Source organism: Trematomus bernacchii, unplaced genomic scaffold (genome assembly GCF_902827165.1).
Source record: "Trematomus bernacchii unplaced genomic scaffold, fTreBer1.1, whole genome shotgun sequence".
NCBI classification, from domain to species: Eukaryota; Metazoa; Chordata; class Actinopteri; order Perciformes; family Nototheniidae; genus Trematomus; species Trematomus bernacchii.
This window is the reverse complement of record NW_022988066.1, coordinates 5,042,627-5,186,805: the sequence shown is the minus strand read 5'-3', so window position 1 is coordinate 5,186,805 and position 144,179 is coordinate 5,042,627. Positions and strand designations below refer to the sequence as shown.

General features: G+C 40.9%; 4 protein-coding genes across 12 annotated transcripts; 1 reads left to right on the top strand and 3 right to left on the bottom strand.

Moving 5' to 3' along the window:
• Positions 1 to 57,736: 57,736 nt before the first annotated feature.
• suclg1 (succinate-CoA ligase GDP/ADP-forming subunit alph) lies at positions 57,737 to 76,243 on the bottom strand. The gene is given in 10 exon segments (XM_034120749.1): positions 57,737 to 58,150; positions 62,122 to 62,310; positions 66,381 to 66,532; positions 69,125 to 69,208; positions 69,762 to 69,819; positions 70,290 to 70,460; positions 70,462 to 70,503; positions 70,672 to 70,788; positions 73,913 to 74,013; positions 76,072 to 76,243. Coding segments are annotated over 10 exon segments (975 nt in total). The 5' UTR covers positions 76,106 to 76,243; the 3' UTR covers positions 57,737 to 58,123.
• Positions 76,244 to 80,387: 4,144 nt separating this feature from the next.
• Positions 80,388 to 84,767, top strand: cisd2 (CDGSH iron sulfur domain 2). Its single transcript, XM_034120525.1, has 3 exons — positions 80,388 to 80,624; positions 82,988 to 83,202; positions 83,413 to 84,767. Exons 1-3 carry the CDS (start codon positions 80,522 to 80,524, stop codon positions 83,500 to 83,502), a joined length of 408 nt encoding a protein of 135 aa, XP_033976416.1. The 5' UTR covers positions 80,388 to 80,521; the 3' UTR covers positions 83,503 to 84,767.
• Positions 84,768 to 84,958: 191 nt separating this feature from the next.
• On the bottom strand, positions 84,959 to 100,851 carry si:dkey-162b23.4 (sodium/hydrogen exchanger 9B2). Of its 8 annotated transcripts, none has more exons than XM_034120514.1 (13): positions 100,739 to 100,851; positions 98,170 to 98,483; positions 97,181 to 97,382; positions 96,752 to 96,922; positions 95,739 to 95,881; positions 94,838 to 94,965; positions 92,004 to 92,179; positions 91,530 to 91,636; positions 90,769 to 90,918; positions 90,426 to 90,534; positions 89,279 to 89,415; positions 86,685 to 86,907; positions 84,959 to 86,313 (listed from the first exon to the last, which is right to left on the bottom strand). In XM_034120514.1, exons 2-13 carry the CDS (start codon positions 98,350 to 98,352, stop codon positions 86,261 to 86,263), a joined length of 1,782 nt encoding a protein of 593 aa, XP_033976405.1. In that variant the 5' UTR covers positions 98,353 to 98,483; positions 100,739 to 100,851; the 3' UTR covers positions 84,959 to 86,260. The 8 variants fall into 8 exon arrangements, with proteins under 8 accessions (XP_033976405.1, XP_033976410.1, XP_033976411.1 ...); XM_034120519.1 differs by having other exon boundaries at positions 84,959 to 86,310; XM_034120520.1 differs by having other exon boundaries at positions 86,724 to 86,907.
• Positions 100,852 to 100,920: 69 nt separating this feature from the next.
• On the bottom strand, positions 100,921 to 108,741 carry bdh2 (3-hydroxybutyrate dehydrogenase, type 2). 2 transcript variants are annotated; one of them, XM_034120523.1, is made up of 10 exons: positions 108,659 to 108,741; positions 106,668 to 106,765; positions 105,233 to 105,311; positions 104,037 to 104,133; positions 102,871 to 102,979; positions 102,476 to 102,536; positions 102,214 to 102,327; positions 101,875 to 101,933; positions 101,687 to 101,779; positions 100,921 to 101,337 (listed from the first exon to the last, which is right to left on the bottom strand). In XM_034120523.1, exons 2-10 carry the CDS (start codon positions 106,737 to 106,739, stop codon positions 101,284 to 101,286), a joined length of 738 nt encoding a protein of 245 aa, XP_033976414.1. In that variant the 5' UTR covers positions 106,740 to 106,765; positions 108,659 to 108,741; the 3' UTR covers positions 100,921 to 101,283. The 2 variants fall into 2 exon arrangements, with proteins under 2 accessions (XP_033976414.1, XP_033976415.1); XM_034120524.1 differs by lacking the exon at positions 108,659 to 108,741 and adding an exon at positions 108,015 to 108,612.
• Between the last annotated feature and the right edge of the window lie 35,438 nt (positions 108,742 to 144,179).

The following is a 144,179-nucleotide window of genomic DNA, read 5'->3' as shown; positions in this document are numbered from 1 at the left end:
ATATGAACACATTGAACAATACGTGGAACAGAAAAAGGACAAAAAAGATATATCGTTACAAGTGTTGTTATCTACCAACACAGAACTAAGTGTGTAATACTGCAGTCTTTCGCGATGCGTTTATCACTCAAGTTGACATTGCGGTGAAGATAAAAAAAAAACAATATATTCTGCGGCCCACAATCAGATAACTGGCATGGATAGTGCATGCTTATCTCGTAGTGTTTCTGTACAAATGACATGCTGCATTATGGTTTCAATATGACACCTCCCACACAGTTGAGCTCATTACTGTCATTGCTGATTGTAACGTTATTTTCCTTATTTTGACCAAGCACCCATTAATCTCACATCAATCTCCACTCTGCTCAGAATAGCAAGGTAAGGATTTATTAGCCGTCCAAATACAATGTGCCATAAAATAAGGGGCCTGGAAAAAGGTTTCCAAGAAGCAGTAATTGTTTGTTTCGGTGCCAAAACGTGTGTAGTCATAGTGCAAGGACAGCGTTTTTAGAGACATTTAGATTAAAAAATCATGGATTAATTAAGAAAAAACATCCCACCAACTGTACAGACACACACTGAGCTGTCCCTATGGACTAGGTGAACTCCAGTTTAGACTCGTTTCAGAATAACTAGGCCTAGATAAGGTTATTTTTCATTTTGAAAATAGAGAAATGTGTTTCTGATGAAATATGCGTTTTGCTGATAGCAAACATGCACTAAGTTATTGGTTTATTCGATGCAGCTCTACACCTGATTCAATATCCCTGCTATAAATATTTTGTGAAGCTTCTGATATTCAGTGTTTTTTACAGCCTCAGAGGTGTTGATTCAACACTTTGGTGATTCTGCATTGATTGGATGTGTTGGATTGAATAATAATACTGAAATTCTGTTTCTCCCATGTATGTAAATGAAGGTAGATAACACTCTGCATGAGATTGTACAATTATACTAATAAAGTGAAAGCTTTTGTTTTTCACAGTTCTCAGCTAATGTTTTAAGCATCTTGGCTTTTTGCTTCACACAAAGCCACAGGGTACAACATATCATAATACCTGTATCAGCCCATCAGAGTCTAGACTCAACCTGCTACCACTGTGGGAATAATGTCACTAGTCTATAGGTATAATTATGTATATAAAATCATACAATAGCCTTTCCCCCCCCCCCCCCCCCCCCCAATGCAACACCCTGTGTAAACTAAACTGTTAATGTTGCTCACCTTATCTGCCTGTTTGGTTACATGTACATACGTGACTACTCCTTGGTGAAGCAGCTCAGAATTAGTTACATTTTGTCACAAAAAAACACAATATCAATAGCAAGTGAACGAAAAGAAAAAAATCTTACCTGTCTGGAGTTATTCTTTCTTGTGTTCCTCCTCAAAGGGTCCTTCCTTTTACCATCGGTAAATCCGTTTTTGCATGAGGATCCTGGTAATAAGGAAAATGTGTTGATGTTCATTTCCGGACAGTGGTTAAACTTAATTGGCGAAATTGATATTTGGAAACACTGACTGTAGTTTATTTATTCTTTTGAGCTGTTACGGAGACATTAGTCCGTTAATCCGTTCGTAAGTTAATAAGTAACTTGCCCTAGCTAGTTAGCTAGCGCCTGCTAATGTTAGCTCCCTGTTGCTCTGTCCGAGTTGGAGTTGCACCTCCTGTCTTCTTCGACTGCGTCATCACCATTTTCCTGCAACAACAGGTGGGACAAATCTAGGCAGTTTGGGCAAGACTTTCCAAACGTGCTGATTGTTTATTTGTCTGGCTCTTTTTCAATGTAGTTGTCTGTGTATGCTTGACGGACATGGACAGCGTTGGTGGAAACAGCTTGGGTTATAAGCAGGGTTGCCAACTCTCACGCATCTGGCGTGTGACACACGCTTTCACTCTCAACCTCACGCTCTCACGCTGCCCAAACTATTCTCACGCCAAAAACAAGAATACGAAGACTAGAAACGGTTTTGAAAACTTTTGTCACGTAGTGATCGTCTTCTCAATAGAACATCTTTGATAATGTCTTCTGGCCAATCAGAATCACGATAACGGCGTGGTGTTGTTGCAGGAAGTCCCGACGGAGAATACTTTTGCGGTAGTACATCTCTATACATCGACAGAACATTACGTGTTGATAGAAATCAACACGTAATGAAATAAGACCCCACGGTTTGATGATTGATAGGTGTGTGGGCTGTCTTTCATTTTGACACACAGAACAATGGGGGCTATCCACCCTTATCCACAATGTAAAGTAATTCACACAGCCTCTTCCCTCTTCTCTCTGTGAGGAGCAGCAGGTTCAGCTTTCAGAACAAAGTAACAAAAAACTAATATGGCATTCATTTTTTTAAATGTGTAGTAATAGATTTATTTATTTTTCTTCTCAAGAGAGTACCAAAATGTGTATTTTATGTTAGTATTTAAAAGAATCTCCTGGGGGAGAATCCCCCCAGAGCCCCCTGCAGGGGTTGGGTTTTCAGCATGTCAACTCTTTCACCTGTGGGGAAATTGCAGGATTGGCTCCAGGTCGCCCTTTTTATTTACTACAAGACAAATGTGCCTTTTTATTTCATACAGTTCAATTTGGATTGAGACAGGGAAATAATCTAAACCTCACGCGTGGCGTTTCACTGTCGGGGGGGGAGCGTGTATGTAATTACATTGCAAATACTGACTTGAGCCCCAACACTGTATGGGTTAGCCCTACCATAGATTACCCAACAAAAATACTCTGGAGCGCATGCGCAGATCTAAGATCCAGTAGAAATGATAAAAAAGTAAAAGTCTGCTGCTTATTATTCTACTATAGCCAAAATAGAGTCAAAGAGTATATGAGAGTGAGAGTGTGTTAATATATTTGGCAGTTTGGAGTAAGTCTGTAGATTTGTTTGTGTGTGTGTGTTTCATGTATAGGCCTCTCACGATAATTAATTTTGTTGGATACATTTTCCCGGAAATGATTGCGATAAACGATAATATTGTCGGCACCGTTGTATGACCATTTTAGACCACTGACATAATGATAATATATAATAATAATTCAAGTACATCCTTTCAAACTGCTAGTCACATCCTCATGTAAATGGCAATTTATCGAGGTCAGAAAAGTTATCGAGTTCATTTTTATTTATCGTACGATAAGTCAATTAATTGCTTATCGCGACAGGCACACAATAAAACAATGGAAACAAACATGTTTGACTTTCATTAGTGAATGAAACTGTGTGCCCTTTATAGTCTGTGTCCAATATTGTGTATTTGTATATATTGTATATATATCCTATATATATGCTAAGCTCCCGCTGCTGACACGATAGCAGTCATTTCGTGCGCATATGTGTAATTAAACCGAATTAAAACCATGATATCAAAATCTCACTCCAGCCAGGTACCCAAAGTTGGCAACCCTGTTATAAGGTCTTGTCAGGATGGGAAACCTTACCTATAGCTACCTCAGGAACTTTGGTACTTAAAACATCCCGCCATCCACTGCAGGTGGAAGGTGAGCGGGGTTACCTTTGCGGTCCCAACGGTGTCTCGCCCCCATGGTACCCACTTAAGCTTTTGCTTTACTCCCACCTTCTGGTATAAGTATAACATTGCAGCTTTCAGCTATCTGCTTATTGTTATCGACCAAATCTCAAATAAGTCTAAATTCATGATTTTTACAAATAACTAAAGCCGCATTTTCACAAATCACCATCATACTGACATTTCAATGTAATGTTTTATTCTCATTGGTAATGGTAAATATTGAAAACTGACATCTTGATTTACAGATGTTATGATCTAATGGGAGCAGGGTGAAGAAAAATCTTAGTTTAGTTTGCATGCCCTTCTCAAAACTTAAATCAATAATATAAATAGATTGTCTGCCAATTGCAGCTAGCTTACTTTACAACGGACAGCCTAATGAAAAGAAACAACTTCTGAAAATGTAAAAATGAATGACTGTCACTCAACTTAAAGTAAAACAGTCTGTTAAAGTGTTTTCTTGAATCCACTATATGAATTATTATCACTTCTCTTGTATGTTATACAAACAATGACTTCATATCGTATATATGATATAACAAGTCCTACAAATAAAATGTCATTCATAATTTGGCTTTTTTCATGTAATTGTATTGTTAAGCATTATCTCAATGTGGGACTAGACTCCAAATACAGAGGTGAACTCAGTGTAGCCTCTGCAATGGCAGTAGCACAGTCTAAATGATGAACAGCCATGAAAGCAAGAACTTTTTTATTGTGTTACCTTTTGATACTGAGGATTGAGTCAGTGATTGAACTGATAACAGCACCAGAACAAGATAAGGAACAGTTATCTGAACTTGTGTTATTGTTGGCTTCGGCCCTAATCAATTGTGATGCAGTCAGCTGGATCCGGCCTAATGTTTCTCGTGAAAATGATGCAATGCTATCATAAAAGACTTATGTTTTTGCTGATAGTCTCAGTTTTCTTCTTTATCCACTGCAGAGGCAACACAAAGGAAAGGGTCAGCAGTGAACCTCTTGCCGTTACTGAATGATGGACAAACTGCACCACAGCTGTCATTCATTTTTATGCATTTATTCAGTTCATGTCTGAACCCATGTATCTTTCTGCATTTTCTGATCATTTATGCAACATTAATGCACTTTGACTCAATGGTCAGGACTGTCAACTCACAGCTGTACATACTCAAGTACTGCAACTTAAGCACAATTCTGAATATTAACATTTGATGATACTTTATACTTCTAATGGACAAAACTAATGTTTTACAATGTTTAAGCTGGTAACCCGTCATAACAAATAATTGTCTTGGTGGGGCCCCTTGTATTTTTTCCGATGTGCAGCACGAAAAAAATATTCTCCTTCAAATCTTCTCACATTGGTTCATTTAAAAACTGTACAAATGATCAGAAATCAGAAATTCCTTTGGTCCCCAGGAGGAAATTTGGTTATTTTACAGTGGTTTCATTTTAGGATGAAAATACACTTAAATAAAGCGAAGTTGGAAGAACAATGGAAATAGGAAATACAGTAGGTATGCAACATTCCTCGCATTGCGAAACAATATTAAAAACAACACAAATGTTAAAGTAGAAATACCGAAGAAGAGAAATGGGATTTATAACCTTTCTAAGCTTAATCACTGATGTTCAGGAGTTGGGTACCACTGGTGTAGGCAGTTTACAAAATATATAAGTACTTAAAAGGATGTGAAAATTGTTTACAGGAAGAGAACTCAAGGGTTAATCTGTTGTCTGACTGCGGATTTCATGTCTATATGTTGTCCCCCTTTTCTATGTGCTAAGGGCATTCTTTCATGTGTTTCTTGCAGCAAACCCACTACTCTCGATTTTCTATTGTTACTGTTACAGCTGCTGTTTCTGTCTGCTCGTTAACCTGTCTGAGATTGTTTGCAGCTGTGTGTAATATGTAAATGAGCTGTGTGGTTGCCCCAATGTCGTTGGCTGTCATCTCCTGGTCCTCCTCCGAAGACGCTGATTGGAGCACGCCGGGCCCGACGCTCTCCAATCCCCGTGCAATCCCAGAGCACACCTTCCGGAGATGACTACAAAGCCTGGGGACAATTATCACTAGGGAGGCTCTGCTGCAATCAGACGCCTCATACCTTTTGCTCTTGTGTCGTGGACACTACAGACTGTGTGTGGTGTGATATATGTGCTTAGTGTCGAGTGTTGATATATGTGTTTAAAGTGGTGGGTTTAGTTTCTTTTGTTAGCTGTGTTTTCCTGCAGCTCCTTCCATTAGTGCTGATTGGAAGTGATCTCAGGTGTGATAACTAGGCTCATGTTTTAGAGTCCTTTTTCTGTTATTAGCAGTAGACTTGCGCCCTTTTGGCTTAGGCTACTTTTGCTCCCTTTTTGTTGTACACCTTTGTGTTATTTCATTGAAACCCTATTATAATTACTTACCAAAACCATCTGGTGTGTGTTAACTTACTCATCCCTAGTGGGTTCGTAACAGTTACGAACATGATGGACTAAAGCTGTAAACTACTCTTCACAAGGGTCTCTGGTCACTTTCTCCAGAGATGCTGTAGATAATGTGTTTAACTACCCACTTCAAGAAATCATAAAAGACAATTATAATGAGGCTCCTCTCACCTTGTTTTAAACCATGTGGAATAAATCAGCACCAGATATTAGTCCTCTTGCATTAATTCATATAGAGTAGCAATTTGGGATAAGGATAATGTATTTATTCTGCCAACAAATGCAAACACAGTGTTGATGTCCTTAAAAGCAGAGGAATGCTGTCTTTCAAACCAACTTACATGTTTAATATAAGTGTACTTTATATTTTGCTAAATACATATTGTATTTTGGTTCTCTTGCAGGAAAACAAAAGATTGGTTATGTTCAGCCCTTGTGGGATTTGGCTTAAAGTAGCAAGGTGCACCATGCTATTATAATAATAATATCATAATAATAATAATATTGTGCACATGTTTACTATCACGTCTTATTTTTTAATTAATTCTGAACTGCCACAAAACCAATTTCCTCCGGGATAAATAAAGTATTTGAATACTGATAAAAAGGCAAAAAAAATCCACAATATGATGCCAGATTTCTTTCTGTTTGTTTTATGTGAAAGCAGATCAATGTCAGAAGCCAGATATTAAAAAAATGAATGCTAATGTTGCAGCATTCCCTACTGCTCACATCAATGAATAAATTGTTGACTACAAATGTTGTCTTCAAAATGTCATTATAAAAATAACATTATGCTTTCTCTGATGTTTCTGATTTGATATGTTACTTGGGTCAAAGCTAAAATCATTAAACAAAACAACAAAGTGCTTAACACTTGCAGTGTTTTAAGATGTCATTATGTACGAACTGGAAAACTGCTGTAAGCTAACATTTGGAAGGTTTTGGGGCTTTAACAAGCTGTACATGTAGGAGGTGAATATATGTTTTGATAGCAGATTATTTAAAGTAGCTATAAATGATTTTATTTTACAATTATAATGTATCAAACAAGAATGTGCAACCAACTTGAAAGGGGTTGCTCTTGGTAATAACTCTGAGGAGCTTAATTGTAAGTTTCTGCTCAGTGTTTATCAAGGGCTGCCAACTTTTTAATTTATTTTGGAATAGGATAGTTGCTTAAGATTTGACATGGTCATGGTCAGGAGCATACTCCTTTTGAACTTTTTCATGTTTGCAAATCTTTCCCGCTGCCCCCAAGTGGCCAATAAGATCAGTTTAAGACAAGTACGTATTTACTCTGCAATAGGTTTTAAAACTTTGCCAAGGCAAGTACAGAATATACTCCTACAAAAAACCTCAGCCCCTGATTTTTCATTCTTGCAGTCAGACAATATTGCATAGCTTTTATGATGCAGAAGAGAATTAAGTATGATTCGTATGACAGATACATTGACACAAGACCACCCACTGCAGGACAAACAGCTATGTGGCCAGGAGCTCGGAAGTCATTAGAAATGCTGTGTATTATTCATTCACTCACTCGTTGCATCTGCCGAAATTCAAATTTTGTGGGGAAAAACTGTGGGGCCACTATATGCCTGGCATGGAGCCTGATTTAGGATAGCATTGAAACTTAATTTAACATTCACACTGGGGCTCACAGCATCATCCAGGAACACTTACTGTAGGATTAAATCGTCATTTGGGGCTCTGTATGCACATTTACTCAACAGGATGTACATTGATTACACAGCAGTAGAGAACATAAATGACAAAGAATGTTTCCGTCCAAGTCAATCCAGCCTTAAGTAAACTTGCCCCCAGACTGTGAACACTTCGATCCCATTGTGTCATGTTAGTTCACATACAACTCCTGGCTAAAAACATGCAGACACTGGTGATCTCCTAAACCCATTTTGCATAATAAAAGATGTGCTCTATTGTTGTGAGTGTTGGGGTTTATAACCAAACACAACATGATCTGTTACATCTTATTAAATGTGAGGACCTTAACACACTAAGGCACTCTAAAGTAGTCACATATTAAATGTTCAAATTGTGCTAGAATAAAATTGAAGAGCTAAAATACACTTACTTTGCAAGAATAGCATCAGTAAGACTGAAAGATGCAGCCAAACCCCTGGAAAAGTGAAACAAATCTAAAACTCTGAAGCCTTTCTTTCACATCTGTTGTGTTTTTACAGATGCCAAAACTAGATTATGTTCTGAGGCAACTCATCAAGATGAGTGACAAAGTACTGATGACTCACCAGCTTTAGGGGATATGAGGGTTGAACCAGTTCTTCAAAAAATAAATGCATGTTGCAGCTTTTAATGTATCTTGTTAAAGAAGGCATCTGTTGAGGTGTTGAATTCAGAAGTCAAACTTGAGATTTATACAGTTTCTTTGCTCGAGTATGACCATCATATTTTTTTGGGACGAATGGAAAAGGTTTGTCCATCTACTAAACATAATGCTTTTTTTCGAGTTATCAAAGCAATTTCCAGAGGCAAACAACAGCAGAAATGGCAGATGAAAGCATCAGAACAGGGCCATTATAGACGGAATAGAAAAGAGTCTGAGAAAACTTAGTAATGTTCCTCTCAAGGCTGGTAATGGAAAGGTTATTGTGAGCCCTCGCAGCACCGCTGGGCTGTTATCACTGCAGCCACGTGTTTTCACTGCAGCCTCTCTCTGTGTGTTCGTGCAGGCAGGCTGGAGCTACATTTTCTGAGCAATAGCTGCCACACATTCCTATTTTAAATTAATAGTATGAAACTGCTAGGTAGTTATGCACAAATTGCATTGCAGCTAGTGAGTATATTTTCAAGTTGTATAAGAGCGTTTTTGATATCATCATACACACCAATACTTTTTTAACATTTACAAATGAAGGATTATCTATCGCAGTCGACCCACAGTTGCATACCTCCTTCATCCAGTCAAGTTTATATCCATGTCTTTGCAAAATGTCAAAACTTCAAGCTTTTATTCTATGAGAATATATTTTTTATAATTAGCAAATTCATTCTTAATGGTTTTTTTCTGACGTCACAGTGACCTTTTCGTGTCCAATTGGACTTTTGTGCAAAATGTTAAGAAATGTCACCCTAGAGATTCCTGCTGTATCACGTGCATGAACATTGGAGGTACAGACAGATAAGGCATCATGTTCATAATGTATGCAGTGAGGTTGGACGGGTCTTAAGGCTGGAACATGGAAGTAGCCCCAGAAGAAGAATGCGTTGATGAGAAAAGTGCCTCCTCTCACTTTAGTGCAGAGAGCAGAGAGCTGGCACAAGCAACTGGTAAACCACCAGACATGCACTTAGTGTTGATCGCTGTTTTCTAAACAGTGTATATCGTGTCACACAAGTGACACCACATAGGATATAAACAGATGGAGGGATAGCTAAATTGTCTGGTAGACAGAACAGGAATCAACATACAGATAAGAATGTACCAAAGGAAACCATGATCTTTATCAAGTGGAATTGTTGAGAATAAGTATGAATTTATGAGAGGAAAGTCCAAATATTTAGAATAAAATGGAAATACAAAAGTGACATTTTTGGGAATAAAGTAGAAAGATTTTGAGAAAGGGTTTGACCTTTTAGTTTTGATGCCTGGCATGTCAACAATAAGTAAATGAGGAAGAAGATTATTTTTTGCATTTGAAGAAAACTTTAAAATGCTGAGAATGTTAATGAAACAAAGAGAATAGACATGGGCGCTTTGAGAATAAAACCAACTAGTAGGTTTAGCGCATGTTGCAACTGTTCGACTTTGTTCTCAAGATCCAAAATAAAATAAAAATGACTTTTTATCATGTATTCACTCATGCCTGGCCCTAATACTCTTCCATAGTTTATAAATATGTATAGATGTATTCATTCTTGAATGCGCTTATATTGTGAAACTCAAAATCTATTTTTGAAAATATCCACAAGCTACTCCACACCCACTGATGCTTTAAAGGAGCCACGGGTAATTAGCTGTTGGTAGCCAACTGCGTTTTTTTTAAAGATCAACCAGAAAATAAAGAAACAAGTATTTGATATGTAGTTGCTTATTGCTTATAAATCACAAAAACCTGCAGCGAATAGTGTACTTTGACTGATTGTGATGGGATTTGTTATGCGCATCAAGCTGTGTTTTAAATCCCAGCATGTTAACTTTGCTTATAAAATGATGCCCTCAGGCTACATGTCCCACTTTTAATCCGTTATATTTTCAAGGCTGTTGCAAATACTGTGATGAAAAGGAAAATAATGACAGTATGCAAGTGGAGGACTACAACACACAATCCCTGATTTGCAAGCTGATTTCTGGAGCAATCAGGAAGCGTTTGCTAGTTTTGCAGCCTTGACATGTGGCTCTAATCTCCAAGCAGGAGTGGAGCACAAAGCAAACCCCCAATGTGCTTTGTGCATCCACTAGAATTTGTAAGAGCATACCTGTGTGGTGTCAATCATGTAGACATCGCGCATTAGATTAAATCTTGCCAGACATCAATCACAGGATTGCAACTGGAAGCAGCAACCGTATTCTCTCCAGGATTAAGCTGCTTTTAAATTGGCTGCAGAGAACAAAATGAGCTGTGGAGCAGAAAAGCAAAGTAAGCCAGAGGATGGAGGAGGAGAAACAGTGGATAATGAGCTTTGTAAGGGAAAAACCTATGCCGCTATGTTTAACTTTGAGAATTACGTTCCTGGTTGTGTGAAATGAGAAATTATTCACTGAGTGTTAATTAAATTCAGTTTGAAACTTTAAATCGGCTAAATAAATTGCTTTTCTCAATTAGCTTCCCTTGATTCCTCCTTAGCGCAGCTTTCAGGATCTTATTATTTGTTTGCTTTACCTTAATTCTTGTCAAATAGAATGTTTAAGACCACTTTATGAAGCTGTTTTATCAGCCATTTTATTTTTTTAGCAGAGTAATCTGCCACAAAGTATTAGATAATAAAACATAATTGGATGTCAGAATCTCAATCCATGCTTGCTTGTGTTTAATTCATCCTAATCTATATAGACAACATTGATGTGATTATTAAGATCAAATATGTATTAATTATAATAAACAGCAAAAGAACAAAGAACATTTTCTACACATACTGTAAATTACAAATTAATATTCCATTTGTAAAAAGCAAGTTTTGATTAATCAGGTTCAGTGACCTATGTTTTGTCTGTGGTATGTAAAATAAGTGGAAAATATGTTAATTAAATGTATTTACTTCATCTTTTTTAACATAACTGCTGCAGTATTGGAAGTTTTAATCTCTGTGATTATGTTTGCATGTACAGTATTAATGTGAGGCAAAACATCAATTACTTAAACTGTAAACAACTTTACCTAATTATCTACTTTATTAGAGTGTGGACATTATAATCAGAGTATAAGCATAATCAACATTTCCGCTCAACCTACTAATATGCAGTAACACTCACATTCAGATTTACTAAATGCACACATTTCTCAACGATTTATGGGATAAAACTGCCTTGTTTAACTGTGACCTTCTCTGTTTGGTTTATATTTTTTGTATGTGGTATTTGGAGAAAAAAACATACCAATCAACATTGTGCGGGGCATATAACTAATTAATTATAAAAGGATTAAATGATTAAGATAAGCGCATTATTTATAGTCTTGCCCTGAAGAGCAACTGTTGAGTTATATCTTACACAGGCTCCGCCCTCTACTGGACTCTATGGGTACTACCCTCAACCATGCTATGCGAGCATTCACATACTGAGATACATAAACGTAGCCAGCCAATCGGGGCGGGCGTACCTGAATGCGCGCGCAAGCCCACAGTATATAAGGCGGCCACGCCTCCTGCCTGTCATCCTTTTCTCTTCAGCGAGCGAGCAACAACTGACAGAGAAAGTTAAACGTTTGAAAGAAAAAGAAAGAGTTATCATACCTTCATGGAGTCGCCACTTCTAGAGACCCGGGCCTGTCCTCCGTGCCCTGGCTTGATGGCGGGCGCCGATCCCCACCATCTCTGCTTCGAGTATTTGGGGGACCAGGATATGGCCGAGGCGGTGCCATTCACGTTCGTCATTCCAGCTCGCCATTCCAGCGGGGCGGATGGCTCAGTTTTTGCCGGGGAGGAGGATGACGAGGACTTCTCGTTGTCGGGCGTCCATAGAAGTCCACCGCCCAGGTCTGTACTTCCCCCTAGGTGATGGCCATGGCGGCGGAGCGTGGCAGCCCATCTGCTCCCAGCAGGCAGCAGGCTGGGCAGAGAGCCTCTGCCCCGTGACAGGGCGGCTGCAAATAAACACGGGTGTGTTGGGCGTCTCGCTCATTGCTCTTCCGCAAGATGCCCCCACCTCACCGGATCAGAGCGATTATTTGGCCGCAGCATCGGCCAAATGAATAGCTTGGTCTGCGGTGTGTCCGCCGCTGCTTGCCGTGTGATGTCCCTGGGGGATCACGCCACATGGCACTTTCCAAAAAGACCGTGATGATCTCCTAGGAGCTACCCCCGGGTCTACGGAAGGGCTCTTATTATGGCCGGCGGGATGTTGTCAGAAAACACACCTCGCCTAGTGTAATAGCTCCGATTGATGCATTTCACCGTCTGTGTGAAGACAGCATTATGACGGGGCTCGCGGCCCCCCGAGAGCGTGCCGCGGTGCGTTCAAGGACCTCAGTAGAAAATCGGCCCTTTCTGTGTCAGCCCCCCATGAGCCAATCTTCCTTTTATGGAAGGTTTGGCGGCGGAGGGGGCCACCAGAGAGTGCTACAGCTTCTTAGCTGCGACTCCACAGCTGCTTGCAGGTCCCCTAACACAGTTTTATGGGGAATGGAAGCTCAGCTGTGTACTGACAGAATGGATGGACAGGACACTGAAACTGGGGTACTCACTCCAGTTTTGCAGCGTCCCTCCTCAACTCAGGGGCATAAGAGAGGCAAATCTATCATCCCAGGAGGAGATAGGTTTCCTTTCAACAGAGATTCAGGCCCTGTTGCAAAAACAGGCGGTGTCTGTTGTGCACTCTCAGGAGAGAGAAAACGGGCTTTACTCCATGTACTTCCTGGTTCCCATGAAGAAAGGAGAATTCAGACCCATTCTGGATCTTCGCTGCCTGAATCACATTGCCTGCAAAAAGTTCCATATGTAAATTGGTTCACAACCATCGACCTGAAGGACGCTTACTTTCATGTCGAAAATTGCTCCAGAGCACAGAAAGTATTTGCGTGTTGCCTTCCAGGGGGTAGCCTACGAGTACAACAGACTACCGTTTGGCTACTCCCTATCCCCACGCTCGTTCAGAAAATGTGTGGCCACAGCGCTTCAGCCACTTCGCGACCATGGCATGAGGGTTTTGTAATACGACCTCATAGTCATGGCCAGATCCAGGGAAGAGGCAAACACAGCCCAATTGATCCAAATGGATTGCGGTCAATTGGAAGAAGAGCAGTCCCATACTTCACCAGCAGGTGGGGTATCTGGGGATTTTGCTCGATGCAGGCAGACTACGTGCCACCCTGTCAGATAACAGACAGGCATCCCTGCTTCAGGCAGTTTGCAGACTGTGACAGTGGGCAACGGTGACAGCTTTGACCATCATGCAGACTCTGGGTCTCATGGCGGCTGCTGACCTCGTGGTACCGCTGGGGTTACTGCATATGCGTCGCCTGCAGAGGTGGTTTGCCGGCCTTCGTTTAGATCCCAAGAGGCACAAACAACGTCTGGTGACCATCCCCCCCTCAGTGGAGGGCAACCTCCGATACTGGGGGTCCCCAAAGCATCTGCGGAGGGGAACTCCACTGGGGAGGGTGAACTCCTACATCACGAGTCCTACAACTCGGCACATTAACCTTCTAGAGCTACGGGCAGTAGTACTGCTCCTACAACACTGCAGACCCTTAATACAGGGAAAACATGTGCTGGTGAGGAGCGACAACTGCTCCACAGAGGCTTACATCAACAGGCAGGACGGAGTCAGCTCCGCCGCCTTGTTTAGTGCAGCGGAGAACCTGTGGTTGTGGGCCTCAGAGAATGTTATTATCTCTAAAGGCCCCCTATATTCCGGGACTGGAGAACAGGGGGGCCGGCCTCATGTCAAGAGGCGGGCCCCTGCCAGACGAATGGTGGTTCTCCCTGGCTCGGCAGGACAATCCACCCTTGGGGGTGGACACGTTTGCACACGAGCCATGGCCAAGATAGCTGCTCTACGCCTTTCCACCGCTGCGTCTCATTCTCCCCCTCCTGGAGAGGGTGAGACGAGAACGATTGTCAGTCATCCTGTTACCCCCAGGTCGCCGCTCGGCGCCGTGGTACGCAGAGGTGACACAGATGATGGTGGGCCAGCCCTGGACAGTTCCTCAGGTCTGGGGAGCGTTGTCTCAGGAAACAGGTGCAATAGGGGCGTTACCCACACTGGGCCAACCTCTCCAAGCTTGGCTCCTGAGAGGGACAGGCTGAGACGGGAGGGACTGTCTGACAAAGTTATTCAGACTATCCAGGCAGCAAGAGCAGGATCCACCACAGCCTGTTACAGGACGAAGTGGTTGGGATTCCAGCGGCGGTGTGAAGAAAGGAGTCTAGAGCCTCTATCATGTACATTGGGCTCTATTCTGTCCTATTTACAGATACTGGTGGACACTGGTGTATGAAGCAGCCATTTCGTCCTGCCATGAGAGATTTGACGGCAGGTCAGCCTTCAGTCAGCCGCTTATGACGCGGTTTTTGCAGGGGGTCAGGAGACAGCGCCCAGTGGTTCATGCCTCCTCCTCGCAATGGGACCTGCCGTTGGTGCTCGAGGCTCTGGTCACAGAACCATTTGAGCCTCTGGAGCACTGTAATTGAAAACAGCTTTGCTGCTTGCCCTGACTTCGGCCAGGGGAGTGTCCGAGCTGGCCACTCTGTCGGTGCACCCGAGTTGCCTTTTGATCCGGGGTGACCGTAGCGGGGCGACACTCAGACCGAACCCCTCCTTTGTTCCCAAGAACCTAAGGGGTTTGTTCAGGTCGATGGCTATACAGTTAAACGGCTTTATTCTTCCACCCCATATTGGGGACAGGGAGGCTAAATTGCACCTCCTCTGCCCGGTGCGTGCACTGGCATGTTATGTAGGGCGCACGACTTCCATTAGGCGCACTGAACAGCTGTTTGTGTGCTTTTGGGATGGTGTGGCCGGTAAAGCTCTGTCCAAAAAACGCCTGACAGGATGGCTCTGCGAGTGCATTTCACATGCCTATGGACAGGCGGGGAGAGCTTTCCCCACTGGGGTCTATGCACACTCTACACGTGGTATGGCTGTATCAACAGCCTTGCTCAACGGCGTGAGTGTGGAGGGCATATGCACAGCGGTGTCTTGGTCTACGCCAGGCCCCTTCATAAGGTTTTATCTTTTGGACATGTCTGGCTCCTTTTCATCGTCTGTGCTTGCTGGGGCAACACAGGACTGGTGAGGGGGGGGGGGGGGGCTGTGGGTCAGTAGGTATCTGACCCCCCCTGGACATAATGCACTTATGTTTTCCCATGCTCCTTAGGGACCCGGGAAACATGGTGCGCAGTAAGCCCCATACAGGGTTGGAGGCTGCCTGTGGGCGGGCGGGGAGAGCCTTCCTCACTATTTTCCATGCACACTCTACACGAGGTAAGCGTCTGTGAGTGTGCTCTATCCAAGCTGCGGCCCCTACATCTCCACGGTCACAACCGGCTGAGAGGAAGTTGGGGTGCGGTGGCTGTTAACCAAAAGCCGGTCAGGGGCAGTGTGATGGGTCGATGTTGTTGAACGACAGGGCGTTTATCCATCAGGGCTCCACCCACTGTACCCATAGAGTCCAGTAGAGGGCGGAGCCTGTGTAAGATATAACGGGGGGTTACGTATTGTAACCCTAGTTATATAAGCACAGGCGAAGCCCTCTACCTGGGGGGCCCTGTCGTTCCTATGTCGCTCGCTGAAGAGGGTATAGGATGACAGGCAGGAGGCGTGGCCACCTTATATACTGTGGGCGTGCACGCGCATTTAGGTACGCCCGCCCCGATTGGCCGGCTACGTTTATGTATCTCAGTATGTGACTGCTCGCATAGCATGGTTGAGGGTAGTACCCATAGAGTCCAGTAGAGGGCTTCGCCTGTGCTTATATAACTAGGGTTACAATACGTAACCCCCCGTTTTCTTTCAAACAATCTCTCAGTGTTTCTTCCCAAATTGCTAAACAAATGTGCTGAATGCATTCCTCCCTCAAATCATATTGGAAACATATTTAAAGGGGACCTATCATGCAAAATGCACTTTTGTACGTCTTTTATACATGAATATGTGTCCCCGGTGTTCCAGGAAACTCGCCAAGTGTCAGAAAACACAACCCTCTCTATTTTCCTCCATACCCAAATCTCTAAAAAAGGGGCTGCAACGGATCTGATAAAAACTGATCCAGATTTGAACACTTTACTGACGTCAGGAAAGTGGCGCTACGGCTATTGGGCCAACTCCACCAATCAGGAGGAGACAGCCACGGCCATTGCCGTTCGAAAGTGCTGGAGACGCTGTAGTACATATGCCAGGCCTGTAAGTGGCGCTGTAGTCTGCCACAAAAGCAGCGAAGAAGACTTGGTTACCATGGTTACCCTTCTGTTTATTCTCCTCTGTGGCTTTCTTTCTCCCTCCCCGAGGCAAGCGTTTGCTCCCGCTGCAATGCAATCCCTCCCCGTCGAGGCAAGCACTGTAATTCTCTCCGGTTAGTCCACCAGCAGATGACAAACACCCACCTCTCCGCCTCTACCAAGGAACGAGGGGACCGTGCGGCAGAGTTTCAGTTTCAGTTTCTTTCGCCGGTCAAGATGTCCGTTAAAGTTGAAATCTTCCGGACAAAATTAGAAAAGTGCCGGTCAAAGGTCTTCTTTGTTATTTATTGAGCTTTAAAACAAATGAATAACGACTCTATATAATAAAACACGGGGGACTGAGATCTCTTTTTCTCCCCCTCTTCTGACAGCCCAGCAGCTGATCAGAGCACGTCTCCCCTCTCCTGCAGGGGGGCGTGGTCAGCAGAATCAGACCCGTAGACAGCAAACAACACATAGAGCGAAATGAGGCATGGCTAAAATGCATGATCTGTTTGGTATTTCGAAAACAGAAACGTATAAATATACCTTATATAGGTATGGCCCTACAATATATCATTTAAATATAGCATGATAGGTTTCCTTTAAATCACTGTTGCCTTAAGATAGATAGATAGATAGATCGTACTTTATTGATCCCAAATTGGGAAATTGTTTTTGTTACAGCAGCATAAAAGGCATTTTACAATAAAACAAAATATACAAGAATAGAAATAAAATAAAATAAAATATAAAATAAAATATAAAATATACATGTAAAAATAGAAAATAGAAAATATACATACAGATATTATATATATATATATATATATATACAAATATATATATATTCAAAATATATGGAATTATGGAGTATTAAATATGAAACAGATTATGTGTGAGTAAAATGTACAAGGTGGTTTTATTTCTAGAGAAACTATGGAGCAGAGAGTTCTCTTCCAGCCAGAGGTGATTTGTTGTACAGTGTTATTGCAGTGGGCAGGAATGTTTTCCAGTATCTGTCCTTGTGACAGGGGAGCTGCAGCAGTCTGTTGGAGAAGGAGCTCCGTTGACTGTCCAGCTGCAGGTGGAGAGGATGGGTGGGGTTATCCATGATGGACAACAGCCTGTTCAGTGTCCTCCTCTCCACCACAGCTTCAAAGGGTTCCAGCTTGATGCCGATGACTGACCCAGCTTTCCTGATCAGTTTATTGATCCTGCTGGTGTCACCGGCTCTGATGCTGCCCCCCCAGCAGACTGCAGCAAAGAAGAGTGCACTAGCCACAACAGACTGATAGAAGATCTCCAGCATCTTACTGCATACGTTGAAGGATCTCAGCTTCCTCAGAAAATAGAGTCGGCTCATCCCCTTCTTGTACACAGCGTCAGTGTTGATCCTCCAGTTCAGCCCATTGTCTAAGTGCACTCCCAGGTACTTGTAGACCTCCACAACTGCCACATCCTCTCCCAGAATGCACAGGGGCAGAGGAGGAGATGTCCTCTTCCTCCTGAAATCAATGACCATCTCTCTGGTCTTGGCCACATTCAAAAGCAGATGATTTCTTCCAGTCCACTCAACAAAATCACCCACCAGCGCTCTGTACTCCTCCTCCCGTCCATCCCTTATACACCCTACCACTGCAGAGTCATCCAAAAACTTCTGCAGGTGGCATGACTCTGAGTTGTATAGAAAGTCAGAGGTGTATAAGGTGAACAGGAAAGGAGACAGCACAGTCCCCTGTGGGGCTCCAATACTACCAACCACCACATCAGACAGCACACTGCCCAGCCGGACGTACTGTGGTCTGTCCGTGAGGTAGTTGGTAATCCAGGAGATGGTGGACGAGTTTACCCTCATAGCCTGCAGCTTGTCACTCAGTAGCCGAGGCTGGATCGTGTTGAATGCACTGGAGAAATCAAAAAAGGTGATTCTCACAGTGCAACCCGATCCATTCAGGTATGAGTGAGCACGCTGCAGCAGGTAAATAATGGCATCGTCCACCCCCAGGTGAGGCTGGTAGGCAAATTGCAGAGGGTCAAGGAATGATCTCACCTGCGGTCTGAGATGGGCCAAGACCAGTCTCTCAAGCACCTTCATCACATGAGATGTGAGTGCTACAGGGCGATAGTCATTGAGCCCAGAAGGAGTTGTCTTTTTAGGGACCGGAACAACGCATGATGTCTTCCACAGCACCGGGATGGTCTCCAGGTGCAGGCTCAGGTTGAATATATATTGGAGAACAGGAGCCAGCTGGCGTGCACAGGTCCTCAGGACCCTGGGGCTGATACCATCAGGGCCAGCAGCCTTGCCTTGGAGGAGTTTTTCCATCTGACTCTGGACCTGTCCTGTGCTCACAGTGAAGCGGGGGGGGGGGGGGCTTGATGGCAGGGGGGATAGAGGGGGGGGGGTCTGAGGCAAGATGAGCAGAGGGGGGGGGGGGGGGGGGGGGGGGGTCAGCGGCAATGTGAGCAGAGGGGGGGTGCAGAAGCCAGGCTGGGTGGTGGAGGAGAGGTGTGCAGTGTAGGTGGTGAGCAGAGGGGGGATGTTGACGCCAGGCTGAGAGGAGGAGGTGAGGTGAGAAGAGGAAGTGGAGGAGACAGCAGCGGGCGGAGAGCTAAACCTATTGAAGAAGGTGTTCAGCTCGTTGGCCCTCTCCAGGGTGCCCACAGTCAGTCTGTCTCTCCCTTTGAAGCCAGTGATAGCCTTCATCCCAGCCCAGACATCCCTGCTATTGTTCTGCTGGAGCTTAGGCCCCGCTCACACGGGACCGTTTGCGTTTATGCACAGTATGCGTATTCAAAAAAGTCTTCCGTTCACATGCATTTGTTTCATTTAACGTGTCTGTTTAAACGAGGCCGCTGGAAACGCTGTAGTACATATGCTGGGACCGTAAGTGGCGCTGTAACTTCCGCCAAAATACACCAAAAGCCGCGAAGAAGAGCAGCCTGGAGCAGCCCCGCAGCAATGTTGCCATGGCTACCCTTCTGTTTAAGCCCTGAAACTGAAACTGAAAGAAACTGAAAGAAACCGAATCTGTTGTTGCTGATGGTTGTGGTAGAGGAGCTGTATATTTTTGCACTAATATCTGTAGCATGGTCAGTAGCAGTAGCACTAGCAGTAGCTACTGACAGGAGGAAGTCAGTGTGTGTGGCGATTGCTGGTATTCAGCGGGATATAGTCATTTCCTCAGCATATGGATAAATGCAACGGGGAAGTTAACTGAAAGAAACCAAGAAGCACGTCTCTGTGGATATTGCATCGAGAGGACGGCTCAGAAAGAGAGATATTCTCTACAAACACCGGGTGAGATGCACCTTTGTCAATATAATGGATCAATGCATGAAATCTGACTCTGTTTATTTTGTTTAAGGAGTATATTGGGCGTTAACAATTCTGGTTTGCCTTTTATAATATTATTTCATTCAAGAACCCCTTGTGCGTTTAATTAACACAGCTATTTTTGATGGTTGCTACAGCAGTGAGCAGGAGAGGTGCTATTTTTTTTTTTTTTTCGCTATTTTTTCAGGAAATATTCGTATAGAGGTGATTACACGGACTCGGTTGACCCCCCAGAGCGTTTCGTTTGCAAATCTATCCACCTTGGGACCCGTTATCGTTTGTGGGGTCAGTTTCTATCGGCCTCGTGTAAATAATAGGGCTATACGCACGCGAAACTATGCAGATACAAGCAGTTTTCTCCTCGTGTAAACGGCGCCTTAGTCTCCAGCTTCTTCCTGTAAGAATCTCTGCCCCTCCTCAAATTGTCTCTCAGCTGATGCTGGATACTCTTCAGTGCACTTAAATCTTAAATGTGCACTTGCTGGACATCTTTTCCCTTAACGCCTTTTTAGTGCATTTCTAAAGCTGTTTTCTCACAAGAAGTCTGAACCACACTGGAGAATTAAGCGTGCCCATTGTGTGGAGTTTCCCTGTCCCACATCTTGTTTAAAACACAAGATTGTCAGTTTGTGTCTTACTGGACGTTATTCGTTTAGAAAGGGTGAGGGATGGCACTAGGGTATAACATGCAGGAGGCATGACCAGACACGTCGGCCCTTACTGACAGAAGCTATATGTATCTTGTCTAACATGGACATCTGTGCTGCCATTTTTGAGTAAATTACCCTTTTTGTTCACTCTCAGAGGTTTGTTTTTACTCATCTTTGTACAAGGGGGCTGGCAGGGTAAAGTAAAAATGTCAGGGTTGCAGTGAAGGTATGAAACGGTCTTGTATTTCTTCACACTTTTGCTTGCTTCTGCAATGTAAATGTATACTCTAGAGCAGCGGTTTTCAAAGTGTGAGGCGCGCCTCCCCTGGGAGGCGCCAGAGAGCTTCAGGGGAGGCGCAGCGTGAGAAAAAAATAACGAGAAACAGTGAAATCTAGCCAGTTAACTTCAGCTAACTTTATGCGAGCGGCAACATGGATCGATTTTTAGTGAAGTTACCTAAAGTGAAAGAGGAGACAGCGTCTGGCAGAAAACGTCAGCTTTGTTTTGAAATAAAAGTTGTGGCTCATCGGACATTTATGAGAGAAAATCCCTAATGTCCGAGTGCAAGTGAATGCAGCACAAGACGCGAGCCTTGTAACCCCTCCCTGGCGCGAGCGAGGAAATGTGATTGCCAGCGATTTCATTTGAACGGGACGGCGCATTCGGACCCCAAGTAGACTGAAGGAATGAGGTATTTGCGGTCTACAATGACAGAGAAGAGACTGTCAGTGTAGCTGTACTCAGCATTGAATCAAAACGCACTAAAGCTTTAGATCTTAAAAGGTTTGTGAGGCGTTTTGCTGAACAAGATGGTAATCGCCGCATTCAGCTGTTATAGGCATGCTAACTTGATGCTCTGCTCACGGATGACTCGATGAGCATAAAAAACTGTTAAGATGATGACCTTACGTGTGTAAATATATATTTTTCTTTGTGGGGGTCTGCCCCCAAAAAACAGTTTTAAGTCCTGAGAAAGTCAAATAAGACGGTGTGTAAAACTACACTGCCCAGCCAAAAAAAAGTAACCACTTTGATTTAACTAGGCCAGTAGGTAAGGGCATTCCACTGGATAATAATACCCCTGCATTATAGCAACAACAACAACAACAATAATAATAATAATAATAGCAATAATTGGGAGGGGGGGCGCGGCTGTTCTTATGTTCTCTGAGGGGAGGCTCACCTTCCCACACTTTGAAAACCCCTGCTCTAGAGCATGCCAGTATATTACTACATCATCCTGATGTTAAATTACTCTTCAAGCTCACTGCTCATGGTAACCAGGATCTATTATATGGGAAGAAGGGTACTGACTAAACTGCATCAATGACTATAATGTCATAATGTCATTACAGCAGTTGTTCTATTTCGTCCCTACTGACCGCCAGAGGCGGTGCTTTTAGCACTGGATATGTCCATCGTGCGCATGCGCAGCTCGAGTACCAATAACAACAAAGTCACCTGTGACCCACGTGACACCGGCTATATCAGCCGGTGTCGTCAGAGGATCTGTTCCTTTCATCTTCTCGCTGCGCGAGAGTACCGTGGCTGCATTCTTGCAGCCTACAGCGTTCAGGTTTGAACGTTTGATCTGAGGGATTTCTCTGCATACAGCTGGCCGCGGGGAGCTTCGCGACTGATAGTCGGAGCTACGGGTTGTTAACGCGTCCTCCAGGAGCTGTGGCCGGCGGTGCGCCGTGCAGAGCCTCGACGGACAGGTTCGTGTCAACTTGTGGTGATGGCTGTGTTCCCGCACCCTCTCCCAGCTAAGTTGTCCTGATTGCTGTCTTGTTATTGTCGGGCTACTTTCTGGTGACGACAGTGTTCTCGCCTCCTCTCCCATAAAGTTGCCCTTATGATGCTCTTTCGAAAGTTCTGCTTGTGGCGTTGTGCCCGAGCTATCTTTAGCATTTGAGTTCCCAGCTTTCGCTGCGTCTCTCATTTAATTGTATGGAAAGCCCCCAGTGCCATAATTTGCCTGTTTTTTGTTAGGTGCAGAGAGTAAGGTAAGTTCTGGCCAGAGTTACTACTGTAACTACGGTCCTAGGCCATGCAACTACGGCATGGTTACTGCTGTAACCATGGCCTATGGTTCTTGCGGGCTGTTCTATTCCTTAGAAGCTAATTAGCTTCATTCTCAGCGACTGCAGTAGCGCTATATTGTTGTATTTTCCACTCCTAGTGCTAGTCTCCTAGCACTAGGATGGGTAGATGCGGAGAACAATCTTCACTGTGTGTGCTGTGTGCTCCGCATGTGTGGCCATTCACCGGCCACGGTTACTTTTGCCATAGTTACTACTGTAGCTACGGTTCTAAGCCGTTTAAGTATTGGCCATAGTTACTACTGTAACTACGGGTCTACGCCTTGTAAATACTGGCCGTAGTTACTACTGTAACTACAGTTCTAAGCCGCGTAAGTACTGGCCATAGTTACTACTGTAACTACGGTTCTAAGCCGCGTAAGTACTGGCCATAGTTACTACTGTAACTACGGGTCTACGCCGCGTAAATACTGGCCATAGTTACTACTGTAACTACGGTTCTAAGCCGCATAAGTACTGGCCATAGTTACTACTGTAACTACGGTTCTAAGCCGCGTAAGTACTGGCCATAGTTACTACTGTAACTACGGTTCTAAGCCGCGTAAGTACTGGCCATAGTTACTACTGTAACTACGGTTCTAAGCCGCATAAGTACTGGCCATAGTTACTACTGTAACTACGGTTCTAAGCCGCGTAGGTACTGGCCATGGTTACTACTGTAACTACGGTTCTACGCCGCGTAAATACTGGCCATAGTTACTACTGTAACTACGGGTCTAGCCGTGTAAGTACTGGCCATAGTTACTACTGTAACTACGGTTCTAAGCCGTGCAAGTACTGTCCATAGTTACTACTGTAACTACGGTTCTAGGCCGTGTAGGCTGGCCATGGTTACTACTGTAACTACAGCTCTGTGCTGTTCTCTTCTTTGGAAGCTAGTTATCTGGTCTTAAACATTGTGTTTTTTGACTTGATTTCGCTTGATTGTTAGCAGCAGCCGCTTGACTAACACCTTGCATGGACCGTTTAGCTTCATTATTTAACTCAGCTGGTGAAGGCAGTGCTCTCGCTCCCGCTCCCGGTAACGTTGCCCTGTAACGTATCACTCTGGCTATTAGCAGCGGCCACTTGGCTAACATCTGGCGTGTTCGGCGTGCTGCTTGATTCTTAGCAGCAGCTGCCTGGCTAAGCTGCCCTGTTAAGCTTCTTCGTTTAATCTAGCCAGGTGTAAGGCAAGGCAAGGCAAGGCAAGTTTATTTATATAGCACCTTTCAACACAAGGTAATTCAAAGTGCTTTACAAAAATGGAAGACATTTTAAAAATGGCATTTAAAATCAGTCATTAAAAAGGAAAGATAATAAAATAAACATTAAAAGAAAAAATACATGGATAAAAGTTAAAAGTTACAGTGCAGTTTAAGATGTGAATAGTTCAATTAAAAGCAGCGGCAAAAAGAAAAGTCTTCAGCCTGGATTTAAAAGTAGTAAGAGTTGCAGCGGACCTGCAGGTTTCTGGGAGTTTGTTCCAGATATTCGGAGCATAATAACTGAATGCTGCTTTACCATGTTTAGTTCTGACTCTGGGGACAGAAAGTTGACCAGTCCCTGAAGACCTGAGGGTTCTGGATGGTTCATAATTTAGCAGTAGGTCAGACATGTATTTTGGGCCTAAACCATTCAAAGCTTTATAAACCAGCAACAATATTTTGAAATCTATTCTTTGACACACAGGAAGCCAGTGTAAAGACTTCAGAACAGGAGTGATGTGATCCACTTTCTTAGTGTTAGTGAGGACTCGAGCAGCGGCGTTCTGAATTAGCTGCAGCTTTCTAATAGATTTTTTAGTGAGGCCTGTAAAGACACCATTGCAGTAGTCGAGTCTACTGAAGATAAAAGCATGGACAAGTTTTTCCAAATCCTGCTGTGACATTAGTCCTTTAATCCTAGATATGTTCTTTAGGTGATAGTAGGCTGATTTAGTAACTGTTTTAATGTGACTGTTGAAACTCAGGTCAGAGTCCATGACTACACCTAGATTTCTGGCTTTATCTGTTGTTTTGAACATTGCAGACTGAAGCTCAGCGCTAACTTTTATACGTTCTGCCTTGGCTCCAAAAACCATTACCTCAGTTTTATCTTTGTTTAATTGGAGAAAGTTCTGACACATCCAGTCATTGATTTGTTCAATGCACTTACTCAGTGTTTGAATTGGAGCATAATCTCCTGGTGAAATTGTTACGTAAATTTGTGTGTCATCCGCATAGCTATGGTAACTTATTTTGTTGTTTTTCATTATCTGAGCCAGTGGTAGCATGTAGATGTTAAAGAGAAGAGGCCCCAAGATGGAGCCTTGAGGTACCCCACATGTCATATTTGTCAACTCAGATGTGTATTTACCTATAGAAATAAAGTTTTTTCTGTCCTTTAAGTAGGACTCAAACCAATTTAGAACTGTTGCCGAAAGTCCCACCCAGTTTTCTAGTCGGTCTAGTAATATGTTGTGGTCAACAGTGTCAAATGCAGCACTGAGATCTAATAATACTAACACTGAAGTTCTGCCACTGTCTGTGTTTAAGTGGATGTCATTGAAGACCTTTACAAGAGCAGTCTCAGTGCTGTGGTTTGGACGAAATCCTGACTGGAACACATCCAAACAGTTATTTAAATGCAAGAAGTTACTCAACTGTTGAAATACTACTTTTTCAATGATTTTACCTAGAAATGGCAGGTTTGATATTGGCCTGTAATTGTTCATTACTGAGGCATCTAGATTATTCTTTTTTAAGAGCGGTTTAATGACTGCAGTTTTCAGGGCCTCTGGAAAAATACCTGAGTGAAGAGATGTGTTTACTATATGAAGTAGATCTGAGGCCATGCAAGGAAAAACATCTTTGAAAAATCCTGTTGGAATAATATCAAGGCAGCAGGAGGAGGATTTCAGAAGTTGAATAATGTCCTCTAAGTTTTTACCATTAATCTGATGGAATTGTGTCATGGTGTTTGAATTGATATTAGGTGGACATAGGGACAAAACATTTGCTGTACCTGATGTAGAGGCACTGACTGCTTGTCTAATTTTCTGAATTTTGTCAGTGAAGAAGGAGGCAAAATCATTGCACGCCCTGGTGGATAGAAATTCAGAGGCTACTGACACTGGGGGGTTAGTTAGTCTGTCGACGGTAGCAAACAAGGCACGTGCGTTGTTTTTGTTTTTGGTAATGATGTCAGAGAAGAAAGACTGTCGTGCGTTTTTCAATTCCAAATTATAAAGGCCAAGTCTCTCTTTATAGATTTCAAAGTGAACCTGGAGATTTGTTTTTCGCCACCTACGTTCAGCTTTTCGACACTCTCTTTTTTCTGTTCTCACGGTCATGGCCTTTCTCCATGGAGATATTTTCTTGCTAATCACTTCCTTTACCTTAGTTGGAGCAATGGTATCTATAACATTTTTAATTTTTGAATTAAAATGATCGACTAGCTCATTTACTGAGATGTTAGCAGGGGCAAGTGTGGATGAGAAATTATGAGTAAACATTTCCCTAGTATTTTCAGTTAAATATCGCTTTGTGGTTACCTCTTTCTGAACATTTTTGTGAACAGAAATAGAGCTCTCAAAGAAAACACAGGAATGATCAGAGAGTGCAACATCAGTCACCACAACCTTTGAGATATTCAGACCCTTTGAGATAATTAAGTCCAGAGTGTGCCCCTTATTGTGCGTGGGCTCCGCCACATGCTGAGTCAGTCCATAGTTATCAAGAACACAAAACAGTTCTTTAGCCCCTCTGTCCTGGGGGTTGTCAACATGGATGTTAAAATCACCAACAATGACTAAACGGTCAAAGTCAATACACACTATAGACAGCAGTTCAGTAAAATCATCAAAAAAGCTTGCACAGTATTTGGGTGGTCTATAGATATTTAGGAACAGAGCTCGAGAGGAGCATTTCAGCTGAAGGGCCACATATTCAAAAGAAGCAAAGTCCCCATAAGATGTCTTCCTGCATTGAATGGAATCATTGAACAAAATAGCAACTCCACCCCCTTTCTTATGCATTCTTTCCTGACTCATAAAACTAAAGTTGGGAGGGGTTGATTCGATAAGAACAGCTGCACTGTTATTTTGTTCAATCCAAGTTTCCGTTAAAAACATAAAATCGAGATTGTGCTCAGTGATAAAATCATTGATTAAAAATGTTTTTCCTGCCAAAGACCTGACATTTAATAAAGCTAGTTTAAGTTTGTTAAATACACTATCAGTAAAACATTTTGTGACAAGCTGTGGCTGACATGGAATCACTGCTAAATTTGATAACCTCACACAAACGTTTGAGCACTTCCTGTTTCTAAGCTGATTTACCGCTCTTAATCTATTACCTATCAACACAGATATCGGCAAAGCTACTGGCAGGCAGGGCCCCGGCATGTGCTGGAAAGAGTTGAGAGTGCCATATGCCCTTGAGCCTGGACCCAGCACATATCAGTAAAAGTTTGTTGCGTTTTGTACACACACATCCTTATCAGGCTTCGGAGACTGCAGATGCTTTCTTGAAGGGATGGGAGGTGGTTGACATAGGCACAGTGATGAAGACGGGGGAGATGGTGCGCGTCTCTGCTTCGGTGATTTTGGTGGGCGTCGTTGAGGGGCGGGGGTAAAGGACATGCTGCCAACCCTGCATCTCGCCTTCATACGGTCATCGAACTCCAGGGGGGAGGGCGAGGGTGAAAGGGTGAGCGGAGAGTAGAGAGAGCTGGGAGATGAATGAAGAGTATCCTCCAAGGCGTTGACAGGGGGGGTGACGGGCAGTGGAGACTCCTCCATTTGTGTCATAGGTCTCCCATAATCAGAACATTCCTCAGGCGGGTGCAGTGATACTTCTTCAGGGTTTTCTGCGCAATGTGTTGTGTCTTTCTCCTGTTTTGATTCCTCTTGCCGCTTGTCCTTGGCAGAGGGAACAGATTGCTGACGCAGGCAGTTGAATATGTTAGAGATAAACAATTTCACTCCTGACTTGTTCAGGCAAACTCCATCTGCCTTAAAAAGATGTCTGCGATCCCAGAAAAAGTTAAAATTGTCAATAAAATGGACAGAATGGTCAGTGCAGGCAGCTGAAAGCCACATGTTCAATGCAAACAGTCTGCTGAATCTCTCCACTCCTCTTCTGACTGGCGGTAGAGGGCCACTGATGAACACCTCCGCATTTAGAGAGCTGACAGTTTCCAACAGACATTTAAAGTCTTCTTTCAGCGCTTCTGACTGTTGTTTCACAACATCATTTGTTCCAATATGTAGTACCACATTCTTCACAGTCGGATGTTCAGCCCCAATATGCAGGATCTTCTCAGCCAAGTCGGAGACCATATCCTTGGGAAAACAGAGTACTTTGGTGTTGTTCTTACTACACAGACCTTTTACATCTCTTACAGCAGAATCACCCACAATCAGAGTTTCAGGCCCAGCCGTTAGCTTTCCCTCTAGCCTTTACTTTTGGAGTAGCTATTGGTCCTTACCCTGCTGTGTGAAGAGGACGGGTTATCCAGGTCATCAGAAAGAGATCTCCGGTTCTCGGTCAGCGGAGCGTATCTGTTCTGGATTGGCACACTTGGTGGTTTAGGAGGATTGTTTGTAGTTCTCCCTTTAGCAGCTGTCCACGGCTGTTTCCTAGTATGAATAGGGGTTGAAGAGGCACTCTTCCTGGGTGATAACAATGCAGGCCAGCCGGTCGCATCACAGATTTCAGAGCGCTGGGCTCTGCCTGTTATTCGTCCTCCCAAATCCCATGGAAATGATTTACTCTTAGGCTTTGCACCCAGAGAGTTCCAGGGAGGACTACCACTTGTAGATTTATTACCCAGTACACAGCCCTCCTGTTCCTTGGAAACCTTGTAGCTGCTAACTAGCTGTGAGTTAGCATACCCTTTTCCATTATCTTGCAACACTGGTAAAGTGGTGTTATTCCCACAACATAGTCCATTCACTTCCACGTTAACTTCCAACCGTTGCATTTTCATTTCCAACACAGCCATCTTCTGTTGAAGTTTGTGGAAGTCATCTGTAGAGAACGGAGGCATTTTGCTACCAACTAGCTTAAGCTAAATAGCATGCAGTAGCCTACCAGGCTTTAGCTGTTGCTAGGCCACGCTACTGTAAGACTGAGGTCGTCGTAAAAATGTTGAAATATGGCTGAAACCCTCCGTCTATTTACGATGAATAACTGTCCCAGTGATAAGTTAATGTCCAGGAGCCGCTGCTCGAAGTTTTCAGAGAATAAGAATAGGAAAATCAGCATAAAAAGTAAGCAGAGGCAAGAGCAAGCAGAAAAGCGTCTGCACTGTAAGAAAGATAACAGTATGTGTAGGCAGTGCTCTCGCTCCCGCTCCCTCTGCTAGTAACGTGGGTGTAGGTCATTCACATCCCCCTCTGTGTTCGGCGAGTAGGAGCAGTGCTCTACTCTTTCCGTTCAGCAGGTAGCCGGTGAAGGCTGTGTTACCGCACCCGCTCCCGGTTACGCTGCATCTGGCATTTGTCTCTGACTCAACCAGTGAAGGCAGTGTTCTCGCCCCCGCTCCTGGTAGACGTGTACTTGATTCTAGCAGCAGCCGCCCGGCTAAACTGTCCTGTTGAACTTCTTTATTTAATCCAGCTAGGTGAAGGCAGTGCTCTCGCTCCCGCTCCCTCTGCTGGTAGCTCCGTGCTTCGTTTACTCGGCTAGGTGAAGGCAGTGCTCTCGCTCCCCGCTCCCTCTGCTAGTAGCCTTGCACTTTCATTTACTCAGCTAGGTGAAGGCAGTGCTCTCGCTCCCCGCTCCCTCTGCTAGTAACGTGGGTGTAGGACATTACACCCCTCTCGTGTTCGGCGAGTAGGAGCATTGCTCTACTCTTTCCGTTCAGCAGGTAACTGGTGAAGGCTGTGTTCTCGCACCCCGCTCCCGGTTACGCTGCATCTGGCATTCGTCTCAAACTTAACCAGTGAAGGCAGTGCTCTCGCCCCCGCTCCTGGTAGATGCTAAAACTGCCTTGTTCGTTAATCCAGCTAGGTGAAGGCAGTGCTCTCGCTCCCGCTCCCGCTCCCTCTGCTGGTAACGTGGGTGTAGTTACATCCCTCTTTGTATTCGGCGAGTAGGAGCATATATACTCTTTTGGTTCAGCAGGTAGCTGGTGAAGGCGGTGTTCCCGCACCCGCTCCCGGTTACGCTGCATCTGGCTACCCACAGAATGGCTCATTCATGTGGGCTGTCCCCTAAGGTGGATCGGTTAGCTGCCATCATGGAGCAGACAAAGCCGCTCATGTTGGCCCTTCAGCCAGGGGCCGGTGTGGGGGCTACTAGCTTGCCGCCTGGCCCGCCTTCGGTTGCCACACCTCTGCTTGAGGAGGCCATGTCGCTAGCGGCTCCGGCTGAACCTCTTCTTGAAAAGGGGGGGGCGGGGCCCCGCTCACCCCCGAAGAGGCTCCCCACTCCTCTGCTCAGAGCTCTTTGCAGTGCACGGAGGACGGCTCCATGGCGGCCATTATTCGTGCGGCCCTGGTACGCTTGCAGCTTCAGGTTCCGCAGGCCGACCCAGGCTAGCGCCTTCTTCAGGCATAACCCTGCCCCTTTCATTCCCACTGTTCCTCCTTTAGAGGAGTACCTGAGGGAGCTCCATGCATGCTAGAGACACACCAGGGCCCTCTCCCACTCTGCTGCCATGCAGGATCCGGCGAGGGTGGGGCTGGGTCGCTTGCCATCCATTGAGCCTGCCATCGCCTCCCCGATTCTGGCCCCGGATGCCAGGCGCCCTCGGCCTCAGTGCAGGGTCACAAACGAGCTGCTCTGTAAGGCCTACGACACAGCGGCACGGGAACTCCCTCTCCCATCTGATACTGGCTGAGCCTTCTTTGCTGGGCCTCAGTGATGCATCACTGCAAGCCTTTGCCCTAATGCTAGGGAATTGGGACGAGTCATGTCCTTTTGGTGCAGACTCGTCGCCAGGTTTGGCCTGCTTAGTCACCACTGTCGGAGACATGTCCTCCGTAGTGTGCCAGTCGAGTCAGGGGAGCTGTTTGGGGCAGCTGCCCTGTAGGCATTGGAGCGTGCTGCCCAAGCTAGGCAGACCAGGCAGCAGCTCTCGGGTGCCCACTCCCAGCAGGCCCAGGGGCCCCCTCTAGCAGCCGCACTCAGCCACCAGCTTACAGTGGTGGTCTGCGCAGGTCCCAGCGGCCCACTCATCCGTTGTGCCCCCGGCTGCCGGCCTTCTAGGCGGCCTCGTGCCTCAGAGCCTTACCGGCCTCCCCCCAGCAGCAGCTCAGCTACTGGGCTGTCTGTACTTCCGGCCCTTGGGTGGTTTTCACCTTAACCCAGGGGTACGAACCACAGTTCCGGCCCCTAGCCTTCGGCCGGGCCAAAATGACAGTCGTCAGCGATCCGGCAGATGCCCTAGCTCTAGCCCAAGAGTTGTCCGTCCTTCTGCCCAAGGAGGCAATCGAGCCAGTAGACCCTCTGCTTAGCCCAGGGGGTTCTACTCTGCGTACTTTCTCGTGGCCAAGAAAGTCGGCGGATTTCACCTGCTCTTGGACCTCAGAGGAATCGACAGATTCCTGGAGGTGCTGCCATTCCATATGCTGACCGCAGCACATGCACAGGGGGAGTGGTTCGCAACCGTGGACTTTAGGGATGCCTACTTCCTCGCGGGCCGGGCAAGAGGGTGCCTGATATTCAGTTCCTCCGGCCCTTGGGCAGACCGACGGCTGCCTCAGCCGTTGGGCCCTTAGGCCCGCTGTCGTTGTGCCCCATGCAGATGTGGCTGATCAGCCTTCTCTTGGATGCCAAGTGGCACAGGCACAGGAAAGTCAGAGCGTTGCAGCGTTGTCTCCACTCTCTGTCACGCTGGAGGGGCAGGGTCTATCTCCTGATGGGCGTGCCCATGGGCGCCATCCCATCCCGCCAGGAGACCGTCACCATAGGTGCATGTCTCTTAGGGTGGGGTGCAGTGCGGCAGGGCAGGACCGCTCAGGGTCAGTGGTCTGCCCAGGAGTGTGCACGCCATGTCAACGTACTAGAGCTTCGGGCTGTGCAGCTTGCACTCACGTACTTTCTACCCCAACTGAGGGGCAAGAATGTGCATGTTCCTTGGGACAGCAGGTACACTGTTGCCCAGACGGCAGTCCCTTCTAGATAGTGGACGTTCTCACTCCACTCTGAATTTATGTGGCTGCTATTTCTGCCCGACATGTTCGGGTCGACGGCGCCACGGCGGGGTGCCTCAGGTCGGTGTCCCTCTTCCTGAAGAGGGGCTTTACGGCAGCGTCCCCCTAGCACCCCGAGGGCTCCGGCTTGGGACCTGCCCCTGCTGCCGGATGCCCTATCATCTCCTCCCTTCGAGCCCCTGGCCCAGGTGGGGCTTTGGTGGCTGCCCACGAAGGCAGCATTTCTGCTTGCCATGGCCTCAGGGAGGCAAGTCGGGGAGTTACATGTCATCTCCATAAACGATACATGCCCGAGGTGGGACTCTCAGGTGTTGCCCTTGGCATTCCTGCCCAGGGTGCTTCCACAAACCCACTTCAATCAGCCTGCCCAGCTGGCACGCTTTGACATTCGGGAGAACGGCACGTCGAAGTTGCTGTGCCCTGTGGGTGCCCAAAGGGCGAATATCGAGGCTACTGCCTGTATACGGCAGTCGGAGCAACTCTTGTTTTTGCCATAGCGGCACTAAAGGAGGTGTGCCCTCTACCAGTGGCTGCCCCACTGGGTCGTCGATACCATCTCACATGCCTACGGGGCCAGTGGCCGCCCCCTGCCATCTGGGCTGAGATACCACTGCAAGGAGCATCTCAACATCTTGGGCTGCCCCGAGAGGGGCGCCCCTGGAGACCATCTGCGCCGCGGCGTCCTGGGCGTCTTCTGGCACATTCTCCAGTTATCGGGGTAATGTCGCCACTCCCCATTCTTTGGGCGTGGTCCTTTTGCCGAGCTCCGCTGCTTCCAGTAGTGAGCCAGGGCTTGGATTCTTCATGACATGGTTGGTATAAGTCATCCAGTGCTAAAAGCACCGCCTCTGGCGGTCAGTAGGGACGAAATAGAACGATAGTTACGGCTGTAACTACGGTTCTATGAGTCCCGGATGACCGCCAGAGTTTCCTGTCACTCAGAACTCTTGTGTGCTCGCGAGAAGATTCTGGGAACAGATCCTCTGACGACACCGGCTGATATAGCCGGTGTCACGTGGGTCACAGGTGACTTTGTTGTTATTGGTACTCGAGCTGCGCATGCGCACGATGGACATATCCAGTGCTAAAAGCACCGCCTCTGGCGGTCATCCGGGACTCATAGAACCGTAGTTACAGCCGTAACTATCGTTTTCCAGTCATGTTACTTTTGTTTCACTTGAAATGAATGTGTGAGTCATGATACAAGGGTACTACTTTTTTAAATCAGAGTACTGAACATCAAAGATATAACTGTGATATGTCTCAAAGGGTGCAAACAGTGTTTATTGTAAGCTTTAAATGCATCTGCAGAAGTTTTGTTTGATTGAAATCAACCTCCAGTAAACGGGGGTTTCAGGTTCACCCTGCATCGTCTTTGAGATGTAGCCACATGTTCTTCATGTTTTTCGTTTGTTTCTTTTCATGATTATTTCAAAAGACACCAACAACTTCAAAGGCCCCTGTTGTCGGAAGACATTGTCTCTCCTTACTGTTGTGTCTCCAGTCTCCTGCCCAAACACAAATGGAATCAGATGAATTGCTAAGGAGACAGGCAGCTGGCAGGAAGTGTCTCCAGCAAGAAAAGACTCCCATTAATAAGGAACAGTTTATTTACACAAGAGAGTTCACTAGAGAGAGGTGAACAGGTAGCTCAAACAGCTTTACTCTACAACCCCTATAGCCTACGTTTTCTTCTTTCTCCATACCATTGTAACTGAATACATGGACTTTAAGTCTTCTCTAAACACCAGCTTTTCAGTATTTCACCTGTGAGTCTTGATTGTGAAATGTCCCCTGAGACAAATGTAAAATGTGTGATATTGTGCTGCATAGATCAACTTTAATTGATTGATTGATTGATCGAAACAAGAGCTATGGCTTGAGAACATTTCAAACATTCACATATGAGGGTCTCAAATGTAAGCTTATATTTCTGTTTCTTCTATGATTCTTATTCCTAGATGCAATTATTGCAAGTCCAAGGTCTTAATGAGTCATAGTTGCATGGACTTCTCTTCAATTTGGCAAAATCTAACTTTTTCATACAAGGTGCGGTTGCTTTAATGAATGGCAAAACACAATAAGTGCCAGCAATGTGCATTTAGGGTTCTGTTAGCATCTTAGTTTTTGATTCACTGAAGAAATCATATCAAACGCTCTACCCTGGAAATATAAATCATACAGTGCATCTCTGATTTGTTAGTCATGTTTAATGTGTTCTCTGCTTGCTTGGATGATTTCTCATAAAATATTCTGTTATCTTGCTATTAGGAGGGGCATTAGTTGCATACAGATCATCAGATGTGAAATGTATTTACATAAAATAACACAAATTAACATTACTACTTTTGAATAAAATAATTTATAATCTTTGAAAGGTACAGCAGAGCACACCACTTGTTCAGGCATCACACTCTGCAGATTTGCTTTAATTTATGCAGCATAGTTTCTACTTGATATGAAAACCTTGAATGCCCCGCACACACACTTAATTTCACACACACACACACACACACACACACACACACACATACACACACGCACACACACACGCACATGCACACGCACACGCACACACTATAGAGAACCCTCTTTATATGTGCCTCGCTTCTTGGAATTTAATGAGAAGGTAAAGTCTCTCACATTGCTCAGTGCTGCTCTGTTTGGCAACCAAAACAAAATTATCGTTGAGCATGACAGAATAAATAAATCGCTAAAGAGGAAGCAGAAATAACATCGCAGTGCGGTGGGAGATATTGCCACCTGTGCACTTTCCTATGCTCCAACCCTGATGCTCTACGACTTGTGAGCTATTTCCCGGCAGTGTTATGTAATGTCTGGACACATGTTACAGGACATCATGTCTCACCTGCTATTTGAACACAGAAAAGGTGTTTCAATGACCTCTGCCTCTATTATTCTCCTCCTGTCCAAAAATACTATATTTTTGTACTATTTTCTATTATTATATATGTTTGGTCAAAGTCAGAGGCAAGGGCAAAGTTAAAAAGTATTTTTCAATTATGAAAAGTACCACGCTCATAATCAGTTCTAAACATTATTCATTATCTAAAGCCGTTGTTATTTTGGCACTATCACATTGGCCATGGCAGAGCTATGACTTAGTGATTCATTATTCTTTACCCCTTTGCAAACTGTTAACACATTTCCACCACTCTTTACTCATTTTACTGTCCCAACATGTCACGCTGATAATCCTTATATCAGCTGTCCACCCACTACCGCCACAGATAAATCCTTTCTTTCATTTATAAAATGTTGTTTATCTCTAATTCTGTGGTTTCCACTAATAGGGAAGAACTAAGACAAATGTGCTCGTCAGCTTGGATCTTTGCTCCACACATGCCTGCATTTTTAAGTTTTCAGACGGAAATATTTATTATTAGCATCATATTAGCTTACTAGCAAAATGGCTTGCTGATGCCTAGCGATTTATTTTAACAATTCATTAGCAGTACAGTACCATTGTTAAATGTGTCAACACAAATGATTTATTACAGTCTGGAGTATATCACTTGATAAACTAGGTGGGCGCTCCTGTTGCATTTTAAATGCAACAGGAGCATTTACACTTTAGAGTTTTGAGGTCATTCACTGTCCAGTGCAACACATTTATAATACTTTACAGATAAAAAATGGCCCAAACTAATTCACAACTTACACCTGAGTGATTTTTGCTAAAAGATTTGCCCTGCTCAATTACAATATAAAATGACACATGTATGACCAGTGCATTTAGAGTGTTTTCAATTAGTCCTACTGGATGCTATCGGTAGAAGAATGGAGTTGGTCTGTTTTGAATTGAAATACTGACCAACTCCAGTCTTCTTTTATGGCAAGTGCCAAACAAAGCCCCAGCTGCACAACCACCATTAATTCAATTAAATTAGAGGTGCATTCACATGCACATTGAGTGCTAGCTTTCCAAACCCCTTGGAGAGGACCCCCAACAGATTGTTTACCTGTTTTCGGCCGACCGCGTTCAGCTTCACAGCTGTGTCCCCTGCCACCTGCTGAGGCAAGGAAAACAGTCAATGGAAAACATTATAGTCACCAATGTTGAACCGGTTCCAATTCATAAATAAATCAGCAGTTTAGTTTGCAAAAAGTCAAGTCAAATGTAATCAGGTTTAAGAATATCCCTTATGCCCCTAATCACATCCACAAAGGTTTTCACATTGCCACAATGCTTGGAATTGGTAAATAAGGACAAACCACCAATATTAAATCATGAAAAAGAGCAAGAAAAAAATATTATTTGGAAAACAAATATGGTAGAAACTGCAAAAAAGTGTTAGACACCTTGGACACATCTTCAAAGCAGGCATAGGCAGGAGGTAAATGAACAATAAATGCTCAGAACAACTTGGAATAGAATCTAACACAATGAAAGGGACAACAGTAGAGTGGAGACATTGGATGAATGGAACAAGCTTTGAATATTAAACAAATGAGAGAAAAAAAATCCCCAAAATGTAATGGATAAAAACAATATCAGCCATGTTTTGTTGGTGTGTACACAAACAGATCATGCATTGTAGCATCCCATAAACCCCTCTGTTTCAGCCCTGTTTCAAAAGTGCTGATTCTCTGTCTGTTACTTTAGATGAAAATAAGGTGCCACTCCCCACGCCCCTCTGAGAGATATTTGGTTAAAATGAACACAATAGTGCTCTAGGAGGAGATCGAGGTGATAAGGTGGGGCGGTGTTACCTTGGTTGGTTATTGGATAATGGTTACACAAGCCAGAAAAATCGTTATGACATCATAAAGTGGCCAAAATCTGATCAGCTCATTTTCAGACAGGTTTTTATATAAATGGATCAGGACAAAAAGTGAGCGAATCTTTTTTCCTGAAACTTTCAGAATCTCTTTACACAGAGGGGACACATGTTTATGTATAAAAGACATGAAAAAGTGGATTTTGCATAATAGGGGACCTTTATATGACTGACAAAATGTGTAACCCTTCAATTGCAGTCCAGTATTATCCTGTTAGTTCTTACTGCATATCTGTTAAATGCTGCAATAGGCACCACTATATTCACCAGCTACACTTTTTCTTCAGTTTGGTGCTGTGCAGGTAGCATATAGCAGGTTTATCAGAGCTTTTTCACTGAAAATCACTGCCTGCTGCGGCTGGAAACGAGGTTGATGAGAGTGCGGAGAGTGAAGCAAAAGGTCCGTAGAGATGAGGGGAACTGCAGAGTCAGGTGGTAATTCGCTTCACACTGCTTCCTTTGGCTTTTAACTTAATTATAGCAGCAGCACCTTATAAATCAGTCTTCCTCAGTGCTCCATCGCTAGCACAGAGTTGGAAAATTCCTCAAGGCCCTAAAAGAGAGGAGTGGTCTTTCACTCTTCAACTTCAATCAAAGGTTGCTGAGCCAATAGAGCATGAGAGAAACTTTTGAAGTATTTTCTCTGAGAGTAGCAGCAAAGAATTGACCACAGAAAACCTGTCATAGTGAATTATCAGGAGTGTAGATCACATATTCTGGCCCGTGAAGTTTACCTTTCCCCCAGGATGCTTCAGTCTGCCACGGTTAGTGTATCTCAAGATGACATCCTAAAGCCTAACTGAGGAATTGTTGCTGGTTCTAAATATGAAAGCCCCCCTGGTCTATAATGTCAGAACAATAGTGTAGTGAAAACACTGACTGACTTCCATGATGTCATTAAGTATGGGAAGGTCCAAAAACTTTTTGCAGCTCAATATACTCATTCTATTTATATCTATTTATACTCTGCACAAGCATCAGTACCAAGAGTATTAAATACAACTGTACACTGAGGCACTGCTGCAACATAAACTGCTGATCACATCACTCCTGTGCTTAGACCTTTACAGTGGCTCCTGAATTTACTTTAAGATTGCACTTCTGGTTTACAAAGCACAGAATGACCCGGCTCCAGTGCACATTTCTCACTTGCTCACTGTTTATCAGACGCAGACCTCTCTGATCATCTGGTGGAGGAATTTTTCGTTGTTCCAAGAATGGAATCAAAATCTGGCCAAGCTGTTTTCAGCCACTCTGCCCCGACGCCGGAGAACAGCCTGCGAGATGACCTGAGATGTGCCCCTAATCTTATCAATTTAAAGAGTCTGCTCAAAACATTTCTCTTCTGCCAGGCTTTTTATTAGTTTTTATCCAAAGCCCTTGTGTACGTGTGAGTGTGTGTATCGCACGCATTAGTGTGTGTGTGTGTGTGTGTGTGTGTGTGTGTGTGTGTGTGTGTGTGTGTGTGTGTGTGTGTGTGTGTGTGTGTGTGTGTGTGTGTGTGTGTGTGTGTGTGTGTGTGTGTGTGTGTGTGTGTGTGTGTGTGTGTGTGTGTGTGTGTGTGTGTGTGTGTGTGTGTGTGTGTGTGTGTGTGTGTGTGTGTGTGTGTGTGTGTGTGTGTGTGTGTGTGTGTGTGTGTGTGTTTTGGCTGGAAGGAGGCTGGTTTAATCTTGTGTCATGCATTTTGGACTCAGTATTTTACATTGGCAGTGTTGTAGCTCATTTGAATCTTTATGTATGAATATAGCGGAGAATAGAATGTAAGAAAAGCATAACATACAATTTCAATTACCCCAGGTTGGACTATTGTTGGGCCCTAAATGTGGTGCTACGGCCAATTAGTTTAGCTTTGGGTAAAATAGGAAAAGCAGGACACAGCTAGTCTGGCTTTGTCCAAAGGGTAATAAATCATGTATCCCAGCACCTCGAAAGGTCACAATTTAACACGTAATATTTGATCTGTGTACAAAACCAAAGTGTAAGGTCTGTCTGACTCATTGCTTGCCCTCTAGACTTGTTGTTTTCTTTGCTTGCACTAAACTGAGGCACACACACGAAGACATCTGCAAAGAAATGTGTGGAGGCATTTTGAATTCAACACAAAGAGATTGTGGATATAGGTGACACTGTTTGTTATTTTTGTAACTGCATTACAGTGCCTTAGCTTGTCAATCAAGTGAGGCAGTGGAGGAACAACAAATGAACACAGCGTCAATCTACAGTGAATTTTAGGCTCACATTTGAATGTATTCAAACTAAAAACATGTTAATTTAAGAGTGTGACTTGGGGTATAAAATGCCATATGGCTATGTGTTAATGCAAAAGTATGTATACCTGTTCCTCTGGCCACTTAAAGAAAAAACCCTGCCATCATAGAGAGAGGTGATGAATCATACAAATGGGGACTTTAAGACGGTCTCCGCTTTTGCAGTTGATTGCACACACAAAATGTGACGGATGAAGTTGTTTGAAGATAAAAAGCACTGACTTTAGAAGGACGTACCGAGGGTGTTTCAGATGCCGTTAGATGACCCGAAAAAGCACCTTCTTTGAAGCATACAGATTATTATGTTGTTTTTGTGGACATTGCATTGATTCAGCTCTGTAGGCTGTTACTTTTGCTATTGTTGCTTTGGATTGCATTACTTGGTGAGGTGTTTATGTTACTGTCGCCTGGAATGTGAACAAAGACCACTGCAGGTTTGAAAATGCACAGGAATTATAGAGTTGTTTTTCCTCTACTTTTAGAAACACTGTGAGTGATTTGGGCTTTGTCGTGGAGAGCACACACAAATCCATATGCACGGCTACTCATACCACACAAACACACATTGTTATACTTGTGTTAGCATTCACAACAGGAGCCTCTTCAAAATGTCATCAATGACAAAAGAGCAGCTCTACATTCATTTACTTATAAAGTTTTAGAGAGTTAGAGATTATAATAAAATAAGCAAAGAACAAGCGTTACCTCCACACTTAAGCAGAGTGATTCCTGATTATTCATGTTTTAAGCTGATGTTGGAAACCTGACAGATTATGAGGATGGCTAGGCCAAGATGAAGACTTACATTCTTTTGGATAGATCTTTTGAGTCATGATTGATTCCCCTGGAACCATAATGAGATATCTTCCATCTACTCTGTGATTGATTCAAACAACACTGTCAAACTCTTCCTTCCTGGCCAGTGCTAATTTAAAACAGATGGCATCACCCCTTTTTGGCAGGCGCTTTGGAACAACCCAAGCCATTAAACAAGTGAGAGTATGTATACATTATAACGGTCTGCTGGGATTGTTTTTGTCCTCAAAGGACCCATTGATTACTTGTCAAATGACAGCAGAGGATATACAGTAGATGTCTAGAGGTCATACTATCTGAAAGGGGCTCGCCAGGTGAAGCGCTGATCTTCCCGGAAACTTAAAGTACAAAATGATTACGACACTTGAATTTATGCTTTTCAAGTGGCACCAGACCAAACACTTAAAGGTGATTGCATCGTGTTCATTTTTTGACTAATTGGCAGATAAGAGCCTGGTACATGATTGAAAGACTATACCTGCTAATGACGATAAGATGCCAACAGATTCAAATACAAAACAGTTTCACAGAACTGGAATCAATTTCTTGTTGTTTTCACAGCAAACCTAAAAGAATATAACTAAAGATTAAGGACAAGTCTTAAAACATTCACTTCTGTAGTATAATCATCACTAATTAAGTCATGAGGGAAAAAATATCACTTTGAACGTTATCTCTGACTTAACATAAAAGTCCATGCAAGCACTGTGCCATTAGCGAATGTACCGATAAAGGCACTTGAGCAGTCAGCAAGACGCTCACTGAGTCTGCCTGCATCTCCCTCTGGGTGAGAGCTATCTTGTAACGCTCCAGCCAAAGCAGTGTGATGAAACTGGCCAGCTCAATGAATGCAGATACTGTATATTTACTCAGTGTTGCTTTGGGAAACATCAATCCAATGGGCGTTGTCTCCAAAGTTGAGGGATCATTGATCCACAAAACATGCTGAATGATTTAAGTGTAAACATTTTCCTGGCAGCGCTTATACCAGCCAGAGGGCAAAGCTTTTAAAGGGGAAGAAACTAAGTAAAGGTACAATTGGAAAGAAAAAAAGACGACACAGCAGCAACAGAAAGGGAAATACAAAATTATAATAGATCATCATACTTTAATACAGTGCCATGTAAAGCTCCATGGTAAACTTAGCCTTGAAAAATTAATGTTAGCTCAACAGGAGCATTATCATTTTATGAAAATAATCCTAACTAACTTGAAATGGAAAAAGTGGCATTTGTATAACACTAACAATCAGGGGATGAAAAATCAATATGACGTACATACTGAATGTTTCAGAGAGTTTTTATTTCCGATGCTGTGGAAGGCACTTAATGTCACACTGGGTTATGCAGGACAGGGGTTGGACCAAATGCAGACGTATAAGGAGGCAGCGGGGTGAATCAGTGTTACTTGGGGGTTGTAAGAGAGGTTATTTGCTTTACTTATATACAGACTCATATTTGTACAAGTTGCCACGATCATTTGATGTCAATCATGGTAATTAATTTCCGACCAAAACACACTAAGCTGTTTTTATCAAGGAATATATATTTATTGATTGATCCATTTGATTATGTATCTGTAATATTTTACATTTTTGCTTGATCTTCTTACTTTTACTTGCATTTAAAGGGTCAAAGATTTAACAAATGATGATCAGTTCACTCAGCTTGTAAAAAACAGCGGTTAAAGTCTTTCTAAAGTTTGATGTTAGCAAGGTTGTCTCAGGCTCAGGAGATTACAAATTCATAACACAAAGCTGCAGGAAACTTGAAATATGTGGGCTTTAACCACACTGACTTAAAGCCAGGATATCTCAGCTCCTGCTACTTTAATTCTGACTATTCTTTATTGAAATCTGTCTCTCGGGAGTTCCCCAACATTGTAGTAGTGCATTACTAAATAACTGGAGCATCCCTGAGAGAACATTGAGTTTGTACACTTAATTAAAACAACTTCATAAAATGTTTCCAGTTTCCTTCCTGGCCAAGCGACCATGAATCATAATGGAGCAACTCATTCCCATACACATCCGCAGAGCTAAGTAGACGGCAGTCTCTCAAGTCTCACAGCTTTAGAGGAGAATAGTTTACTTGTATCAGAAAGAAAGCACTTAAAGAGCTCAAATGTGTTAAAGATTTAACACATGCAGTCAGAGTCTGTATTTCATCTAAACTAAAAGAAGTCACCAGCTGCAGTTGCTCTGGAAACACACTGACAGTAGCTTGCAGAGACACACATATACTATGCCCACTGGCCAACATTTTTGACTGTTTTCCCTACTTGACTTCGAACCACCACAATTACTGCAGTTACTTTTTCCCTTGGACCTAAATAAAAAATCAAGAGATCGCAAAATCTGTGCTCTGTAACGGAAATAGCAATGTTAGTTTACCTTTAAAGGTGGGGTAGGTAATTTTGGAGAAACCAGCTCGAGTGCGCTAGAATTTGAAAATACACAACTTGAAAAAATCCGCCACTTCCTTACAGAGCCCCTCCTCCAACACACACAAACGTGCACATGACCAATGAGGGCAAGAGATACGTTTGTGCACAGATGGAAGGCTGACAGGTAGGCCATCCAATCATTTTAGCCGGGCCGGATTGGATGAACATTTTTTTATGTATTTATTGTCAAAGCATTTCATATATTCATTGCTATCGGGATGTTAAGAGCATTCCATGGAATATAACAAAAAGTGTTTCTGAAATAAATTACATACCCCACCTTTAATGATTCATTAGCGGGATGATAAGCTGACACTTCAGCACTTTTTCATTAGTTTTCCTACATCAGTTTTCATTTCCTCTGTCTAGTTTAGCTAATTATCTTCATCAAGATCTGTTGCGATAAAATTAAATTTAGAGTTATATAACATTATGACCACTGACAGGTGAAGTGAAGAACATTGATTATCTTTTTACAACGGCACCTGTCTGTAAAAATCAACCTATAAGATCTACTCAATAAAAGTGAGGTAACAATTTGCACACACTTCTTTTGAGTAGATTTCACACAATAGGCTTGTTTGAGATGAGCGAGTCCTGCGCAATTGCGACCGCCGTCTTGCTAGTACGTTCGTTGCATGATGGTTAGTAATTTAGTTAGTAATGCTCTGAAGGCTCGACTGCATGAGACGTTGAAATCTCGCGGGACAAAGACGCCGGCAGCCTTGAGAGCGAGGCGGAGCAGTTTCTCTCCACGAGCTGCAGAAGCGAAATGCTTGATGGGAAACGACTCGCTGGTATCTCGAGCTGAGCGCTCATTGGTGGTTTTTACCCCGTGCTGGTGATGAAACTCTCCAATTGGCTCTGCAAACGTTTTTTGTTGTTTTGTGTCAGTTTTAAATCGCCACTTCCATTCACATTTTTCATCATTGTGGAACAATGTTTATCATCATGAAATTAATATCTATATATTTTATACTATACTTGCACTACTTAACGTTTTCATACTTTATATATCTTAGCATATTCATACACACTGTTAATACTGTTCATACTGCTCGGGGTATGTTGGGCAGCAAGTGAACACTTTGTCCTGAAAGTTGATGTGTTGGAAGTAGGAAAAATGGGCAAGACTAAGGATGTGAGCGACTTTGACAAAGCCCAAATTGTGATGGCTAAAAGACTGGGTCAGAGCATCTCCAAAACTGCAGCTTTTGTCAGGTGTTCTGGTCTGCAGTGGTCAGTACCTACCAAAAGTGGTCCAAAGAAGTAAACCGGTGAACCGGCGCCAGGGTCAAGGGCAGCCAAGGCTCATTGATGCTCGTGGGGAGCGAAGGCATGGCCCGTGTGGTCTGATCCAACAGAAGAGCTACTGTAGCTCAAAAAAACACACAGTGCATCACAGTTTGTAGCTTAGCCGCAGACGGTCAGGGTGCTCATGCTAACCCCTTCATGACAGTATTCCCTAATGGCAGTGGGCTCTTTGAGCAGGATAATGCGCCCTGCCACACAGCAGAAATGGTTCAGGAATGGTTTGAGGAACACGAAAACGAGTTCAAGATGTTGACTTAGCATCCAAATGTCCCAGATCTACCAAGTATCTGTGGGATGTGCTGGATAAACAAGTTTGATCCATGGAGGCCCATCTTCGTTATTTACAGGAGTTAATGGATCTGCTGCTAGCGTCTTGGTGCCAGATATCACAGCACACCTTCAGAGGTCTGGTGGAGTCCATGCCTCGAGGGGTCAGGGCTGTTTTGACCGCAAAAGGGGGACATACACGATATTAGGCAGGTGGTCATAATGTTATGGCTGATCGGCGTATATATGTATATATATATATATATATATATATATATATATATATATATATATATATATATATATATATATATATATATATATATATATATGCGTATATGAGAATTTAAATGCTGCAGTATGTAGTTCCAACATTCACTAATCTATTAATAATCTTAATGTGCATACTTTAAGCATACTGGGATGTTCTCATCCTATAATGTGAACAAGACGAGACCATGTCTTCAAAAAACCCAAGTGATCCTTTCCAGTTTCAGCGAGCTGGATTTCCCTCTTTGCTAACTTATTATGCAAGTGTTCAGCTCAGACACTTGCTCATTCACAATTCATGGTTGTTGCTCGTCCACCCACACAGCTCTCCAGTACCTCCCTGATTTCGTCCTCTGCTTCCCCAAACTGTAATTCTGAGTCCCACAACACAAAATATGTCTTCATCATTCTTTTTTTTTGTCATTTGTTAGACGCTTTTATCCAAAGCGACTTACACACATTCAGTACTGTGGACAATCCCCACAGGAGCAATTTGGGGTGAAGTGTCTTGCCCAGGGACACAACGACCTACTGACTGCAGTGGGACTCAAACTTAATACCCCCTGATTCGAAGTCCAGCACACTATCCACTGAGCCACAGCCTCCCTCCTTCTTCTTCGCACTCTCCTAATGGTCTGTGCCTCCTGGTATGTGTACGGCTGCATTTCACTACCAGAACAGGCTGTCATTTATTCGGCATAAGACAATTTATACGGCATTTTCAACATTCTTTCTCTCCTCTTGTTATCCTCTCCACTGCGGGTATAAGAGGAAGCCAGCATGCTGCTAGCTGACCCAATACATATTATAGGAGGGTGAGTGGAATAAATGTTGGCACACCAAAGAGTCCAGTGCTGCACGGTCCGGTTTGTGTAATGTTAGTAGTTATCTAATCAGAGTACTGCTCTCTATTCACTGTCTGATTGCCTTCAAATTGCTTTAGTCTCCAGCAGAGTGTTGTGCGGAACACAGTATGTACAATTTGAATGCCATTATTTAGATGCGGGCGTCCGGTGTAGCAGAAGTGATATATTTATTAATGTCCCTACCTGACGTCAGCGTTTTAGTCTCTTCCCACACATTGGCAAGCAACAAACTGAAGTGAAACAGAACCTCCGCACTGTGAGAAACACATTTAAATGCAGCATTGTGGATGACAGCCATGCTAATAGGCCCGTTTTTGTATAACACGCTAGAAAACAGTGCACACATTTTCCTTTGGTGGTGTAAAAGCAACCTTTTAGCGAGGAAGGTTCCAGGAAGTTCAATGAGAGAACTTGTTGTCTTTAAGGAAGGGGTGGAAAAAACACACCAAATGAGGCTCAGAGTTCACAAGATGTACCGCTGGAATTAGGACTCGTCTTTTGATGTTTGCGTTAAGAGGTCCAAAGATAATAATCCTCTCTGGGACTTGGGAGAAGCTTAACATTTTCCAACAACAATATGTTATTATACTGTAAGAGTTGGGTGATGGGCAGGGCAGAAGTTCAAAAAACATGTTGTCTAGGTCCCTCATTTTCTTAACAGTACACAGAAAAGAAGATAATTACAGTGATTATTTCAACATAGGAGTGCAGTTATTGCTATAGTTTGGCAAAAATCACTGTTCACTGTTGCTCCGTCTGTGTTGCGTTCCTACACGGCACATCCATTGACATTGATAATGAGAGTAATTTTGTGGACTTTATTTGTGTATCCCCATATGTCAAGGAAGCATAAGTCTAAGTGATTCCTCTCCCACTTATCTTAGCTTGTCGTTAACCTGTGTCCATGTCAACAGATAACACTGCAGGGATTTCAACATCCATGCATTCTGGTTCACTTAATTAACCTTCATGCAATTAGGTTTGATTTTTTTCCCACTCCAATTATACAACAACAATAGGGCTGGCTTGGAAACAAATTGCAAGCGATATCAACCGGTTGTTTTGGTCCACACCAGGGTACTATTACCGCGTTCACAACTGCCCAAACAAACCCCACCTGAGTTTGATTAAAAAGGAATAAATGTTGTGCCTGACAATAAAATCTCAGCCACTTAAACACACACACGCATGCAGACACACACACACACACACACACACACACACACACACACACACACACACACACACACACACACACACACACACACACACACACACACACACACACACACACACACACACACACACACACACACACACACACGTACGTAGCTAGCACCTGGATGCTTCCCACTGCTCTGTTCCATCCTTACATTTTCATTTAATTTGTCAAGAGATGTCCCAAGGCTGCTATTGACTGTTCCCCAGGCTGTGACCTTTAATGCAGACGTGCAACTCTAATTAATCTGAGCAGAGACATATATTAAAAGGTTAAAAGTACACTTTAAGCTGGCAGCCTTCCTCTCAGACAAATACATTTCACACCGAGAGAAAGCACCTAAAGCCTATGTACATATTCCTACAGCAAACGTATGAATGCAATAGTCCCGAGCTGAGAGCTTTAAGGAGAGCTTGAACTGATAATACAGATTTAAATAAATGGCGAGGAGAACCTGTGCTCTATCTAGGGGATATAATATCTGTGGGAACAGTTGGCAGAGAAATTCATGAGACAAATATTTGCACCAAAAGATAAAAGTAAAGAGCCAGGGATTTGAGTCCCACACCTCGCTAAGCACTGCTGGTTTGGTATTCATTTCCCAGCTGGATGAGAGCAGAATTTAGTGGACACATAGATTATTCATCTGTGACTCCAGAACATACTTACAGCCCTATTTCTCAAAAAACAGACTGGAATATAAAACTGGCTACAATTTGCTTGCTGATTGATGGTGAGCGTGAGATATTCATGAGGAAAATGCACTGTCCTAAAACATGACGGCAGATCTACTTCAAACCAGAACATGTATTTTTCCTCCAACTGCCATTGATAAACATAGACAGCACTGCAAGGAGATGTCAGACGTGATATTTGAGTAAACTAATTTTGACAGCACAACTTGTTTTGTTTTTTTCTCTTTCCTTTTTTGATTTATAAAGCAGGATTGGCAGGCAAAATAGCATTCACCCAATTTTCATTTTTGATGCGATCTGGGGATACTTAAGTGAGTGTGAGTGATGGACTTAAATCATGGATGAATAACTGATGGCTGAATGAAAAGAAAATATCTGAGCCTGTCTCTCTCTCCCCCCCCCCCCCCCCCCCCCCCGCCTGCTCTTGCTTGTTGTCCTCTCTGCTTCGAATGCAGCAAAGCATTTTCAATGAGTTACCATAGAGATGATTATTGCAGTTGCTGTTGTGAGAAAGTTGGCTCAAAACCGCAGAGATAGTACAAGCGAGCAGATATGCAGAGCAAAGGGAGAAAAAAGATAAATAAACAGACATTGCTTGGGAGCAAGTATGAGTAGGTGTCCTAGGGTCAGGAACATCAAGAACAGCCTCTACAAGAATGTTCAATTATATTAATATTTATTCGGCTTTTCCTTTTGTTGGGATGGAGTATGTTCACTTCCTTGCTTATAAAAGCTCACAGGCAAGGGTCATGTCAGGCCTTGGAGGGCTCGTCACCGCTTTCGTCCAAACGCCCTTGAGTAAGACACTTAACTGGGTCGCTCCACTTGAGCCACTCAGCGGTCAACAGTTGAAGACTGCGGCTGCACGGAGCTGCTCCCAGGCGTGAATGTGTGCAACTGTACCATGAATGTTAAGTAGGGCATGGTCGGAAAAGAGCAAGCATGCTCAGCTGACTTTCCCCTAGATAAACAAAAGTAAAGAAGAAAAAATCCAAAGCTGCTGTATTTTTTAAGGTATGTCATTTTTCAGCACACTGAGCTGTGAGTCAAAGGTTAGGGCTTACAAAACCAGACTGAATATAGAGTCAAAGCTGACGTACGCAAGATACAAAGAGAGAAAAACATCCAAAGGAAAAGCTGGTGGATTCAGATATTTTGCAAATATAAAATGTAACCTTTGTCTGGTTTTGAATTGAGGTTATTCAAAGAAGTTGTGCATGGATTGTGATGGATTTGTTTGCTGCTTGTCAACCCAGAGCAAAATGTGTTCTTAGGCCACCATTGACCCCTGTTTCTCTCACTCTGTGTGCATTTTGTATATATTACTTGTGGATTATGACATAACTAAAGGTTTGCTGTCCAATAATTTGATTAAATGCAGATAAATTCTTGATATTTACCAAGTAAGATGTATTAAAAATGAAATAATGAAGATCTAAAATAATGTTTTAATGTTTCTTTCTTTTTATATCAGGTGTCAATACGCTATTAGCCTAGCTTAGCAGGAACACTGGAGTCAGCAGTGAAACAGCTAGCTAATATTTTCACATAGTCATAACAATTTGTGGTTGAGAACATTTGACCAGTACAGAGACTGTTGCTCACAAGTTTCCAGGCTTGCTGATGTTTACCAAGAAAACAGATACATCATGTAAGGATTAAACAAAAAATAAATATGTGTTAGTTAGCTGACTTTAGAGCAGCTAGTAATGTTCTGAGCTCTGGACAGGGCCAGGCTGTTTCCCCTGCTTTACTTGAAATAGCTTTCCCTGGTTGTTAAATCCCACATTGCATTAATATACTTGGCTTGAGTCTTAATGCTAATACGCTAATTGCCATATTCACTTTATATTTAGCATATATATTTGAGAGTGGTATCAATCATCACATCCAACTCTCTGCAAGAAAAAGGCCTGCTCTTTTTCCTTAAAACCAGGTAAAAGAGAGGCCAAGCCTTAAGGGCTAGCTGTTACTGTGCGAGAGGGTAATCCCAAATCCCAAACAAAGTTACAGTTAATTAAATTACCGCAAACCAATTTCCATACAGTGAATGTGAGTGTTTTGCGGGAGACTGGGGGTCTAGGGCCAGCTTTAAAAAATAGAAAAATAGAAAGAATATGTACAGTGAAAGACTAGAATGAGAAAAGAACAACTCCACCTTATTAAATTATCTGAGTTTTTGGGGCAATAAAAAGTCATATACAATATTTCCATATCACCCTGAGACACATACACTCAAACCACATTCCACCAGACTGCAGCTTCAGTTATAACTCAGGTATATTTCACCAGGTAACTCTGGGGTTATAAGAGTCCCTGTAGGGAAAGTGCTCACATTTTCTTCCTTTTGTTGGCTTCAAACCTGTGACCTTTAAATCACAGGAGATTCTCACCCAGCCTTTTTTCCAAAGTGTTGTGATACAGTACAGGAGCCTTTTCTTTCTTTGATTTTAGTCTGGCTATCAACTTGCCCATAGAGACTCTCTAACATACCTACACTGGCACTATATTTAATAAAGGCACAACACAGAGAAAACCTAAAATCGTGTTAAGTCTAACATTGCTGGATCTGCTGTGTTCACTCTGGGAATGATGGATATGCAGCAGTGTGGAGGTACTCCACTGCGGGGACTGAGTGAGCTGAAGGAGGAGATCACTGCTTTTTTGATGAGACTCTGGGCTCTTATGAGGCCATTAAGCTGCAAAATGCAACTCACTTCAATCTGCCTCTTATCGAAAGCACAGGTAAACCTACCTCTGCGCTGCGAGGGGCTCCGTGGGCACCATCAATACATCAATCAAGACACGATACCCGGCTCGAGGGAGCTCTTACCAGTAATCATCCTCTTCACTCATCCTTTTTGGGAGTTACAATATCTTTTTCATCAGTGGGACTGTGTTTATTGAGGCCCAGAGGGGCTCTGAAGAGGGCCGCAGGTGAAAGGGCTAAGTTCGGCTATAAATGTCTGCAAAACGGCAACAAGTGGATCAATAAAACCATGACACAGTTAAACAGCATTCCTTAAGAGGTTCCACAGATCCTTTTGAGGGCCGGGCTATTTTGTTTATCTCGTTAAAGTTGAAAAATGAATGCATTTTATAATGTGCCTCATGTTCTACAGCATCCTAAATCCTAAGGCATCGCCCGGAGCTGCTAATCATGACACGTAAAGAGATAAATCCATCCTGTGGCTGCAGACAAACAAACCAATGCATAACTGAAATTGAAATAAACATTCAAGTTTGAGAGGAACTTATATGCATTACACATTCCTTTATGAACTGAGCTTAATGGTGTGTGTGTGTGTGTGTGTGTGTGTGTGTGCGTGTGTGTGTGTGCGTGTGCGTGTGCGTGTGCGTGTGCGTGTGCGTGTGCGTGTGCGTGTGCGTGTGCGTGTGCGTGTGCCCAGGCTCCTGCTTTGTGATTTTGCACAAAAAAGGAATGAACGCTGGCATGAATAAAGATGATGAGACGATGTAATGTCGGGTGCAGATTGTGCATGAAATCATATCCAAGCACAGATGATACAACATTGTAATGGTTCTGTCAAGGCATAGTTCTGCTTTTTAGATTTCACATTCTTGTCAGCCCTGTTCCTATTTTAGCAAACACCATTTGTGGCTGACAAGGGAACTAAAGGCCACCCATGTTCATATCACAAAATATACCCCTGCACATCAAAACCCATCTCTCCTCGGGATTAACCCACACAGGCTGCCATTCCCACTGGGAGGAATCCTGATGAGGAGCGGCAGCAGCAACTGCTCGGACATGATAACCCAGCGTGTGATCCCACCATTACAGTCATTATATGGACACCAGCGGAGAACCATGTGAACCGATTCCTCCCGCACACCTTTACTCTACCGTGATGTAAAACAAGAATGCAACTTTATAAAAAAAACACTATTTACAAAGGGTAAATAACTTGTATCTAAGGCCTTTAAATATACAAATGCTTTATAGATGAGTTAAAGGCCAATATAAAGCCATTAGTGAATTCATTTGACTAGCACTTTCAACAAGGAAAATCAAATACTTTACATAAGACAATAAAAGGCATTAGGACCAGACATAAAAAGTAATATAAAGAGATGTATAAAACAGTCTTAAAAAATGCTTTCATCTGGTTAAATCCTTAAGTTTCTCACTTTCTAATCGATAAAAGGTTGCAGGTTTCACATCAGCAGAAGTGATGTGCTATTATGTATTTTAAAAAAGTCATTAATTGTTGTTAAATGGTTATAAATGAAGTATGCTGTTAAAGATGCTACTAGAGTGGTAATAAATTGACTTTTTATTTGTATTTATGCCTGGCAGCCTTTGCCTGGACGTTAAAGGCCCTGGAAACATATTTCATCAGCACCTTACTGTGAGCAATAGTGTCCTTTAGGAAAACACAATTTTTGCTGTCAATGTGATAAGAGTTTTGGTTATTTCATAGAAGTAATTTCTGTACTCCTGCTTCTGAGCTCACTTTTTTATTTAACCTTTATTTAACCAGATAAAAGCATTGAGATAACATCTCATTTTCAATGCTGACCTGGCCAAGAAGGCAGCAACGTTACACATAACACATAACACAAACATATAAAATACAGAGAACATAACTAAGAAAACAAAAGACGAAAAAGCAGTCACTACATTGTGCACATTAGGACAATAAAAAGAGTACACTACTTGTTACTGCAAGAGCAGCTGGTGGTGAGGGCTTCAGACAACTTCAATTTAAAGCATGCTATAGAGACAAATGCCCTCAGTTTTAGGCTTGATTGAAGGTCATTCCAAGACCAAGGACCATAATAAAAAAAGACTCCTTTTTCCAGCCTCAGTCCGTACAGTAGGTACCTGGAACCGTATCCAGGCACTGGATCTGAGGTTGTAAGAGTCACAAACTGGGGCAAATCTGGCACATATGTAGAGTGGAAGCTTACCTAAAATGGCTTTATACATTAATAAAAACCAGTGCTGCATCCTACGCATAGTAAGTGAGGACCATCCAGTTAGGCTATACAATGTGCAATGATGAGTCCTATAGGGTGCATTTGATATATAACGCAGTGCAGCATGGTAGAGTGGGTCAAGTTTGGCCAAAACAGTGGGACAGGCAAATCTATAAATGGTATCACCGTAGTCCAGCTGGGACAGGAATAAGCCAGAGACCAACCTTTTACGGGATGAAATTGAAAAACAACATTTAAGTCTGAAAAGGAAGCCAAGAGTGAATTTCAATTTCTTTGTTAAAACTTCAATATGGTGTTTAAAGTTCAGATTACTGTCCAACCAAAAGCCCAGATATTTGTAGGTATCGACAAACTCAACAGAAACGCCATCAAGGGTGTCAATGGAGAGGCAAGAGGATGCTGACTTGGGAGCAAAAAGCATTGCTTTGGTTTTCTTACTGTTCAATAGCAGTTTGGAATCAAGAAGCGCATGCTGCAGCGTGATAAAATCTGATTTTAAATTGGAAACGGCCATATCCAGAGAAGGAGCACACGAGTATACAATAGTGTCATCAGCATACATATGATAGGTATAAAATTGCATCTGATTACAAATATTGTTTACATATAATAAAAAGAGCAAGGGCCCCAAAATAGAGCCCTGTGGAACTCTCTTCTCCAAGGTGACAGGGTCAGAGACAGTACTACCCAACCTGACGCATTGAGTACGGTCGGTTAGATAACTCTGAAACCAGCAAATGGCATTATGACCGAAACGAGACACCAACATAACATTAGACATAATGTGGTGATCTACAGTGTCAAATGCTTTGGCTAGGTCAATAAACAATGCAACACACACTGATTTCTTATCCAAAGCAGCCTTAATATCATCTAAGACTTTCAGACTGGCAGTCACAGTACTGTGCTTTGATCTGAATCCAGATTGCATAGGGTTAAAGGTGGGGTAGGTAAGTTTGAGAAACCGACTCGAGATACAATTTTTGTTATATTCCATGGAATGCTCTTAACATCCCGATAGCAATGAATATCTTAAGTGCTTTGACAAAAAATCCATAAAAACATTTCATCTGGGGAAGCCGTAATACTGTAAAAAGCACGACCAATCATTTCAGCCGGCCCGGCTAAAATAACTGGATGGCCTACCTGCCTGTCAGCCTTCCATCTGTGCACAAACTTATCTCGTGCCCTCATTGGTCATGTGCGCGTTCGTGTGTGTTGGAGGAGGGGCTCTGTAAGGAAGTGGCAGATTTTCTCCGGTTGTGTATTTTCAAATTCTAGCGATCTCGAGCCGGTTTCTCAAACTTACCTACCCCACCTTTAAGGATGTTGTGTGAATTTAAAAAAAGTTTTAGCTGAGTAGAAACTAGGGCTCAAGAATCTTTGATAACACAGAAAGATTTGAGATAGGTTTGAGATTTGCTTGTTCGAAGCATTGCTTATTTAGTCATGAATATTTCATGTTTTGGAGAAGTACTTACAAATTGAAGCCAAGTTTTCAGGGGCTTTATGGGAAAGATACAGTTTTTACCAGCTTAGTTTTTTTATTTTATTTTTTATGATTTATATCATCACACTGTACTCCCAAGCAGCGCAAGAACAAATCCAGCATCTGACAGAAATAATCAGATGATAATGCAGGCTCTAAACAAGCTGACAGCTTTGCCGGATTAGCTACCACTTTATATAGAGTGAAGCTCGAAAGTAGGCACACAGGTACTAACTACAGCTTACAGACTTTCACATACCGTATCTGAAGTATTCACGTTTTTCCGGAACAAAGAGGGATCAGTTTCTACATTACATGAACTATTCATGTTTTTCCGGAACAAAGAGGGATCAGTTTCTACATTCTATGAAATGCAAACATGTCAGCTTGTTTACCCTATGTTTGCACCAGTGTAGCTACAGTATACTTAAGTCACATTGCGTTCTCAGAAGTTCTGTAATACAAAATTATCATGATCATTGCCATGAGGCTATGAAAACAAAACCCAAGTTATAAAGTGTTATCAAATTAATAGTTCACTTTCTAACAATCATGATACTACAATAAGTGAGAATAAGTGAGGGAAACTTTCTTTTGTTAGAAAGTGGTACGAAAAACAACTATAAAAGACTCCATTATTTTTCGTCCTTGAAACGTCTCCGATAAAATGTATGAATTTTTCAAAACATCAATTATGTAAAAGGAGCAGCTCCCTGTCTGTATGAAGCATTGTACTGTGTCTTTTCTATCATCATAAGCCAGACAAATAAAACATTTCCTGTCTGAAGAAGAAACCAATCCGCAGCTGACTTGAAAACTTGAAAGGAGAATGGGGCTCCGTTCCAAGATCCCTATACATCCGCTCCTCTGTCCTCATTCCTGTCCTCAATTCCCAAAGCAATCTCAAGTCAGTGGTTCTATTAAAACAATACTGCCTCATGCAAATTGCTACTGTCAAGCCCCCTGATTTTATTTCTCGTCCTTACTGCTGTTCTCTAGTGCTTTAATGGAGATCGTGCCAACCAGGTTTTGCAGCATAAAATAGGATCAATAGTATCTATAGAGCAATCTGACAATGATCGCTGGCACTTTGAGGCTGAAAAGAGCAGTACGGGACTTTGAATGCATGAACACTTCATTTAGCACCGGTGCCAACAGACCAGGTAATTACAAACAGGGGCCACAAATCTAACCCGCAGCTGTACAGCTTCCAGATCGCACAACTTTTTGGTACAGCAGCATAATTATCCTAATTGGCAGGTGGCAGGCTGTGCTATTGTTATGTTTCAATGGCAATGTTAATGACTTTCCGTACACAGCATGTTAGCTCCCACTCATCCCTGAACACAGTGAGGGGAAAAAAAGCTCTTACCTCTTAACGTAAGATTTACCTTGTCGGTTTCATTAGCAACCATTTAATTAAACGACTGATTTACATGCTGGGCACTTTGGCACTGCTCAACTTCTCCTCACATACATTAGTCATAAAGTGTTGCAGTTTATGCAGGGGCACTCGCAGAGTACCCTGCTGAGTTCATTAGGACTGTCGTCTGCTGCAAGGAATATTCCTGTTTCTTCAACTCGGATTGACTCTGAGGCCAGCACTCTTTTAGTAATGAGGCCTGTGCTGTAGGTCTGTGGATGGGTCTCAGTCGGCCATCCGTGCATTTCTGAATAAAGTTAGCTCTTTGGTCTGAGAGAGTAAATTGACAGCTCAGAGGAGGAAATGAAAATTGAGTATGGCTTTGTTATAGTGAGTGGGAAAGCTAATCTTGCTGCCCAAAACTTTTTTATTGATAACAAATAGATATTTTAAAACCGAGACCGGCATGTAGGCAGAATAAATAGAATGATAGATGGTTTCAACACATCTAAAATAGCTTCCTGCTTTTTCCGACTGCAGCCCCCGCAGATCAGCATCGACTAGACGGATTGCTAATGGTCATGTCAGGAATTCGCATCCCAAAGGTCACAAAAGATGTCTTCCTTTCAATTGAACTTCTGCTGAATTTTGCCATTTTAAATGCTAATCTTAGCAGCCAGCTATCTTCTTCTGGCCAAAAGGAATATATCAAAACTAAATCAGTGCTGCTTTTTTATCGAAGTCCAAAATTTTTTTGCAAGAATCAATTTCCATTGATAACTCAATGGGAACAAACAGACTACGTAAAAAAAACATTTAACCAACTCAATACCAATTACATTTCAAATAAAAACCTTGAAAGGTATTCATCACTAGCATAAACAAAACTATTTTTGAGGAGATATCTCATTCAGTGTAAGGTTCTTACTAAATGACTAAATTCTGTTGAAACAACTTTCATGGGTTTTTCCATGCTGGACAAAATCAATCACTTCTTGTGTATTTCCTGCAATATTGTAGTTTTTGTCAACCTAATCCTGGTTTTTGTACAGTTGCCATTTTCATATCAAAATTGAAATACCACAGTTTTCAAGCATCCATCCAATGTCATATTTGCAGGATAGGCCTATTGTAACAGTAAGTATTGTTTTTGTCAATTTCATTTCAATGTCACCTTTATTTTTGAGGTACTTCTAAAGATTTTTCAGCACTATCCACAAGTTTGAATGTTCTGTCGTAGTGAGCAGCTTCTCCATTATTGTGTGGCATTGCATTGTGGGACAATAGTGTCCTGTACACATGCCGACTTTTTTGTAATGATTTTGTTCATTCCCACAGAACTAATACTTGGCAACCCACACATGATAAAGTCAATATAAATGAACTCAAATGTATTATCCTCTTATAACAACTTGAGGCATGCAATGAAGAGATGAACGACCACCTTAGTGTGCTAAAGGTCTGATCTGGCATCGTGGGATTATATTATGTATATTTTTGCTTTATTCAGCCGAAGGGCAAACCCGAGAAAGATATAAAGTGTAAAAAAAGGTTTCTTGTTTTGTGTGGCCTGTGGATGAAAACACTGAATTATTCACTTTGTGGCTGGCTTCACATGCTGCAGCTTCAAACCCACTTCATTTCTGTGCTCCAAGTATCACAACCAATACTAACGACTTTCCTTAAAAGGTTTGGTGACAGTTTTATTTTGAACCTGCAATTTACATATACACCTGTAGATAAGTGCACTAAAATTGTAAGTTAAACAAAAGACACTAAACACAACCTGAACGCTCCCTTTACATCTTTTGTACAAGTCAAAGTGAAGCAAAACCGCTTTGCAACTTCAGAACGAGTAGGAACTTCTGAGCCTCTAAACAAATAAGCTTTCCACTGTCAGTCATTATGTTAATTCGTTAATGCAGATTAAAAAGTAATTGTTAACAATGTGTACACAGAATAATCTGCCTTGGCTGACTGCTGTGGAACAGATAAGAATAGGCGGCAGAGATGTCCAATGTAGGGCATTATATGCTTCATTACACTCTTTTGTTCCTACTGTGCTCGTGTAAAAAGATTCAGCAGGAGCAGAACCCGCAGTAACCTTATCTGCCCCTTTATTTTCCCTCCACTCAGTCAAATTTCATCTGCAGTAATGAGGTGTTCATTTAACCTATGGCTTGTTTGTAGCACTTTGGAGGCTTGTCTTAATGAGAGACTAATCTGGACATTACTCACAGGCTGCATGTTGAGATGTCAGTGGTCATTAGCACACTTAGACCATCTTCTTTCTTTTTCCATCTGTAAAACTCATAACATGTTAAAAAATACTACCTACAGTTCAAGTTTAAAAGCTGTGAGGCTTAATAAATTACACACAAAAAAAAATCACATTTTGCAAAGATGTGAGACTTTCAATAGTAGCGTTACAACTAATTGTTCATATTGTCTCCCAGTATTTACTAAATTAACAGATTTGACCATAACATTACAGAACATTGATTAAGGCCCATCACTATTCCAAATAAAACCAGTAAATCTTTAAGTTTGAAACACTAAAACTAATAAAAACTAATTACTAAAAGCCTGTCCACACAGATAGTGGAAAAGCAAACCTCTCCAAGTAAAATATTGTGTTATTTAGATTCAATGATGAATGACTGTAGCAATGCTAGCCAAGATGCTAGTCAGTCTCAATAGCTTCTTTCCATTATTGATGTACTGGGCTGTTTACTCGTCATTGGCATTTTGTTCTCACTGTTTGTTTGATCTGGATTAAGGGGAATAAAAATGTTGCTAAATGACAGTAAGAATGCTAAAGGGACAATAAACTCACACGCCTTCAACTCCTGTCTCGTAACATTGTGGAGCAGTTTATTCTCCACCAGAGGAGGTTAAACTAGATTTTCCGCTTCCCAGTGGTATGCCTATGACCAAATGCCTTGATTTAACATTAGAGTGTAAAACGTTTGCAGAAAATACTAAGACTTATGGTATGAAAGAACCTTCATCTTAACACTAAACCTGGTTATATGTAATGGAAAAGCTTGTCATCATTATACCCACTCAACATCTGACACCTTTTGTCTGCCGTCTGTTTTCTTAGATGTCAAGTTAATTCAAAGAGGTAAAAAACTTTATGTAATAGTTAGATCACATCTGTTTCTCAAACGTGCCATATGAAAGGATCGAAACGACACAGCAGGGAAATGATAGACATAGTTCTTATTCAGGTGGACAGCCAGTTAAATGAGTGATGAGCATGTCATAGCATGTGTGTACAGAACAAAACAGATCACTAAGGTAAGCATCGTTTGGCTGTCATAATGTGGAGGAGGAACAAACACATCTATAAAGCTTTGTATACAACGACTTCTCTAGGATAGCATTAGGACACTGTTTTTAATTTATTGAGTATGTGCAAGGTACAAGTTCATGGCAAAATTACAATATAAACACTGCAAGTGCGCATCTTGGTTGAAATAATGGCGGTTAACAGATGCTGTCGGGCATATCCACCTCCAGAATCAGGCTGTTCATCTCGATTTCAGGGTTGGGGGGGTGGTAAGAGGTCAGATGCCTTCTTGCACAATTTACAACATCTTCTTCTTCTCAAACTCCTACAGGAGATGGGCAAGAAAAAGAAAGGAAGAATGAGACACAATGCGAAAATGAAGTGAGACAGAAGTGAATGATTTATTCATGCAAAATTCACAGTCTCTGTTTTGATCCCATGTATCAGATTTGCTGTTGAGCCGGGGAAAGCGAGGCGGCTGGAGCTCTGGAGAGCCTGTTGAGTTTTTTTTCCTTCCTGGAGTGCATAACATGTTGCGCTGTACGTGTCAGTTAGTTCCAGTTGTCAACAGTAAAACAGCTCACTTCCTGTGATTGATAGAGGCTGCACATCTGCACAGATCTGATTTATGTGAGGTTACAGTCGCTGTGTTTATAAGCACAGTCCAACCATGTGACTACAAATGAGAAAGCATTATGTTAGCCATTAAAAAGGATGTAGCTATTTACATATTCAATTTAGGAAATATCACGCAAACCGTAGGATGATAGAATACGTCGTTCCCCAAGAATTTCCCATTCCACAGGGGGAAAGTAACTTAATGCAAATGTCATTTATCAGGTCTGCAGAACACACAAGCTCTCAGGCACATGTTGGCCCGCTCCTCGACGGCCTGTGGAAACCTGGAGGTCTACTGCCCCCTTCAGGAGGAAATATATTAGGAAGTGCTTGAGAGGCAATATTGGCCCCCACTAACCTCCACTTTCTGGGAAGGACGGAATAAAGAGAGAAGACATTTTGGGTGCAGGGGAGATTTTTTGCTTTATAGATGCAGTGGGGTGAAGGAGAGAGAGGCGCAGGGATCAGTAATTAGGGATAAAGCTGTAGAGGAAATGAGCAAAAGAAGAGCGATGGGATGGCGAGACAGAAGGGGGAGGATGGAGTTGTGACATACGCAGACAGATGCTTTGTTAGTCCACAGAGGCAGACAGTAACTCAAGGGTAGAAGACAGGAATCATAGTGTGGAGGTAAGGTGGCAGAGTTGTTTGTGACAGAGAGGGGGAGGACAGACCCAGACTCTTTGTGGGAGACAGACTGGGATGCCTGACAAGTCAAGAGGAAGAGTGGAGGTGGGAGTAAAATGGAGGTTGCCACTCGTAAGGGCAGGTGAAAATATGTCTGAATAGAAACTGAAAGAAGAGTCAGATATTTATATGCTGGCAGACTGCAGCCTTAGCACACCTGGAGCCAGATGTTTGAGGCATAAATAAGCCCTGCGAGCGCCGCCTTGAACTTTTGAATATATTACACAAACAGAATCTGGAGATTAAATGCGTACCGCTTCTGTTTGTCTGCTCCCATCCCAACACATGTGAATATTGAGCAGGATGGAATAATATTATTATCTACTGCTGCGATTACAAGCTCCAGATATTTTGTAAACAACTAAAAAGGTCATAATTATTCTACCTTGCATATGAATCAGGCTCTTCTCAGATAAACAAGTAAAACCACAATATGTTTTCTGCTATCTTTTCTCTGCACTGAAAACTCCTTTGGATATCACTGCACTGCATAATTCATTCAGTTATAATGTACTATTTTCCAGTTGCGTTGCATCTTTTTGAATAATCTTTTGTGACTAACATGACATATAGGGTTATTTGGAGAACATTAGTAAAGCTGAAATATAAACAAAAAAACGTGTTTATTTCAGGACAATGATACATTTGTGCCAAATAAGGAAATTACCATTTGCACAATGTCTGTCCTGAGCTTATAAACAATACAATGCTTTAGTTAGGGAGCTTCATAGACAACCATCAAATCTGCTAAATCACAAACACCCGAGTGACTGACAGCTTCATTTAGTAATACAAACATTTGAAATCAGAAACAATTTAGTATATGTTAATACATATATATATATATATATATATATATATATATATATATATATATATATATATATATATATATATATATATATATATATATATATATATATATATATATATATATATATATATATATATATATATATATATATATATATATATATATATATATATATATAAGATTTCCTTGGTTTAGATACGAAAGTTTTTTTGCATTTCCTGTGCCCAAGGTCCAGGAGGGATTTATTGTATTTTTAATTATCTCAGTAGTGACAGTGTAAATTCAACAGTTATTCCATGTATCCCTCTTAGAAATGTTAAGAGAAAACAAGATCTGATGCCATAAAATATTATTTTTGGTCAAATGGCTGGAAGGATGAAACATTTTGAGTACAACAGAGCAATACTAGCTAAACACTTCCCGTGATTAGCTAGTATTGAACATGAACCCAGATTTTCAAGTGTTTATCTGAAATTATTATCTCCATGAACTGTTGTGCAATTTCTGTGGACAAAAAGCCTCCTCAGCAGAGTTTGTTCAATTTGATGAAGTTCCACCGAGATGGAGCAGCCATTGTATTATCTTGCATTAGTAAATGGACTGTACTTATATAGCGCTTTATCCAGTCTTACGAACCCTCAAAGCAAAGACAAGGAGGTTATTTCTTTCACCTTACTTTTTTTTTTGTACCTAAATCCATCAAGTGTAGCTGTAAGTATGATGCTTATACCTCTAATGGATAAGATGGCGCATGTATCTAATGTGCAGATATGCGCCTTCACTTCTCCTGCAGGTGAGACAGCAGAGATGCTCCCCCCCTCCCTCCCCCCTGAGTCGGGGGCCGCGTTGTTTCTGCCTACTTGCTTCTATTACTTCGATTACGGCAGCCAATGAGATTAACAGAGATGTATGAACACAATGTGCAGCAAAATGAACAACCACATTGCGCGTTTTTCATCATTACACACAATGATTATGAATTAAACTTTGAGAACAAAAATGTGTGCAAATCTATATCGGCGTGCAGGAGCGCCAGCAGTGCTAATGAAAGTATAAGATGATGAATGGGTGTAATACATGCTTTCACTTTTTATACATCTTGTTAACAGTGCTTCCCCAAAGATAAATGGGAATAAAGAAGCAGGGGCGCCAAGTCAGCCACTGTCAACATGCGATTATTAATTTCTGCCCCTCTCTTCTGCCATTCTTTACGGCGTATTAAAAGTTCAATCTCAAATATTGCTACGACCAGAATATATTTTTTCGTCCTAAATTGACCCTCTTCAATTTGTAACTGCTTGGTGATGAAAGATGGTGCCACAAGTGACCAGAATCACAAGATATTTAATTTTGACGGTGTAATTACGATGATTACATAACGTCAGCTCTAATGAGCTAACATATTTCTCTGTGTAATGAAAGCATAATCATATGATTGGTTTAGTTTATTTGTGTAAAATGTTACCATTATTAGTATAAATGTTTAAATGTCACGCCAAGATCATGTAACATCTCAAATGTAATATCAACACTCCAGACAGAAATTGAAGATGGAAACTGAAGTAAGGGAGAGGAAAAGAGATACAAGTCAGAAAGAGATTAGATTTATGGAGGAGGCCAACAAAAAAACAAAAAAATAAATCAGACCATCTGAGCCAAATACCTCTGGTATTTTTTTGTAATGATTATTCAGACATGAACTCCTGTTGCCTTATTGTTTATTTAGATGTCATTCAGATGTAACAGGAATGTTAGAGGAGGAGAGATGAATGATGAAAATATTACTCAGTCCGACGTAGTCAGATTGTCAATTTTAGGGTACAAGCATAACGGTTTTTTGGAAAGATCTTATGTCAATGGGAGTTAAACATTATGTAAATATTATCAGCAAAACATACTTTGAGTATCAAAAGTAAATGTACTCATGTATATTTAGATGTAATCTATATCACTGGATTATTAATACTCAATCGTAACCTGTAATTAAAGGTAGAAGGTCAGATAATTGTGTGGAGTAAAGAATTAAAATATTACTCACTAGAATGTTGTGAAGTAGCAAGAATTAGAAATATTGAAGTCAAAAACATGCAGCTCATACTCATAGTACATAAAGTGTTGATGATGCCTTCTCTTTCAGCCGGTGTATAAATCATATCCTGCTGGACTGAAGGACTCACCTTGAAAATGGTGCTGCCCAGCTGAGCAGGGGACATGCTGACCACCACTCCAGCTGACTGGAGGGCTTCAATCTTCTCTTTGGCTCCCCCCTTCCCACCAGCGATGATGGCGCCAGCGTGGCCCATCCTGCGGCCGGGGGGGGCCGTTAGCCCGGCGATGAAGGACACCACGGGCTTTGCATTAGCACCCTGGACAAAATAGAGGGATAGAAAGAAAAAAACGTGAACATAAAATTCTGTGAAAATGGACAAAAACAGAATAAGATCAAGGGAAAGAGTGAGGATGTGAGTGCAGTTAGCACAGCGACAAAGTGTATGAGGAGGAGGAAGGAAGGGAGAAAAACTAGAAATGGATGAAAACAGCGAGCATTAGCTTTCTGCACCTGCATTCTATTCATTCATAAGAAATTAAACACCCCATGTCCTCCCATTACAGATGATAACAGGCTTGTCTAACCAGCCAGCTCTGCCTCGGTCTGCATTATTAAAACAAAGGGTCAATCAAGCCATTTAATTGCATGGGTTGGTGTATGACCAGAGAGGGGCTCAGCCCCCTGCCACTTCATATCATCTCATTCCTGAGATGGTAATTAGTCATGCAGGCACTGATTAGCTCGGTGGCTGTCTGTGCTGCCTGCTCGCTGATGGATGTTACGTTCAACAGTTAAGATCATTTCCAAGGTGAAGAGAGCTAATAATTCATCTTCAGCAATAACACCATAAGCAAGGGGGACGGAGTGTGTGTGTACGGCAGCTAATATTTCATACTTAGGAATATAACACACACACACACACACACACACACACACACACACACACACACACACACACACACACACACACACACACACACACACACACACACACACACACACACACACACACACACACACACACACACACACCACACACACACACACACACACACACACACACACACACACACACACACACACACACACACACACACACACACACACACACACACACACACACACACATCACACACACACACACACACACACACACACACACACACACACACACACACACACACACACACACACACACACACACACACACACACACACACACACACACACACACACACACACACACACACACACACACACACACACACACACACACACACACACACACACACACACACTACACACACACACACTAATACACACACACAACACACACACACACACACACACACTACACTTGGCAGGAACAATATTGCAGCATCTAATATAAACTGGATATGACTTTTAATAATTAAAACTAGCAGGGCGTGTATCAGCCAGGGACCTTGGATAGAACTGCGCCGCTAATGAGACATTAACACTTGCACTGTTATGGGGAAATTAAAAGAAGGAATATCGCTTTAAAAGTGCTCTAAATACGTTGGAAGCATCTGTTCTGCAGCGGTGAAAAATGTAAGCACAAAACAAATTAGCACCGAACCTCACTCAGTATTCAGAAGTCAAATCACGTTCTTGATAAACAAACCACCCTCATGTGAATCAGGTCTTAAATCTACCTCAAACGAAAGGGGTTTAATTACTCTATTAATCCCTGCCTCCCTTGATACTAAGTACTAACAATGCATACAGCGAGGGGAGTTATGCTATCATTCACTCTACCCGTCTATTGTTTTCCACTGTTAGCAGTTCGGATATATTACCTTAATTATGAGACCAATAGGGTAGTTCCCCCACCAACAGGCCTGTAGGAGGGCTTTATTATATGAACACAAAAACAGCACTGCTCCAAGGTGAGAAATTGTACTCCAGCTTAGAAAAGCAAACGGAGACAATTACACGGCCCTATAAACATGACGGGTAGGCATGAATAAAACTGGCGTGTGTTCGCACACACGGCGCTCACCAACACTTTTCTCCAGACTACATCCTGCGTTAGTTCTCTGTGTTGTTTCCACAGAATTAGGAGGGCTTTAGCTAAGCTCAGTGGAGACAGGCCGGGCTAAAAATCAAGGGGCTGAAATAGAGAGAAATTCAGTAAACCTCTATGGTAGCTTAGGTGCCAAATACTCCGACCTACTTGATATGCATGAAGCAAATTCTAATATGGTTCTTCTGAGGAAAACCTTCTTCTGACTTCAGAGAGCCCATAAACTCTGGCAGACCTTTGATACAGGTGACTTTTAAGACCATATTATGTTGGCAAGCGCCTCAGACACTGATGAAGATTGAACCTTGAAATATGCCCTGCATCATAAAATCTGACAGCAGAGCTTAGTTGGAAATATACGGTTGTTTTCTTGAATTCTACAGAATTAAGGTGTCGGCAGATAAAAAGTCTGCGGTAATTCAACTGTAAGACTGAAATCAATACTTCTTCACCTTTTGCTATAATGTGTCTCTTCCAAACAGGAGTTCAATAGATGTAATGTTGCATGACACAAATCAACCAAGACACTGGACTCTAAATGTATCAGAGCGGCGTAAACGTTTAGTTTCCCGTGTGGCATGATTTGTCACGGGATTGTAAAATGCAGAGTGTTAAAGGAACTATTTTCTCTGTTAACCACTTAGTGTGAGTGATGGCGTCCCGCTGTACATGAACACAATGTTCTGCCAAAGTTAAGTCTGCTGTGGTGTTGAAACCATTCTTCTGGTTTGAAGTGGCCGCGGGCACAGCTAGAAAAGACACAATGTAACGTTCTTCTGGGGGCCAATCACGATTAGTTGACCCAAAATCTGATCACGGTGCCCGATAACCAGATTGGATTATTATTTTGTGTCACTCTCTTACTGGATAGCGTTTTGTGTCTGGATGGAATGGGTTTTTTAGTCTTTTGCTTTTTACTTGCCATTACAACAACCTGCACAGATGAAGCTTTAATGCATTTTGCGTAGAAGATGTTCTACCCCCCATCTTTTTATTAGGGATGTAGCTCAGTGGCCATGAAGGAATATACCATGACATATTTTATTAGAGCCAACAAACTGTATTTTAAAAGTTCCTTCAATGGACACTAAACTAAACCTATATAAAATCCCTGAACAGATGTGAGAAGCATTCAGAGGTTAACATGGTTCTTCAGAGTCAGCCCAAAAATGTTTTTCTATCCCATCTCGTCCTCTAAAGCAGAGGAAAGTGTTCCATTATGCATGAGTCTGCAACATATTGGCAGATTACTCTTGCCAGTTCAAGACTGCAAATTAAATTATCAGGTAACTTCATAAAACAGATCAATGCGCTAAAGCTCTTGTAAATAAAAAACCTCCTAAATTAGCTAAACTTGATCATCAAGTCACTATTTAGTCGTATTTATTTATTTATTCTGTCTGAGCTCACCTGCTGCTTCTTTCTAGCAACACTCTGCTCCACATTCATAGAAAATGCACACATGGGAGTTCCCCTTGGTAAGGGTATTTGTGATGTGAATCCAAATGTATTCAAATGAAGTAAAGTTTGAACCAAAGTCTTCAGACCTCTTTGTGCTCTCCTCAACCATTAAGAAATGTACACTATGTTTTTGAGGATGTTCTACTCAATTGACTTTCAGCAGAGGATCTGCAGCTTACTCCTACACTCTGCTGGGCTTTTTCATGCACGTGTTTCATTTGAACTGCCCCTTGCTGTCAACACTCTGAGGGCGTGGGGGGGGGTGTTCGTACTTTATTTGTTGAGCGAGAGAAGTTATTCTCCCGAGACGCCAGCGGGAGATTTGCATGCATTAGAGCAGCCGAGGGCAACTCAAATCCATTTCGCAGCTCAAGAGCACCATTAGAACGTGCGCATGCACAGAAACAAACACAGACACACTGACAAAATTGACGGATTAAAAGTCATGTGCAGGGAGAAAATTGCGAAACAGGGCTGGTGGAGTTAAAAATGTCAATTTCTAGAGCAGCGACATGGCAACATAAGCCGATAATAACCTTGCGGCTCTTTATCACATGTGGGCATCACTGAAGGTGCATTGCTCGTCAACACTGTAGATTTATGGAACATTTACCGTGATTCATACCTTTACCCCAGCTGTCACTCTTTCTATTTATCACACGGACATAGAGAAGTGAGAGACAGCCTGAGGCAGTGATCAAACACAAAGGACACATTGTTCTAGACACACGATGCTTTTCAGTGTTCGCTACAGCTGGTAGGCTTGAAAAGGCATGACTAAGAGCTAAGGATACATTTTTTATGAACACAGAAACATGTGCTGCAGCAGAGGACAGAACAAGGAGAGTGAGGTTAAATCATGGGTGTTTTTCCCTTACAGTATTGTGCTGTTTGAGGTACTCCGCTGCATTCTCCTCAGCATTGCCTCCAATCTCCCCAATAAGGATGATGCCCTCTGTCTTGGGATCATTCAGGAACACCTCCAAACAATCAATGAAGTCCGTACCGTTGAATGGATCCCCGCCAATACCTAGCAGGAGACAAAAACACACACTAGTTGTAGACTGCTAAAATTCCTGTGAATATTTGAGGATCACATGGCTGTTCAGCAAAACAAGAGGCAGGTGGAACTCAAATCTTTGGCACTGCCTGAAATGTTTAATGTGAGCAGAATATCTTATTAGGTTCAGCATTACTCGTCATCTAACACACAACTCAAGAGGCTTATGGAAGTTCTTAATAAATGTGTTTTCTTTTTACACATTGTGCCACAGAGAGATGTAATGTATTTGCTAGAACAACTCAAAAGAAAAGATACCTGTCTCTTTAGCTGCTAAATGCTCCCTTTAGTGCAGAGCAGCTTAGGTGTAGTGCAAAGTGGGTTGTTAAGAGTTTTTTTATTATGTAACAGCTGCCTGCTGCGTCTGGAAACAACTAGGAGAGAATCAAAACAGTAAAGTCAGAAAATCAAATCAATAAGCTGAGAGATGCTAAATTGCTTCATAGATGCGAGTAGAACATAATTCATTATTCTCTGTAGGTTTGAAACTTCAAGAAACCCCTTTGTTAATTTACAAATATCGGTTGAAGTTGTTTTAAGGTTTAAACAGAACAGTGTGGAGTACTTTTTAAATAATGTAAACATTGACTGAGGTTATAGGTGCTGCATTTTTTTTATTTGACTTCAAAGTCACTATAAAGGTTTGTTTGATTGCATTGCTACCCAATCAACCCTTCTTTCTTTATTGGAATTTAATGACACCTCTCTGTTCAAGAATACATGACTTATGACTTTATTCCCAAATTTCAAGGGTCCTGTTATCATTTTCAAATATCATTTCCACAAAATAATACACCAGGATCTATAATAGCATGGGCAAACCTTCCACAGAAACATATTAGAAGACAAAATGTCCACTAGATTTATATTCTCTCCAATAAAAAAAACCTGGCAGGACCAAGAAGAAAAACGACATGAATAATTATCACAGAGAAGCACATTAGCAGCAACAAAGATGACAGTGATATTAAATATTGTATTAGCTGTAATTTGCAGCAGCCCCTAGGTCAGTCTCAGACTTAACAAGTCACCAACAGAACTACCAATAAACCTTCTTAATGAACTCTACAATATTTAATACCGGTGCAGCGCTGGCTTTATGAAGTCTGGCTGGAGGACACCCAGTAATTAAAATGTCTAAATAATAATGAAGCAAAGTTGTTTTTCAGTTCATTTTGGTGTCCAACGAGCCCTCGCATGGAGATTTGTTGGAAGTAGATAACGATTTTGTTTTTGTGATATGGTTAATCTTTATACTTGTTGTATTGCCAAGAAGTAATAGAGCTGGGTTTCATTACAGTAAGTCTGCATGATATGATGGAGTTAAAACAGATTAGTCCCAGTATGCACTGCAGCATCAACAACAGCCATGGTAGAGGCTCTCAACCCATCATTTTCACTGAGCATGACAATAAGGAGGATAGACGAGTGAAGAAATTCAGTTAGTGAGATTCACTTCTGACAGCAAGAAACATTGTTCTAAATAATGTCCCAGCTTCAGGTTGAGCTATAAAACTGCATGTTGCCGATCCACAGAACACATCAGTAAGTTACAGGAACAAGGCTAGGGAGATTGTGGGGCAGAAAGGTAGGGTAATAATTAATTCAACATCTTTAGTGGGGAATTGTAGAAATGCATGTATTACCTGCAAGTCATACAGAACCTGTTCCATTATGATTACGTTTTAAAACATTTAGCTGCTTCAGGAAATTAAAGTTCACTCATCAAAATGGATAATGAAAAGGAAGAAAAGAGGCAGCTCAAAAGCATTTATGAAATCCATGCTCCATGAATAGTTTCTTCTTAGCTTCTTGACAATATTCATTGAATACTTTATAGCAAAGGTCTGTCAGTTTTGAACTTCATGTTTCATGTTATAATGTGAAACGGAACCACAGTAGATGAGACGCAATTGCTTTAAAATGTTCAGCACAAAGAAATTTGAGGGCTTGATCAGTTCGTTTAATCTCAATGGTGCCCTTCAAAGATGGCAGCTACTTCAATGTTCCCATTGGACAGGAATATTTTAAGCAACGATCGTAACGTTTTTAAGTGCTTTTCAATACAAAGGGTTCTTTGCCGGAATGCGTCGAGTTTTGGTGCAAGGTGAATTAAGTGGATTCACCTTCCTATTTCTTCCTCAGTGGAATTTTAATGAAAGTTTTTATCCCCTTCAGCATAATTGGTGAAGACTGATGTAAGGAAACATCACAACAGCCGTCTTTTTACGTCTTATAATTCAGGCCTTGGGTCTTGCCAACGTTCACAAAGAGGCTCAAATTAAATGTGGGCATGTGATGTTGAGTGCCTGGTATAAAGTGACCATCCTGTCTTCAAGCCAAATGCTACACATACTTAAATGAAATTTCCTCCATTATTCTTTGTTCAATTTTCTCCGTGTCGTCTTCCAGACCCATAAAGCGATCCACTGTATCAGGATCAATTTGTTCTTTCAGTCCCAGCTAAGTGCTTGTTTTAATATCGCCTGGATATAAAACTAAGAGCTGTGTTACTGTGTGCTAAATTTAAATTCAATATGCCCCAGGTTATTGGTTACTTACCAATGCAGAGTGACTGGCCCAGGCCCACTTGTGTAGTTTGATGCACAGCTTCGTATGTAAGAGTACCCGATCTAGACACAATACCTGAAGGAAAAAGTTTACAAGCACACATTTTATGATATTTCTTGTAAAATAAAACTAAATCACTGCTCCAGTCAGGGGTGATAAAATGATATAATGCAGATGTCACTTTCTGTCTAACATTGACTGAATCGTTTCATCATGACAGCAAAGACAAAGAGATCGCAGCTCAGTAACAGCTGTTGTGTCTATGCTTTGGGAGTAACGGCAGTCGATTTAATATAAAAACAGACATATTGTAAAGGTTCACTGGTCAACAGCAGCACACACTCCTCATCAAGCTGTCAACAACAGAAGCTCAATTTAAGTATAAATTAAGGACGTTGTTTAATTTGGAAAAAACAAAAAAAGGTATATGAATATAATTTAGTCTTTTCTGATACATTAGACTTCAAGATTCCCTCAGTCGTTTCTATCTATAGACTTAAACATGTAGGCAGTTATTCAACTAATATTCCTAAATACAAATCTCCCATAGCTTGAATGTAAAAAATCCAAACAAAGAATTTAAAGTGTGTCATTTTATTAATTTCATCGACAATTTAGCAAAACTCACCAATTCTTCCCTTCTTGTGAATGTGGCCTGGCATGATCCCGATCTTGCACTCTCCAGGCTGCAGAAAAGATACACATTTAATGTTTAATGCAACTAAAGAACAATTACTATGATGAATAATTGTTGATACGAGTGCTTCAGGACAATATATTTCTCTAAACCATAAGCTAACTTCAAAGAAACAATTAAAAATACAGAGAAACAAAAATAACAAACAGAATTATAAATGTATGTTCCTTTAATTTGAATTGCCATGCATTCACTGCTTAAAACAAAGTTAACATTATATATTTATTTTAAGTTGTACATTGTATTTGTCTGCTAACATTGAACATTAATCAAAACAGTTTAAAATAAAAGCTAAAAGAACAGTGATGCATTAAAATCAATAGTTCTACTGCATCCTCGAGAGGAAGATTGTCCTTTCAGGTCTCTAAGCCACAAACAAATAAGAAAATGCATGCAAAGGTATACGAGTGTGTGTGTATGTGTGTGTGTGTGTGTGTGTGTGAGTGTGTGAGTGCTTACATTGATGACTCCTGGGCAGTTGGGGCCTATGAGGCGGGTGATGCCCTGGCGCAGGAGCCTATGTTTAACTCTCACCATGTCCTGCTGGGGGATGCCCTCGGTGATGCACACCACCAAGGGGATCTCGGCATCGATGGCCTCGATAATGGCTGCTGCCGCGAACGGGGGGGGGGACATAAATCACGGTGGCGTCTGCCCCTGTGCCCTCCTTTGCCTGAGGCGAGCAATAAAGGTATCGGTGGTGCATTAACAATGAGAATTCTAAAAGTTATGAAATAGTGCCACCTAATGTTTCTTTAAAAAGTAAAAGCTTTGCAGTCCTTCACAGGATACAGGGAAATAAAAAAGGGACACCCTTAGATGGATAATGAGTCACACATACCTCCTTGACTGAATTGAAGACGGGCATCCCAAGGTGTGTCTTCCCCCCCTTTCCCGGGGAAACACCTCCAACCACCTGGGAGCCATAGTCGAGAGCCTGCTGACTGTGAAATGTTCCCTGCAGGGAGAGAGGAGGCAGTGTGTGAATGAGCGTAATGGAGTGAGGTGCAGCCGCTTTCTGTAGCGCCAACCTTGAGATATCATTACAGACAGAGAGGAAGGAGGAAATACGCTGCCATCCAGGATTAATCACCTGAGCTGCTGGGTAAAGGGATGGATGCATAAGCAAGGCTGGATTCAGCTAGTGGTAAATATATATTCAATGAGGAGAAATCAAAATGTTCTTGTCAGATAAATAATGATGTAGGCTTAGTTTAATCTCCTAGCAAAATATTGGAAAAACAGATTTAAAGCGGCTTTGGATTTTCTTTGACACAGACTTTAAAATATCTTCCAAAAATATTTTTACGTACAGTCACCTGAATGTAAATTGATTTGAAAGATTTGATCACTACATTCATGAGGCAAATGAATGTCCAGACACATATCTAATTACTAACTTCACATAGGAGCTTTCCTTAAAGTGTGTAAACCTAACAAGTTCCTTGTAGGATAAAAGGTATAGATTATATTGCCACAATTTAATTTAATTGTCATTATTGGCACAAATAACCCTGTGAATGTGGTCATGCTCTTTAAGGTGCAGGATAGCACTGCATTTTCACTTTGTTTCAAACAGATTTACCTTTAATATAGAACACTATAGCCTGACTTGTACTGGAGTAAAGCTTACCATTTTTAAAATACAAAAGTCATTTTTTCATTACCAAATAAGATAAACAAATATTTTCGAATGTCCTGTAATTAGTTTTTCAAAGAAACTTCTAGTTTCAACTTTATATTGGCTTTTATTGTTAACCGTTTGTATCTCACATATTCACTGGAAGAATGTATTAAAAAAAAAGACACTCAAGATATTCTGAATATTTTCATTTGATGAAAAAGTGAAGCTAAAAAAATAGATTGACTTTACTTTGACTTTTAGTTTTCATTATTGACCTTGGGGCGGGGAAATATCTTGTTATTCAACTAAAGCATATTATGCTTGGAATATTTCTCTCAAAGTAAACATTAAACAGCTTCTATGAGGAGACCCAACAAGCTAATACAGAACACATTAAGGGATAACAGTGGAAACCGTATGTGACAACCTTAATGTGGGTAGCTACAGAGAGAGACACTAGTAAGCTCAGCCTATGACTTGCCCTTCGTAGTGTGTGGTACTAATTATAACATGAGGGCCCATTGTAAATGGAAAAAAAACAGATAAAGCAGTAATAGCCCTAAAGAGGGTATCATGCTTTTTAGGAGGTAACATTTTGTGAGTGAATTTCAGTTGTACCTTCCTTAGAAAATGAGGTCAGTGTCAATTGATTTTCTGGTGAACAAATCATGTAAGTCTGTTCATTATTACTGAAGATGCTGAAACAATGTAGACAAAGTAGCAAGGGTCAAAATCACAAGTGCAAATGAAGGACCTTCATATTTAATTTATAACCGGGCTATTAAGAGGAATTACAAGCCATGAATCAGCATTTTCTCCCAAACATTGTAATATACTCCGTTACCTTCTGCTAACTTTGCACCATTATTATCGCAAATGTTAAGACAATAAATTAGAAAAATTGCTTGCTTATTAAGCCAGAGACACCATAATGTGCACTCAATAGCACTTGCTTCATTTCTCATCCCTTTCTAATTACCCGGAGTGTTCACTTGAGCTATATTTAACAACTTTTTATTATGTTGAAGAGAAAATGGAAGATGAAAAATGTATAAGGGAGAGAATAAATCTGTAAAGTCAATGTTTCTGGCTTGTTGAACACACTTGCCAAGATTTTTATTCTCCTTGACTGGATACAGTTCAAGTGATTCACTTCAGCTTTTTTTCATGCTCTTGAAAAATAACTGGTATGTATAATCATTGACTAAACCGATGACTCGGGGTAGTCATGGGGGGAAAAACAAAAGTCAAAATAAAAATGGATTTTTCCAAGCTGAAATAAACAACTGAAAATGACTTGAATACATGTCTTTCTACAGGACAATAGGGGGCAAAGCAATCTTACAACAATTACACTACAGAATGAACTGATCCAAGGTCAAATGTCAGCATTCACACATATCATGAATATTATCATAAATAATACTGCACATAACATAAACATTTTTTTATATTTTTTTTACATCCAGTATTGACTAGTTGTTGACAGTAATATATACTTGATATTTATTTAATAATTAACATATTTCACTTAATAGGATCTTGTACCGTAATTATTTTTTCTGTTTTGTATGTTTGAGGCCACAGAAATGTTTTTCCTAAATTGTAATTGAGGGTCTTAATTATGATTTCAAATATTATAATTAAACCCATTGATTTTTGCCATATAAATAAAATAAACTTCAAAAATCTAGACAATTTAGTAAACACTACAGGTAAATCAAGGTGAAAATAATAGCATGTTATGGAAATAATAAACTTTTATAATCCCTCATGATTTTTGAGAGGAGGGAGAATATTTTGTGTGTGTGTATGTTCGTGTGTGTGTGTTCATGTGCGTGTGTTATGGCTGTGCAATTAATCGTATTTTAATCGCAATTACGATTTTGGCCTGCCACAATTACGAAAACAACATAATCGAAAAAAACGATTATTTTTGCTTTGCTAGGTTGTGACAGTGCACTGCAACATATTTGATCTAATTTATTTTGGTCTCATTTATTTGTATTTATCATATTTATATATGATTAGTAGCTTGTGGAAGTGCGCTCCAAAATATTTGTTGATCTTGTTTATTAGTATTTATTATTTTGATATTATTTATTTAAATGTAAATATAAATGTATCATTTATTTTAGCATTGGTTTTTCAGTTGAATTATACGTTCAGGGTAATCAACAGTTAAAAAGATACTGTTCAAATTATTATTTGTATTTGTTTTAAAGTTCAATAAATGGATGTTTTCAAAGTCAATGAATAATCGTATTTAATAATCGTGATATCAATTATTGACCAAAATAATCGTGATTATGATTTTTGCCATAATCGAGCAGCCTGTGTGTGTGTGTGTGTGTGTGTGCGTGCGTGCGTGTGCGTGTGCGTGCGTAGGAAAAACTGAGATTTCACAAAAAGATCACAGTAACCCATCTGTTTATGGTAGCAAGACGTCAGTACAAACCTGCTTCCCCGTGAATCCTTGGCAGATGACCTTTGTGTCCTTGTTGATGTAGAGGTTGGGTCTTGAGGCTGTGTAACAGTGCCTGACTCCACTCTGCTGCACTGAAGAAGTAAGAAATAAAAACATTTAGAAAGTTAGATCTCCATATTAAAAAATATCAGCAAACGGCAACACATATTTCCTAATAGCCAAAATAAGTAATTGCCTTTTTGTGTCACATAATGTTTTGCTTCAGGATATTTTGTAGAGATAAGGGATTATGTTAAATAACAATTAAAATATGGGACCAGAAAGAAATATGAAGCAACCCTATTTTATTGTGTTATTGAATTATGTAATTAATACATTCAAGACTGAACAAAACTCCTAAAAGTCTTAACACTATACTTTTGAAATTATTGAAAGTGCTTAAGGATCAAACATAAAAGTGGAAAGTTTTGTACACCTATTGGGTCTTGCTGACTCCACTCTGCTGCACTGAAGAAGTAAGAAATACAAACATTTAGAAAGTTAGATCTTCCTATTAAAAAATTCCAGCAAGCGGCAAAACATATTTCCTAATAGCCAAAACAAGCAATTGCCTTTTTGTGTCACATAATGGTTTGCTTCAGGATATTTCGTAGAGATAAGGGATTGTGTCCTCCAAAGCAAGCTGCTTTTATTTATTTTTCTTTCAAATGTATGATAATGTTATCAATGTCAAGGATAGCACACATTGTGTTTGGTCTACTGTAGGGTAAGGGTGGAAGGGAAACAATGGTGCTTCAACACATTTATTAAAATGACTACATGTTACTCACAAATAATTTTGTATTTTGTATGTATAGTATTTAGACCATTTTAACTTAATGTTTTGACTTTCTAGCCCAAACATTTTCTATTATGGTTCAGTTCAGTCCCACAGCTCTTATCAACTCTGTTTCCAGCAGCTGCAGAACGTAAGTTTCATATCCCAGCAATATGGGTCAAAGTTTAAATAAGGAGGCACAGGACTTCTATGGGTGCATCCCGGCCCCTTACTCGACCTCTGCCTTCAGCAGTCACCCCTTGACGTCTTGACCCAGGGTCTCATTACCTAGATTCCTAGAAGTATGGTCGCAACATTTTCCACTAGAGTTGTTGAGATTCCAAAGAAATCAGACAAATCCTACTCATTGTGCCTTAAAACATCCAGTGCACTAGTTTAACACAGGTGTAATGAAACCTTAAGCTCATTGATGCAATTTCAAAGGTTAATAGGCTTCCCTCTGTCAAATGTCAGAAGGTACAAGGTACAAGAAAGGCCTAAAGCATTGGCTGCCTGACCATAACAAATAAAACGTAACATGGGGTAAAAAGAAGAAAACAACTCTGATTATGACTACTGTAATGATCCTGTGTTTAGGTTTGAAGCTTGTCACATCACTGGTATACAAAGAACGGACAAAGTAACATATGTTGGTTACATATGAGCACTCTAAACAGAAGCTTAAGGTCGCAGTATTCTCCCTCACAATCTGAACTTGGGTCTTCTTTCAGAGACAACTTATCAATGGCTGTACAAAGTTCAGTTTACCCTAATGTGCCAGGAATGTTACACCTCCTAAACTTCAGGTATCACAATCATAATCCAGCAGACTATAGTATTGCCAATGCATCGTCCTAGTCAAAGGTGTCAGATATCTAAAAGAAAAAGTCTCTGGGATGTAACGTTAAGCATGCTGCAAACAGGCTCACTAAACAGCTATTTTCCAGTAGCTGCTTTCAATAACAGCAAGGTTACAACTAACATTAGCTTCACATAGTCTACCAAAACAACTTGAGCAGAATTAACATAAACGCTTAATTGAGTTGAAAGGACATGCAAGGTCAAAGATCAATACTTGCTCTGGCCTAGTGGGTTATAGTTAGATTTCAGCTGGACGCCAAAAGCTAGCTAGCTGGCTAACTGTCAGTGAGTTAAAACCTATGGTTAAAACAACACAGACTGTTGGCAAGCTAGTGTGGCTAACTAGCATGGAAGCTAACTTACAGCCAACCAAAGGGAGCTTTGCTAGCCAGTGCAAGACTATGCAAAGCTCAGTTAATGTATAGCACGCAGTCAACAACTTTACTTTCGTGACAGATACTAAACTAGCAAACATTTCAAGTATAACTCTATAATTTAGTAATATACTTACTAAGCAGCCTCGCAAACAACCTGCTGTGAGACATCTTCGGTCATTCACCAATGACACCGGAGGATGAGGACCCGACACACGACTCTAAGCTGACTAGAATTATTCCCTTCAAATGCGATTTTTTTTAAGAGCTAGATTTGATTTTATAATTTAACAATGCACTTCAGGCTTTCTTTACTAATATACAATAGCCTGCTGATGTTGAATGTAAACAAAGTATTTACATAGAGGGATTTATATATTCCAGGCGAAAACGTCGGCTGCTTCGTTTTGCAAGGCATTCTGGGTAGTGTAGTTCTAATCATAATGGGTGAAAGAAACCTTAACAGCACTAGAGGTCGCTTCAACCAAATGGACAGTTCGAGTAAATGTCTTAGACCCTGAGCTAAAAATAAAATTAGGCTGAAAGTTCTTTTTGACCTTGCACTCAATTTTCATATTTAAATTAAAGGTCCACATTCAAGCATTTTGCATGTCTTTTAACAATATGCTGTAGATGTTTATGATATATATTTACCTCAGAAATATAATTAAACGTTACATAATGCTATATATATATATCCATATATATATATATATATATATATATATATGGATATATTGAGAGAATGGTTCTAGCCTATTTTACTATCTGGCTGCTGGGAGCTTAACCAAAGACATACTGTCACTTTGTATACATACTTTAATAACAGGAATGCTGAGTCTCAGATGAATAACCCTGTGAGGTGAAACCATGTAATAAAGGTATTCTGATTCTGATGACTATACCGAAACTGTAATCCAAAGTGGCAAAGGTTACTTTGCAAAAGTTTGATTGTTGAATGTACTATTGTAAATCATAATTTCCTAATCATAATACAGGAAATAATGTAATGTAAAATATGTAAGCGTTTTATTTTGTTTTTTTCCTTTTCAATCAGCATGAAATTAGCTGGAGGATTACTTTAAAGTTAAAGGTGGGGTATGTAATATATTTCAGAAACACTTTTTGTTATATTCCATGGAATGCTCTTAACATCGCAATAACAATGAATATATTAAATGCTTTGACAATAAATACATAAAAAATATTCATCTGTGGAAGCCGTAGCGCTGTAAAAAGCACGACCAATCATTTTAGCCGGCCCGGCTAAAATAACTGGATGGCCTACCTGCCTGTCAGCCTTCCATCTGTGCACAAACTTATCTCGTGCCCTCATTGGTCATGTGCGTGTTCGTGTGTGTTGGAGGAGGGGCTCTGTAAGGAAGTCTGAAGGAAGAGGCAGATTTTTTCCGGTTGTGTACTTTCAAATTCTAGCGCACTCGAGCTGGTTTCTCCAACATTACATACCCCACCTTTAATGAATGTATCATGTTAAATACATTCAAATTCCAAATAGAAGAAGAGGCAGATAGGGCCGGCCCTCGGCATAGGCAGTATAGGCGAATGCTATGGGCGCATCAAACCATCCGGGGCGCCGAAAATTGGGGAGAAAAAAAAAGAAAAAAGTTAGAAATTTAAAAAATATTTTTTTTGATATTTCATAACAACACAATTTATTATCTTATTATCTTATACTAACAGAACTACGCCTATATTGCGTACAGTGTCTATTGCGCACCCCACCCACCCCCCAAAATCATGTTGAACTGCCCCAGCCCCAGTAAAAACCAGAGGTTTATGTGAAATTGTTCTTTTTTTGAAATAATGGTTTTAGTGTGCAATTATAGGTTTTATTTTTGTATTTTTGTTAATTTAAAATAAATCAAACTCCCAAAAAAACGTATACAGCTTCTGTGTGCTTTTATTAACATTGGAATTTACTGTTTAAGCGTCCGCGGGGGGGGCGCATTTCCACTACACGGCCTCGCTCGGCCTCGCTCGGTATGGCTAGGCCTCGTTATGCCTTGTTAGGACTGGCTCACTTTATGCTGCGCTTCCAGTTTAGGAACTGGGGTAGTATCGTAACGGAGCCGTGACGTCATCTTCAATGAGCACCCCAGAAAAACAACATCAGCTGTTAGCACTCAAGCTCACAGCTCCTCATATCTGTTCAGAAACTAGACAAAAGTTAAACAAGTACAAACCACAGACTGTCTGTGTCATGGCGAGTACAGTCGCTGGTTTATTTATGTCTGTATAGGCCGTTGTTGTGAGTGTGGACGGTCGGAGCATATATTGCGTTAGCTTAGCCGATCTCCATTTAGACAACAAGGTTTTTCGCCTGCCGTCTGTCTGCAGACTTCTCAAAGCATTAATTCATGGTTTTTACTAACCAGTATCAGTATGTTGTTACTTCGGCATCATTTTGAAACGTGTATTACAATTAAATCACGGTCAAATATGTTCATCTTGTTGTAGTTGTAGCCCCCTTGCCAGCGATTCTCTCTCTAGTTTAGCAAACTCAGCCCGACTCAGCCCTGTTTGTTGGCCCCGATAGAACCACAATTTTGTCGGGCCAGAAAAAAGGTGAAAAAGTAGCCCCGGGCCGGAACTAGGCATAGTGGAAACGCAACCAAAAACGGGCCCGGCACGACACGGCACGCTTAAACCGCTCTCCGCACCATGGTGGAAATGCGCCATTAGCAGTGGCGGCGCCAGGGTATGGCTGGGGTAGGCTACAGCCATACCAAGAAATGGCTTAGCCCCACCTTAGCCCCACCATGAAAAATGATGTTAAAGTAAGCAAAATAAAATCCGCCAACTCGCGCGGAGTAAATTGCACAGACTGATTGATTTCAGTAGCCACTTGTCTGGAAATACCGAAGACTAGAAACGGTTTTGAAACTTTTGTCACGTAGTGATCGTCTTCTTAATAAAACATCTTTGATAATGTCTTCTGGACAATCAGAATCACGATAACGGCGTGGTGTTGTTGGAGGAAGTCCCGACGGAGAATACTTTTGCTGTAGTACATCTCTATATACATCGATACAACATTACGTGTTGATAGAAATCAACACGTAATGAAATAAGACACCAAGGTTTGATGATTGATAGGTGTGTGGGCTGTCTTTCATTTTGACACGCAGAACAATGGGGGCTATCCACCCTTTTCCACAATGTAAAGTAATTCACACAGCCTCTTCCCCTTTCTCTCTGAGGAGCAGCAGGTTCAGCTTTCAGAACAAAGTAACAAAAAACAAAAATAGCATTCATTTTTTTAAATGTGTAGTAATAGATTTATTTATTTTTCTTCTCAAGAGAGTACCAGAATGTGTATTTTATGTTAGTAAAATTAGTTAGAGAATCCCCCAGACCCCCCTGCAGGGGTTGGGTTTTCAGCAAGTCAACTCTTTCACCTGTGGGGAAATTGCAGGATTGGCTCCAGGTCGCCCTTTTTATTTACTACAAGACAAATGTGCCTTTTTATTTCATACAGTTCAATTTGGATTGAGACAGGGAAATAATCTAAACCTCACGCATGGCATTTCACTGTCAAGGGGGGCGATATAGCGTGTATGTAATTACATTGCAAATACTGACTTGAGCCCCACCACTGTATGGGTTAGCCCTACCATAGATTACCCAACAAAAATACTCTGGAGCCGCCACTGGCCATTAGAGAGCTCTCTCCTGAAAGATTGAGAGGCTCTGATAACCTCAGCTCAGTGAGGTAAAGGCACACCTTTATATGATTATTAAAGTTATAAAAAAATAAGAGAATAGATGAAAAACAGGTATAGAGTACTATATGACAGTAAAACAAAATTGTTAGTAATAAACAAGAATACAGTTTGAAAGGGGAGTGATTTGTAAAATATCCATAAATAAAAAATAAATCTGCTTACAGTTCTGTTTCATATTGATGTTGAGAGATGTATCCATAGATCTCCTAATGTTGCTCTTAAAGTGCACCAGATTGATGCTTTTAACTTCAATATAAAAAAAAAAAATCTTGCCTAGGGCAGCAAATTGGTCGGGGCCGGCCCTGGGCAGATTAAAAAATATCCATGTTAAAATGTACCTTGCAATCTATGTTTTTTATTACTTAAACTGCTGCCTCTCTTTGACAGGTATTCCTTGAAAAGAGATGACTGATCTCAATGACTTACCTTTTAATTAAGGATTAGTAATACATATATTAATATATATTGTTTTATTAACATCAAAGTTCCCAAACTTTTTTTTTCATGTATTTATTTAACCGTATAGAGTTCTCAAAAAAGGGAAGTTTACGAGGATTCCTTGAAGTAGACCGAAACCACCTCTTTCCACTTTCACGCTGAATTCAAGTTGTCCAATCAGGAGCCACCAACTCCTCCAACGCCGATTGGTCACGCACCTTAGCGTCACAGTCGTTGTTACGTGTATTCACGAAACCGTCAACGCCTGTTTTCTCCAATTGTTTCCACGGTAATACTTTACGTACCGGTGGAAAACTACGCTCAGAAATGAACGCAATGACATAAACGAGTCCCAGGAACTACCGAAGTCAAACACAAAACCTGCCACATTGAAAAATTCAAGATGGTTTTAGAATCCATTTCAAGGATAATAAAAGTCCAGCTTCCAGCCTACCTCAAGAGGCTTCCGCTTCCGGAGACGATCGGCGGATTTGCCAGGTTAACAGGTAATTTAACTGCATCAGTGTTCAACTTCTGACTGTCAATTGAAGATGACTTCTGAACGTATGGGAGCCACTTTCTAGCACAGAGCTCTTTGCTATAGCTATCATGCAAAGTGGAAAGTCAGTCATAGTCGTGTTGTAGTTGTGAGTGTCCTACAACACATGTTTTATATCCTGACGTGCGGATTGTCTTCCAAATACACCCTTTATCATAGTTAGAGTTTAGTTAGCAACAACTTGGTAATTACTTTAAGCTTTAAGCAATACACTCTTACGTTTGATTGTGTTTGAATACTGTTACAATGCTGACCCATATGTGTCTGAATTTAATAGGTTGCAACCTGTCCACTTCTGTGTAAGTGATATCCTGTAGTGTTAATCCAAACAATTGTAAATGAAATGCTATGTTGCCTCTAGCACAATATATAACCATGTCGTCTCAGCAATTGATGCAAAGGCTGGAGAGTTAGTCCTAGACCAGAAGTTACTGACAGTCTCAGAACACAGGCTACCTCAAGATCATTGTTTCACAACCTCTTCATGTCTTTGACCCTGTTCATGTTTTCATATCAGTGAAAGCAGAGCTACAACAATGTACTCAATCATGGGTTATTTCAAGCAAACCTTGGTCACCTTGGTCTTGGCATGACTTTTAAAAACACATGTTTAATACAATATATAATACAAATGCATCCTTAAGAGGTTAACAGAAATACAAGCATGGAAAACTTTATGATATTCTGTTTTAACAGCAATGGGAAAGTTCCAGCAGGATTGGTTTTGGGATTATTTTGAATACATTAAACAAATGTCATGGGATTGGTCTGTATGGATGTCACTATCCATCATCTCAGAGTTCAGGCTGTCAAATTCAATTTAGGAAAAAAGAGAGATCAGTTATCCATACTCCAGTATCAGCAAATTCTCTTAGATGAGTATCACGATCAGAAATCGACGAGGACTTTTTTTGGAAGTTTAGTCTCAGAAAAACTCTGCTGGACTACATCATGAGTGTGTTTTCTGTTGCAAGTGACATCTTCCAACTGTTAAATCAAGGACACCAAAGCTGATTCATGAACGTCTTTGCAACTCTTTTACAAAGACTCGATACACTTTAAACATCTTATTGTTAAGTTTTAAATCAAGAAGAGCACAAAAGTGGTTCGGAAAGCCTGAGTGAAAGCCCGCCTTAAAGCAGATCCACAACTTCAACATGACCTTTCAGCCAACACAGATCCCTGGAAAGTATCAGATTTGTCCTAAAAATAGCCCCAAAAAGTGAAAAGCTGAGCTCGCTTGCATGACTGAAACTCTTTCATGACCGAATTGACATGCTACATTCATTTGAGTAATTTGTCTCTAAGAACTCCGTAAAAGTAAAAACCTGCATGAAACAGGATGTTATATTTTATAATAGTACTTAATACTCATTGATAAGGCTTAATATAATTGGTTATTAGGTCAAGATGTTGCCTGAAGTTAAACCTGTTCCTGAGGTTGTATTTTCAGTCATAAATGAGCAATTAAGCTAATCGGTGCAGATTAGAAGATGAAAGATTTATCCAGTGCTCCTACATGTGATTATAATTCCTTAAAGAGATTAAAGATTAGCATTGACCCATTAGGCATCTAAATCCTTTTACTGGAAAATAATTGTAATAGCCATAAGATTATTATAAAAAAAGTTCCTGGAGCTGGGCTAAAACTCATAGCTAATAATATATAAATTGTGGTTAATCTTCACCATGCCCCAATGGTCTATCCTCTCCATGTATGGTGGACTTTATGATGGGTTTTCCCAAAGCACTTTTCTGGCTCAGTGTGGAATTCCCCCCGATAGCTGTGTATCACTCACACTAATAGAGTGGAAATACAGATAAGAGGTGAGCTTGTCCTCCAATGTGTTACCCTAGCCTAGAGTGACCACACTGGGATGAGGATCTTGGACTCACCTTAGAATCATTTGTTTTAAAAATAGATGTAATTGCAGTTAACACATTTCACATATATGCCGTAACTTTAATCTCTCCAAGTTTTGTTGTTTCGAATTGTTTCACTTCTATTAATCTTACTGTATAGAAAAGGGGGGAGAGAGTGAGAAACAACATGCAACATAGGTCCCAATGTCATTATCGAACCTGGGAAGATGCAGTTATATTTTCCTTACATGTGCTGTAACCACAAGGCTACAAAAGCACTCCATCGCTAGGTTGTTAAATATCTTATTAATATCATAGTAGGCTACTTGATGTCAGATATTATTGGTGATTGCTTTTTTTTATGACTGTTGACTGTGTTGTGTTTCAACATTTCATAACTTCAGATAATATATTTGTATAAAATATATATTTTTAATGTGTGTGTAGTGTCTGAATGGCTCCGGTTGCTGCCTCTCCTGGGTATCCTGGCTCTGCTGGGCTATCTGACCATTCGCCCCTTCCTGCCGAAGAAGAAGAAGCAGAGGGACAGCCTGATCAACCTGAAGATCCAGAAAGAGAATCCCAAAGTGGTCAACGAGATAGACATCGAGGACCTGAACAGCGCAAATGTGTGTTACTGTCGCTGCTGGCGCTCCAAAACTGTGAGTTGAATCTCTTTGCATATGTATTCGTAGTGAGCAATAACTGAGTTATTTTTATTTTTCACACAGAATTATTAAAGCATTTTACTTGCTTTCATTAGCTAAGTCATACTGTCTCCAATCAATAATGATATGTTTTACTATGCAGGATAAGGAAGAGTGTGTCTGTATTTTGCTGATCAACTAACGCCAAGTTGTTTCCTTTTCTAGTTTCCTGTTTGTGACAAGTCACACTTAAAGCACAACGAGCTAACAGGGGACAACGTGGGACCGCTCATACTGAAAAAGAAGATACTATAATTGATCACTGATGGAATGTTCTTCTCACCTCCTCTGTCTTTAGTTTTTATTTCTTAACATGATTCATTTTTGTTCCTTTTCTCACCCTGTTGTCATGTTTATGTTGCTCTGAAATGTGGATGACAAGTCTTTGTTTGAAGTGATACACCTAGAAATACAAAACGGAACAGAAAACTGTATTTTAGGATCTTTACATCACATTGTGCAGTAAAGAAGCTTTTTCTCCTACTTCTTTTATAGGTGTATCTTCATAGTTTACTTTTGTTTGGTTAACAGCCTTTTTATATGTCTGTAACTTTAATTTTAGCCAGGTCTCAACTATTTTGGAATCAATTACAAAACATTGGGACCACTTTTGAGAGGAAAACTTGAAACATAATTGCAGTGACTTAATTTGTATAAATTAAATACTTAAATACTAGTCCAACCTCTGATGAACACTTTGTTCTGTATGTCTTCATTTTGGATGTTATTTTGGTATTTTTTAACAAACCATCTCTTTGTCTGTGTGCCAATATACTCTTCACTCTTTCACGATGTGATATATTCTCTTATAAGTTATTGTGTGTATGGGAAGCTATTTGTTATTCTTCAGATTCATTTTGAAGCATTTGAGTTTTACATTTTGTATTCAACTCTGTTGCCTACAAACATTTCAAACCACTGCATTGTTGATAAATATCCAGTTACACAGGTGTAACCTCCCTACACTGTCGAGGTTTCAGAAAGATATTTGCTCTGTACTGTTTTTCAAGCTTCTGCCTTTTATAATGGCTGTATACAGCTGACCTCCTACTGGAATATTCCTACTTGATTGATCAGCAATATTTTATACATAAATTGCTTGCATTATCAAAACTGTATGTCCATGATGTCTATTAATAACTGTGTTCATGAACCTTTGTAAGATTATGGCTTGAATTGATTCATTCTGTGCTTAATGTGTAAAAAAGGAATAGTCGACAGAACTGCAGCTTCGTTGCCTTCTCTCTATACTACGACAGGGGACGATTTATGGACCCTTGAGCTGAAATAGATTTTCAATTAAAGATAATTGAGCATATCAACTGATCACATCAGTTTCTCTGCTGCTCACTTTTTCAATAGGACTGGCATGCAGAGCATAACTTCGGGGTCATATTTATAAAGAAGTGCATTATTTTTGCCACTTTTGTCAATAACACACACAAAGAAAACATGCACCAATGCCATCAAATGTCCTCATGCACATGTATTTTGTGAAATAAAAGCAATAGAAAACAAGACTAGGACTTCAGTCTGTATTGGCTCTATGAGGCTGATGCAGTGTGCTACATGCCAACATGCTTTGGTGTTACATGCTGATGTTTAGCACGTATCATTTTTGACCATGTTAGTTGGCATGCTTATATTTGCCGATAAGCACTACACATAAAGTTCAGAAAAGGCTGTTGGGAATGTCATTCATAGATATATACCATTTTATCAAACCCCGACAAGGTTGTTTAATTATTTCAGCCTGGACCAAGGTGGTGAACCAACCGAACGACCAACACTTCCATCCCTAGAGCCACGCTGCAAGTATGGATAAAAAGCAAACTGATAAGAAGCCGAAACCTCAAGGGACAGTGACTTAAAATAGGACATGATTGTTGGTAGGTTAGTGAAATTCTAAAAATATTTAGCATTGTCATAATTTAAGCTATCATTCTATCACTATCACACAATACATTCAAAATACTAGAAGAACAATTATTGATGTGTTTTATCATTATTACTTAAAGAATATTTGGTAAAAAACTAATGCTCAATTCTTATACTTTGTCATAAATAGTTTATAATAATACATCACGTGGCAATGCAATACATTCAAATAAAAACATTAAGTTACACTGCATACTTCTGTAATAAAAACAAATGAAAAAAATATGAAAAATCGACTTTCCCTTACAATCAAAGGTATGGTTTACATGAGCGTTTTGAATATGGAAATGGAAATGGTCATTGTTGAGTATCTGTGAAAATGGAAACCGACATAGCAAAATGTAGCAGAGGATGGGTGTTTTAGCAGCATTTTGTTTAAACCGTAGGAAAGTATGTCAACTACACAATATCCGTCTTATCACCAATACACGGCTAATACAAATTATTTCAAACATACGCAAAAATAAAACAAACACATAGCTTTAAGAATATTGTACTGTGAGCACAACACCTACAGACTGTGGTCTAATTTAAAACAATACAATATTACTACCGTCAGTGCATTGAATTATGTAGTGCTCAAAAGACAATGGCTTCTAATTAAATACAGCATTTCCACCTGTTCAAGTCCAAACACAGTGACAAGTTAACTGATATGTCATTACAGTCATACAAATGGAAAAAAGTGGATTTATTGAACATGATAGGCAGAAAATAATATCCGCTTTTACAAAAATGTAAACCATATTCATGCCTCACACGAATATATCTGATTAAAAGTTAATTGGGGACCAGAAACAGAACCACCTCTTACAGAGTCTCATACAGCATGACTGTGCACACGCTTGGATGTGGGTCATTTGTTTTAAGCCCGAGGCCTGGAAACCACCAGAGGCTATAAATACAGAGTGATTCATGTGTTCCTGCAGCACGGCAAACATCAGGAGCTGACCGGCAGATGGAGAGACAAAAGAGAGCCACTCTGTAGCTAAAGGAAAACTCAAATATCCGAGGTGTGAAAGCACCAAGGAAGTCTCCTTAAATGTCCCTGCTTACTGGATGAACACAGGTGATGTCAGAGTGTGCTTTCATAGGTGATAGGAGATTCATTTTCATCTTCACCTCCTGCTGCAAGGAATTTTCAAGATGGAGAGTAGACAGAGGGAGAAAAAAGTCATGAGAAAAGCTTGGGTAAAAGACTTATCACATGCTACACAGAATCTGTTGTAAACAAACAAAAGTGTACAACCATGTGTTCAACTTTTGCACTGTGGTTAATCCAGTGTACCTACACTCTAACAGAAACAATGCCAGTGTTGTGTGGATGTAAAATACATGGATGAATGACAGGGTAAACAGAACCTATGCAAATCATTGTCTGACTGGACGCATCTATCATGAAGGTAAAAAGTATATTCACTATTCAAACAAAAAAGTGCAGCGAGGTCCGAGAGCAGTGTTAAGCGGAGTGGACTTGATGAATGTAGGACTTTACCTACCTAAGAAAAAGGCTGATACAATGGGTTTGACTCGCTCACCACAGGCAGAGTTCTTTGGTTTCTGCAGCAGGCGAGGTCCAGTGAGCCCTATGATCAGAGCTCCTACAGGGGCAGTGAGCAGGATGCCCAGCACAGCCACAGTCAGCACATCCATGCCGTACTTCTGCAACTGCTTGTCGTCCTTCGACCGGGCCATGTCCAAAGCTGTGGAGCCTATGGCCGCCTGAAGAGAGCAAAACAAAAATAGTGATTTCTTCCATTCTCAATTACAACATAAAACACATTTAAATGTCCATACAGACAGAACATTTTTTGCAGATATGAACTACAGAAATGATTTGCTGTAAAAATTCTAAACTGAGCAGAAATTAAAACTCCCAGAAAAGCAGATGGCAAAAGTACACACATCCTTTACTCAAGTAGAAGTACAGATACTCGTGTTTAGAAATACTCTGGTAAAAGTAGAAGTACTGACTAAACTTCTTTACTCAAGTAAAAGTAAAGAAGTATGGGCTTTCGAAATGTACTTAAAGGACACCTATCATGCTATATTTAAATGATATATTGTAGGGCCATATCTATATAAGGTATATTTATACGTTTCTGTTTTCAAAATACCAAACAGATCATGCATTTTCGCCATGCCTCATTTCGCTCTATTTGCTGTTCTCCAGCCCTGTTTTTGCAAGGGGCTGATTCTGTGAGCTGCAGCTGACCACGCCCCCCTGCAGGAGAGGGGAGCGTGCTCTGATCAAGTCAGAAGAGGGGGAGAAAAATAGATCTCCGTCCTCCGTGTTTTATTATATTATTATATAGAGTCGTTATTCATTTGTTTTAAAGCTCAATAAATAACAAAGAAGACCTTTGACCGGCACTTTTCTAATTTTGTCCGGAAGATTTAAACTTTAACGGACATCTTGACCGGCGAAAGAAAACCTAACTGAAACTCTGCCGCACGGTCCCCTCGTTCCTTGGAAGAGGCGGAGAGGTGGGTGTTTGTCATCTGCTGGTGGACTAACCGGAGAGAATTACAGTGCTTGCCTCGACGGGGAGGGATTGCATTGAATTAAAGCAGCGGGAGCAAACGCTTGTCTCGGGGAGGGAGAAAAAAAGCCACCGCGGAGAATAAACAGAAGGGAAACCATGGCAACCATGCGTGGGAAGTCTTCTTCGCTGCTTTTGTGGCAGACTACAGCGCCACTTACAGGCCTGGCATATGTACTACAGCATCTCCAGCGCTTTCGAGCGGCAATGGCCGGCCGTGGCCCAACCCCACATTCCCCTGATAGGTGGAGAGTTGGCCCAATAGCCGTAGCGCCACCGTCCTGACGTCAGTAACGTGTTCAAATCTGGATCAGTTTTTATCAGATCCGTTGCAGCCCCGTTTTTAGAGATTTGGGTATGGAGGAAAATAGAGAGGGTTGTGTTTTCTGACACTTGGTGAGTTCCCTGGAACACCGGGGACACATATTCATGTATAAAAGACGTACAAAAGTGCATTTTGCATGATAGGTCCCCTTTAAGTAAAAAGTACCTATAACTACCAACTGTTTTAAAGAGTAACTGACCTCACTTTTTATTAATAGAACAATAATGTAATTGTTAGCTAATGAATGTTTCGATGCTGAACAACGGCAAAATGACAAAGTTTCATTGGTCCCTCTTGTTTAAAGAAGACCAGGAAATGATGGATACACTGATCGTGTTAAAATCAATAGGCACGCAATGACTCTAAATAATAATGATCACGCCACCAAACACAGATTAAAACTAAAGTAACAAACCTGTTTTGAAAATGTAAGAGGTAGAAAGTACAGGTATTTGTGTTAGAAATGTAAGAAGTAAAAGTAAAAAGTCGTCAGAAAAACAAGTAGTGGAGTAAAGTACTGATACCAGAAAAATGTACTTAAAGGTGGGGTAGGTAATTTTGGAGAAACCAGCTCGAGTGTGCTAGAATTTGAAAATACACAGCCGGAAAAAATCTGCCACTTCCTTACAGAGCCCCTCCTCCAACACACACGAACGCGCACATGACCAATGAGGGCACGAGATAAGTTTGTGCACAGATGGAAGGCTGACAGGCAGGTAGGCCATCCAGTTATTTTAGCCACCTTTAAAGGTGGGGTAGGTAAGTTTGAGAAACCGGCTCGAGATACACTTTTTGTTATATTCCATGGAATGCTCTTAACATCCCGATAGCAATGAATATCTTAAGTGCTTTGACACAAAATCCATAAAAAAAATGTCATCTGTGGAAGCCGTAATACTGTAAAAAGCACGACCAATCATTTTAGCCGGCCCGGCTAAAATAACTGGATGGCCTACCTGCCTGTCAGCCTTCCATCTGTGCACAAACTTATCTCGTGCCCTCATTGGTCATGTGCGCGTTCGTGTGTGTTGGAGGAGGGGCTCTGTAAGGAAGTGGCAGATTTTCTCCGGTTGTGTATTTTCAAATTCTAGCGATCTCGAGCCGGTTTCTCAAACTTACCTACCCTACCTTTAAGTACAGTAAAAAGGTATTTGTACTCCACTACTTCCCACCTCTGCAGAAAAGATAAGTGAACTGCTGACAAATGTTTAAATCGCTGACGTACCTGCACTGTGGCTTTGGGCAACCATGCGAGGGCAATGAACACTTTTTCCTTCATGTTGAAGCCCGCACACAGCACACAGACAAAGGTGAACAGTATTCGAACCAGCAGGGCAATGAGCAGAGAGGCTATACCCAGACCTAAAAAGCAGAAAGACAAGATTCATACAGATGTGTTGCACAATATGACTTCTATTCGTTAACAATTGTATATCAGCAGCACTTCCTCTTAACAGGTTTGGGTAAGGAGTGGCAGATTAGCAGTGACATATAGAAATACACACAGGCTGGCTGCTTACAGTATGTGCTGCTTATACACGGCCCTACTAGAAATATGTTTAAACTGTGTGTTATGTAGGGTGCATGTGCTCATACATCTATCATATTTACTCTTACACCTCGGAGTAAATGTATAGTACACAAGGAAATTAAACTGAGAGCATGGAGGACATTTGTAAATGGCCTAACAGTACTGAAATACTTTTTAATAACAGAGATTTTTCTGATTTCATGTATCATAACACAGAAAGCCTGGCTGTCATAAAGTTGACAGTAGAAACATTTCAAGTAAAGGGTCAATATGAGTTGTGACAGTATGTAAATTCTGGTATATTTTTTACCAGAAGCTGAGCAATGCTAGCCATCTGAAAGAGAGAGTGCAGTCTAAGCTGGAAAAATAGAAGTTTAATTAATTACCCACCATACCTGCTCATATCTTTTTAAAGCACCACACAATTATTTTAAATGGGAGGTCAAGGGGATTATTTGTTACAAAAATGTTTCTAAAGACGATGATGCTCTGTAGTCATGTCATATTTTTATTCATAACAAATCATTTTACAAGTAAATTATGTGTAGTTGTGTTTAATATACAGCTACTTGTAGAACACCAAATTATGTAGTTTTTTTTAGCCATTTGTCGTGGCTTGGATAAGATTACTTTTTTAGAAGAATTCTCAGGTATGTTTTCCAAAGGTAATAGTATTACCTCAAAACAGAGAGGTGCAGAGAGGGACATCTAAATGTTCTAGGGGCCTTGTTTTTGCTTATGGAAATATATTTACATCCATACAGCTGCATTTGAATCCCACAAATTGATAACAGCCACCTCACTGTCTTATGTTGTGTGTGTATGTGTGTGGTCGTCTCACCAACTGTGTATGCCTCCAACTCAGTGATACGAATTTCTGCTCCTATCAGTCCAAAGAGAAGAGGCTGGAACACGTCCCATGCCCAGTCCACCACTTCCTCCACACGTGCCTTAAAACAACACATAGAGACAAATTGAGTTATGTTATCTTTTACATGCTTCAGTGTAGACAACTACTAACAGCCCAGTAGGTTGGTAAACAATGTGCTCCAATAATTCCTTATGATATACACTTTTCTGTCGAGTTAATCGTGTCGAATTCAACCCAATAGATGGAAAATTGCAAATATCGAGCTAACAAATATGCTGTATGTAAAACAGATGTGGCATGGATATGTTGTTACCTTTTCTGACCCCCAGCCGAGGCCAGCCAGGAAGGCCAACACCAGTGTGCAGAGGCCTCCAGAGCCCGGAAACCCTGCCACACCGCTGCCAAACACGGCAAAGATGGACAGACCCAGCACCAGGAAGGATCGCTTCATTACTACATGTTTCTGTGTGAGAAAGACGCTCAATTATTAAATGTAGAATATCTTAACATAATGAACAAATCTCAAAACACAAAATGCTCCATATAACACTTATAAAGTCCGTTTGAGGTAGTTAATGACATTTTACATAATGGTGGTTGACACTTTTTTTACGCTGCTATCGACAGTTACATTTCTCTAGACATTGAAGTGACTGTTATTTTGTATATATTGATTGTTGTGCTTTTATTTAAGTCTTAATGTGTGCATATGTATAAATGTGTCTTTTGATTGTGTATATATGGGTATATACATATATTTGTATACATATCTTTATACATATTTTTAAATATATTTGTTTTTGTATTCGGGATTGTGGGAAACGGTATTTCGTCATGTGTTTTATGTAATTCAATTTAAGACTATATTTCTGTATACTTCCCAACTTAGGTACATTCAAAGTGCCCTCATAAACATTCCTCAGCGTTAATCATTTCAAACCAGATTTTTTTAATGCATTTGTTGGCTGTACCCAAGTTGTTTCACACACAGGCTGTGGTGTCAAGTGGCGTAAGGGTGACTTAGCAATAGTAAAACCAGCTAATATCAGAGTAATGCCTCAAGAGCAAGTGTACCTGGTCCACACTGGGAAAGTACTGGATGAGGAAGCCAAGAAGAATCCCAGCAACCATCCCACCGCCCACTTCTAGCACTCCTCGCAGGATGTTGAACCAAGTGGAGCCTAAAAGGATCAGCAAGAGAAATATGAAATAATAGTATAAACTGAACCAACCTCTGACAGTTTAATGCTCTTTAGTTATGTCCTACATTGTGGTAAACTGCAAATATGAAACCCAAAATGCACTGTCACTTGGCGCAAAATATCAAAAGAGTAAACTGCACACTCACACCCTCTGCTGAGCTCCTGACAAACTACAGATAGGATCTTTTTATTTCAGATGCTTCTCAGTGCTGACTTACACTTCAGTACAATGAACCCAATGCCCCTCCCCTGGAGATCAGGTGGTTTAGCACTTTCTATAAGAGAACATTGAAGTCAGCATTATTTATCTTCACTCCTCCACACATGAACTCATAAAACAGGTTACCTGTTGCGAAGGCCACGCTCAGACATGTGGTGAACCCTGTGATTGCGAGAATGTCATCAAAACTGCCGGCAGCCATCAGCAGGGTGGGGATGCCCTGCTCCACGCCGTAACCGTCCTTCTGCAGCAGCAGCATGGAGGGAACCACAACTGCTGGAGACACAGCGCCCAGGACAAAGCTACAAGGTGGAAATCAGAAGATGGATCACTTGAAACAAATAAAGGACAACTTTTGAAAGCATCAGCCTATTAACACACTTTGTAGATATCAAAAGGGAGGCATTCCTGCAGCATGATATGTAGCTTAAACTGTAGCTGTGAACTGATATTGGCCAAAATGTAACACATTTTGATTATTTGACAATGATCATTTGACTGCATGTAAACATACTGTGACGAAGGTAACTTCGTCACTGTGGACTGACAGCTTCGGGCCTTGTAATATTGCACTTGTGGTTTAGTTTGAAAGTGTTCCCCCTCCCGTTTTGTCTGTGGCTGGTGATTGTGTTCACCTGGTGCCCTGTGTTGTCTCCTCCCCCCCCACCTGTGTCTTATTGGCCTGATTACTGTGTGTGTATTTAGGCTCTGTTTTCCCTGTCAGTGGACACGTAGTAGGCTTGTTTGAGACAAGCGAGACCTGCGCAATTGCGATCAACGTCTTGCTAGTGCGTTGCATGATGGTTAGTCATTTTGTCCGACTTGCTCAGAAGGCTCGCCTACATGAGACGTTGAAATCTCGCGGGACAAAGACGCCCGCAGACTTGAGAGCGAGGCGCGGCGAGGCGGCGCAGTTTCTCTCCACGGGCTGCGGAAGCGAAATGCTTGATGGGAAACGACTTGCTGGTATCTCGACCTGAGCGCTCATTGGTGGGTTTTACCCCGTGCTGGAGATGAAACTCTCCATTGGCTCGGCAAAAGTTTGTTTGTTGTTTTGTGTCAGTTTTACGTCGCCACTTCCATTCACATTTTTCATCATTGTTCCACAATGTTTATCATCATTAAATTAATATCTATATATTTTATACTATACTTGCACTGCTTACCGTTGTCATACTTTATATATCTTAGCATATTCATACAACACACTGTTCATACTAGGCTAGGCTACTGTGTATATAGTGTATTCATACCCCTCACTGTTTTTTCATCATTCAATTCATTCTATATTTTATTCTGTAGATTGTGTACATTACTTTTCACTTTACTGCTTTATGCACTCCTGGTTAGAAGCTAAACTGCATTTCGTTGTGTCAGTACCTGTAATCTGTGCAATAACAATAAAGTTTAATCTAATCTTGAGCAGGAACAAATGTATTTACTTAGTACATATCTGACATTAACGATTAAACACATTTGTGCATTCTTTATAAATGCAAACCGAGTCAAGCCGACTCCGGAGGTGGCGGTATGCACCTTAAAGTTGTTTGCAATCCGCCAAAAAACCGAGAGAAGAAGAAGAAGAAGAGGAAGAAGCCGACTCCGAGCTGTCCGACTTCAGGCAAGCTTTTTGAGACCTCCCCCGGCTGCGATCGGCTATTCTCGTCTACTTTCGAGGCGAGCCGCAGCTCGTCTCAAACAAGCCTAGTGTGTGTGAGATCCTTGTGGCTGGTGACTGTGTTCACGGGTAACAGTCATATTGAGGCTGTGAATCATGTGCCCATGATTTAATAAATGCCCACACCGGGTTATATTTGAACTCTCTGCTTCTGCCTCCTTGCTTGGTCGGGCCGCTCAATGGTCAGCAAAATTCGTATTTTTAAGATGACACACTAGCCTCCAAAATGCCCTTTTGTTGGTACTGGCCATAATTTAAGTTAGTTAGTACAAAAATAATGTTATAACCCCTATCCTCTGACGTGAAGGCCATCTGAGTAAAAAGCCTGATAATGCATTTCACCTACTTACGAATGCTGCACAGTCAAAAAGTCAGAGGATACAAGGTTAGAAATGTAATGTGATCTAGAGACTCTCAGGGAGCAGTGTGTTTTCTTGTTTTCTGCTTCATGGGAACATGTTCCTTGTCGGGAACACTGTGTTGTACAGTATCGGTCTAACTTATCTTTGTCATCAAAGTTCAGCCTTCCATATCTTGACAGGCTAGAAACTTTCACTCAGTTGTAAACTGCTCCTGATGCTCAGTGAGCTGAACAGTCTGCTCAGTAGGTAATGAAAATATGGTTTGAATTACAATTAGTTATCTTATTTCTGTTAAAACAAATATTTAAAAAAAGAGGACACCAACTAAATCAGTCTGCATTTAAAGGTGGGGTATGTCATTTTGGAGAAACCAGCTCGAGTGCGCTAGAATTTGAAAATACACAACCGGAAAAAATGTGCCTCTTCCTTACAGAGCCCCTCCTCCAACACACACGAACGCGCACATGACCAATGAGGGCACGAGATAAGTTTGTGCACAGATGGAAGGCTGACAGGCAGGTAGGCCATCCAATCATTTTAGCCAGGCCGGCTAAAATGATTGGTCGTGCTTTTTACAGCGCCACGGCTTCCACAGATGAATTTGTTTATGTATTTATTGTCAAAGCATTTCATATATTCATTGCTATCGGGATGTTAAGAGCATTCCATGGAATATAACAAAAAGTGTTTCTGAAATCAATTACATACCGCACCTTTAAGTTGATGTCAGATTAAATAAAAGCTTTTAATAGTACCCCGGTCTTCATGTGGACCATTCTCAGATGTCACTCTCTCTTTGTACTGTCTTTATCCTCACTGTTACGTGTCTGCCCTAGACATACTGTAATAAAAATACACAGCTTGTAATTATGTAGAACACGAAGCTGGAGATGGAAGAGAGTGGTCGGTGTTGTATTTACCCGAGGATGAAGCCCCAAACCCAGGGCAGGCCCATGAGGAAATGGGAGATCAGCGCTATGGTGCAAGCCTCTATAATGCAGGGCCCAGCTCCCAGACGTAAACACACCGCTTTCAGTTTCCTCAGAGCCTGTCAACACAGACACATAAATCATTCAGTTTGTTATAGTAATTAATAACCTTTAAGTAGAGATGATGAGAGGATTAACATGTGTAATGATGCTTAAAAGTGCAGAATGATTTGTTGATTAATTGACTGATACATCTGAAAATTGACAGAAATGAGCTCTTTTGCAAAAGCAGAGTTACCACTAAAATACGTTTGTGGTTGTGAGATAGCAGTACTGTTTTTCGCCTACACAACTTGCTGTCTTAAAAATAGGTGTCGTTTTTACACTATATAACTGTTCAACAACAGTGTCACACATAAGATATTTCACCAGGAGGAATATGCGATAATACAGGCGGCTTTTCCAGGTCTCCCCTTTACCGTGTCTTAAGCTCGCACTGGGAGAGACAGTGAATGAGAGCACATACGGTCACACATAGCCTATCCACAAGTCTTTACTATTAATAGCACACAACTTTGGTCCATGCTGCAAATGTAACACATAGCACATACAGGTCACCTCTGCTAAGTTTCCCCTCAAGGTCTTGTGCTCTTTATACAGTTAAAACATAGCGTTTGTGCGCCAATTTGCGTCTGATCTGGCACTTTTGTTAGGAAGCGGAAAATCAGGGACATGGTCGTGAACAGGACAAAGCTAAGATTTGCATGCTTTTCCCATATCAGTGGAAATTGAATATTTTGGATTGTGCAAAGAGATGGGACCAGTAGTTTATTATCATATGTCTCTAATCATTTCTGTGTGCAGATACTAAGATTTGAAGTGTGTGGCGTACCATGGGATCCAGACCCAGACCAGCTCTGGCCAGAATGACAGCCAGAGCGATGTTCCTCAGTGATGCAGACCACCTGTAGTCAATGTACACCTTGTCTGTTATAACTGGGATGTTTCTCAGCAAAAAACCCATCAGCAGCATACCTGCAACACAGCAGAGAGCGTGAGAGACGAAAGATGATCATTCAGGATTTACGCAGATACAGAACAAGAATAATAACCACCTGTTGCTTTTGGAACTTACAGCACTCAATATTGGACACCTGAGGCTCTCTGTAATACTGTGATGTGCCTTATATCTCTAATAGAAATGCTACACTTTATTGAGAAATGTAAAAATGATGCTGCATTTAAGAACATTATGATTACATCTATATAAATGGGGTTTAAAATATAATCATAGAAAGACCAGCAAATATTTAAAATAGTTAAAGAGTGGTGAGAGAAGACTTTGAACTCATCACAATATTCTAATATTGTTAACAAAAACAGACGCTAAACAGGTATAAAACAATACTCTCTTCATGAAAGACACAGGAAATCAAGTTTAGATAGACAGAACGTGGAGTGTGTTACTATATTGTACTTCAATCTAGCTTTTGATGTTATTGCAAATAAGGAGTGGCTCCAGGTTCCTTGATTTTTATCTTGATTGGGGCGCAGCAGATGGCATGGTCAGGTACAAAGTTCTTACATTTTTTTTAAACTAACAGGACCCTTATCATGTAAGCTATTAATTCAACGAATATAAGCAAAACACAATACCAGCCAAATACTAAAGTGGCTAATGTAAACCTGACCTTTAACAGAACAAGTGAGTAACATGGTTGTAGAGTTAATCAGGAACTCCCTTTTGACCTTATGTGTTTTTTTTATTTGTTTCTCTTTTTGAATCAATGACAAAGGTGAAATGACTCAGTCAGTAGATTACTTTGTCACCAAATGTTGCAATACGTAGTAAATGAAGCTGCAGTACAGGCTAATAATCTGTCCGGCGCATAACCACTAAATTACCAAGGAGAGGTGGGAATGGCGGAAGTTTGGGCAGACGGATGAGAGCCACCACTTTGCCACCAATGACTGCGCAGATGAAGAGGATTGTGATTCCGAACAGGTTTCCCCCTGGAAGACACTCATCCTCTGTGATAGACCACACCACTCCAAAGAGCACACCTGCCAGAAGGACTGCAGGAGAAACAGGAGACAGATGTCAGATTATTATTGGGTCATGTCATGTGTCCCTGTCTGTGTCAATGTGTTTTTTATAATGTGAACTTAAAATAAAGTGAGTGTGTGTTAATATAATTTCTTTCATCTACCACATTGCTGACATTTAATAGTTCCAAATGTAAAAGAAAGTCTGCAAGTTCAGTCCTATTTAAAAGTACAAAGTGACATACAATTCATTTTCAGGTCACTGAGACAAGTAGAGACCTTGCTTACCTTTAGTAACGAGAGAGGCCAGGAGTCCTCTTGGGGGACATGGGCAAAATCTAGCGAGCAAGGGGCAGCAGACCACGGGCGGGTCTGTGTTTGTGCCAGCATCCACTGCAGGGTTTCGTGGGATAAAAAAGGTTGTCTCCTCCGTGACATTTGGACTAGAACAGCGTCGTACCACCACTTGGATCTGGTTCACATTTAGGTGCTGTAAAAGAAAGGTCAGAATACTTGTTATTTTGCCTGGTGGACATTGTGTTCGTTAGTTGCCTTAACTCCCACATAATATAAAGGCTGTCCATGTAAAAAGAAGCTTTAAAAACGCAATTTCAGTTAAAGAGTTTCGTTGTGACACATTGACAAATATTTTATTATATTTTTGATGAAAGGTTTGAAAATATGTTGCGTACAGTATGTACCCAAAGCCTCTTTACTTTCTGAACACATATTAGGTTAATATCTTGTTCCTTATTGCTATTGTTGATACAGTGGTACGTCATGCCAGTAGATAATAGATTATTGTTTCTTGGCAAATAATAAGAGAGATATGAACATATTGATAACTGCACCTCCCTGAACACCCTCCTAGTTATATTGCCCAGGTGGGTACATTAGCTCAAAGATTTGCCTTTGCCATTGGCTGCATTTATGTTAATTATAATATTCAAATTACAGCAACAAATTATGAACAAATGATCTCTTACAGAATAATAAATTGTACAAGGTTAGAGGGCAGTGTTTTTAAACATAGAAGAAGTCAAACAACAACCTCGATTGACTACTGTGAGTGACAAAAAAGCAAAGCCAAATGGCAGCAACCACATCATTTATATGTAGCTTTAAATTATTTGGTGTGTTAATAAAACAAATAGCTGTTTAATTTACCCATAAAAAAACAATACATAATATTAGCTTATAAAACACCCTTTTCAGTTTTGTCAAGGCTGTAAAAACAGATAACATTGTCAGAGATTGTAATGATTAAATGACTATACCTCCACATTGTTTGTTGCAGGCAAAGGAATTAAGTCCAGTTGTGGGCCGGTTGTTGGCAGGGATACTGGCGTCGGTGTTGGACTACGGGCTGGACTAAGGGCTGGACTACGGGCTGGACTTGGTGCTGGACTCGGGGCCCGGGTGGGTTCCGGAGTAGCAGGTTTGGGCTGAGTGTCCTCCATGGCAATAGGCTACAGTATTTCTGGTCCACTCACTTCTTACTCACAGTACATCAACTGTAGGGGTGGGGTTGCCCATTGATGGGCAGTTCCTTCACTTCTGCTTCTGTATGTCAAGCTCTGACTGCAGGCTCCTATTCATACAACACAGCCTTATCAGTAGAGAAACAAATTATTGTTTACTTGATAAACAATAGTGAACAGTGGAGTTAGTACAGGTGTAAGATTGGATGAATGATTATTAGGGATGTCCCGATCACCTTTTTTTGCTCCCGATCCGATTCTGATCATTTGATTTTGACAATCTGCCGATACCGATTTTTCCCGATCCGATCTTTATGCAATGCATTAAGAGGAAAAAAAAGGTAACAGATAACGCGATGAATTCAGCTATCTTGGTTGTTATTTTTTTGGCCTTTTCACTGTTCTGGGGTAGTTTCTCTTTCCTTTTAAAAGTCTCTGAAAGTGTCGGTTGTTTCAGTGCCGTTACCTGAGTGGCCGCTGTGTACTCGTTGTGTTGTTGTTGGTGGTGTTTGTATTAGATTGGTCATGTTGTACGTACCTCTGTTCTTTCCACCACGCGGAACCTCCGCCTTGCAAACATTGCATCTGGCTGTTACACTGCCTTCGCTTTCAATTTTATAATACTTCCAAACTCCTGACATTTTCTCTGTCCCGACTCCCGAGTCACCAGCTGAACGTAGCCTCTTGTTAGCTTACTGCTACTATTAGACACTGCGCCCACTCTGTTGCCAGATTTGAGAGAAATAAGCAACCAGGTCTATGAAAACAAGCCCAAAAGAAGCAACACATACATGATGTTGTGTAATTTTAACCCAAAACTAAGGCCTCAGGATGACTTTAAGACGTGAACATGGTCATTTTTGTTTTGTAACATTAAATAAAATGTATAAAAATATTTTATAAAAAAAAAAAAAAAAAAAAAAAAAAAAAAAAATTCCGATCCCCGATTTTTTTCTCCTGATCCCCGATCACGTGAAAATCACGTGATCGGCTCCGATCCCCGATCACGTGATCGGATCGGGACATCCCTAATGATTATGATAAATGTAATATCACACATGACACGCTTGTTGTGTCAAACATACAGGCTTAACAGAGAATATGTAAATGTTTTATTAATTTCATATTGTACTGTAAGAGGTCTCTATGGGGAAAGAAAACTAACTAGTTTTTAAGCCTCATGATCCATGTCTAAATGAGGATCTATGAGGCTAATGTGTAGCTGTATGCTGGCTATCGTGTACTGTATTTACTTTGTATAACGCACTGGTAGTGATGACTTGTAACTCATTACAATGGACATACTAAACAATGTGCTCCACGTTTAATAGCTTGAGTCCACGCTATGTTATGCACAAAGGTTTACAGGTAATGTAATTTAGACTAACGCTACTACAATGTTTTGACAGTTGCTGATGGCAACAGACGTTAGTTAATCCACTGCGATCAGACCACACTAATCGATGCTTACAGTTTGACCATATGGCACATCTAGCTAGCGGATGCTAGAGCAACTAGATTAGAGTTAACTAGCATTGTGAACAACATACCTTTCAGACTGGCATTGGTAGCCATTTAGCTAGCAAGCAAAGAAAGTGTTTAAAGGTGTGTTTGTCCTGCTGAAGCGGTACCATAGTTTAAACTAACAGAGGCTAATCCACGCCTCATAAATAATGCTAATAGTCCCATTATCAGACATGTACGTTAACTCAGTAGAGGCAGCTAACTAAGCGTACAATATAGGTACAATAGTAATACACGAGCACCTGTTTAGTTGATTAGTTATTATCTAATGGATCTGTGGGGCATCGATCAGCTCGCCATGCCCACCGTTGCTTTGCTAGCGCTATATTGTCTGTGTTTAGAACGTTGCTTTCGCCCACCAGCGCTCTGCTCTGGGTCATCGATTACTCCTATTATTTTATAGATTAGTACAAGAGGTAAATTAGCACTGTCATTTCACTTACAGCCGTTTTACAGAGCAACGTAAGGTACGATATAGCTTGGAAATGTTCACTATACAGTAATGGCTTCAGGCTGAATTAGCCTAGTTAACGTTAGTAAGGGGTAAACTCTCCATAACGCGACGGTTAACGCGGCCGCCATGGACTCGTTAACCCGGTTGACGCACCGTTACAAATACTTTCTTCTCAGATACAAATCGGTTCAATCATCAATTTCGGAGAGAGGTCTTGTCCGATATTGGATGCTTTGCCAGTAGCAGGTTGTGTGCTTCCGACCAACAAGCTGTCAGTGAACTCTCCACACCATATCAATATGCACGGTAGCTAACTAGGGACCTCGTGACCCCTCAGACGGGATTAAAAAAAGAAATTAAACGCTATTAAAGAAAACAAAAGCTCACCTTATATCATAAACATGACCATCGCGTGTGAACTTTCAGTGTACAGGGTTTCTGGCAGTCATGAGGCACATAGAGCAGCTGGGCATTGAGAATGAGGCGGATTAGTGATGGCAAAGCATGTATGTCCCCGCGCACAGGAGTGCATGGGGGAAGTAGGGTCAAACAGAAAAGCCACTCAATAGTATTGGTCAAGACTTTTAATAGATGTTTGAACATATTTCATTAGTATTCAAATGAAACTTTTAACGATTGGTTTGTCAAATACTTCACAATTAATGCATGTATAATAAGGTGATTAGTTACACCATTACACTTTAGCTGTGATAAAACCAATTTATTACAATGTCAATCAACATCACTATGTTGGCATTGCACACATTTGCAGCATATAACATTTGATTTGGAAAATAGGGCATGTCACAGAAAAAGTAAACAATAAGCAAAATCATATAAATGATTTAACTCAGATTTAGTGCGTTTTATTTGGGCTTCAAATAAGAATATTAAGTCTCCACTACTGTCATAATGTGCTTGCAACAGTTTGCTTAGAGTCTCCATCCTCCATCGATGATTTGCTCCGTTCCAGTCACATAGGTAGACTGTGAAAAAGTGGAGATACATCATACATGACTTCACTGCTAACCAATAAACAAAAATATTTATTTGCATGTATAACTAAGTAATATTAAAAGTGGTGGCCATGAGTCCAAGTATTCCCTCCTTCTCAATTACTTTATTTTAAAAACGGAAACCAAAAACAAGTCTGCAACGTTTTTTGATTTAAAAATTATATTTGTTTTATGTTAACTCCAACTAAGTTTAAATCCTCTCAAATGTCTAGAATACAAACAAAGTAATTGGACCTCCGTGTAGCTACGGCTCTGCAAACTTTGCCTGAATGTTGATGTATTGTACCTGGACCACATACGTATGCAAGCACTCACTCACCTCATCTGAGGCCAGGTATACACACAGGTGAGCCACCTCTTCAGCTGTGCACATTCTGCCAGTTTTCTGTCTTGCCATGAAATCCTTATAAGCCTGCAGAGTTACACAGAGAGAGAGAGAGAGAGGACTTAAAGTTGTATCATTTGCTCCAATACCCAGGATTGTTTCTTGTCGAAAACAATAGATACCTGTTCTGGGTCAGGTTGGGCCTCGATCCTACCCCTCAATGATGGAGTATCAACAGTTCCTGAAAATAAAAATAAAAGTCATGATAGGGTTCAATTTAGGTCTACTAGACAAATGAGTTTGCACAGCATTTATTGAGACTGGCTTTGAAGGGACAAACTCAAGGTGTGTATATATTTGAAATTCAGAATGTCCACAAACATGATAATAACAATGATAAGAAAAAAAGATGTAATTTGTTTTCAAGTATATCTATGGTTAAATGTTATCTAGTGACCTCGAGCAATACTAGAGTAATCAAAGGACACATGGTTTTATTTTGAAGGGTGTTTTAAACTTACCAGGACAAACACAGTTACAGCGAATGCCTTGCTCAATAAAATCAGCCGCTATAGATTTGGTGAACCCAATCACTGCAGCCTTGGAGGTACTATAGGCACACCGGTTCACAACACCTGAGTGAAGGAAACACACGTCACTCAAACGCAGAGCAGCTATCTGAGCTAAGAGGATTACAATGAACTTGGTCATACTTCAATGACTTAATGTCCCTTTAGTCGGGCAGGACATCTATAATCATCTACAGAAGGTTTTTCTTTTTACCTTTAATGCTCGATGCAACAGATGCCATGTTAATAATGTTTCCTGACTTCTTTGACAACATCTAGAATGACAAAATACATTTGAAAGTTGTCATGTACACATGAAAAAATGTTTTAAATGAAGACGTTATGCAGCGTTCTTTAAGAGATTTGTGCTTTGATCCAAGCTAAAATTCTGCTTTGAAGCAGTTTGGTTAGTTTGAGACTTAATCTGGATTAGTGATAGGACAGTCACCACCCATCATGTCACAGGCTCAGAGTAATACAGCTAATCCACGCGGACAAAGGATGAGAACAATATGAAAGCATATGTCACTCAATTTACAACAGCATCTATTTCCTTGTCCTAACAACAGGATGAACAGTGATTAGTATTTAGCAAAGTAAACAGGTCACCTTAGGTAGGAAGGCCTTGCTCATGAGGAACATGCTCCGGATGTTCACGTTCATTGTGAAGTCCCAGTCGGCCTCTTCGCAGTCCAAGACGGAGCCATGGTGCACAAACCTGTTTGCAGTAACATGTTAACTCTGATTACAAAGGATGGTATTACATGTAACATATATACATATGGCTCTTACTATGAGGTAAAAAATCTCAAATGTCAATCAGAAAAAAAACAGAAGATTGAAGAAATAAGTATAATATTTCGCCACCTGAACAGTTTCTTCCCCCCCGCTACCGGCCTCATAAACAAGGCCCGGCCCCCCCACTGACACTTTACCTGAGCCACATCATGGACTCTATGCATTACATTAATGCACACAATGTACAACATTATTTTGTATTACAGCTGATTTTATTCCTCTATTTCATTCCATTGCAATGTAAATACTGTTACATTTTACTATATATTTTAAATTATTTTTTATATTTTTCTGGTTCTCTACCTGTGTTTTTAATTATTGTTTTTATGCACCACGACACCAAGTCAAATACGTGTAAACCTACCTGGTAATAAACCTGTTTCTGATTCTAATTCTGACTCTGATAATAAATACAAAAGTAAACTGCAAATAAATGCTTGTTAAAATGCTGCGTTCTCCCCCTCAACATTTTACCTTGACTTGTGTAGATTTAGAGACCTTTGTTAAAGAGATTGACTAAAGGTCAAGATAAGGATAAACCTTAAGGTATAGGGATTTGGGAAACGTTGTTAATCATGGGACGGATAAACGTGCTGAATGTCAAGACAGCAACACAAGTGGAACAGTTAGGCACAGTTTATGTATGTCAAGGAATATGGCTGTCAAGATTCCGCGTATTTGTTATGTAAAATATTCTAACAGGGGTATGTAATGCATCTTGTAGGGACTATTTACAGCAGTGTATTTAGTCTGCTCACGAATATTTATGGCATCACGATTTCACAATGTTTGATCAACTCAAAATAAGCTACACTGCCCATACTAAAAGGTAATGTATGAACATTTAACCCAGTGAGGCTTACTTGTAATGAGATTTTCAGACAATAAAAATTGAATATCATCAGACTTAATGCCCAAAAGAAAGTTAATGAGTATTACTCTGGTAATTCAGAACAACACACAGGAAAAAAACATACCCAGCGACATTGAACAGCACATCCACATGATCATGTTCCTTGGCCAGGGCTTCGACTTGGTCCTTCTTAGTTACATCCACAACCTTGGTCTTAATCCCTGTTGGTGAAGGGGAAAAGAGTGCATTTGTTGTGGAGAACATAGCAATTATTTTAATGCTTGCTTTGATTCAGCTCACATGAAAAAACGAATTGTCTTTATGATGTCTCTAGTCATTCACATTTTATTGGAGGAGATGCTAGTTTAAAATCAGGCCGCCAGTCTCCTAAAATAAACAAGTGAACAACATAGACAAAAGCATCCTCTTTTTCTGAGGCTTCACAATCTGCACAATAACACACATTTACAACCGATTGCTATTCTGAAGAGCTTATTTTCATGCTGGCCAGTTAAAAGAAATATGAAGGCTCCCTCACACAATTTATTTACAGGTGATATGTATTATTATCACACGAGTCAACAGCTCTAGAGAAAGCAGTTAGGGCTGCTTTGGTTGAGAGCGATCTGCAAGGAGGTGTTAAGAGGGGAAAGAGTGTTAATTACCTCCTATTGATTCAATCGTGGTCCAACTGATGCAATTTTCAGCAATAACTACTGATATGATGCAGACAGCATGGGTTGGTAGTGATCACTCTACTGTTCTGTTCACTGACTATGTGAGATGTGGAGACCAGTGAGCAGTAATTCACTCACACAGTATAACTTATCTTAAAGCAAATGCAGCATATTAAAGTCTTTGCTTGCACAAATTATTCTTGTATCATTTTTAGTGATGCAGTCATAGTAATAGTAATACTTATATTTGGTGATTTTCTTAGCATTTTATAGTAGTAAACTGAGTATCTTTGTCAAAACAAGACATCTGATGCAGCACCCCTGGCTCAGGTTAGCTGTAATAGGAAAGTCTCACTGATGTTAGACCAACTAAATGTTAAATAAATAGAGAAAATAACAGCCTTATTAATACAAAAAAACGATCGCAGACCTTTAAGAAGATTTTAAAAACAGGACTTGAAATGTTGATTGCATTAAAACTATGGGCATGTATCAAATGCATCTTCTTAAAGGCTCAAAGGTACAGAGGTGAATGTTGTGACAGAATTTGAGCAAAAAGGAAAAACATGCCTCAGTCATCCTGGCTTTATTGCACTGGCTGTCCAGCAGATGGCGGCCTAAGACCAAGGGAAATTAATCTTACCTGGAATGCTGTCCAGCTCTTTTAGCTTCTCTCCATTGATGTCTGTCGCTGTGACTTGAGCTCCCTCCTTTGCAAATGCCTACACAGATGAAAAACACGAGTCAGAGCCGAGCAGATTCACAATATGTTATGCTATAAAACCTCCAGCTCAGTAGGAGTAGAAGGAAAACAAATCATTTGGTATGATCCTGTAACTTAAACAAATATGATGTATGGCTATTGCGGTTTGGTTCAATAAGCTTAGATAATGAAAAACCTTAAGACTGGGACCAGTGAGGCAGGTATGATTTTCTATTTCTTATTAAAGCTGAATTTTCACCTGAATGCACATACTTACTTCCTCTAGAGGCAATAATTCAGGTCACAATGCTGACACCAAGATCTCATTATCACATATGATAGCATTTCTAACCTTAACCCTTAAACATAATTTGAATCCATTCAATTTCCGGTCACTTGATAGCTGATGGAGTTACTGCACTGTTAACCACAGAGCAGACCCCATCAGTAAAACACACCTCTACAAGTGTAAATGGAAAAAGCTGACTAGCCCCTCAAATATACTATATACTGTGTGATTTGAACCTGATGATATTAAATTCTTGGCCACTGAACAAAACACAAATTGCTGTTTTTCAAGGCACAGGTGTAAAGACAACACTTTAAGCTGATGGCTGTGATGATGACCCAATCTGGATAAGGATATGTGTGTTCGATTTGAGTGTCATGCTATCTCTTGAGCAAGAATATCACCACACCAATCGTCCATAAGGGTTACCCTAACCTGTGTCTCAGGAGCCACTATTAGAGCACACTTACAGTATTTGAAGTATACAATTGTTGACTGATAGCATATTTCAACCATTGCCCACAGAAGGTCTATAATATTCATGCAAGCTGAAAAAGGTAGTTTCTATAAATATATTGATTGATTGAATGAATATATAATTTTGTTTTATTGTATGTATTGTATTGCTGTAACAATGTAAATGTCCCCTCTGTAGGACGAATAAAGGAATTCTGATTGATTACATTATTACTATAACAGCTTTTATATTTCTTTATGGAACTCCGCTTGTTCTCCTGAGCTGTAAAAACAAACAAACAGGAAAACTAGAACTTAAACAGGCAAATAACCACATGCAGTGTGTATTTCTGTAACAGTCATTTGGAAGATAACATGCTTATGATCACTGTTATTAGTGCAGTGCTTCACTTATGTACCCTTCCAAATGGCTTTTATAGAAGATATATAACATTTGGCAGGATGTCAGTACCATTAAAATATTCAATTTGCATTACACAAACACTGGTTTGAATATGTAATTATGCAAAATACACAATGCTTTGACACCACATGATAGGCACTAAAACATTTTCCTGTGTGATATGGTTGGACACGTATAAGTTAGAAGTTCTCATTAAAGCTCATTACTATTGCTGCAGCACGTCCAATCCCCTGCGCAGCAGCCGACAACACAATTACTTTCCCGTCGAGGCGTCCCATAGTGCACCTTTCACTACTGCTGTGATCTAAACACACAAACAGAAAACAGAGTATTGTACAAAAACAACGGGTTCATTTTGATTTCAAATGATCTCTTCTCATTATATATTTTTTTCCTTTTTTGCAATCAATAATTATTAACAAATGTGTTCACCGAAGATTAGTTTACCATGCAGTATATAACCTATAGCAGCAATTGTGTGTGGTGTTAGTATCAGATTTATATTAACAGGCCTTATTAGGAAATGCATCATTTTATGTTATATCCTTGTTAGAATATCTATAATAGTAAGCCATGTTAAACCTTACAGAATAGCTAACCTCTTGCAAATAGGCACTTGTAAAATAAGTGCTCCCTTATTCTATTGTTTGTAGCTCAAACGGGTTGTGAAGTGGTTGCATGCAACTTTTGTCTCTCAACACTCACTTTGTTACAATGGAAACAACAATTCACACGTATTAATGAGAGTACGTAAGTATTACCTAAAGAGAAAACTACATTAAGATTCTAAAATAAAGTTACAAAAGTTGTTCATTTTCATCAGGGCCATCTCCACCCAACAGTGGCAACTGTGTGGAAAGCAGTTGGAGAGCAGTTTCCTGACACAGTTTGCTCTCGTCAGACCTCACCAGTGGTCTTAGGAAAGAGACAGCTGGCTGTTACATCAAGTTAGTGAGAGATTCTACCATTTCTTTACCTTTTTCCCTTTAACAGGCAAAAGACTAGGGCTTACAACATCAGTGCAAAGTCAAGTAAAAATAACTTCTCAGAGCCACTTCCTGTTTCTCTCAACACATTATACTCAATTTGTATGCCTGGCATTGAGATTGCAATCTTACACACAGTAGTGGTTTGACATGCTTTGTCATTTTATTTAGTTCCTCGGCAGAGTTCTTTTGAATAAAAATGCACACTGTATTATACGGTTTCATTCAATTGCAGACACATACTGTGTGCTCATGTGCAGCCAAGAGCAGCTAAGGCAATGCACCTGTCAACTTTTTCCCGCTTTGTCAACAATGTGGCTTTTAAAGGTTAAATCAGTAAGTATAGACCCTTAACTTTTTTTGCTTTAAAATTATGTGTAGGCCTATGAATAATGTACAAATGTACACAGGCCAGTTTGAGTAATATGTATTTTTGTTAAGGTTGATGTGGTCTAAGGCTTTAATGCTAGATATATAAATGGCAGCTTAAATGTATTATAGCCTGAGGGTATACTATAATTATGTACAAAAGCCTATCAAAAATATTATCAGAAATGTCAACATTACCTTTTAGGATTTTTAAACACGGATGTAGTTGTTGTACATCTCCAAAGTCGTTTAACAGGACATTTCACACTGCACACATCATCCAATTTTTTGTTGAAAACAACATTATTTTAGAAAGAAATGGCACGCAGTTGAATTATTAGCAGTTGATGTTTGAGTGGTACTTAGGGGTGTACAGAAAAATATCACGTGATCACTCAGTCTTTTTATGGAGCAGCCTCCAACTTCTGGAAGCCATTGCTGTTACCATAAAGTTAAGAATAAGGGCGCACTACGGTAGTGCTGTTTTACAAATGTTTGTTGGCTTGGTATTATTTTTAATATGCTCAGCTCAGCTATGTTCCGGTGTAAAGTGGTGCACATGTGTCTTGTTTTACTGTTGCACAGAATATAAATCTAGTAGTAGGCAACTAAGGCAAGTATATTTCCTCACCCCGAACACCTAGAACTGTAAGTCTGCACGGTGAACTATTCTGAATACTTTTTTGTCTGCCTCTCCAAACACACACGTATTTACTGCTGCATGGAAACAGGCACGTTGTAGCTTAACACATTGTGAAGAGTTCCACTGTTGAATTTGTACATGTAATGTTCATAGGTTGCACATTCAAGTTCAACAACACTAGAAAACGGATCAAACTCACCCAGTGTTCAGGTCCGACTGTCCGACACATTGAATAACAAAGTTCAAAAGTAGCACCACGTGAAACCTTCTGCCTGTAATGCTATTGGTTCTAAACCCGGAAGTCGTTTTGTCGTTTGAGAAGATGAAAATTAAAGCAAGAGAGTGCAGTGACTTCTTTGCCTAGTTAGCAGACGCATGTTTAGTCAAATACATTTATATTCTTTAACATACATTTATTTACATTTATTTAACTGTGTGTGACCATTTAGGGAAACATTTTAATATGTGTAAGAAGCTATTTGTAGAGGATCCTGTTTGATGCATGCGTAAGCTACTATTACACATTTATTGCTAGGGTGCAAAAAGCTATTCAAAACATGCAGGAGTTGACCTCTTGCAAGTGTGAATTGTCTTGATAATGAGATCAACTTAGAAAACCTTGAAAATTGACCTTTGAGATCTGTTCAACGTCCTTTTATTACCACTAAGGGTTAATGGTTTGTGGAAAGAATATTATAGTTGAGGTTAATAGTCAACTGAAAATGACCCTTCCTGTCCACCAAGTCAGACAATGATCAGCCAATTGTAGTTTCAGTAACTGTACAATTGTTCAGTGCATGTCTGACATTTGAGGATGGCAGTTTAATGTTAACCTTGTAACTGGACCTCCAGTCTATACATTTGACATTTAGTTGTTGTGGGAGTTTCAGTCATCTCACATGATGGACATGTGTTTACCCAGATGGTAAAAGCTTCCATGAGAAATGTTCCAATTCCTTCAAGTGATCAGAAGAAACAATTTAATTTCATCTGCTGCTGAACATCATGTTATACAATGAAGTTTTCAGAACTATGATTCAATGGACATTGGGATAAGACTGTTTTGATAACTGCTTTTCCCAAGGTCAAGAGTAACTTTGAAACTCAATGTTTTTCTCTATTTTCCACTCTACCCTCAATGGGGCCCCATTATTTATCGGTAAACCTTCTATTATTTTTTAAATCTTTTTAATTTCTACTGTTGTCCTTCAAGTATGATCTGTGGTCAGTATTACATGTGAGTTTAATGGCTCTTAATACAACACAGTTTGCATTTGTTAATTCCACCCTGTTTATTTAGTTATTTTCATTGGCTTCCATCACAATTAAAGTGCAATTTTCATTAATCAGATAGAAGAAGAAAATGTTTACACATCACAATCTCTCATCACATAAATTAAATCACTCGACATGGTGCAGGTGCATGCAAAGGTAATAATTGCACCTTATCTTTCCAGGCCACAATGACACTGCAAAAGCTTTTGAAACAGACCGCTCCTTCAAATGTTACTTTCAGTTTCTGGTTGATGATAACACTTTGTAAGCAGTGTGAAATTGTGACTGAAATACGGGAGCTGTTGAAAGACAGCTGGGGTCTGTTGAATGCTAAAATATGCATTAACAATTTTCTACTTGCCAAAGACTTGTCCAGCTGGCAGCTGTTCTTGAATGAGGCCAGGGGGCAGTGAGGACACTATGATTTTCTTCATCACCACAGTTAAGTGGACGGGGAGCCAGTCTGTCACACACCCTAGGTTACACTTCAATCAGTGGACAATAACACGCAGAGACAGAGTAATTACATTGTCTCTGCAACTGGTCGCATGTTGATGTGGAACATTATACTTTCTGTTTCTTGATCTCAGGTTCATCCAATGCACAATGTACCTGCATGTGTTTCATCACAGTAAATGCTTTGTGTCGTGGGTGTATAAGAGATGTGTGATTTAATCAACAGTGTTTATTTAACTATTTTATTCTCTGTAGATTCTAAAAGTCTTGTTTTTTCAAACAAAGAAATAAAGTTTTCTTGAGGCTTTTTATTACTTCTCTTTCTGGTTAGTTGGTAGCTTTAGGAATGGCAGGTATAGTTTTCACATTCAAAGCACTGTCATACCTGCGATGCACATTGTTTTGGAGTCAAAGCCTTTCTGCTTTCTGTGGAGTTATCCAGCATGGTATTCCGGGCTTTTCGAAAATCTCATGAATTTCAAGACAAAATTATACAGCCTGGCCTTATATGTCTACTACCGTAGTTATAAAGGCCGCCCACTGAACCAATTACGTTTACCCACCCTTATCCATTGTGCAGATAACAAATGATAATGCCCATTTAATGGGGTGTTACAATTCAAAGCAGGTTTGCTATCTGACAGTTGAGTTTCAATAGTTATTGTTTTTTTGGTTTATACTCTATTTCATTTATTTATGATGAATTCCGTTGTTTTTTCCATTATGTTCTTTACTCCACTGGTTTTACACATAAAAGTATGTTTCAAGTCAAAAATAAGTAGCATACTACATAGCCTATGAACAAAAGAGGGACGAGATGCCTTTTATTGAAGGTAAGGCGCTCACCTCACAATACATTTTTTTTTAACTTGATGTGTTTGGATAGCCCACTTTTGTAGTGTAAAAAACTGTACTGTTTAATCTTGGAAACGTTATAGATAACTGCAAACCTTTGTTACATTTGTTTATGTTAAAACGAGCAGTCTTCAAACTGCATCCACGGATGAAAAGCAATATAAAAAAGTGGATATGGAGCTTGATCCATAAGAACTAAAAGTAAGGATATTTCGGCCTTTGTTGCGTTTTTGACCATCTTTGTGTCTCTTTATGAAATGCAAAACTGAATCACATTATACCCTTTAAGAATCAATATATTCCTATAAAGCTGGATCAGAAAAACCTGGTTCAAATATTAAATGACTTCAAATACATTTAAGTGACTTTCCCCCCACCACAAAGCTTGAAAAACCTTTAATCCAAAACAAGACATTGTACACAATTTTAGTAAATTCATTTGGAGCCATTACAGTATATAAACATTTTAAACTCCAATTCCACATATTGTATGAACACCACACTGCATAATGTTGGATTTACTCGACCTCTGACAGGCTTTGCTACAGTTCACAGCTCTGGTCAGGCCTGTGTAGAATAAAAAACATTAAGATTGTATCACTCATAAGGATGCTATTACAGACAATGACATGGAGCACATAAATAGCTTCCAGCAAAACAGAGTTTTTATGGGAACGCACAGACAATTTCCCTTATAATGAATAACAATTACAATATGAGCTGACACATTGATTACAAGGTCTCACGGAGGCCAACTCGGCTTCTTTCTTTAGCCAAGTGTAATAATTATTTATATATTATATATATTAGGCAATATGACATTCAGCAATGCTAATTTGAAAGCTTTTTTTTTTGTTCATATATCTTCTTGAAAAAGTATTGTAGATAATAACAGCACAAGCATTCCGAGATGAAAAAAACAAACAAGGAAAAATATTAAATCAGGACTGAAGCTTGAACTCTGAGCCAGATGAAAATGAATAATGCTAAACTCAAATACAATTATAGAATTTGCATGAATCCCTGATGCATGGCCTCTTTTATATGCTTTCAGACAGGAATGAAAAAGGTCACTAGGCTTCTGAAATTGAATCTCTTCAGTTACACGCATTAAAAAGCATAAGTAAGGAGGACTTACTGTACACACACTTCCAAAGTAGATACGGTAAGTAAGCCACATCACGGACTGGTCTTCTCCGAAGCAGTCTAGCAGTCAAGTGTAGAGATTAGATCACTTAAACACAACAAACTCGAAATGGTGAACATGTCAGGAAACAGTTGCCTATTTAAAATCATATGGAGTTATTTCCCTGGCCACCAAAATAACATAAGTTCCTGAGGGAAATATATTTGTATTTAGCAGCCAAATTGTCCTCATAAACATCCATTACATGAGCCCGATACCTGCTATGACTAGAAATTTAAATAATGAAAGCAGTGAGACTGAACCAAACCAGTCAAGGTGTGGGTCGTTAAATAAAAAATAAGTGGAAAGAAAGCTTGGTGGAAAAGAAGGGAACTGGAGAGTCAGGACACATTGGAGGCACACAGAGAGTTTAATGATGTATCGACCAGGAGAGGATATCAGAGCTTAATGACATGGGTAGCAAGGGAATAAAGTATCCACACATAACTGAACCTAAGAAGGAAATCAACATATAAGGCAATTTCAAAAGATACATTTTGCAAAGTGGCATGAAAACGAAGGCATTAAACAACCTTGGAAACCTGACAGGGAATGTTTAGTGATCCAGTGGTCTAAATAAGTTATATAACAGCTTGCAGTTCAATCTTATTATACATGACCTGTAGCCTTTTACAGCTTTAAGTCAGTGATGTGTGTTGTACTGCCAAAACGGGAGATATATTCTTCACAGTGTGCCTAAACGCATGTATCCTGCATGACTGAAACTGCTGTGGCTGCTGCTCTGACACTCACTACAGTACTAGCACAATTTGAAAAACGATGTTAACCCTTGTGTATAATCAGACTTAGGCCACAACACAATGCCATAAAATATGTCAAAAAGATGGTCAATCATTTTGTTTTCTGAAGTTGGTATTTAAGTTACAATTTACATTACTGGACTTATAAACATAAATTATTTTGATGTATGCTAAAATAAATAATAATGACTTTACTGTGCATACTTACATTCACATCCACACTATTTTGAACTTGTATTGTTTCTTTTTTCGTCTATTTCAATCATAAAGACATGAGATTTTCCATTTTAGATGTGTTCTGTTCAAAGCTTTTAGAGGGATGAGGTTATGTAGGAGGCAACATGGTTGATGGCTCAGTTTCTAGTGAAAGTAACTGAGCAGGAGCCTTGCACAGAGGAGTGACGCTGATTGCCAGAGATTCCCTGGAAATCCCATCAACAGTTTCCAATCTGCCAGAGTCCGATTCTATCATTGCAGGAATATGACAACACTAAGTAAAGATGGATGGTTTCTATTTCTCCTTTAACAGTCAAACTGAAAGCCAAATGTCCCATTGCTACTGTTTGCACTTGGCTTATCTCAAGCAAGGACATTCATTTGAAACGTGAAAAATGTTGGATTTGATGCCAGTTTTGAGATGTAACTTGGTCAAAGCAGAAATATATCACCAGCTTTAATAAATAATTCTGTCTTTTGTTCATAGGCCCTTTTTTCCTCACCCTGCTATTTGGTAAGCTATCTTAAATCCAATACTGATTTCAGCACCAGGCCTGTGAAAACAGAGATATGAGAATTATTGGCAGAACCAGGCCAGAGGTCAGCCAAGAAAGCCTTCACAAATCCTTTTCAGCGGTTTGTTGGAATAAATGAATGAATAATATTTCTATCAACACCAACTGAAGTGCTCTCAGTGTAAATAAATTGATGGATTAGTTTGACATTTTAGGAAAATTCACTTTTTCCGTCCCATGTTGAAGGTTAACGAGATGAAATGGCTAAAAGGGGAAAATAATCCATTTATGAGCGCAGTTTAAGATCCCTAATTAACATGGTATATCTCTTTTGATTGAACAATGGCATTTTTGTGGATTTACCACAAGTTATTTGGCAAAACTTAGGCAAACAGCTGCAGTTGCAGTTGCTGTCACAAACTACAAATTATATTAACCTAACAAGTGATTTATTCAGATTATTGTGAATGCAACACAAGTAGCCTATGCTCAAATAAATTGTGGCTTTAGTTAAACAAATGTTGTTTCCCTACTCATTTCGTGAGGGACGTAGCTAGATAAATTGGTCGCCAGTTGCCAATTGATCCTGCATAGTTTGTTTCAACACAGATTGAGTGCATCATTTGTTTAACTTGATGAATGCTGTTATAGCCCACTAACAACGCCCGCTCCTGCAGTGTAACCCTTTTTCTTCTCTCGCTTGTTTTTCTCCCACTTAGCAGTGCATGTGGTTTTTCAGTGACATAGGATTTTTGAAAATATATGTTTTTCCAGAAGTTTTGGGTGTCTGTGGTTTTGACAGTGTATTTGTGTCATGTGTCAGTATCTTTAAAACCCATGAAGTGAATTGTGTGCTGCCTTTGCTTTCGCTGCCCATGCGAAACAGGGCATGAAAGGTAATGTTATCAGAACACTTTTAGGACTTGGAAACACACCCCTACAGACCTCTCTCTGGGTAGTCAGGATGTATTCCTTTACCAGTAAAGATGAGAGTGTTGCCCCAAGCTACACATCTGGTTTTATTTTCCTCTATGACTCAATTGTATTTGTGTTGCAATTCATTGACAGTACATTCAAATGTGGTTAAGTGCTTTTGCAGTGTTTTTTAATGGAACTCCATGCTCTCTTTAAAGTGCTATTTGTAGCTGTGTTTATTCTGCAACAGGTGGATGTTAACAAGTCATCTGTGTCTATGGACACGCAGCCCATAGACACAGAGCAGTTTCCTCTTTGTCTCTTGTGAATGGCTGCTGGGGTCTGTGATTCTGATAAGCATTGTCACAGTTGTCATTAAAGCACACAAGTTTATCATAAGCAAGCTGGGTAGCAAATTCACACAGAAGGTTTTATGGGAGGAATCTTTTTGCCTCCTTTTGCCTTTTCAGTTCTGCATCTGTCTTTTCCTGCAGAATTCCTTGCAAATCTGGCGAAGTTTTGTTTATTGAACTGAACCTATATAGTCTAATTTCTATCTAATTTTAGACTGAGCTTATGTATTCGTCTTAAGTAAAAGTTAAATTCCCTCAGTGAATAATTTGTTAGCCTTGAGTTTTGCTACATCCATGCAACCCCTCACAAAAAACACAACTAATACTTCAAAACTGTGGGCTTTCTTCCACAAAGAGCAGAACAACTATGTTTCATATAGACTTTTATTTTGTATCAGAAGACCAATAGTGAATACAATAATCAATCTACTCAGACTCTACTTATTGTATCACTGACACTCACCAAGAATACCTGCTGTCTTTTGTCTTGCTGTCACGCTGTAGCCAGCTTCAAATGTAAGAAATCAGAAAGAGTCTAGCACTTTATGATCATAAAATATCTAGACGGGTTTTCTTGTGTCAAATATATTGGTGCATATAAAATTGCACACGTGTCATGATGAACTGCCAACTGTTATCAGTTTAATATGGACTATATTTTTCTTCTCCAAAATGTGTGGCACACATTCTTCTCCATGTCACCATGGCAAAAACAAATTGACCATGACAAAACCAAAAGACCCAATTCAATTTTGAAGGCTGTTTTTAAAGGCTTTTGTATTTTCTTTTGCAGAAGAGTGACTCTTTAATGTCAAAAACAGGTCAGAATGAACTACTCAGAGCTTTGCAGTCAGCTGTGACGCACACCTGACAGAGAAGAAAGAATAAAACAAAAAACTGCAGTCACTAATTATTCCAGAGATTAAGATGACTTATTATTGTGAATTATTTCCAAAACATGCACATGTATTACTATGTCTGTCTTTGTGAAGCCCTTTGGTGCAATACACTGATTTTTTAAGCGCTCTGTTGATTAACTAAACGTATTCCTTGAAGATTTTACCAAAAGAAAACACATGATCGTTTATACAATATGATACTGTGTTTTACATTAAACTACACCAAAGAATATAGTTTAACATTTGCTCCACATGTAGAAAATACGTAATTAATTCACTGCTGCCATAGACCAACATGGCGACTTTAGCCCAAAATAAAGTCCCATTAGCAAAGAGAATTGGATATCCTGGATATGAAAAACACCAAGTTATAGTAAGTACGCACTCTAGTGAATGTGAGGTTTGGGGCATAACAATAAAACTAGTCTGAACTAGATTCAGGCTCAATAGGTGGCAAGTTATGATCCAAAGCAATATTAAGTTAATTCCCTTTTGCTCTAGTCATTGTCCTCTCTATTAAGTGGAGCACCAACCGGGTTTCACTGCAAAATCAGTTTTATTTTCCCAGGTGGAGAGAAGACTTAAAGTGTATAATTATGATATATTATATCATTGCAGTCTATCTTAAACATTCATAGAATAAATTAATGATTGATCCTGCATACTAACAGTACCAGAGGATGCAGTACAATTTTTTTCGAGGCAGTCATATAAAAGTGGTAGAATAAATCCATTGACTATTGTTGCCTGGGAACAATGGATGATAAAAATTAAAACAATTAAGCTGTGGTTTATGTTGCTATAATATATGTAAAAGTACTATATCACTTCATCTGCTGAATAACTCAGAAGGGTCATTGGAACCCTTTGGGTGTGTCATTATACAAATTATTTTTGGATTTTGCTGAGAGCCTATGGATCTGCATTAGTTTTTGGATCATGGCAATTTTTTACAGCGATGAAATAATACATTTCATTTTTTTCTTTCAAAAGCTTCTACTTTTTTATAACACTCTTTTTGTGTATATGAATTCAAAACAGCATTAGGATATGATGCCAGTCGGACAGTCCCTTGTGAATCTGATTGAGAAGCTTTCTACTGAATGCTTCCTGTCATTCAATTGACTTGCCCAGCCATCTTTTTCTTTTAATCTGGGGGACACATGGCAGACAGGCTGAAAGCCCAAAGGGTCCTTTACTTCTCCTGTTGGTAAACAAGTCTGATGGGGAAAGACAGGCAGAATAACCTGGACTCACTGCAAGTATGTTATGATTGGTATCCCAACGGTATCCACAAAACTGACCCACACTATGTGTCTCCAGCTAGCTGACTTAGATATTATCTAAAATAAGGTAAACATGCACATAGATCAATTTTCCCAGATAAATGTAGCCACGCTCTAAATCATACCCTACTTTATACTCTATTTCAATTGGAAAATAATATTTATAATTAACATCATACTGTATGAAAGAAAAGTTAAAACTACCAAGTGAGACCATAACATATATTATAATAGTTGGATCATTTTCTCAAAGCATTCTATCAAATCTGAACTTATTATGCAAACCAGTGGAGTCACCACCTGCTGTCCATATCGTTTAAAAAAAAGATGGAGTCAAATGAAGACAAATGCGTAAGCACGCGCGCAACTCTGCCCTGATCAGTGCATGACTCATCTGAGCATATGTAGGGTTGTCTACATGTATCACCTGATTGGCTGCTTTCATGTGTTGTTTTGTGTAGGCTCGGTGAGTCTCAACGATTGGTCTATTCAGTGTTAGCTTTTGAAAGGGAGAAGTCAAAGCTGCAGTGGCAACCGGCTTTTGTGCTGTCAAGCTAATAACTAAATCATTTGTAGCTGTCTTTCAGTTCGCCATAAAACATTACTCATTTCCCATTTCAGCCATTTCTGAGTTCCACATACTTCCATTTAGGAAACGGCCTCCTGGAGTCAATGTTATTCACAAAGCGTCCTTGCTGAAATGTGCACTGCTTTTGAAAAGCCCCTTTGATCTTATAAAGGATCTAAAATGTCTTCATTAAATATTCCTGTCACTTCCGACAGATGTGCTTCTCCTCAGTAGCGCAGAATGTCCTCTCCTTGTGCTGCCAACACTTGCATTACTAACGCTATAGGCCATTCTGCACTATTACAAGGCTAGCTAATGAATTATCTTGACAATCACACTTTAAAGGCGGCACCCAGGGAGGAAATAATGTCCATATTTGGAAACCTTCCCCCATAGTGATGATGGCAGGTTACACATTCCCTAAGGTTCTTAAAACATAACATAAATAAGGTTAAACTGAACAGCAAGTAAGAAGGGTTAGTCTTCATTTGATTGCAAAGCCACAAATACAAATAGCAAGTTTCTTGAAAAAACAAGTTTACCGTAAAAAAATACATATTCCATATCCTCCTGGGACCCGAGGAAAAAAAGTGTCTTTCAATTTCCTTTTTTTTGTGATTTCCTACCTATTTAGGGTTAAAAAAACATCTTGCAATATAGACTTTTTAAATTTAATTTAATTTTTAAATGTTACAGTATGTCCACTGTAGAGGACGTCGGGACCATTTTAGTTTGAAAAGACAGCCAAAATTAACAGATAGACTATGTAACGTATTATGGTTATAGAGTGATATTAATACAATAATACATTCACCTTTATTTAAAACATGAATAAGTAATTGATCTGAACATTGCTGTTTATTTGGTCACTAAAAAACTAGTTTGGTCTTTGGTGAATCTTTCCAGATCTTCAAAGACTTTGTAGAAAAGTACCTCATTGACTCCGGTCTGCACGGGCTGTAGGGTCATCTTGACTAGCTTTATGGATGTGGTCTCCATTTGACCATGCTCATAGAAAAAAAGCTTGCATTCCTGAGGCAATTCTCATTTTTCATGGCTCCACTTAAAATAAAAACAACAATAAGACATACGTGCTACTCTTGGCCCACAGGGGGCCATGTCTTTCCAGCTCGTCCCTATCTGTCTCTCTGTCTGTATCTGTGCGCTCATGGAGCCTCCTGCATCTTTCCCCCCTTATTCTTGACCCTCTTCTATCCCAGGTGTGAAATCCTCATCTCTATCATCATCTGAGAGCTCAAAATCTGAATCTCCCTTAACTATCTGGTACAGAAAATGTCTGCTTCAGTTCCGTCTCCTGCAACAATATTGAGTCATTAAGTCCATGAAGATGGTCCTGACGTCCACTAGAATGGACATTTATAAAAGAGCTGTTATTTGAAAACTTGAATTATTTAATTGCTTTCAGAACTAATTATACAGTTCCTCACATGTTAATAAACAAGAACATATATGATTTTCATGGTACAAATTACAATTATTCAACAATATTTGACTTCTCCTCCTGCTTCTATAAAATGTTGTATTTGGTATGCCAGCCATTTTGGATGAAAAGAAAGAGGAACTTCCCAGCATGCAATTTTAACCAATGACATATCACTGGAAAGACCAGGATGTCCTCTGTACAGTACATCAGGGATAGATACATACATGCATGTATCGATCCAATTTTCAAAATTTAGAATTAGACCATTTTTAACTAAATAGTTAAAAATAATGGTTCACCCTACAGATAACGTTCTGTTTTTCAGATTTTAACAGTTTGTTCAAGCCTCATATACAGTATGAACTTATTGATCACCAAAGGCCAGACAAATATAAAAATAAGCTGAGAAACATGTGATTGAACAGTTTTCCCCATAACATATTATCCAGCAGTCACAGAGACGCATGTTTTTATCCATCTGAAGTCAAACACTTTTTATTCAAGCCGTCACAATTCACCAGCTTTTGATACAAATGTGTATTAAGTTATCTGGATCCCAATGCATGGTTATCAACCACTATAATTGGTCTGCCTACTCCCTGATCTGAGAAGGCAAAGATAATACTAATGTCCCTTCCTGAATACACTCAATTAGCACCCAAAGGTAGAAATAAACTCAACATATAATAATGTTTTGAGCGAAAAGCAGATGCCAACAGAATATACTATAGATGTTGACTCCGAAATATCTTCTAAACTCATGTGGTGTAAATGTCTTTTTAACTGTGAATTTGACAGTAGTCAAATCTCTGTGCTGCACTTATACAGTATAGAGCCGTGGTGAGTTAATAGAAACAAAAATCTTCAAAGCGCAGCGCAGCATGTGTCAAAAGCTCCCCTTTAAAATGCCTCTGTGGAGGAAAATGTACAATAAAGAGAAACAGTCTAGAAGAGGTAACTAGAGAATATATTGTAATACGTCAGCCATCCAACTCGCCAACTCAACTCTCAGAAGTACTGGAGAGTACAAAGGTTAATATAGATCTGGTCTCAATGTCAGCAGTGGCAATTATTCCGGCAAAAAAACAACCTCTGAATGACGACAGTGGACTGAGGCAGACCTCTTTAAATAAGCCCTGACAGCAACATCTTAGCAATGTGTGAAATATGTCAAAGGCCCATCAACATTGATCTCACTAAAACAGTTCCTGCCATGCACACCAGCACAGTGATTGCCCTTGAAAACGCATGTCAGCTTGTTAGTCTGTTAGTAGATTCTTCAAACTGTGGCAAAAAGAGACTTTGATGACATGAAAAGACGTCACAGGCAAAGAGCTCATTGCAAGCAGACCTCCTGTGGAGGGGTGTATCGAGGTCAAGTGATGAATGTAGGTATTGGAAAGAGAAGAGTGGACATCATTGGGCTTAAGTGGCGTTCTAAAATAGAAATATTGGCACACACTTAGGTTTTGTGGTTTCATTCCTCTCAAGGAAAAAAGATGTGGATGGAGATCTTGTAGAACAATCACCAAAGAAGTTGCAATAGACTTTCGCTTTATGGCACTTCTCCAAAATGTCATTCAAAAAACAATTACCTCTGCAGTGCCGAACCCTTCGCACTGATTTTTTTCTTCTTTTTTCCGCACAATGGGATGTCTGTTTTTCAGAAGCCAGGCTATTAATAATTGTGGCAACTGTAGCATTCAGACCATTTCACTGCAGTGTTGCTTTTAATAAGCAATATGTTGCATATACTATATCATCAATATTTTGAGTTTACTTTATGAAAGAGCAAGCTGAGTCTTTAAAAAATGTGTTAGAGTTGGAGACCAGGCAGACCTTGTCGGTTATCCTATCGGTTGAGTGGAGGTGTAAAAACGTGTGAAAGCAACTCAATGAGATTTTCTTTCTTTTTCTGCTGTTAACTATGAAGAAGGGCACATCAATATAAAAACAACAACAGTCAATACAACTACTTTTTTATAGCAACATATCGCAGAAGTTAACTTCTAACCTTTAGGTCTAAACCGTTACAGGATGGGTTTCAGGAATCAATAGTTTCAGTTTAATGGCTCTGTAAAACCCATATATATATATATAAAATGCAAATTTGATGCTGTTGAAAGCCTACATCTCGGTCTGAAGATATGTTTTGGAATATCAACATAATAATAAAATAGTTTTGAATGAATGAATAAGCAAAGTTAATACAGTAGGTGCATGTGAAATGTAAAATGCATGGACAATGTTTTCAAATGTTTCCCCCCAGATTTGCCAATGGCAACAAAAGCATAATGGTTATTAAACTGAAGTAACTTTGTTTAGGTAAGGGAACGATTGACTTTTGTCTATTGAAAAAATCAACAGGGTTGTCAATATTTCACATTCACCAAACTAAAGCTCAGCGTTAATTCTATCTGAAAGACTACCTTAACATTTATTTCATTCTCAATTGTCTTTCACTCACTCCTCTAACTGCTGATCATGGGCATCCACTTTTTTAGTTAACCAACGAGGTGTTGCCCCAATCTCCAGCAGCCAATCATTGTGCTGCTGACAAACTTTAAATCTCTTCTCCTTTCTTTTGCTGTCAGCTGTCATCTCAGGTAATATTGCTGAAGCCCTCCTCCACCCCGTCACCTCCTGTTTTCACATCCAGTGCCCGGGTTAAGCTCATCAGAAATCCACTCTTCATCTACTCCAGATCTTCTCCTCTCGACTTCATTTTATATTATATGATATTACAATTTGGTCTCATCACCATCACTATGGACATTTCTCATCATCTTGTGCACAATATATTTTTACTCAGAAATACGTCTCTCTTGATTGAAATGCTTCTGTGGGCTGGAAAGATCATTCCGTCAAACACAGTATATGTTTGATCCAACATGTTAAACGGAAATCAATGTTTTGAAAGCACCATCCACTCCCAGACAAAAGTAAAATATCTCATACAGATTCTTTGTAGCAGTCTCAGAAGCAGCAGGAAGACAAAACAACACAGACTCAGTTTATTGATTGGCAGCTCCTGATTCATCAGATGTACTCCTATTCAACTCCTTCAGTCCTTTCAGGAATCACAGAGAAAATGGAAAGAGCTGGCATTTAATTAACCACTGACGTCCAATTCATATTAGACGTGTTCCTAACAGCCCAACACATTTTTATCTTGACAACCCAGCGCCGCACAATGCCTCCGGATCACATCTGGGCCCTGACACAGTGTCATACTCCTCTACGACCTTTCACTGGTTTGCCAAGAACAATCCGCACCACAAGCCCTGCTAATAATGAAGATGAAAGAAAGAGAGAACGGCGCTCTTTTGCCCTGGGAGGTGAGGCTGATGAGGTCAACAAGGTCACAAAAAGTTTGCCTCTGCCGGACAACAACTCACTCTCAAACTGACACCTGTTGAAATAAAAGTGAAGGAATTAGGTCCATGGATTTGATCAATAAGGTTCGACTAGACACATACGTTAAACTATAAATATATCATATATAAACAAAATGCAGGAGCCTCCCTTGCTGTTTTATTTAAGAGATTCTGTATTGCATCCAGCATAAAATCAATCCAAATATTGCGCTAACCTTTTTTGATGACATTACAGACCTTACATAATTTGGATGGATTTTTGACCCCACAGATTGATGAACCCAGAGACAGTAGTGCTGACTAAGCATGTGACACTATGAAGGGTGCGACTATAGAGTCCATATATTAAGATATTCTCCCTACTAGATGAATGATGAATTAATGATTCTTTCGATGTTTACCTCATTTGCACTCACAGGGGCTTTTGTCGATGCAGTTTCCCCTGAAAGGCTTTATCGTGTTATGAAAAACCGTCCATATATAAACACCATATTGGCTCAATTTCCCGCATTTTAAATAGTTTGAAAGCCAATCACCCAACTCCAGGTTCTTCATGACATTTGCAGGACTTCACAACTATGCTTTTATTTCTCTAACACAAATATGAATAAGTTAACCTTCTTTGATTCTGTTGAGGGACTGACAATGGCAGAATAATAGTCTGTGGCTCTGTTCCACTTAGTCATGTAATGTATTTGGCTTAGAAAGTCCTCCTAATAAAACAACAAAAAACAAAGTGTGTCCATGTCCTGTGGAAAAATAAATAGAGGTGTCTTCTGATTTGACCCCTATCAGCAACATAATTTGTCTGTGCAAGTTATCACCAATAACTTTTTATTTGAATTTTTCCTTGGAGGACAGTCTCCTTCGGCTCTTTCTTTGTAACAGTTTGCAAAAGATTGGTCAGCAGCTGTCGGTAGAGAGTACCACCATATCTGGAATAAACTGAGACATAAAACTGACCAAGCCTTTGGTCCTATTGACTATGGCACATAAGAAGAAATTATGCTACACCTGAAATCTATATTTTAATTGCAAGGCATGAGCATAGTAAACAGTTCTCATCAGGTTGTTTCAGATTCTGTTTTATTTTGTACTTAAACTGCATTAAAAGTTGAGATAACGGGCTCATTTCGAACAAACAAAAACACAGCAAAATCCTCAAAAAAGTTAACAAGAGCTTCACAGCTTCTGAAGTATACTTAAAGGGGACCTATCATGCAAAATGCACTTTTGTACGTCTTTTATACATGAATATGTGTCCAGGGAACTCACCAAGTGTCAGAAAACACAACCCTCTCTATTTTCCTCCATACCCAAATCTCTAAAAAAGGGGCTGCAACGGATCTGATACAGACTGATCCAGATTTGAACACTTCTATGTCGTCACAGAAGTGGCGCTACGGCTATTGGGCCAACTCTCCACCTATCAGGGGAATGTGGGGTTGGGCCACGGCCGGCCATTGCCGCTCGAAAGCGCTGGAGACGCTGTAGTACATATGCCAGGCCTGTAAGTGGCGCTGTAGTCTGCCACAAAAGCAGCGAAGAAGACTTCCCGCCCATAGTTACCATGGTTACCCTTCTGTTTATTCTCCGCTGTGGCTTTTTTTCTCCCTCCCCGAGGCAAGCGTTTGCTCCCGCTGCTTTAATTCAATGCAATCCCTCCCCGTCGAGGCAAGCACTGTAATTCCCTTCCGGTTAGTCCACCAGCAGATGACAAACACCCACCTCTCCGCCTCTTCCAAGGAACGAGGGGACCGTGCGGCAGAGTTTCAGTTTCAGTTTCTTTCGCCGGTCAAGATGTCCGTTAAAGTTGAAATCTTCTGGACAAAACTAGAAAAGTGCCGGTCAAAGGTCTTCTTTGTTATTTATTGAGCTTTAAAACAAATGAATAAAGACTCTATATAATAAAACACGGAGGACGGAGATCTCTTTTTCTCCCCCTCTTCTGACAGCCCAGCAGCTGATCAGAGCACGGCTCCCCTCTCCTGCAGGGGGGCGTGGTCAGCAGAATCAGCCCCGTAGACAGCAAACAGCACATAGAGCGAAATGAGGCATGGCTAAAATGCATGATCTGTTTGGTATTTTGAAAACAGAAACGTATAAATATACCTTATATAGGTATGGCCCTACAATATATAATTTAAATATAGCATGATAGGTCCACTTTAAGCTCTTAGAAATTGCCTCCCAGGCAGTTCAGGCTTTTTGTCAAATCACTAAACAAAGCTCATCAATCAAAGACCGGCTGGGCCAAGTTTCCCTAAATTGAACAAGATTAGAAAGTAATACAGATTTTAGGTGCAAAGCCAAAAAGGAACAATCTTTCAAAGTATTATTAATTCAAACAAACCTTTCACAGCATCAGAACATATTTAACATTATGTTTCTGTCACTAGGAAGCTCTCATTCAAAACCATCACAAAAGGCAGAGTTTTGATGCGGGAGTGAATCATTGGAGCCTAATATTAAAAATAGAAAAAAAACAAGCAGTTTCACATTTAGAATAAGTATTTGCCAACTGTGGAACAGGACAAAGGGGCTACAAGCTAAAGGCTAACGTTTGCTCTGCTGCTTTTATAAGATATAGACGTCTGATGACTTAAATCCTTCATCCTGTTAAAGTTTAACTTTAAAACCACTTAAATCTAACAAGTGTTTGTAAAGAAATAGGCTTCAAACTGAATAAAATGTCAGATTACGACAGCTTTTGACAGACAACCACAATGCAGAGGGATGCACAAAGGGCCTACGTCAGCCCAGGGTGCTGTTACTGGAGTTTATTACTACTGCAGTGATTTGTTAAGTCTGTCCTTTGGAGCATTATCCTACATATACAAAGACACAGACAAACAATCACCTCGAACGGTGTCCCTAGAAAAGTGGCCTTCAGTTGCACTTCTCAACATTTTTCTCATAACACAATGTGTAGGACAAGCACTTTCCCTTTTTTGGTCTGTTTATTACCAAAGTTAGTTCCCAACAGAGCTCTTGAATCTAGAAGCCCCGAGGCTTGAGGTGATGAACGACACAGTAATGGCACATTTCCACTACAGCGCGGAGCTCGCTTTAAGCGTGCCGAGCCGTGCGGGGCCCGTTTTTGGTTGCGTTTCCACTTGGCGTAGTACCGGCTAGCGGGTACTATTTCACAGTTTTTCTGGCCCCATAAAATCGAGGTTCTTTCCGGGCCAACAACCAGGCTGAGTCGGGCTGAGTATGATAAACTAGAGAGAGAATCGCTGGCAAGGGGGCTACAACTACAACAAGATGAACATATTTTACCGTGATTTAATTGTAATACATGTTTCAAAATGATGCCGAAGTAACAACATACTGATACCAGAAACCTGATACCAGAAACCTGCAGGTCCGCTACAACTCTTATTACTTTTAAATCCAGGCTGAAGACTTTTCTTTTTGCCGCTGCTTTTAATTGAACTATTCATATCTTAAACTGCACTGTAACTTTTATCCATGTATTTTTTCTTTTAATGTTTATTTTATTATCTTTTATTTTTAATGACTGATTTTAAATGCCATTTTCTTAATGTCTTCCATTTTTGTAAAGCACTTTGAATTGCCTTGTGTTGAAAGGTGCTATATAAATAAACTTGCCTTGCCTTGCCTTACTGGTTAGTAAAAACCATGAATTAATGCTTTGACAAGTCTGCAGACAGACGGCAGGCGAAAAACCTTTTAAAATGCGTGTTGTCTAAATGGAGATCGGCTAAGCTAACGCAGTATAGGCTCGGACCGTCCACACTCACAACAACGGCCTATACAGACATAAATAAACCAGCGACTGCATTCGCCATGACACAGACAGTCTGTGGTTTGTACTTGTTTAACTTTTGTCTAGTTTCTGAACATATATGAGGAGCTGTGAGCTCTGAGTGCTAACAGATAACGGCTGATGTTGTTTTTCTGGGGTTCTCATTGAAGATGAAGTCACGGCTCCGCCTACACTGCGTTACTATAGATACTACCCCAGTTCCTAAACTGTAATGGAAATGCGCCATAAAGTGAGCCAGTCCTAACAAGGCCTAACGAGGCCTAGCCATACCGAGCGAGGCCGTGTAGTGGAAATGCGCCATAATACAACACAAATGGTTTGAGTTTAAATCTCTGTGTAGTTTGTAATCAATAATTGATCCAGAGTCTAAAAGTAAAAGAGGATAGAAGTAGGGTAGAAGGAAAATTATTAAGTGGCTGTCATTTTCCATTTCAGCCAACACATTTGAAATGTACGTACACTTGTAGTTTTCTCCTTATGTATCTTTTTTAATGTAAAGGAATAATACATTTTCTGAATCAGTTAAATCTTTTTTAACTGATAATTGCATTGGGGAAGTTTCTTCCAAGTCAGGGAGTTGGAGCAATGATGAATCACCTAAAACTAGAGAAAATGGCTCTGAGAAGCAGGGGCAATCTATCTTCTTACTCTGTTGATGTCCATGAGGTAGTATAATGTCTGACCTGAAACTGATAATAGTTGATGGAGGAAGAAGGTGCTCTGATCAAGCTACATCACTTATATCATTTATATTGTTGGTCTTTTTCTGCTATTTTATATGCTTGTATATGCTGCTCATGCTCTTCCTGCATATCATGTATTTATTTTGCTATGTATATAAATGTCATGTTCTTAAATGTTGTATGTGAGGGACTACGGATGGAAACTAGCTCAAAGCTAAAATCCGGCATGTTTACGTTTTTAAAGCATTATTTGTTTTAAATGTTCATCAATGTGCACTGTCCCTCTTCAAATAAACGATTAAATGAAATGAAAATGAAATAATTTATATTGTGCCATGCTTAATTTCATCAGTGAGAACTCCAATATACAGATAGACACTTTGATATATCATGCCTGTAGATAGACAAACCCACGCAGCAATAATACTAATACAGTACGTGTTTTCTTTACTTTTCTAAAAATCCTCTATCATATCCAGGCATGTTTCATTTTCATTACAAGCACAAACACAACAAAGTTTTCTTAATAGCATTCACGGTTAAACATCTTTTGAGATCTTAGTTGATAAATGCCATTGAGATGAAATCACTACATGGTGCATTAAATCAAACGCTCTCCAATCTCATTAATTTGCAGAAGGACGTGTTATATAACTGCATGATTTTCTAAATGCCACATAATAAAGCGACATTTTTCATTTTGTTAACCTTTATTCATTAACAAGTACTGTTACATGAAGATGGTAAATCGTGTTAGCATTGTGTTCATGTTTTCTAATAAAATGTCAGGCATGAAGAACGAGGCACAAACAAGTGTAGGATAAAATCAGTAGGCGGAAGATAATGTTTGAGGTCATATGAAGAAACAGCACTCAGGTTATTCACATATCATATTTTCTCTGCACCGCGGACACAAATTAACACTTATAATACTTGCAATGGAAGTCATCATAATACGTTATACTGTTATGTAAAAAAGATGATTTAATAGGTTTATTAATCAATGTTTTTCAAATTGCTATGAACATTGAAACGTGACTTAAATAAAGGCTTTCAATAACCAAATACAATTATGTGTAATTTGTTGACATAATGCAATAATATTAAGTAAAAAACAAATAGGTTCATCTTCATACTATTGCTTTCAACTAACCTAATACAATTATGTGGAAGCTTTTGACATTATACATGTCATTAAAATCAGTTTTTTTTGTTGTTGCAGGGTTGCAGGGTAAAATCAGTAGGCTGAAGATAATGTTTGAGGTTCTTCACACATCATATTCTTTTCTGCATCGCTTACACCCATTTACACTTATTATACTTGCAATTGAAGTCATCATAATGTTAGATTGTTTTGTAAAAGAAAATGTTTTTAAGGTACATTAATCAATGTTTTGCAAATGGCAGGTTTGGTGATACTTGATTTTAAGCAGAAATTACTGTCATTGTTGTAGCAAGTGAGAAAATAAGCAAGCAACTATTAATGTCATTAGCTACAATGTCAACAGTTTTTCATTAATCATTGTCATTCTGTCATTTGGCAAAGGAACAAAAACTATTCCATTGATCTGCTGGTTCTTAATATAGTCCTTCAGCATTGGTATTATACTTGGCCCAAAACGACATTACTAAAGAAAACATCAACCAAGTTTTTGACAAGTGGCAAGTATTTGTCTACAATGATTGCATTATTGATTTAAGACTAGGTACCGTGAACAGAGCTCTATGAATTTATCAGTTGACCTTTTTTTTTTTACAATCAATAACATTTAGAGGGAGCATTTTATCGAATGCGATTTACAATAAATGCCATATGAGGATACACACTAACAACAGCAAGAATACTCCAATAATTAGCTTCAAAAGCCAAACCATTTTTAGCTTGTCACTGATTATCTACTCTTTTACAGGGACATTGTGCTAAAAAACTAAAAGACTGCATCTTTGAGAGTAGGTGTCATTGCATTTCTGTAAAAGTAAATCATCATACAGGTCATGTGGAAACTCAGAATGACTTGGAGTTGGTTGTTACTTCATTTTACTCATTATATTTTCCTTCAACATACAGTACAGGTGACACAGTTGAAGTTCTGAGTTTCTGAGCACATCACGTCATTATTTAATGCTTTTCAATGTAACAGTTTTTGAATCAGGACCTCAGGGAGTCAGGGCTGAGAAGCAGCGGTGCATGTCGACAGAATAAGGTTTAATAATTCTGATAACAAATGAATAAAATCCCAATGTCACATTCTTTTTGTTTCAGGTGTCAGCACACCTTTAAGTTGTATTCATGCACAAAACGTGACATCTTTGAGTGATGATTGCACATAAATTCAATGAAAAGTTGTACATCTGAATTTGTTCTAAGATACATTTTAGGCAAAGACATGTCCTACTGTATCCAAAAGATTGAACATGTTTCAAATTGCGATAAATATCTTTGCAAGCTTGCATGACTTCATATGCAAAGAGACAATGCATTAACCTGCAGAGAAGATGGTCTACAAAAAAGAAACTCAAACTGGAGTCTTTACATTTTGATTTAAGTGACAAAAGCTGGACTAACAGATATTCCCAGTTAGAGCTGCAGTTACATGTTCATTGTCTGTTTTAGCTAGTGATAACATACCGCAGTCAAGCAGTTAAATACAATTAAATGTGACATAATTTCACTTTGTGTTTAATTGGAATGGTCTTTCAAAGGTTAGTTCTTCTATTCAGCTAGCTCCTTTTTTATGTATTCATGTCAGGTAGGTGGTGGAGGAAGCAAATCAAGACGTCCAGGCAGACAGGAACAGTTCAGTCATTTGTTAAAAAAGTGAAAATGCAAAAGCTTGCAGCTTGACAGGTATAGGGGTTCAGGCTCAGACAATCTGGTGGATTTAGATAGAAAGGGATGAAACGGGGGGTTACGTATTGTAACCCTAGTTATATAAGCACAGGCGGAGCCCTCTACTGGACTCTATGGGTACTACTCTCTATCATGCTGTGCATGCTTTCACCTACTGAATTTACGTAAACGTAGCCGGCCAATCGGGGCGAGCCTACCTGAATGCGCGCGCAGGCCCACAGTATATAAGGCGGCTACACCCGCCGCCCCACTATCCTATACACTCTTCAGCGAGCGGACTAGGAAAGACAGGGCCCCCAGGTAGAGGGCTCCGCCTGTGCTTATATAACTAGGGTTACAATACGTAACTCCCCGTTATATCTCACACAGGCTCCGCCCTCTACTGGACTCTATGGGTACAGTGGGCGGAGCCCCGATGTATAAACGCCCTGTCGTCCGACAACATCGACCCACCACACCGTCCCTGACCGGCTTTTGGCTAACATCCACTGCATCCCCACTTCCTCCCATCCGGTTGTAACCGTGGAGAAGTCGGGGACGCAACTTGGATAAGGCACACTCACACACGCTTACCTCGTGTAGAGTGTGCATGGAAAAAAATTGTGCGGAGACTCCGTCTGGAGCCTACCGCGCACCATGTTCCCCAGGTCCCTCAGGAGCATGGGAAAACATAAGTGCACCACGTCCCCCACACTCACACACGCTCCGTGTAGAGTGGGCATGGACAATAGTGAGGAAGGCTCTCCCAGCCTGCCCATAGGCAGGCGGGGAGAGTCCTCCAGCTCTGTATGGGGCTGATTGCGCACCATGTCTCCCGAGTCCCTCAGGAGCATGGGAAAACACAAGTGCTTTATGTCTAGGGGGGGGGTCAGATACCTGCTGACCCCCAGCCACCCCCCCTCTCACCAGTCATGCGTTGCCTCTGCAAGCACAGACGACGAGAAGGAGCCAGACATGTCCAGGAGATAACATTTTATGAAGGGGCCTGGCGTAGACCAAGACCCCGCTGTGCATATATCTTCTACACTCACGCCGCTGAATAAGGCTGTTGACACAGCCACAGCCCGTGTAGAATGTGCACGGACCTCAGTGGGGAGGGCTCTCCCCGCCCGCCCATAGGCATGCATAATGCACCCGCATAGCCATGTTAGGCGCTTCTTGGAGAGAGCTTTTCCAGCCACACCATCCCCAAAGCACACAAACAGCTGTTCAGTGCGTCTAATGGCAGCCGTGGGCTCTACATAGCATGCTAGCGCACGCACTGGGCAGAGGAGGTGCAATTTAGCCTCCCTGGCCCCAATATGGGGTGGAAGATTAAAGCCACCTAACTGAATAGCCCTTGATCTGAATGAACTTCTGATACTCTTAGGAGTAAAGGAGGGGTTCGGCCTAAGTGTCGCCCCGCTACGGTCACCCCGGATCAAAAGACAACTTGGGTGTACCGACAGAGCGGTCAGCTCGGACACTCTTTTAGCCGAAGTCAAGGCAAGTAGCAATGCTGTCTTCCATGACAGTGCTTTCAGGGAGGAAAGCTCCAGAGGCTCAAATGGTGCCTCGAGCACCAACGGCAGGTCCCACTGTGGGGCGGAGGCATGCACTACCGGGCGCTGCCTCCTGACCCCTTGCAAAAACCCGTGTCATAAGTGGCTGACTGAAGGCTGACCTGCCTCCAAATCCCTCATGGCAGGACGAAATGGCTGCTGCATACACCTTAATTGTGGAATGAGTCAGCCCCCTGTCCACCAGTATCTGTAAGTAGGTAAGAATAGAGCCCAGCGTGCACGACAGAGGCTCTAGACTCCTTCCTTCACACCATCGCCGGAATCCCGCCCACTTTGGCCTGTAACAAGCTGTGGTGGATTCTGCTCTTGCTGCTTGGATAGTCTGAATAACGTTATCAGACAGCCCCACCTGTCTCAGCCTGTCCCTCTCAGGAGCCAAGCCTGGAGAGGTTGGCCCAGAGTGGGTAACGCCCCTATTGCACCTGCTTCCTGAGACAGCGCTCCCCAGACCTGAGGAATCGCCCAGGGCTGGCCCACCATCATCTGTGTTACCCCCGCGTACCACGGCGCCAGGCGGCGATCTGGGGCCACCAGGATGATTGACAGCTGTTCCCGCCTCACCCTCTCCAGGAGGGGGGGGGATAAGGTGCAGCGGTGGAAAGGCGTAAAGCAGCTTTCTTGGCCATGGCTCGTGTGCAAATGTGTCGACCCCCAAGGGCGGGTTGTCCCACCGAGCCAGGGAGAACCACAGGGCACAGTGGCTGTTGCGCCGATTGGCGAACAGGTCCACCTCTGCTCTCCCGAACTGAGTACAGACCTGCTTCACCACCTCCGGGTGAAGCCTCCACTCGTCTGACAGGGGTCCGCCTCTTGACATGAGGTCGGCCCCCCTGTTCTCCCGTCCGGATGTGCAGGGCCCTTAGAGACAACACAATCTGTGAAACCCACAGCCACAGGTTCTCTGCTGCGGTCAACAAGGCTATTGAGCGAACTCCGCCCTGCCTGTTGATGTACGCCACTGTGGTGCGGTTGTCGCTCCCTACTAGCACATGTTTGCCCTGTATTAAGGGTTTGAAGTGCTGTAGGACCAACATCACTGCTTGCAGCTCCAGGAGGTTGCTGTGCCGCGCCTCTGCCAGAGGCCAGCAACCACCCACAGCTCTCTCTAGGCACGTCCCCCCTCCATCCTGTCACTGAAGCGTCTGTGAACACTGTGATATAGGAGGTTACCTGCCCCAGTGGAGCTCCCCTCCGCAGATTCTCTGGGGACCCCCAGAATCGGAGGTTGCTCTCTACTGAGGGGGGGGATGGTCACCAGACGTCGTTTGTGTCTTAAGATCTAAACGAAGGCCGGTAAACCACCTCTGCATGCGACGTGCATGCAGCAGTCCGAGTGGCACTACGGAGTGAGCAGCCGTCATGAGCCCCAAAGTCTGCATGATGATCAAAGCTGTCACCGTCGCCCCCTGACGCAGCCTGCAGACTGCCCGCAGCAGGGATGCCTGTCTGCTTTCTGTCAGGGTGGCACATAGTCTGCCTGCATCGAGCATCACCCCCAGATATTCTACCTGCTGGTGAGGTATGGGGGAGCTCTTCTTCCAATTGACCGCAACTTCTTTTTCAACCCAACTTGGTTAGGTGTAGGATCAATTGGGCTGTGTGAAACATTGCCCATTCCCTGGACCTGGCCATAACTATGAGGTCGTCCCTCATGCCATGGTCCCGCAGCGGTTGCAGCGTCGTGGCTGAACGTGCGTGGGGATAGGGAGTAGCCGAACGGCAGTCTGTTGTACTCGTAGGCTACCCCCTAGAAGGCAAAACGCGTCGTCGTCGTCATAATGCCGTCTCTTTGAAACGGACATTATGGGGAAATGTGGAATGTGGAGAGAGATGACTCTTACTCTGGGATAAATGCAATAGTTTTTACTGAATGCATTTTACACACCCAGGATGATAGATTTGCCTCTCTATTGCCCCTGAATGGAGGAGGGACGCTGCAAAGCTGGAGTGAGTAACCCAGTCTCAGCGTCCTGCCCCTCTACTCTGTCAGTACACAGCTGGGCTTTCATTCTCCACAAAACTGTGTTCAGGGGACATGCCAGCAGCTGTGGAGCCACAGCAAAGAAGCTGTAGTATTCTCTGGTGGCCTACTCCGCTGCCAAACCTTCCATAAAAGGGAGTTTTGGCATGGGGGCTGACACAGAAAAAAGGCAGATTTTCTACTGAGGTTCTTGAACGTACCGCGGCAGCTCCCGTGGGGCCGCGGCTCTGTCAAATGCCGTCTCTTTGAAACGGACATTATGGTGAAAAGTGGAAATGTGGAGAGAGATGACTGGGATAAATGCAATCGTTTTCACTGAATGCATTTCTCACACACACATCACTCTCTTGAACCCGCACAGTGCTTTGACAGCACTACGGTTGTTTATTCCACTCACGTGCACGCGCCCACCTGCTGGCTCCCATACTGGAGTTTACAGAGGGGGCGGGGAGTGTGGGACAGTGTTCTTTCCGCTGGGGATGAGCAAGAAGCAGCCTACTCCTCACCCACGTGACCAAGGAGATCGATCCAAAGAGCCCTTCTGTAAACACGGGGGCTCCCAGGAGATCAACACGGTCCTTTTTGGAAAGTGCCATGCGGCGTGATCGCTCACCGGGATATCACACGGCAGACAACGGCGGCGGCCACGATCAAGCTACAAATAATCACTCTGATCTGGTGAGGTGGGGGCATCTCCAGCAATGAGCAAGATGCCCAACACACCCGTGTTTATTTGCAGTCGCCCTGTCACGCGGTAGCGTGGCAGAGCTCTTTTCAGCTCCCTGCCCAGCCTGCTGCCCGCTGGGAGCAGCTGCGCTCCGCCACCATGGTCATCACCTAGGGCGGTGGACCTCGATGGACCGAACCCGGTCAATGGCAAACGGAGCCATCCGCACCGCTGGAATGGCGAACGTGAATGGCACCGCCTCGGCCATATCCTGGTCCCCCAAACACTCTAAACAGAGGTGGTGGAGATCGGTGCCCGCGATCAAACCAGGGCAGGTGGGGCATGGCCGAGCTTCCAGTAATGGTGAGTCCATTTTTCGTTTCTTCTAATCTTCTAATCTTCGTACGTTTTAACTCTTCGGTTGTCAGCTCGTCTGAAGAGAAAAAGGATAGTGGGGCGGGGGGTGTAGCCGCCTTATATACTGTGGGCCTGCGCGCGCATTCAGGTAGGCTCGCCTCGATTGGCCGGCTACGTTTACGTAAATTCAGTAGGTGAAAGCACGCACAGCATGATAGAGAGTTGTACCCATAGAGTCCAGTAGAGGGCGGAGCCTGTGTGAGATATAACCCTCTTTAACGGAGCGTCCACACAGCAGCGTTAAAAAAATCTTGGAGGTGGGCGTATCTGAAGCTTGGGGATTTTTTGCGAGCAACGCGACCAACAACCAATCACATGAATCTCCCGCCCCCGACATACAAAGCAAAAAAGCCCGAAGTAAACTGGATATAAACTCCCCAAACAGGCGAAAACCTACCACTGTCTCTGCCACCTCCCTCCATGCCTGGCTCCTCCGGTTTGTATCCCGGTAGGTAAATAGGGACTGGTCATAAAGCACCGGGTGATTCCCTGCCGCTAATTTCTCCTCCATTTTTTGGAATATGAGGAAATGAATATATGTCTCTCCCAGCTTACACGCGGTTTGATTGGCTAGCGCTTGAACTGTCAGATTTGCATAAACGGGATTTGATTGGCTGATGCTTCCACCTCAGCTTCAAAAGTTGAACATTGCTCAACTTTGAATCCTGAAAATCCTGAAAATCTCCGCTCTGCTGCCCACAATGCAGTTCGGCGAAAAGTGAGGCAAAGTGACGTCACCCCATTCAAAGTGAATGGGCAGAAGCGTTAGAAGATTTTTTTAACGCTGCTGTGTGGACGCTCCGTAATGGTCACACATGCAGAGCACACAGCACACATAGGCCGTGTCTCAATTCAGGGGCTGCACCCTTCGGAGGCTGCATTTGTAGACCACATACGTCACCGCCGAAAGAAGGCTGTCCCAGTTTAAAAAAAAGACGAGACTCCTCCGTATGCGGCCCACGAATGAGGCCTTATTTTCCCAGATTTGAAGGATACATCTGATGTATCCTCTGCGGTCTACCATATCCCAGGGTGCCAGGGTGCAATGCGCGCAGGGAAGAGTGAGTTTTTTTCAAATGAAATGGCTGTCCGGTCTCCCCAGCAGAGTGGATTTAAAAGCAGCAGCAAGCGGAGGAATCACTAATAAATGTGTGTATTGGGTTTTAAACTTACTTTAAATTAACTAACGTCACACACGTCAAACCCAAGGGACATTAAAACGTACATTTTCGTTAAATAATACGGATAAATACGTGACGTTTGTGACGCTAACTACTAGCTAGCTGGACGTACTGCACTGTTGGTTAACACTTATTCTTAATTCAATTCAGAAGTTTACTAAAGTCATACAGAGATCTTGGCTCTGTTATAGATAAGTTATACTTTATATTACATAAATAGACCAAAGTGAAAACATTTAGACCTGTATAGCCTACAGTATGGTGGGATTTATAAAATGCTACCCTGACGTGTAGCTGCTGTTTGCTTCATTTATTTCTCTGACATTTTGCAATGTTGTACTGTTTATTAAACTTTGGGACAACATTACAACCTTTTTATTCAGCTCATGCTGCTTTGAGGTAGGGCTAACAAAAGGTTATTTTAAATATTTCCACCAGATTTGATCATCTTTTATTTAGGTTAAAGTTTATTTAATTTATCCTAATCCCATAATAATAAGACCATCAAAAATAGACAGCAGCCTGTTGCTTGATTTTTGTTTTGCAGTGGTGTCAAAGGGTCAAAAGTGTGACTGTCATTTCATCTCACTAGTTTTTTAAAAACCAAAACAGTGCATAATTTTAAATGATCCTCTAAGGATTGTTTGTCTGAAATGCTTAGAGTTACATTTTGCAATAAGACTTTTGCAACCCTGTGTTTAATATGATTAATTCACTTTTTTCTTCTTCTCTTGTTTTACTCTGTAATTAGGACAATTCTGGAGAAATGTATCTGCTGGAGAAGGACCCCTAATCTGAAAAGTGCACAGTGGATCATCAGGACAGAGCTGCCATCCACCTGGACCCCCTGAGGTGCACATAGTACAATACAAATAAACAACTCGATAAACACACTTTTGCTGATATTTGTTTTACTGCTGGTGATGATAAATAACATGATTGATTTCCTCTGTCTCAATGATGAAAGTTATAATAATAGAAGACATGAAGCTGCAGAGAGAGGATGGATATATTCTTACCTCTACTTTGTGATAAGATGAAAATACAAAATTAAATTAAAATAGTAATTGTTAAACACATTGTTTATTTCATTTACTGAGGTTTTAACCATTATTTCCAACATGTCTACCTAAGCAGTGGAATAATAGGATATCTCTAGGTCATTAAACTGTCTTAAGTTCAGTTTAATTTTATTAATACAAAAAATAGGTCATAGAAAAATGTTTAATTGTGTATTTCAGCAGAGTGGGGGGTCACGGTGGTGCTGACCTGGGGTCAGTAGGACATCATCTGGGCTGGTTTAGGGGAAGAAGGAGAATATAAACTGTTATAATCACAGCTATTAAAGGTGGGGTAGGTAAGTTTGAGAAACCGGCTCGAGATACACTTTTTGTTATATTCCATGGAATGCTCTTAACATCCCGATAGCAAAATCCATAAAAAAAATTCATCTGTGGAAGCCGTAGTACTGTAAAAAGCACGACCCGGCTAAAATAACTGGATGGCCTACCTGCCTGTCAGCCTTCCATCTGTGCACAAATTTATCTCGTGCCCTCATTGGTCATGTGCGCGTTCGTGTGTGTTGGAGGAGGGGCTCTGTAAGGAAGAGGCAGATTTTTTCCGGTTGTGTATTTTCAAATTCTAGCGCACTCGAGCTGGTTTCTCCAAAATGACCTACCCCACCTTTAAGATTAGAACACTAATATTGTAAAGAATCAATCTATACAACATGCTTTTGTTCATTTAAAAAAACATATTGTTTTGTTAGTACAGAGAAATTAAGACTTATTTTAAATATGAAATAATATGATTAAATTACATCAGATATAATTTACTTGTTAACTTACTAATGTAACATTACTGGGGGCTAAAGGAACTGCTTAATCTTATTTACCTGGCCATGGTCTCTTTATTTCATCGCCGTCGGTGATCTCCAAAAAAGGGTTAAAGTAAAAAAGTAAAAGTAAAGTTTCTGGATCCTTTTCAGCTGAGTTAGCTTGTAAGCTAATTTGCTAGCAGGCTGCTGGAGCAGCGCGTATCATGTCACGTAAATACGAAGCGCTCCGTAGGCTGGACCGTCTCATTTCGTAGGCCGCTCGGTCCAGCCTACCCGGTCTACGTGGGCTGGGTCCTCCGTGGACCGCGTAGGCTGCGTACTCCGAAGGGTGCAGCCCCTGAATTGAGACACGGCCTATGAAATTTGGCCTCTGCATTTAACCCATCCTAGTACTCAGTGGGCAGCTATTGCACAGCGCCCGGGGAGCAATGGGAGTAGGGGGGTGTTCGGTGCCTTGCTCAAGGGCACCACAGCAGGGCCCAGGAGGTGAACTAGAACCTCTCCAAGTAGCAGTCCAGACTCCATATTTAGGTCTGGTCAGGGACTTGAACCGGCGATCCTACGGCTCACAGGCCAACCCCTACTGACTGAGCCACTGCCGGAGAAAGTGAGAGTGTGGAAGGAGGGACATGGAGGCAGAATGAGCATAAATAAACACAAGGGAGGAAGTCGGACGTGACAATTCAGACGTTTGACACAAATAATGTCAATATCTGCTTCTGTTTTAAAATAAGGGCGAGTTCACTCCATATGCTAGAGAAAAAGTACAGGTACCTGCTGCTATGATAAATACATCATAGTACAAGTTACTAATCACATATCATATTTAAAACTGTGTTCAAGAACAAAATCCTTTATTTCACCCAAAAGAGCTGTTGGTTTTGTGGCATGCAAAATAAGCACAACAAAAACACAAGATAAAAAGCCACACATAAGCAGCCGCATAAACAAGTGTAAAAACTTTAACACACGAAGTACACAAGCAAGGGAAAAAAAGACCAAAAAAAAGAAAGCAAAGGAACTTTCTAAACTAAGCTAGACGCAAGCAACATGGACCAAAACATTGTATCTAGATGTGTCAATATTTTCTATGGAAAATCAACCCACCTATTGTCAAACATGTTGCCTTTGTGCTGCAGTCAACACCAGCATGAAACAAGTCATCAGCATGTGTTTGTTGCCTCCTATATTGGACTCCATCCTTGCCTGCTGCACATAAGACTTTCTTTATTGAGCAGGCAAGTGAGGCTGCTGGCTCATAGATGATATCTGTTGTGTCAATGTCCTACTGGCTCTTTGAAGCTTGCCGTCTGGTCCTATTCCTGCAGTTTCTCGGTTTCATGTTTATCCATCTCTACCTCCTGCAGTCTATCCCTCTAATGCTGCTTAGCCAAAACCTCTGTGTCTCCTTTTCATTTGGCTCTTGTACATAACTCTTTTGTGCATGTTTCAAAATGCAGCAAACAGCTGTTAGCTTGACCAATGTGAGACTTCAGCATTTGCTATTTTAATCTGCGATTCAATCAGATTTTTTACCTGTCCAAACTTTAGAAGAAGCTCAATGTATACGTTTTATCTTATTTTATTACCTTTTGTTTTGCAGCCAGTTGCATCCCCAAAAGTATTTTCATAATCGCAAGCATGTCTAAGTCAAGTAATATCACAGAAACTCTGTGTGATATAAATACATACATTTATAAGTAGGCCCACAAGTACCTGGTCTGAATAAAAAAAATCTATCCATCACATTACCACAAAAAATAGTGGTACTTGAGAGGAATCAAAACAAAACTATGATGTGAAGTGCCATTTATACTGCACGTTACTGTTGATATACAATATGAAAAATCATGGTTCAAAGCTAATAATGAAGTAGTTCACAGCGTTTCCACGGGGACAGTCGCCTGCGGGAGGGGCCATAAGGGTTTCGTGTCAGCTGGCATGTTTTTCGTCCTTATTCAATGTTATTGTGTGGTTTATTATATATCCCCAAAATGCCAGGTTATAATATTAGTGTGTGTACTAATTTATCAGGGTAATTAGAGAATACCCTCAGGGGGCGGGTATGTAGAAGCTTCATGTATGTGGAAGGTATTTGGGCGATGTCACACATTCCCCAACAGCACAGCTGTATAATTAAAATAATCTGCATTGTCACTGTGACCCTGATATCATTAGACACCATATTACGAGTTAAGACAGGAATATAAACAAATGTGAAAGCTATAAAAGGAGATCCGAACACAGACATAAATTAATCAGCCTGTCTTTCTCTTTCATGAATAGAGAGATGCGTTTTTCTTCACAACGTATGTCATGCTCAGGTGCTGTACCTAATCACTGAAACAGAAATGAGCAAATTCTAAGCAACAGCTGCATCAAAGCTTAATTAAGAATTAATGTATGCCATAGAGGTTAATTGCTTTAAAATGTAGTAAATTATTGACAGGAGTACAAATGTATTCACCCCCACTGTTCCACCTACAAGAGGCCAACATTGTTTTCAACTGTCATGGACTCCTACAAATACACATTATCTGTATTAATTGAATAGACAACTGTTGCATCATTGAGCCTGTCAATGTGGAAAAGTCTGGACATTCGGATTTAGATTTCAGATTTTGTTTAGCTTTGTGGTAGACTGATGTTAGGGGAGTTTACGTCATGTTTTAGTGTTAGCAAGTCTGTGTGTATCCATGGAGCATTTGGCCTTTAATATCTCAGTCATTTATCTGATTTTAATAAGTATTGATTAAACGTGTTTGTGTCTAGACCCTGCCCACACATATACTAGAACAAACTGGAGATTAGATTATAGACTGAGTGTGGTTCAACAATACACAGGATGGTGTCCTGTTGTAGCCATCAGTTAATCAATGTTGGCTAATCATTGATTCATACTGTAGTCTGTCCTGCTTTGCACTGACAGTGGAAAGTCACCATGGAATTAGGTAAGGCATTAATCTTAACAATGTTTAAATGATACTGCCACAAATCCTCTCAGTGTGTTTCTATCAAGATTATCTTTGGTTTCGTTGGTAATATCAGTGCTATAAATTATAATACAACCTGCTATTTTAATCTTAAAATAATCATAACAACATCACCACAAGAATGCTGAGCTCAAAATTGTGCTGGGTTTTATCAACACTATTTTTTTAAGGGTGCATTAAGTAAGGAGCTTTTAATAAACTGCTCTTTAAAGGTCCCATGTCATGGCCATTTCTACTGATCATAATTCCATTGTTGAGGTCTACTAAAATAGATTTATACTGTGCAATTTTCCAAACTCACATTGGTTTCTCATACAGCATCTCTGTATAGTATGTGTATTCACTCTCTGTCCTAAACGGCTTGATGGAGCTCCTGCCCCCACCCTCCCTGTGAGCCCAGTGTGCTCCGATTGGTCAGCTCGGCCACTCTGTTCTGATTAGTCAACCACCAGAGAGGCTCCGCCCATGTCTAACACAATGCTTTTTTCGGCTCTGAGCGGAACATCAGTTTTACAATGGCGTCGGTACAGCCGTATATGTTATACGCTAACTATGTTATTTAGGTGCACTTGTGGAAACTGCGCCATGATGCCTACCGAAGTGGAAAACGTCTGTTGCAAAGAAATTAGAAAGGCAGCCTAGCTGACAGTTACAACATTATGTAGCCAGCTAGCTGAAAACACCAACAGTAGCACACAACATTACAGTATATGCCAAGATATACACCATACATACCCCACACCCTGCAGAACCTCCATAACATGTACAGATTCGATTGTAGACTTTTGAGGCGTAGAACGGAAGAAGAGTAAGTTATTTTTACCTGTAATAAACTACTACTGTGTTTGATGAAAAATCAAATCATGGTTTGTAGAGATGTCCCGATCCGATCACGTGATCGGGGATCGGAGCCGATCACGTGATTTTCAAAAGATCGGAATCGGGAGAAAAAAATTGGGGATCGGGAATTTTTTTTTTTTTTATAAAATATTTTTATTATTTTATTTAATGTTACAAAACAAAAATGACCATGTTCACGTCTTAAAGTCATCCTGAGGCCTTAGTTTTGGTTTAAAATTACACAACATCATGTATGTGTTGCTTCTTTTGGGCTTGTTTTCAAAGACCTGGTTGCTTATTTCTCTCAAATCTGGCAACAGAGTGGGCAGGGCACAGTGTCTAATAGTAGCAGTAAGCTAACAAGAGGCTACGTTCAGCTGGTGCCTCGGGAGTCGGGACAGAGAAAATGTCAGGAGTTTGGAAGTATTATAAAATTGAAAGCGAAGGCAGTGTAACAGCCAGATGCAATGTTTGCAAGGCGGAGGTTCCGCGTGGTGGAAAGAACAGAGCTACGTTCAACACGACCAATCTAATACAAACACCAACAACAACACGACGAGTACACAGCGGCCACTCAGGTAACGGCACTGAAACAACCGACACTTTCAGAGACTTTTAAAAGGAAAGAGAAACTGCCCCAGAACAGTGAAAAGGCCAAGATAGCTGAATTCATCGCGTTGGATGACCAGCCGTTATCTGTTACCTTTTTTCTCTCTTAATGCATTGCTTAAAGATCGGATCGGGAAAAATCGGTATCGGCAGATTGTCAAAATCAAATGATCGGAATCGGATCGGGAGCAAAAAAAGGTGATCGGGACATCCCTAATGGTTTGCTATACAGTATATGAATGATATGTTATAGGAGCAAATAATTCAGGGAAGAAAGGCTACTAAGTATTTCCATCAAACTTTATTTTTAGAAATGTACAAAATAAACATGTGTAAATATACATATATACAATGTATATCATCCATTCCTCCCCTTATAGGCGTTTTCGGCATCTTGCCTATCGCAGCTTTGTAAGCTGGTGCTGGGGCTTTTTAGGACGAGGCATCAGAGTGGTCATCCCGTCATGTGTTGTCCGCCAGATACGCCAGGAGTTTCCTGATCTGGCTGGACGAAATCAAATGCAAATCACAAAAATATTAGAGAAACTTAGTTGTTTTAGGTTTGTTAGCTTGCCAGCTAGATTAATATGCTAACCTATATTTGCTAGTTGTTCAGTGTAATATGCCAACCTACTATGAACAACAGCTAGTGGTTCATATTAGGCTAGCAAGAACATGTTTACAATTGCAATCTTATACGGGTAGTCTGCTACGTTCGGTCATTCATTGTAGCTGGCATAAAAACAATGTTTTCCCTAGCATGTCTAGCTCTTGGTAGCCTTCTTTTTTAGCTCGGTAGCATACACGCTAGGAACGCCAACTATAATGTAATTAAGTTTTGCGACTGACCGTACGGTAAATCACCCATAGTATACTGTCTATTAGTATTTCGTGTGTGAATGCAGACATTCTCCTGCTATGAGATACATGTAAGGCCATCTGATGACATTGCAGTTGATATATGGAAATGCTAGCAACTTATTTAGCCCAGTTAGCACTGTGTCAATGGCTTAACAGCCCGAAAAACGTTTACCCATTTAAACAGTCGTGGTAGATACCTTGTTTGTTTTAAACATCATAAATACACAAACAACAATGAATACTTACAGGTTGTGTACCCGAATCTCCCGCTGGTCCAAACAAAGTAGGAACAGCATCGTCCTTCAGTGTCCTACGCTGTGCATATCCGGCATGAATTGCTGAAAGGTTTGGGAAGCTTTGTTTCGTGAAATGCCGCGCACACAGTACAATACCGGCTCGAACATCTGAAGGAACAGTGTTAACAAGAAATGTCAACCACTGACTTCGTCGTGGTTCTGCCCTCGGTAAGGCATACATTGAAGATTTCCCCTCACAAGACAGGAAACAGACCCTCGTTGGCATGACTGGATACAGTTTTGAACTGAACCTGAGCTTCCAACAGTATGTTCGGCTGGCAGAGGGTGCGGCCATAGCTCTGGGTGTGGCTACTGGGTATCCCTACGTCACGATACCCAGGAAGAAAACATTGGAAAATGAGAAATCTCCAACGAGGCGTTTTGGGGAGGTCTTTTCTGTGTTAGAGTTTTACTCCCTACAGCAGGGGTCGGCAACCCCTGGCACGCGTGCCAGCATTGGCACGCGGCACCGTAACCAGTGGCACACTAGGAATAAGTGGAATAAGTGTGCAAAATATTTAAATTGTATTTTCGGATCCTGAACGAGACCGCCGCCAGAGCGCGTCTCCCCGTTACCTGCAGAAGGAAGCCATGCACACAGCGCAGCCCCGCTCTCTTTCTCCAGGTGACTTTCTGCCGCTTTCCTCCGTGGTGCAGGGCTGATCGTTTCATCACAGAGGAAAGCACTTCACAAATTGCAGTACCCATAAGGAGCTTTACAAATGCCGCAGTTTTTGCGTGGCTGTGTGTGTCTTTAGTTGAAAGCCCAGTGGCGATCTGCTCATCTCTCATTGAAATAATATGCTACAAAGGGGCGGAGTGGCCATCTGTGTGTTGAACTTTCCTGTCGGCTCCCAGACCGTAGTCGAGGAGGGCAGAAGCAACAAGCTTCAGGTTCAATAACCCACTTTAGCTTAAATGACTGAAGAGAGGCGAGCTCTTCTTGGGAGGCCGTTGCATTTATTTAGCTGTTCTTCTGTTTCACAAAATACATCACAGACCTCTGTTTTTCTGCTGCCTCGTTTCACTTCCAGAAACAAACA

What these genes read in the sequence shown, in the direction of transcription:
- cisd2 (XM_034120525.1), top strand. Translation starts at nt 80,522, where the DNA reads ATGGTTTTAGAATCCATTTCAAGGATAATAAAAGTCCAGCTTCCAGCC. An exon ending in CGGATTTGCCAGGTTAACAG is followed by an intron (nt 80,625 to 82,987) that starts GTAATTTAACTG and finishes ATGTGTGTGTAG; the next exon opens with TGTCTGAATGGCTCCGGTTG. An exon ending in GCTGCTGGCGCTCCAAAACT is followed by an intron (nt 83,203 to 83,412) that starts GTGAGTTGAATC and finishes TTCCTTTTCTAG; the next exon opens with TTTCCTGTTTGTGACAAGTC.
- bdh2 (XM_034120523.1), bottom strand. Translation starts at nt 106,739, where the DNA reads ATGGGACGCCTCGACGGGAAAGTAATTGTGTTGTCGGCTGCTGCGCAG. An exon ending in TTGGACGTGCTGCAGCAATA is followed by an intron (nt 105,312 to 106,667) that starts GTAATGAGCTTT and finishes TCATCTGTGTAG; the next exon opens with GCATTTGCAAAGGAGGGAGC. An exon ending in TGTTGCATCGAGCATTAAAG is followed by an intron (nt 102,328 to 102,475) that starts GTAAAAAGAAAA and finishes TCCTTCACTCAG; the next exon opens with GTGTTGTGAACCGGTGTGCC.
- si:dkey-162b23.4 (XM_034120514.1), bottom strand. Translation starts at nt 98,352, where the DNA reads ATGGAGGACACTCAGCCCAAACCTGCTACTCCGGAACCCACCCGGGCC. An exon ending in GGCCTCTCTCGTTACTAAAG is followed by an intron (nt 96,923 to 97,180) that starts GTAAGCAAGGTC and finishes TTTCTCCTGCAG; the next exon opens with TCCTTCTGGCAGGTGTGCTC. An exon ending in ACTTTCCCAGTGTGGACCAG is followed by an intron (nt 90,919 to 91,529) that starts GTACACTTGCTC and finishes TTTCTCACACAG; the next exon opens with AAACATGTAGTAATGAAGCG.